Below are 129,129 nucleotides of genomic sequence, written 5' to 3'. Positions count from 1 at the left end.
CCTGTAATCTCAGCTACTGAGGAGGCTGAGGGAGGAGAATCACTTGAACCCCAGAGGTGGAGGTTGCAGTGAGCCAAGATCGTGCCACTGAACTCTAGCCTGGGTGACAGAGCAAGACTGTCTCAAAAAAAAAAAAAAAAAGAGAGAGACGGAGTATCACTGTTGTCCAAGCTGGAGAGCAGTGGTACAATCTTGGCTCACTGCAACCTCCGCCTCCTGGGCTCAAGTGATTCTCCTGCCTCACCCTCCTGAGTAGCTGGGATTAGAGGCGTCTGCCACAACACCCAGCTAGTTTTTGTACTTTTAGTAGAGACAGGTTTCGCCATGTTGGCCAGGCTGGTCTGGAACTCCTGGTCTCCAGTGATCCGCCAGCCTTGGCCTCCCAAAGTGCTGGGATTACAGGCGTGAGTGACTGCGACTGGCCTCTTTTATTTTTTTTACTTTCTTAATTGCTTTCACTTTATTTTGTTTTATTTTATTGGTTGATTGATTGATTGATTGAGATGGAGTCTTGCTCTTGTCGCCCAGTCTGGAGTGCAGTGGTGCAATCTTGGCTTACTGCAACCTATGCCTCCCGGGTTCAAGCAATTCTCCTGCCTCAGCCTCTCAAGTAGCTGGGATTACAGGCGCCCGCCATCATGCCCGGCTATTTTTGTATTTTTAGTAGAGACGGGGTTTCACCATGTTGGCCAGGCTGGTGGCAAACTCCTGACTTTAGGTGATCCACTCGCCTCGGCCTCCCAAAGTGCTGGGATTACAGGCATGAGCCACTGTGCCTGGCTCCCTCCCTCCCTCCCTCCCTCCCTCCCTTCCTTCCTTCCTTCCTTCCTTCTTCTTTCTTTCTTTTTATTTCCTCATTTCTGCAATGAGAATGTCTTTCATGATACTGTAATTTTTAAGAGTGCATATCCATTATTTTATAGAATGTTTCTCAATTGGGTCTTTCTAATGTTTCCTTCTGATTAGATTCAAGTTAGGCATTTGGGCCAGAATACCAGAAAAATGAAAGTGTATTTTTTTCAGACTATCATACCTGGAGGAATAAGATGTCTATCTGCCCCTGAGTAATGATAATCTTGATCACCCAGTCAAGGCTTTGCTTGATTTCCCCACTGTATAGTTATTATTTTTCACCTTATAATGAATAAGCAATTTACAAGGAGACATTTACCTGTCCCTCATCAGACCTCCTCACGAGATTTAGCAGCCATTGATGACTGTTCCTTGAATCAATTTTTACTATAATGCTTGAAAATGGTCTTTTTCTGAGCCAGGTGTGGTGGCTCACGCCTGTAATCCCATCACTTTGGGAGGCCGAGGCAGGTGGATCACCTGAGATGGGGAGTTCGAGACCATCCTGACCAACATGCAGAAACCCCATCTCTACTAAAAACACAAAATTAGCCAGGCATGGTGGCGCATGCCAGTAATCTCAGCTACTCGGGGGTTGAGGCAGGAGAATCACTTGAACCCGTGAAATGAAGGTTGCAGTGAGCTGAGATGATGTCATTGCGCTCCAGCCTGGGCAACAAGAGTGAAACTCCGTCTCAAAAAAAAAAAAAAAAAAGAAAGAAAGAAAATGGTCATTTTCCAACTCACCATTCCCTCCATGGTATTTGGATATTTATTTATTTATTTATTGAGACAGGGTCTCTCCCTCTCTCACCCAGGCTGGAGTGCAGTGCCATGATCACAGCTCACTGCAGCCTCAAACTCCTGGACTCAAGTGATCCTCCCACCTCAGCCTCCCAAGTAGCTGGGCCCACGGGTACTCGCTGTCACTCCTGGTTAACTTTTTAATTTTTTTGTAGAGACTGAGTCTCCCTATGTTGCCCAGGCTGCTCTCCAATTCCTGACTTCAAATGATTCTCCTGCCTCTGCCTCCCAAAATTTTTAATTAATTAATTAATTAATATTATATTTTATGTAACATCATTATATTGCAACATAATATGCAACATAATGATGTTATACAAAATGCAATATTATATTAACTGTATTGCACATAAAATATGTATTTTATATAGTAATATATTAATTATTATTTAAAAGCAAATTTTTTTTTTTTTTTTTTTTTTTTTTGAGATGGACTCTCGCTCTGTTGCCCAGGCTGGAGTGCAGTGGCGCAATCTCGGCTCACTGCAAGCTCCGCCTCCCGGGTTCACGCCATTCTCCTGCCTCAGCCTCTCCGAGTAGCTGGGACTACAGGCGCCCGCCACCACGCCTGGCTAATTTTTTTGTATTTTTAGTAGAGACGGGGTTTCACCGTGGTCTCGATCTCCTGACCTCGTGATCCGCCCGCCTCGGCCTCGCAAAGTGCTGGGATTACAAGCGTGAGCCACCGCGCCCAGCCTTAAAAGCAAATTTTTTTTAAGGCTCAGTTCTGCCCTGCCACCCAGGGTGGAGAACAGTGGTGTGATCTCAGCTCACTGCATCCTCCTCCTCCCAGGTTCAAGCAATTCTCGTGCTTCAGCCTCCCAAGTAGCTTGGACTACAGGCGCCTGACACCACGCCTGGCTAATTTTTGTATCTTTTGTAGAGATGGGGTTTCACCATGTTGGCCAGGCTGGTCTCGAACTCCTGACCTCAGTTGATCCACCTGCCTTGGCCTCCCAAAGTGTTGGGATTAGAGGCATGAGCCACTGCACCCGGCCTAATAACAATTCTTTGAATAATTAGCTGAACATGGTGTCGGGTACCTGTGGTCTCAGCTAGTTGGGAGGCTGAGGTGGGAGGACTGCTTGAACCCAGGAGGTTGAGACTGTAGTGAGCTGCTTAGTGCCACTCCACTTCAGCCTGAGAGATGAAGCCAGGCCCTGTCCCAAAATAAACAAAAAAGTTTTTTAAAAAGATGGTGAACATATCTACTACCTCCAAAAGTGTCCTTAAGCCCTGTTACATTTGCTGTGCTCTATTATTCTCCCCACTCCTTACCACTGATCTTCTGTCTGTCACTGTAGATTTGTTTGCATTTTCTTTTTTTTTTGAGAAGTCTCCCTTTGTTGCCTAGGCTGGAGTGCAGTGGCACCATCTCAGCTCATTGCAACCTCCACCTCCTGGGTTCAAGTGAGTCTCCTGCCTCAGCCTCCTGAGTAGCTGGGATTATAGGTGCCTGCCACCACACCAGGCTAATTTTTTTTTTTTTTTTTAGAGACAGAGTCTCGCTCTTTCGCTCAGGCTGCAGTGCAGTGGCGCTATCTCGGCTCACTGCAAGCTTCACCTCCCAGGTTCATGCCATTCTCCTGCCTCAGCCTCCCGAGTAGCTGGGATTACAGGTGCCTGCCACCGCGCCCGGCTAATTTTTTGTATTTTTAGTAGAGACTGGGTTTTGCCGTGTTAGCCAAGATGGTCTCGATCTCCTGACCTCGTGATCCACCCGCCTCGGCCTCCCAAAGTGCTGGGATTACAGGCGTGAGCCACTGCGCCTGGCCACACCAGGTTAATTTTTGTATATTTCGTAGAGAGGGGTTTTTGCCATGTTGGCCAGACAGGTCTCGAACTCCTAATCTCAGGTGATCTGCCCACCTCGGCCTCCCAAAGTGTTGGGATTACAGGCGTGAGCCACTGCGCCCGGCCACACCAGGTTAATTTTTGTATATTTCGTAGAGAGGGGTTTTTGCCATGTTGGCCAGACAGGTCTGGAACTCCTGATCTCAGGTGATCTGCCCACCTCGGCCTCCCAAAGTGTTGGGATTACAGGCGTGAGCCACTGTGCCCAGCAGACTGTAGATTAGTTTGCCTTTTCTAGAATTTTATATAAATGAAATAATACAATATATTTTTTTGTCAGCTTCTTTCATTCAGGTACTTATTTTGAGATTCATTTATGTTGTAGTGTGATTAATAGTCCATTGTCTTTATTGCTGAGTAATAGTCTTCTATCATATGGATACATTAGTTTGTTTATCTCTTCACCTGTTGATGGACATTAGAGTTGATTCTAGTTTTTGGCCCTTACACATAAAGCTGCTATGGTCTGGGTCTGGTGGCTCACACCTGTAGTCCCAGCACTTTGGGAGGCTGAGGTGGATGGATAACTTGAGCTCAAGAGCTCCAGAACAGCCTGGGTGACATGGGGAAATCCCATCTGTACAAAAAATGCAAAAGTTAGTCAGGTGTGGTGTTATGCACCTTGTAGTCCCAGCTACTTGGTGGGCTGAGGCAAAAGGATCCCTTGAGTCTGGCTTGCACCGGGGAGGTTGAAGCTGTAGTAAGCTGTGATCGCACCACTTCATTCCAGCCTGATCAACTGTGAGACCCTGTCTCAAAAACAAACAAGCAAACAAAACTACAATAACAACAACAAGAACAAAATAAACCTGCTCTGAATATTTATGAACAAATCTTCGTATAGGCATATGTTTTTCTTTTTTTTTTTTGAGACGGAGTCTTGCTATGTCCCCCAGGCTGGAGTGCAGTGGCGCGATCTCGGCTCACTGCAAGCTCCGCCTCCCGGGTTCACGCCATTCTCCTGCCTCAGCCTCCTGAGTAGCTGGGACTACAGGCGCCTGCCAACACGCCCGGCTAATTTTTTTGTATTTTTAGTAGAGACGGGGTTTCACCGTGTTAGCCAGGATGGTCTCGATCTCCTGACCTCGTGATCCGCCCGCCTCGGCCTCCCAAAGTGCTGGGATTACAGGCTTGAGCCACCGCGCCCGGCTTAGGCATATGTTTTTCTTTTTCTTTTTTTGTTTTTTGAGATGAAGTGTTTCATTGTCACTCAGGCTGGAGTGCAGTGACTTGTGCAGTCCAGTGCAGTCCAGTGTAGTCCATTCCAGTGCAGGCTGGTACGATCTTGGCTCACTGTAACCTCCTCTTCCTGGGTTCAAGCGATTCTCCTGCCTCAGCCTCCCAAGTAGCTGGGATCACAAGCACCCACCACCACACCCAGCTAATTTTTGTATTTTTAGTAGAGACGAGGTTTCTCCATGTTGGCCAGACAGGTCTCGAACTCCTGACCTCAGGTGATCTGCCCACCTTGGCTTCCTCCTTTTATTTTTGTTGAATAAATACCTAGGATTGAGGTATGTTTAACTTTTTAAGATCGCAAAATGTTTTTTGAAGTCATTGTAACATTTTATATTCTCACCTCTTGTATGACAGTTCTAGTTCCTACAAAGTTTTGCCAACACTGAGTAGGATCAGTCTTTTTAATTTTAAGCCATTCTAGTAGTTATGTAGTGATATCTCCTTGTTATTTTAATTTGTGTTTTCCTAATGGCTAATGATGTTGAATATCTTTTCATGGGCTTATTTGCCATCTGTATATCTTTTTTGGTGAAGCATCTATTTAAATCTTTTGCTCATTTTGGTTGGAGTGGGGTTGTTTGTTTCCCTGTTATTGAGTTTTTTGTTTGTTTGTTCTTTGAGACAGGATCTGGCTCTGTCACCCAGGCTGGAGTGCCGTGGTGCAATCTTGGCTCACTGCAACCTCCACCTCCTGCGCTCAAACTATCCTCCCACCTCAGCCTCCTGAGTAGCTGGGACGACAGGTGCACTCCACCAGCTAATTTTTTGTATTTTTGGTAGAGATGAGGTTTTATCATGTGGCACAGGCTGGTCTTGAACTCCTGGTTTCAAGCAACCATACTGCCTTGGCCTCTCAAAGTGTTGGGATGGGATTATAGGCATGAGCCACCATGCCCGGCCAACAATATCTTTTCAAGAGCAGAAATTTTAAATTTTGATGAAGTTCAATTTATCAATTTGACTTATTTTTCCTTCCTTCCTTCCATCTTTCCTTCCTTCCTTCCTTCCTTCCTTCTTCTTTCTTTCTTTTTCTTTCTTTTTTTGTTTTTATAGAGACAGGGTCTCACTGTATCTCCTCCTCTCATTATCTTAACAGTATCTTTTTTAAATTTTTTTTCAGTATTTTTTTACAGAGATGGGGTCCACTATGCTGCCCAGGCTGGTGTGGAACTCCTCACCTCAAGCAATCCTCCGCTTCTGCCTCAGCCTACCAAAGTGCTTGGTATACAGGCATGAGGCACCACACCTAGCTCAATTCAGCTTTTTATTGATTGTGCTTTTGGCATCATATCTACCTGGAATGTCTTTGCTAACCCAAAATCACCATCTTTTTTTTTTTTTTTTTTCTTTTTTGAGATGGAGTCTCACTCTATCGCCCAGGCTGGAGTGCAGTGGCACAATCTCTGCTCACTGCAACCTCTGCCTCCCAGGTTCAAGCAATTCTCCTGCCTCAGCCTCCCAAGTAGCTGGGGATACAGGCGTGTGCCACCACACCTGATTAATTTTTATATTTTTAGTAGAGATGGGGTTTCGCCATGTTGGCCAGGCTGGTCTCAAACTACTGACCTCAGGTGATCCACCCATCTTGGCCTCCCAAAGTGCTGGGATTATAGGCACGAGCCACCGCACCCAGCCCAAGATCACCAATTTTTCTCCTAGAAGATTTATAGTTTTTGGTCTGACATTTAGGTATGTGACTTAAATAATTGCATTTAAGCATATGACTGAGTTAATTTTTTTTTTTTTTTTTTTTGAGACGGAGTTTCACTCTTCTTGCCCAGGCTGGAGTGCAATGGCACGATCTCGGCTCGCCGCAACCTCTGCCTCTGGCTTCAAGCGATTCTCCTGCCTCAGCCTCCCGAGTAGCTGGGATTACAGGCATGCACCACCATGCCCGGCTAATTCTGTATTTTTAGTAGAGACGGGGTTTCTCCATGTTGGTCAAGCTGGTCTCGAACTTGCGACCTCAGATGATCCACCCGCCTCGGCCTCCCAAAGTGCTAGGATTACAGGGGTGAGCCACCACGCCTGGCCTGCATTGGATTTTTAAATGCTTCAAAGGTCATGAAGCACTGGTATCAAGGCAAAAGCAAGAGCTTTGGCTGTAAGCACAGCTGGGTTAGACTCCTGGTCTTGCCACCAACATGAGGCACAGTTGACCTATAAAGTAGAAACAATGGTACTGGCGCCTCAGGATGTTTGCCATATTTTACAATGTTCCCCTGGATTTCTTCTGTCCTTTTCTGCTCTCCTCCCAGGTAAAGTAGGGGACTGGAAAAGCTGGTCCTGGTCCTGATCCTGAATAACATCTCTTAATCCCTAAGGTCCCCAGATGCGGAGCTCTAGGAAGGAAAGAAGGTAGGGCTAATGGGTAGGTACAGTGGTGTCTATAGGACATCCAACACAAATCAGCCATTTGCTCTGGGCAAGGCTGTACAGGCAGATCCCAATGCAAAGTCTCTTTGCTTTCAGTGAATTTGTGCACAATCTTTTTTTTCTTATTTATTTATTTATTTAAGACAGAGTCTCGCCCAATTGCCCAGGCTGGAGTTCAATGGTGTTATCTCCGCTCACTGCTACCTCCGCCTCCTGGGTTCAAGTGATTCTCCTGCCTCAGCCTCCCAAGTAGCTGGGATTACAGGCACGTGCCACCACACCTGGCTAATTTTTTGTATCTTTAGTAGAGACGAGGTTTCACCATGTTGGCCAGGCTGGTCTTGAACTCCTGACCTTGTGATTGTGATCCATGCACCTCGGCCTCCCAAAGTGCTGGGATTACAGGCGTAAGCCACCGCGCCCGGCTATTTATTTATTTATTTATTTATTTATTTATTTATTTATTTTGAGACAGAATCTTTATCCCCCAGGCTGGAGTGCAGTGGCGCCATCTCGGCTCACTGCAAGCTCCGCGTCCTGGGTTCACGCCATTCTCCTGCCTCAGCCTCCCGAATAGCTGGGACTACAGGAGCCCGCCAACACACCCGGCCAATTTTTTTGTATTTTTAGTAGAGACGGGGTTTCACTGTGTTAGCCAGGATGGTCTCGATCTCCTGACCTTGTGATCCGCCCGCCTCGGCCTCCGAAAGTGCTGGGATTACAGGTTTGAGCCACCGCACCTGGCCTTATTTATTTATTTTTGAGACGGAGTCTCACTCTGTCGCCCAGGCTGAAGTGCAGTGGCATGATCTCGGCTCACTGCAACCTCCGCCTCCCGGGTTCAAGCGATTCTTCTGCCTCAGCCTCCCGAATAGCTGGGACTACAGGCATGCGCCACCATGCCTGGCTAATTTTTGTATTTGTAGTAGAGACAGCATTTCACCATATTGGCCAGGCTGGTCTTGAACTCCTGACCTCGTGATCCACCCACCTCAGCCTCCCGAAGAGCTGGGATTACAGGCGTGAGCTACAGCGCCCAGCCTTTTTTTCTTTTTAAAGATGCGGTCTCCCTTTGTTGCCCAGGCTGGAGTGCAGTGGAGCGATCACAGCTTAGTGCAGCCTCAACTTCCTGGGCTCCAGAGATCTTCCTGCCTCAGCCTTCCTAGTAGCTGGGTCTATAGACACGGGCTACCACACTCGGCCTTTTTGACTTTTAGTAGACGTGAGATCTCTATGTTGCCCAGGCTCGAATCAAACTCCTGGGCTCAAATGATCCTCCTGCCTTGGCCTCCCGAAATACTGGGGTTACAGGCATTAGCCATAATGCCCGGCTGTACAAACTCTTGCCATTTATGCAGGGCAAAAGCACTGCTCTACACAATTATAACAGGCATAATTTATTATTACTTGATCAATGGAATTTTTTGATAGGCAACATTTTTCAAAACATTGGGCTCAGGGAGAAATAATAAGAGAAATGCTAGGTGATGAAAATAATGGAAACGACTTGCTTAGATAAATGAAGCAATATGGCCAGACACAGTGGCTCATGCCTGTAATCCTAGCACTTTAGGAGGCTGAGGAGGGTGGATTGCCTGAGCTCAGGAGCTTGAGACCAGCCTGGGCAACCTGGGAAAACCCTGTCTCTACTACAAATACAAAAAATTAGCCGGGTATGGTGGCATGCGCCTGTAATAGCAACTACTGGGGAGGCTGAAGCACCAGAATCACTTGAACCTGGGAGGCGGAGGTTGCAGCGAGCTGAGACTGAGCCACTGCACTTCAGCCTGGGCAATACAGCAAGACTCTGTCTCAAAAAAACAAACAAACAAACAAACAAAAACGAAGCACTATGGATCTTCCTTTGTGGTTTCCGGTGTGTTGTAGGACATGATACTACAGCAGGAAACTCGCAGGCCCAGCGCGGTGGCTCACGCTTGTAATCCCAGCACTATGGGAGGCCGAGGCGGGTGGATCACGAGGTCAGGAGATTGAGACCATGGTGAAACCCCATCTCTACTAAAAATACAAAAAAATTGGCCGGGCGTGGTGGCGGGCGCCTGTAGTCCCAGCTACTCGGAGAGGCTGAGGCAGGAGAATGGCGTGAACCCGGGAGTCGGAGCTTGTAGTGAGCCGAGATTGCGCCACTGCACTCCAGCCTGGGCGACAGAGTGAGACTCCATCTCAAAAAAAAAAAAAAAAAAAAAGAAACTCGCAGACTGATGAGGAGAAGCAGGCTTCATCCTTAGAGGTTTCCAGTGAATGCAAATGAAATGCTCTAGCTTGGCAGTGGAAAGGAGCAACGCGTCTGCCGGATCCAGGACAGACGGGCAAGGTGTGAATCTGAGTGCTTGCTCGCTGCTGTTGACCATGGTGGTCCTAAGTTTCAGCACATGCCCTCTGAATTTATTATGAATACATGTATAATTAATCAGACTTTTAGCTAAAGTCAGTCCACATCCATGATTGATCAGGGCATGTTGCAGCTAACCCTCAATGCTTGCCGGTTGCTAATTAATGGAAGAATTTCTGGTGGCATCAAATCTTGGGGCAGGAGATCATCCAAAACTATTCCCTATTTGGTTTACATAGGTATTCTGGGATGATTCATTCAACTATTTCAAGTATTCATTTGACTTTTTAATAATTTTCTATATAAAAATATAATACACACAATCTAGAAATGTTGAAAAATATGAGTTAAGAGGAAGAGAAACACACAGCGGGGAAAGAAAGAGAACATTCGTGTTCTCAAAGCCAAAGAGAATCACTATTAACAATTTCCCCGCCTCAGCCTCCCAAAGTGTGGTTACAAGTGGCCACCGCCCGGTGAACAATTTTTTCTAGATTTTTTTTTTCAATTGTTTTTTTTTGCTCTGTCGCCCAGGCTGGAGTGAATGCAATGGCTTGAGCTCAGCTCACTGCAACCTCCACCTTCCGGGCTCAAGTGATTCTCCTGCCTCAGCCTCCCAAGTAGCTGGGATTACAGGTGCATGCCGCCAAGCTTGGCTAATATTTTTTTCTGTATTTTAGTAAAGCTGTGGTTTCACCGTGTTGCTCAAGCTGGTCTTGAACTCCTGAGCTCATGCAATCCACTTGTCTCGGCCTCCCAAAGTGCTAGGATTAGAGGCGTGAGCCACAACGCCTGGCTATTTCAATTAATTTTTATCATGACATATTTATACTTAACAAACGTAATATCCATAATATAAAAGGTACATGTGCTGTTTTTTTGTTTCGTTTTGCTTTTTGAGACTGAGTCTTGCTCTGTAGCCCAGGCTGCAGTGGAATGGCGCGATCTTGGCTCACTGAAGCCTCTGCCTCCCGAGTTCAAGAGATTCTTGTGCCTCAGCCTCCTGAGTAGCTGGGATTACAGGCTCCTGCCACCGTGCCCAGCTAATTTTTGTATTTTTAGTAGAGACGGGATTTCACTTTGTTGGCCAGGCTGGTCTCAAACACCTGACCTTGAGTGATCTGTCGCCTTGGCCTCCCAAAGTGCTGGGATTATAGGCTTGAGCCACCACGCCTGGCCTGTGCTGTTTTAAGAATGATAAAACAAGCACTGTGTAGTTGCTACATGGATTAAGAACTAGAACATCCTGAATATCTCTTTTTTTTTCTCAATATCTTTGAAGTGCCTTCCGTGCCCCTCTGCAATCAGCCCTGTGCTACTTCCCCAGAATTAACCACACTCTGGAATTTTGTTCATCATTCTTTTTACTTTTGTTAAAGTGTTAACTTTTCTGAATGTATACCTAAACAATACATTGTTTAGTTTTGGATATTTTGGAACTTATGTAAACAAAACCATAATGCGTCTATTCCTCAGTTCTAGGTTTGGTTTTGTTTTGCTTTTTTCCTTAAATAATTGTTTTAAGAGATGGAGACCCGTTATGTTGCCCAGGCTGGACTCAAATTCCTGGGCTCAAGCAACCCTCCCTCCTCAGCCTCCTGAGTAATTGGGACTAATGGTGCGCACCTTTGCTTCCTAGGTTTTTTAGATCAACGCTGTGAGACTCATCCATCTTGGCTTGTGTTGCTGAAGTTCATTCATTGACACCGCTTATTAGTACTTTACTGCATGACTATACCAGGCTTTATTATCTGTTCTCCTATTGATGAACATTAGTATGGTTTCCAGTTTTGTTATAAGCAATGCTGCTGTGGATATTCTTGTACAGCATGTGTCTGGGCACGAATTTCTGCAGGTAATTTCTAGTCTTTTATGCACATGTAGTTAAATTTTTTTAAAAAAGATTCCAATCATATGAACTATATGAACACAAATACTCAATTTTGTGTTCATTTTCTGTAACCTTTTCCTCAAATTTCTCTAAACCCTTTGGAATGTAATATTTCAAGTGGTTATGCTATAAGTTATTTGAATATTCCTCTTTTAATATTTATATTGTTAAAAGTTTTCTTCCGACCATCCTGGCTAACACGGTGAAACCCCGTCTCTACTAAAAATACAAAAAATTAGCCGGGCGAGGTGGCGGGTGCCTGTAGTCCCCGCTATGCGCGGGAGGCTGAGGCAGTAGAAAGGCGTGAACCCCGGGGGGCGGAGCCTGCAGTGAGCCGAGATTGCGCCACTGCACTCCAGCCTGGATGAAAGAGCCAGACTCCGTCTCAAAAAAAAAAAAAAGTTTTCTTCCTTTCTTTTTTATTTTTCTAGACAAGATCTCACTCTGTTGCCTAAGCTGGAGTGCAGTGGCACCCATCTCGGCTCACTGTAGCTTTGATCTCCTGGGCTCAAGCGATCCTTCCACCTCAGTCTCCCGAGTAGCTGGGACAATAGGCATGTGCCACCAAGCCCGGCTAATTTTTTTTTTTTTTTTTTTTTTTGAGACGGAGTCTTGCTCTGTCGCCCAGGCTGGAGTGCAGCGACGCGATCTCTGCTCACTGCAAGCTCCGCCTCCTGGGTTCACGCCATTCTCCTGCCTCAGCCTCCGGAGTAGCTGAGACTATAGGCGCCCACCACCACGCCCGGCTAAATTTTTTGTATTTTTAGTAGAGACGGGGTTTCACCGTGTCAGCCAGGATGGTCTGGATCTCCTGACCTCGTGATCCGCCCACCTCGGCCTCCCAAAGTGCTGGGATTACAGGCGTGAGCCACCGCGCCTGGCTCCCAAGCGCGGCTAATTTTTAAAATTTTTCGTAGAAATGAGGTCTCATTGGCCGGGCGCGGTGGCTCACGCTTGTAATCCCAGCACTTTGGGAGGCCGAGGCGGGCGGATCACGAGGTCAGGAGATCGAGACCACGGTGAAACCTCGTCTCTACTAAAAAATACAAAAAAATTAGCCGGGCGTGGTGGCGGGCGCCTGTAGTCCCAGCTACTCGGAGAGGCTGAGGCAGGAGTATGGCGTGAACCCGGGAGGCGGAGCTTGCAGTGAGCCGAGATTGCGCCACTGCATACTCCAGCCTGGGCGACAGAGCGAAACTCCGTCTCAGGAAAAAAAAAAAAAAAAAAAAAAAAAAAAAAGAAATGAGGTCTCATTGTGTTTCCTATGCAAGTCTCGAACTCGTGGGCTCAAGTGCTCCTCTGGCCTCAGCCTCCCAAAGTGGGGGGATTACAGGCATGAGCCACCTTGCCCAGCTGAAAGTTTTTTTTGACACTTATTAATAACACATCTTTATTCATTGTTTTGTTTGTTTGTTTGTTTTTTGAGTCGGAGTTTCATTCTTGTTGCCCAGGCTGGAGTGCAATGGCACAATCTCGGCTCACCGCAACCTCTGTCTCCCGGGTTCAAGCAATTCTCCTACCTCAGCCTCCTGAGTAGCTGGGATTACAGGCATGCACCACTACGCCCGGCTAATTTTTGTATTTTTAGTAGAGACAGAGTTTCTCCATGTTGGTCAGGCTGGTCTCGAACTCCTGACCTCGTGTGATCCACCGGCCTCGGCCTCTGAAAGTGCTGGGATTACAGGTGTGAGCCACCGTACCCGACCCTGTTTGTTTGTTTAGATTTTTTTAAACCCATTTTTTTTTCCTTTAAAAAAATCATGATATCATGCCTGCAATCCCAACACTTTGGGAGGCCAAGGTGGGAGGATCTCTTGGTGCCAGGAGTTCATGACCAGCCTGGGCAATATAGTGAGATCCTGTCTCTACAAAATAAATAAATAAATAAAGAAAGAAAGAAAAATTAGCTGGGCATAGCGGTAGCTTGCCTGTGGTCCCAGCTACTCAGGAGGCTGAGGTGGGAGGATCACTTGAGCTCAGGAGATCAAGGCTACAGTCAGCCCTAATTGTGTCACTGAACTCCAGCCAGGGCGACAGTGAGATTCTGTCTCTTAAAAAAAAAAAATGATAAAATATACATAATAAAATTTACAATTTTAACCATTTGAAGCATAAAATTCAGTGGCTTTAAGTAGATTCACACTGTTGTGCAACCATTACACTACCCATCTCATGAATTTTTTCATCCAAAATTGAAATTCTGTACCAACTAAGAATCATACATTTATCCTTTTGCTTTGGCTTATTTTACTTAGGATGTTTCCAAAGTTCATCCATATTGTAGCAGGTATCAGAATTTCATTCCTTTTTAAGGCTGAATAATTTTTTTTTTTTTTTTTTACATACTGGATTTTTTTGTAGAGAGGTTACTCAATAGTGCAATTTCTAAGTGAAAGAGAAATTAATTTTTAAAGGTTCTTGTTGCCTTAAAATTGTCCTCCCACACAGCCATATGGAATGTTTATTTCACTATATTCTTGCTAGTAATGAGTATTATATTTAAAAACACGCAACCTTACTATTTTCAGGAACTGCTTAGTTTTTGTTTTAATTTAGCCTGTTATAAAAATTGGTTTGCCTTCTCCTTGGGTGTTCATAGCTGTATTGACAGGTAGGACATTAAGTGAACATCTGCTCTGGCTGAGGGGCTATAACAGACGACCTGGGGACCAATAAGAAGGGCTGTCTTGGGGTGACGTTTTTGCTTTGGATCATATACAAAATAAGAAATCTTTATGTATGTAGTTAGTGGGGTGCTAGTTACATTCCCAGAAGGAAGAACCTAAGAGAGCTCTTGGCAGTAGGTGTATGTGGGTTACCTCCTTGAGACTGTCATCCTGGCTGTGTGGCACTAGAGGATATCAGAATGGCAAAGGGCTCTGTAACTAACTCTGATGGTGGCTGTGACTGCCTGAAGCCCTCAGTTGAGAATTCTGAGCCGATATGACCAGACACAGAGGAAAGCGGTTGCTGACACTGGGCACAAAACTGTCATGGGAACAGAACCAGGGAGCAACAAGCTCAAGCTCAGAGATGCCCCTTGGTTGCTATTTTTGATATAGACCAATTATCCTTTTAAATGACTACATTTTTCTGTATTTCATCTGATTGTGTCGTATTTATTTAAGAAAAAGGTGCTTACAGGCTGAAAACAGCATCTTATCTGATCACAATGATCACATCTTCTCAGATAGTATCAAATATACTTATTCAGTAGATTTTTATTGGACATCTGTCAGCACTGTTAGACACCCTGGGTGATACAGAGTCTTTGCCCTCAAGGATTTGGTCATAAAATGCTAAATACAAATTTAGTTATAAGCAAAGTAGGACATGGAAAAATGACACAAATATGTAAAAGTGTCTGATGAATGTTCATCCAATAAAAACTGCGAATACTGGAGCGGAGTTGTTCTGGGACCTGAATCACCCTGAGGTTCTCCTAAAAAATGTAACAAGTTTCCCCTTTTGGTGTATAAAATAATTCAAGCATCTCTGCATCCTTCCCTTTCCCTAGAAATAAGTTTGAATGAGAACAAGTTAGTGATAGTGGGAGAGGGAGAAGAAAAAGGACAGAAAGTTTGGATAGGTATATTGATTTAAAAGAAGGAACAAATGAATTGAGGGGCAGAGGAGCAGGAGAATAATAAAAGGGTAAAGAGAAGTAACAAAGAAAAAGAAAAATTGAAAAGAGGGTAAAGGTAAAGGGGGAGGAGGAAAGGAACTGACAGTGTCCGGAGCGGGAAGAAAAATGGAGGAACAAAAGGAGAGGGGGAGGAAGAGAGAGGGGAGGGGCAGGGGCAGGGGGAGGGGCAGGGAGGAAGAGGAAGGTAGGAAAAAAGATGGATCAGGAGCCTCATTTTAAAGCAACTTAGAAATAACTCTAAATTTTTTTCCTATAAAGTTATAAACACATTTTAGAAATGAAAAAATTATAAGAATGTACTCAATAATTTATTATATAAATGCTCACCAAATATTTTCAGATTGTGTTTAAGAGTGGAAATTAAGTTGTGTTGATAATAATTCTTTTTAAAAAAAAAAGGTGGAAGTGTTTATAGGAGAGTTGGGTGAACCAAAATTCTCTGTAGATTGTTAACTCATGAAAATTAGGAGTCACTTTTAGAATTGTATCTCAGTTTAGTCAAACAACCATTTAAAACAAAAATGCCATACTATTAGGCTCTCTTTTCTTTGTAAATCTGGTTTGTATATGAAGACAGATTGAACTGTTTTAAATTAATTTTTTGGTGATGAAATACTAGTGAAATAATATGGCTTAATTTTTAAAATTTAAAACAACAACAAAAAACCCCAACATAGCAGCATTATCCCTAGTAACTCTGAAATATTTGTGGCAGCTCCTGAAAAAAAAAATCCTAAACAGGAGTAAAGTCAGTTAATCTCATCATTAGGGGTAAAATTTTTAAAAAAGCAAACGAAAAAAATTTGCTGAGTTAAAAAATTCTTTTAGTTTTAAAATGTATAGATGTTGTGTAGCTAAAATGGAAACTTCATGAAGTTTGACGTGTAACTGATTCATTTCGGATTAAAATAATTTAAATATTTAGAAGATATGTTGATTTCAAGTACAAAATTGTCTCATTACTGTTTCCACCTTAATATTTATATATGGATTCCTTCTCTTTTGTTGCTTTTTACAATTTATTTTGAAAAATAACATTTTCCTTGTCTTTTCTTGAATTATACAATTCCCCCCCAAATGAATCAGTGATCTATTTTGTATTTTGTGCTGTAGGAACTAAACAAGATTGTACATTATCTTTTAATCAAATGACTTTGGAATAAAAAAATTGCAAAAGGTAATAAGAATGTAACGTGAAGGATGTTATTGACCATTTATTTCTTCTACATGTATTAATAGGGGTTGGATGGAGTAGTTTACTAACAAAATGAATTTGAAAACATCTATTTTTAAAGTTAATAAAATAAATGATCCCCTCCTTACCTAAAAGTTTCTACATTGTAAAGCTGAACCAAAACAAAATATTGAGAGGTTTTGTCAAACACACTGTGTGACCCACAGAAAAACAAATGATTGTCCTTAAAGTTCTTTTTTCCCCTTGAGCCTCTTCTATCTCTGGAATAAATACATTTCTTTCTCAGGTCTTAAACACTGAACACTTTTGAATGAACGATAATTTGAAGGAGAAAAATTTCCTTTTCTGCTTACAGTTTGCTTACATTTTATGAGATATCCTAAACACATACTTATCCTTATTTATTTGACAAGAGAAAAAGCTGCATGTGCTTTTAAACTGGAACTAATTTACACTTTCTCAAAGTTTATAGGCATTTAAAACCACATTAAGACTTTAAGTTGCAGGAAGAAACAAAACATCCCAAAGTAGTAACAGTAAAAAAACAAGCAAGCAACAACAAAAGTAAATAAATAAAAACCAACCAAACAAAAAACAAATTCCTCTAAAAACTTTGAGGTTAAAGCAGCAATATATCAGGAAATGTGAGCTTTTTTCTGTATTTTGTAGCAACCATAATTTTATTCCAAAATTGATGGATTCATTAGAAAATAAATTGTATTTTAATGTATTTCCCTCCTAGCTGCTTTCCATTTGTTTTGTTCCTTCTTTTGTAAAACATGCTACACTTTAAAAATAGAAGAGTCAGTAAGTGTTAGATTTAAAATGCAATATATATTCTGGGGATTTATGCAAAGGAGCTAACCCCAAAAAGGAAAAATTTATATTCACCAAAATATCTGTTCAGCACTGTTTACAAAAGTAAAAAATTTGATGAAATGTATATCTAAATATCATGATTAATAATTTACACATATAACTGGACTGAATTAAAATGATAGTTATGAAAACTTGGAGGCAGCCTGGGGAAATATTTATGGTACAAATGCAAGTGAAAAATTAAGATATAAAAATGATAAATTTTAAACCATTATAAATGGACAAATGCTGAAAAATAAACATTTACAAGTAAAATTAATTTTCTGACAATAGTGAAATTATTGATTTTTAATTTTTCTGTTTTTTCTTTTTTCATTTTTTTAAACTTTTTTTCTTTCCTTTTTGTTTTTCCTTTTTTAACTTGGCTTATTTCTCCAAGAAAAATATTATTTTATTTTCATTTTTAAAAAAGTTGTTTTATTCTCTCAAACTTTTTTTTTCCTCTCTGCATGTATTTGTGTGTTCACATTGGAGGAAAATGGATTAGAATCCTATCTTTAAAATGGAGTCAAATGTCAGTATTTCTGAATTCAGATAATTAAATTCCGTAACTAGACCAAACTGTTCTCCAGGAAAAAATAAAGAAGAGGAGGAAGAGGAGGAGAACAAGAAGAGGAAGAAGTATAACAGTATTAATATTACTATGTAGAATATACAATATATATTATATACGATATGTATTATAAAGGATAATTATTAAAGAAAAAACATTTAATCCTGTAGCTATATTTTTAACTCTTACACAAGTTAAGCGTAACTCTGCACTAAAGATTTATCTGTCCCAAAGAAGCAATGTAGAAAAAAAATTGAAAATAAATACAATGTTTGATAGTAATCTTTAATGTTAACAAAAACAAAGAAAAGAAAGATGAAAAGTTATGGCACCTCAACTCTGCCCATTTTTATCCCTAACCTAGGAATGTCAGTCTAGACAAGAAATAATCCTTAATGTGAGTGCTGGGCTCATTCAGAAGGGAGAGATGAAACACCAATCAACGTGATTTAGTTCCCCCAACCCCAGCCTAAAATAGCCAGGTCACTAAGGCAAAACTGATTTGGGGGCGAAAAAGACCTGTATCTAACCCCTGTTGTCTCCTCTCTTGTATTCTTGCAGCCTTTGCAGCTTCTGACTATACATACACACGTTAAGCCTTTTTTGGGGGGGGTGGAGAGGATTAGAATTCAGTAAAACAGCTGATTTTTTAAAAAGAACTAATCAGTTTCAATTTAGCAATTATTGGTAATTTTTAATTAAATATTTAAAAATATTTTAAAATAGCAGATTGTTCAAGTGAATTTATATATTCTCTTCTAACATTATCTTAAATACATTAAAACTGATTTCGGCTAACCTTTAGCTAGTATATTTTTACACGGAAAAAAATCAACCTGAAAGTGAACTGAATTCAATGATTATTTTTAAAAATGTTGTTTCCCATTGACTCTAGGATAGTAAAAAGTGGCCTGCATTTTATAGGAGTTTAGAGGTCTGGATGGAGATTTTTGTGAGGTGTAACTTGCTTTTGTTTTAGGCATACAGAGGCAGAGTAGTGGATGTGTCCCCCAGGGAGACAGTCTGAGAAGTGCTTTTATTAGCACCTAAAGATTCAAATTAAATGAAAGAAACAGCACTTAAAGTTTCTGGGAACTGGGATGCTCTGCCTAGTTGCCGTCCTCCTTGTTCCCCAATATAACAGAAAAGATTTAAGGAGATTGGGGCTCCTCTTTAGGAAAAGGCCAAGAAATACAACAGCCTTTTTGAGACCATCTTTTAGCCCTTTCAAAAGTCTACACACATCACCAAGAAAAGTTCCCGGGCAACAGAGCCACACGTTCTGGCCAAGATAATTTTTTCCCCCCTGGACTCTAATTTTCATGAATTCTCTTTGCTGTGCTATTTGTATTAGCTTGTTTTTCATTTAAAAAATGTTTATTGAATGCCTACTATGTGGCATGCCTGTTTCCTGCTCATTGGTTTGTTTAAAAATGCTTGTGATCAAGAGCTAAGTATTAAGAGTTAGATAAGGGGGGAGGGTCGGAGGTGTGTGTGTGGGGTGAGACACAGATGTCTCCTACCTTCTTGGACAGAAAATATTCTCTTTCTACTCAACAACAAATAGCTCCTAGTACTTTAATTCTTGTTGTTCCATGGGGAAAAAAAACCCACAAAAACAAAAATCCGACAAACACGTGGCTGGGTAGAACAAAACGCTCATTGGGGAGGGTGGGCTCTAAGGTGGTGGAGCAGATAGAGAAACCGAGTTGGAAGCCCTCCCCCACCACCAAGTCCTAGCCCCATTTCTTTTCAGCGCGCCGGGAAAACGGGGAGGGGGACAAAGGTGCTGTCTTTCAACTCCCGACTTTTTGAATGGCATACAATCGTCCGGCAGCAGAGCGGTGAGCCGAAGTCGGAGTCAGCTCAGACTCTGCAAACGAAAAATAATAACAATAAAAAAAATTCAAGGCATTCATATCGGTGTAGTCAACACGTGTTGCGGAGTCGGCCCGGGCCGCAGGCGACTGAGACAATGGGGTCGGAGACTGGGGAAGGGGAGTGACCCCCTTCCTCACCTGCCCTCCCAGCACGCGTGCCCCCGACAGAATTATCCTCCCTCCTGCAGAGTCTGGAGTAACACCCCAGTTTCCGCCCTGTTCAAGGGGACTCCAGAATTTCTGGGGTCGACCCCTCCTTTTTCCCCGTTCCTTGGGCGAGGGGATTCCAGGGTCTCCGGGCCGCGCTCTCGGCCACCCCTGGCGCCATCCCAGCCCCCGCCGCTAGAAACTCGTTGGCCTCGCTCGCCGCTCCGCCGTGGAGCCAGGGCTTGCGCGTGGACCGCGCGTTCCGCTCTCCGCCGCGTATCCGGGACTCCGAAACGCGCGGCGAGCAGCCCCCTCCCCCACCGCCCAGACGGGGTGCGACCGCCCACGTGTCGCCCCTTGCCCAGTCGGGTCCTTCCCTCGGGCTCCGGGAGCCGGAGGATCCGGAATGAGTTGGTCAAAGCCGAGGGAAGGGACCCAGGCAGATCCGCTTCCCCCTCCCCAGGAACGGCGGGAGGGGGAGGGGAGTGGCCGCCGCCCCCTCCCCTAAGCTCCCGCCCCTCGCTTCCCCGTGCGCGGAGCGGAAATTACCCCCTCCCCCCGCGGGTCTGACCTGGGGACGTGGGCGGGGCTTCGCGCTTAGCCCCCCGCCCTCCGTCCCTCTCCCGCCTTCCCGCCGGGATCGGAATCCTGCACCCCAAACAAAGTTCCGAGACCCGAACCTAGGGCCTAGAGAGCTGCCAGCAGTGTCCTGGGTGGTGCGGGCGCTGGAAACTCCACCTGTCTGTCCCCGACTCTGGGAGGGAAAAGGGGACCATTCAAATCTCCACCCGGTCACTCCCTCCCTAAGACTTCCCCCTTCGGTTCGCTCCGGTTAGCCCTAGCTATCACCCCTCTTCCTTGTCTCCCACCGTTCCTCTCTCCTGGAGTCATCTCCGGCCAGTTCCGCGTGTTCCCCCCAGGACCCCGAAACGTTATCATTTAACAGCCGGACCCCGGGTGCGAACCACTCTTTCTCCCGTGGGGATCTCAAAACATGATTTCCTGCGGCTTCCTCGTTCTCCACTGGGATACCCCCTGTTTCCAACTTCCCAGTCCCGCGCTCGCAGGGTCCCCCCGTCCTGCATCCCCGGAGGCGGGGGAATTTCGTGGGGCTGGCGTGGGGAAGGCGGAGACCCCCCCTCCATTTAAACATCTAGGGAAAAGGTGCCTTTCTTTTTAAATCACCAGCTCGTGCGACCCTCTCCTGAAGACCCCAGAGTCTTCAGCTTGTCTTTGTCTATCTCCGCCGTCCCCCGCCTGTCAGTCGTTAGCAGTTAACCGGGGAGGGGTGAACAACCCCGCCCCCCAAAACGAATGAAAAATAACCGTACATTTTACCCTTTAAGACATGCGAGATCTGGGCTGGACCTTCCTCCCCCAGTTTGGGCTGGGGTAGGAGGATGGGTGGGGGCGGGGCGCTTCCCTAGGGGCCAGGTTCTTGCAAAGGGGGAAGGGGCCTGTAGAGCTTCAGGGACGCTGCCCCACCGCCCCAGTTTACCCCGGGGGTGAGTTGAGTTCCCCACCCTCAGGCGGAAGATTATCGGGTTTGGCCGGAGGGCCGAGGGGCCCTGTGGCGTCGGGGGTCTTTCCCTGCAGGGTGGGTGGGGGCTGTCACCACGTGGCTTCTTTTTTTTTTTTTTTTTTTCCGCTCCATTTTTTTTCAAGTCGATTTTATTTAGAGGCGGCGCCAGGGCGGCCGCGGAGAAACGTGACACACCAGCCCTCTCGGAGGGGTTTCGGACCGAAGGGAAGGAGCTGCGCCGTGTCGTCCGTCTCCCTGCGCGCCGCGGGCACTTCTCCTGGGCTCTCCCCGAACTCTCCCGCGACCTCTGCGCGCCCTCAGGCCGCCTTCCCCGCCCTGGGCTCGGGACAACTTCTGGGGTGGGGTGCAAAGAAAGTTTGCGGCTCCTGCCGCTGGCCTCCCCGCCTCTCGGCCTAGGAGGCTCGCCACCCGCGCCCGCTCGTTCGGCCTTGCCCGGGACCGCGTCCTGCCCCGAGACCGCCACCATGAACAAGCTTTACATTGGCAACCTCAACGAGAGCGTGACCCCCGCGGACTTGGAGAAAGTGTTTGCGGAGCACAAGATCTCCTACAGCGGCCAGTTCTTGGTCAAATCCGGCTACGCCTTCGTGGACTGCCCGGACGAGCACTGGGCGATGAAGGCCATCGAAACTTTCTCCGGTAAGAGCACAGCCACCTCCCGGAAAAGCCACAATGAGAGCCCCGAACAACGGAGACCCGCACCTTCCGGTTCCTCTCCCGCCAACTCCTCTCTTCCCGGGCCTGCGGGGCTTGGCCTCCGTACCCACCCTCGACCTACCCCCTTCGATGCCCCCTCCCTCGCTCTGCGCCTCACACCCCCGCGCAGAAACATTCGGGATTTCCTCATCCCTTCCTCCCAGCCTGAGATAAGGAGCTCTGGTTTCCCCCATCCCTCCTCCCCACCGACGGGGAGGGAGCCCCCACTGGCAGTAGTGGGGGGTTGAATTTAGGGACAAGGAGATGACCCCCGCTGGGCGTTATTTCCACGCCCAGCCCCTCCCTATCCGCCGGTGGACGCCCCCCCAGCTGGAAAACCTCGGCTCCCTTTCCTCAGTCTTAGGCCTTTCCAGGCGTGGAAGGAGTACCCGGACCTCCTGCGATCTGTTCGCTTCGCGTGGGGAATGCAGCCCTCCAGTAGGACTTGCAAGGAAGGGGGTCCTGCTTCCCGCCCAGGGCCTGGGGCTTGAGCCATTTTGATTTGAAAGTGGGGCGTGAGCGGGGTGGCGCGGCGGCGGCGCCGGGTCGCCATGCTGCTTCCCGAGATGCCGAGGCTGGGCCGAGAGGCGCGCGCGGCGGCAGTGAGGGACCCTCCCCGCCAGGCCCCGCTCCGCTCCCCCAGGTCCACCCCTTCCCAAACCAGCCCCGACAGGTGACCGCTCCGTGGCCCGAAGCCCTTCTTCCTGGCCAACAGAGAAAAATAAAGTTTCATTCTGCACACTGCCTCCCGCCCCGCGCCCCACTTTCTGAGGAACGGGGAGCCCTTTCTCTCCTGGCTCCTTCTTCCCACATCTGGGAGCTCTGTAGGCAGCGCACCCACACAAATGGCCTCGCACCTTTCCCAAATCGGGATTCCAGAGCGATCCACTCAACAAGCCTCAGTGATTAAATAAAGCAAAAATTAAAAAATGAATAATAACGAATTTATAGACTCCACCATTCCTAGAGCAACCTTTTTCTCATCTGGATGCGGAAGGCACTGCCTGGATTCCTAGGAAGATCTCGAATCCCAGTAACTCCTGAATTACCCTAGTGTCTTTTCCCCTTCTTCTTCCCACCCCCAACCCCTGTTTACGCTCTCATGGTGATTTTTTTTTTTTATCTTTAGGGAAAGTAGAATTACAAGGAAAACGCCTAGAGATTGAACATTCGGTGCCCAAAAAACAAAGGTAGGAAAGAGCTCTTTTCTGGGGGGTTGGGGGGGCCGCGGGGGTGTGCTGTGAAGCTGTGTTCAGGGGTCCATAGCGTCTCCAGTGGAAGAAACCCATTACTGGTCTTTCCCACCCCCAACTCCGGATGTTGGGGGCAGGGAGGGAAGATTGGCCAAGATCTTGTAATGGGTGGTTTACAGCTTGTAAAAAAAAAAATAAGTTGGGGCTGGGGTAGGTTAAAAGATGTTACTTGTAGAATTAAAGGGGAAAGAAAATCAATAGGGGAGAAACCTTGTGGAGTTTGTTCAACTCGTGGGGCCGTTTTTTGTGGAGAACCTTAAAATCTTTGAAGAGTTCAGACTCATGGCGGTTTCTGCAGCTTCGTAGCAGGCCTCATTTTCTGTTTTTCCCACTCTTTCCACACCATAATTCTTAAGTGGATTGCCCTTCTCCTGAAGCGATGTGGAATGAGTTTCCCGTCCCTCAAAGAATCCGCTTATGCTTGTACTTTATATTTCTGCAACAGGCAAAGACTTTTTATTTTCCATGGACCCCCCACCCCCAATCCCTCATATCTCACATCATCCCTCTCTCCAGCTGGGTTTTCCAAAGAATATGCCTTGGCTGTACTATCCTTTTCCAGCCCCCCTACCCCCACTCCTTCAGCCCATTGTTACCAGGGGACCATCTGGGGTGAGAGCTTTGTGTTGAGGCTGTGAGCTGGGGCTCTTTGGAGGGTCTAGAACTCCGTGGATGAATGGTGTGTGTGTGTGTGTGTGCGTGTGTGCGTGTGTGTTCCAATACCCTCTATCCTCTCTCTTTAGCAAAATGGGGTACCTCTATCATGCTTACCGAGAATTCATGGTGGATTTCAAATCTTGCATTGAACTCTGAAACCTTTCCTTGAACTCTGGCTGGGAAATATAAGGGCAGAGTCTTTCTACTTTCTCAAATCAGACTTTAAACATGTTGACAGTGTAGAGTTTGCTCTCATGTCCCAAGCTGGAAAGCAGCCCCCAGAAATCTTTGATCCTCCTCACCCCCCATTTCAACTGAAAACTTCGTACATTTCAGAATAGTCTCTGGCCTTTTCCGGGTGGGTAGATGGGGGGCGATGACTGCTTTTTCTGGGGGACCATTAAGAGGGCCTAGGAAGCTTAATGTGAGATAAAAATCTGTTCAGTGGCTTAGCTTGATATTTAAGTAACTTGGAACTATTGTGTCTATAGATCAATATGGCTTGTTACTACGTTTATAGAGCTTCAAATGTTTAAAATATCGTGTTATTGGAAAGGCAATTAGAGTTAGGAGTAAAGAGGCAATAAAATGGGAAGGAAGAAAAGAAGTCTTATTTGTTATTTTGAAACATTTTCTGGAGATGTGACTAAGGAACATACACTGACACCAGCAGGTTTATTGAAAAGGGTATGGATATTTGAACTGAAAGCTGAGTGTTGATGAAAAATATCTAGAATAAGTGGAATTCTAAAATATGTGGATTTTTTCTGTTGCTCTTGAGGATGGTTTAAATTTTAGGGAATAAAGTGAAAAGCAAGAGAAATAGCAAACTGTGATGAAATGGAACTCAAAACATTTATATTTTAATTTTCATGGTGCCCTGTATTTATGAATCTTTTTCCCCAAGCCATCTGCTTGCTTTTAAGTCATTTCTAGGCTCCTTGTTCCCTCCAAAATGCATTACTGAGGGCTCTTTTTTGAGTTGGAATGGAGAGGGGGTTTGTGAGAAGACTAGGTAAAAAAAAAATCTCTGTCCACACCCATATTAAATTAGATCTTTTATGTGTTCTCCCCCTTCCTGAAATAATTTTTTTAGCCCAAACATTGAGTCAATTGTGTTTTCTTTGCTTTTTATTTTGGTTGGTGGTGAGAAGGCACTTCATTTTTCTAGAATGAATCAATTTTTGAAGTCTCAAGATTTAAAAAAGAAAGTTTGTTTTCATTAAGTCAGTTTGCTCTATCATTTTGTGTCTTTGAGGAAGTATGTTGTGGTATGTGTCTTTAGTCTGTGTCTGAAAAGTATTTCGTCAGTTAGGTTTGTTACTGACTTTTTCCATCTCATGGATGTATAGAACAGGAACTAGTTAATTATGACTAATATATTCTAAGCCAAATGAACGACTATACAAATAATATTTTGTGTATATATACTCTTGTATTTTCCTTATGAACTCTTCTTGAGGCATTCAGTTCCAAATGAACTATGATTTCAATTTCTAAGATAATTCATAAAAACCCAACAACTAAATGTTCCTGGTTGTTTTGTTTTTCAAGAGGGGGAAATCAAACCAAAGATATGCTATAGCAATACCTCTTAATGTATTTTGTTCTCAGTTTGAATTTATTTGATACATATAATTTGTACCTTTTTAAGAACTCAAGAGGCTGAAAACTATGCATTTCAACTGAAAACAGCAGTTAGCTTGAATTTTTAAAATGAGGTGATACTAAATTTCTTAGAGATCACCATCTCAAACCCCCTCTTAGTGTTGGAATTTGGTTAACAATTTGTGCTTTTTTGTTGAGAATTTGTATATGTTCACTGCCAGATACTGAGACAAAAGAGAAAAACCAAATGCATTTAAAAACAGTTGTGGAAAGGGCTTGTATATGTTTTATTCTGAGAGACTCAGGAGTAGTTGAGGTAAAGGGGGTACCATTTTAGTGTAACTTGATTACTTTGAGACATGATTTGCGTTTTAAGGGAATTAAACCTTTGTTACACTTGCCACTGTGGTGTGCCTTTTTCTAGAGGAATGTGACCTAAAGATAGCATATTCACTGTCAACTGGTGTCATCAAAATAAAAGGTGTTACTGTTAATTAAGAAAAAAATGAAAGAGATGCACTGAAGCATTTTTTTAAAGGTGAAATGTGTTCACATTAAAGAATTCTAAGTTTGGTGATTTCTTTAGGCAGATTAATGGTCCTTTCCTTTTCCTCTATGTTGACTAAAAATGAGGTGGGCTAACTCCCTTAAACTTCTACCTATTAAAATTAGTTTTATAAACCGTTCATAAAATTGAGAACTCTCAAAAGAAAGTGTCCAAATTTTACAGTTTAATTTTCTGAAGTAACAGCTTTAAAAATCTGTGAAGGGATGTCTTATAAATGGCAAAAAATATTTTAAGTATATTTTAACAATGATTTGTCGAGGCTCCGAAGAAATCACTGGATCACTAAATGTTTGCAAAACAACCTAAAAATTGTCTTCAGAAATGGATTTGCACTTAAGGAAAAAAGAAAACCTACCTTGTACTTTGGGGCTGAAAATGAATGAAGAGGGGTTAAAAAACAAGGGAATGAAAATTACTAGAGCTGGAGGGTTTTCAGGCACTTTTACTTTAATGGTTGTAATTATGAATTAGTATCCAAATCAAAAAGAAAGTTTTTAACTCATACGAGTAAAAGATACATGTGACTACTATTCAACATGAAAGTTTAAAGTAGAAACAATTGATTACTGTTTTAAAAAGGTTTTCTTATTAATATTAGGTTAGAATTTTTTTTTTTTTTTGCCATACGTAAGTGAAAAAAATGGTTGAATGTTAAGTTTTTGTGCACTGTTTGGAGGAAAGGTGGAAACTGGGGTACATTCTTTCCCTATCTTAATTTCCCCCTAAAAATTAAACTTTGCAAATTCATAAATTAGTTTCCTTCACTGCTGGTAGAAATCCTTAACTGTTCTCATTTGGGTGGTTAGTATTTCAAGATGAGAGTTTCGTAAGGGCAGTGGCAACTGACTGTCCCTTAGAAGAATTGTAGGTTTCTAGAGCCCCTTATTTTCTGACCCAAATTAAAAAGATGAAATATTACCATAATGGTTTCTCAGATGGAGAACTTTTTAGTAAAAAAGGGGAAGAACTGCAATTCCCATCACTAATTTATTCGAAGTATTGTTAATTGTTGAAAAGGTAAAGTTTTATGGCATAGCTTTTGGTGGAAAAAAATTCTTATAATTATGTTTTAGAGATATATACATGACATTAGCAATTGGAAGAACCTCGATTCAAAGGTTCTGAGCTTCTAATCTTTTAAAATTACCTTAATATGTATCATTTTAATCTATGTGTGTGGGTACTTTTAAGGCTTACTTTTTAAGAGTGTATTTATACTATACTTTAATGTGTAGCAGACAGTTGACAAAGATACTATTGAGATAATCCCCTGAGTATACAATTTTAAAACATTTTAAAATTCAGGTCTGGTTGAGTTGAGTGAGAAGTGGGGAACAGCAAGTGCTATTTGTTGAAGTTTAAAGGTTTTGTTAAGAGTTATTTAGTGGTTAGATCTGTTGATTTTTGTGTGTGGGGTGGTAGTGGTGGTGATGGGGTTGTTAGAATAAGCGTATGAACCAAAGGCATTTGAAGAACGGACATTTTCCTAGCTGTTAGAATTTAAAGTAAGTGTTGTTCGTTCCCCATCCTCTTAAAAGATTCTTGAAATGTGGCTAATGTCTTCCACAAAGTGCAGCTTAGAATTTGGGATGGGAGTGTTATGGAGAGAAAAGGGGAGGAAAAAAGCAGCAGGGGAGACTGGAGAAATCAGACGAGTTAGTCCCGGCTTGGAAATTCCAGACGGGGAGGGGGGAGGGAGAGAGGGAGGGAGGGGAGATACGGGGTCGGGTGGATTTCCCGCTTCCCTTTTAAAGGGGAGCGGCTGGAGGCTCACAGTGTTACCCACGGGAGAGGGGTCGGAGACGGGTGGTAGACTCAGCTCAGGGCAAGGCTATATTTGCTTTTGGAGTTGCCTGCCTTCCCTTCCCCTTTCAAAAAAGAGAGAGAGAGTAGAGAGAGAGAAAGTGGCGGCGGCGCTGGAGGCTCTTCCTGGAGCGCTCGCCCGGGCCCGGCGGCCCTAACCTTCCCCGCCCGCCCCCGCGCCAGTCCCAGCCCGGCAATCACGTCTCGCTCTGAGATGGGGCCGCCCGCCTGCCTTCTCTTAACAAGCCCCTGACAGAGAACATCCGCTGGCCTGGGTCTCCGAGGAGGACTTCCCCTCTCATCCCTGAGACCCCAGGAGATCCCAGGCCGCTTGTGGCGCTCCTTAGTCCTGGGAACCCCCAGATCGCAAACCTTGCAGCAGATACCCCACGAGAGGGTTCCCCAGGCTGCGGGCTGCAGACCCTTTCCAGCACCTGGGCTGCCTCAAGAGCTCTCCATTCTAAGGCAAAAAGCCAGTGGGTAAATGTGAAGTGAAAAGAGGCAAGAAGAGAGCAACAGTGTGTAAAGGGAAAATAGGATGAGACAGTTGGAAAGAAAATGGAAGTGCAAGTAGCTGTTCCTCTCTCCCAGTAGCTGGGGTCTTGGCCTGAGAAATAGAACCTTAAAGAGTTAAGTGTCAATTTAAGTAACCTGCAATCTTTACAAAATGAGCTGTTTGTGTCTGTCCACAGGTCCTGAAGGCTGACCGAAACAATAACAGAGGCAGTAATACGAAACAATAACAGAGGCAGTAATAGTAGTCAGAGGTTCTATCCATGGATTTTGTTTATCTTGTAAAAGAGAGACAACAGGCCTTCGAGTTGGCCACTGGCAAGGCTCTGAGGATCTTTCTCAGGGTCTCAGCCAGTCTTTGACTCCATGTTAGTATAAAACTTCTGCACCCCATCCATTTCCACCTTTCCTCTCCTCCCCTATACCTTTTTAAATGCCTGTCAAAACAAAAAGCAGAAGGAAAGGTCTCTCAAACCTGTACTCAAGAAAGTGTGTGCCCATTTGGTTACCGATAGTTTGGTTAAAAATGATCCTGTAAGATAACACCTGATACACACCATCGCAGGGAGGCAATGCCAGCAGGAAGCTATGTAGTCCCCAGGTAGTGACTTCATTCTACTAGGAGAACTTGGATGGCCCTTCAGATTTTGATCAGAGGGGACTATGTACTTATTAGTGGATAGAAGGGGGATCATCCTACTATTAAAATTTATTGCAGAGCCAGCTTTGTAAGACCTGCTTACTACCTTGCAGCACAGTAGGTTTGCAATAATACAACAGGCTGGAACAAACTTTTGCCCTAACCATAGTCGATTGGCAAAATATATGTTGATTACAGGTAGATCACAGAAAACTAGGTTTGGACCTCATACTTTTAATACAGTTGGAAAAAACCTGATTGCAACACACTGAAATGTAACTGTGTGCAGAACAAACACCATCAGAAATGCAGTCCTTTTGCATTTTGGGAAATCCAGGTTCCCAGGAGCATGGCTGGTCATAAGCAAACTGCTTTTGACTGAAATAGAGAGCAAACAGCTGGATGATTAAGAGAAGTTTTGAGTGGATTGTGCAGATATTTTCAAGACCCCTTAGGACAAGTCTGGTTATTAGACAAGTGGCATTTTGGTGGCTGGAAGGCATGTAAGGGATGTGTCTGATATGGGATGGCTGGGAAATTTTGCTTATAGTTTAGAGGAGGATTGTGGAGAAAAATCCCATAATAGAGGAGGCAGGAGAAGAGGGGAAGCTCTACATTTTCTCTTTCCTTTTCTACCATGTCTGGTTGGTGGATTCTAGTCAATCCTCTCTACATTTCCTTATGAAAAGAGGATTAAGGAGAACTTCAATTTTTTTTTTTTCATTTTGAGTTAATTTTGGTTAAAAACTCAATCACTCATTCAGGCCAGGCATGGTGGCTCACATCTGCAATCCTAGCACTTCTGGAGGCCGAATAGGGCAGATTACATGAGGCCAGGAGTTCAACACCAGCCTGGCCGACAGGTTTCATCCTGTCTCTACTAAAAATACAAAAATTAGCCGGGTGTGGTGGTGCATGCCTGTAGTCCCAGCTACTCGAGAGGCTGAGGCCAGAGAATTGCTTAAACCTGAGCGGTGGAGGTTGCAGTGAGCCGAGATCACACCACTGCATTGCAGCCTGGGCAACAGCGAGACTGTGTCTCTAGCAAAAACAAAAACCAACTCAGTCACTCATTTGGATGTTTTGGCCGCTTGAAATGGAAAATGTTAAGTCTGAGTGAAATTTGATTGGATAGTTTAGTTTAGTTGATTGGATATAGTTAGGATCTTTAAGTGGAGAAATCAGAGAATTCAGAAATATATGTGTAATGGTTGTTTGTGTGGTCTGAGCTCTTTGGCAAAGAGGAACGAGGAGGAAAGGAATCATTCAAAATTCTTAAGGCTCCAGGAGGGAAGAAGTGCTGTTAGGTCAGAGTCTTAATGACCTACCCTAGGTCTCTCACTCATCCTTTACTGGGGTCTGGAGGAAAGGTCTTCCTCCCAGGAGAATTCAGTGTTTAAAAGCTTGAGCTCAATTTCTGTAACTGTAAAGAAGTGGTCCTAATAGTAGTACACAGTAGCTCTTATTGTTATTATTTTGTTGTGCATACTGACTTCTGTCCCTCTTGCCCTAGCCATTGTCCTCCTTTGAAGCTTTACAGTTGTATCCTACCCTGCCCCATATAGCTGTGGTTAGCTCCATGAGTATTAGACCTGATCAAGTATACAGATGCCTGAAAATGTGTCCATGAGAGGTTGTCTTTGAACTGTGTGTGTGTCAGCTTGGGCTATATATCTGAAGCACTAGGAACAGTGATGGCTAGGCATGTTGAAGGGGATCTGTGTGTAGGGTGCTTTGGTAACTCTACCTGTATGTTGAAAGGAAAAGCCACCTTTTAGTGGAGATGAAGCTCACCAGGGCAACCCCACAGAGCCCCTAGATTATAGATTCCCACAGTACATTCTCTGAGACAGAAGGCTTGGAGAGATGAGGCAAGCATGGTGGATAATGCTATTAATTGTTCTTTAGGGGAAACAGGCCATTTATTCTGTTATTTATGCCCTGAACTTGGACCAGGTTCCTACCTGAAATTTCACACTGCTGTCAAAGGTACATGTAGATTAGGGACATTGGTGAGAGGGGAACTAACTCTGCATATAAGGTAGGTGTTGTAAGAATTCAGGATGAAGGGGACTGTAAGAATCCTCCTGGGGGTCTGAGGAAGGAAGAAATGAGAGTGACCTCCCCCATCTGCTGGGATGGGTATGTTCATTTTCATGTCCTGCTGTTGGTAAGCTAACAGTAGGCATTCAGGAACTGGGGATCCCTAGATACCCAGGGGGTGACTGCACACATTGTTCCCTACTTCTTCTGTTTCTATGGTGTCCTCACATTCTCTGCCTGGTTCCCTGGTCTGGAACCAGTTCCCAAAGATGCACTCAGAACCCACCTTTATGCCCACTTCTTCATTTCAGCCCTCTGCTCAAAGGCTGCGTGCCATAATGCAGGCACATGGATGGGTGCATACACATACATACACACATGTCCACAGCCCCAGCCCTGGGAATAAGGGTTGAACCTTCTTACTGGGATGGGGAGGAAAAGGGCTTCCCATCCGGATGTGGTTTTCAGTCTTTTAACAGGCTTGTGACTTTAATCATTTACTATAAAGGGTTTTACAATTAGTTTATGCAGAATGATGTGTGTTGCCTCTTTCTGGAGTGGCATTTGGGATTGCTTGGGGCTCGTCAACTTTCCATTAGGGACTGTGAGGAAGAGAAAATGAGGGGAGAGAGGAACTGAAATGGGAGCTGTTGGGTGGAGTAAACTTGTTGAGGATGTCTATTCAAAGTTAGAAATATTTATTCTACTTCCTCCTTAAGGTCTCTAAGTTGCTTGGGAGGAGAACTCCAACTGTAATAGAGACCAGTTGTTTTGGCAGGATTTGGAGATGAAGTTCTAAATTAAAGGGCAGGCCAGGCGCAGTGGCTCACGCCTGTAATCCCAGCACTTTGGGAGGTTGAAGTGGGTGGATCACCTGAGATCAGGAGTTCGAGACCAGCCTGACCAACATGGTGAAACCCTGTCTCTACTAAAAATACAAAAATTAGCTGGGCATGGTGGCTGGCACCTGTAATCCCAGCTACTTGGGAGGCTGAGGCAGGAGAATCGCTTGAACCCAGGAGGCAGAGGTTGCAGTGAGCAGAGATTGCGCCATTGCAGCCCAGCCTGGGTGACAAGAGTGAAATTCCATCTCAAAAAAAAAAAAAAAAGTAAATAAATTGAAGGGCAAAGATAATTCTTCACAGAGAGACATGGCTGTTGGTGGCTGCAGCCAGTGCATTCCAAACAAGGACTAGATGTACTAGGATGTTGGCTGAGGAAGCAGCTAGATTCAGAAGAATACTCTTGTTAAGGGTCTTCCTACAACTTATTTAAACTTATTTAAAATCTAGTTGACTGAGGTTATCTATAGGGTTTTCTTCCTCTCTATATTTATTACCATTTGGTTAAGATATGCTGCTGCTGTTGGCTTTTTAGAATAGAGTGGAGTGATTTCTGTCCAGAATGAGCTCTGGGTGTAGGCAGGAGGTGGAACAGAATGATCTTCACAAACTTCTAATATTTCTGTGAGATAATCTTTGTTCCACTCTTCTACCCTTGCCCCTCTTGCTGGCCATCTTGAATGAGTAGTTTCTTTTAAACTTCTAACTAAAAGAGGAATGCTGTCTGTCTAGGCCCAAACTCCTTGGCTGTCTTCTCTTAAAAGCCCCATGGTTAGCAGCTGTAGCCTAGGAGTGTGTGTGGGGTCCTTGCCTCAGTCACCGGCTGTTTGAAAAATAACTTAAAAAAATATATATTTACAATGAAAAGCCATGGGAGAAAACATTTAACAAGATGCTGCAGACTTCTGGGATAGCTTGCATATTGCTGCAAAGATTGGTACCTCTAATGTATTCATTCATGCATACATGCATGCATTCGTCCAGTTACTTTTATCTAGTAACAGTCTACTATTGCATGATACCTTTGCTAGATATTAGAAATACAATGAGGAACAAGTGAAAGACCCTGATCTTACAGTGCAGATGGAAGGAAATATAATTTTTTTTTTTTTGAGATGGAGTCTTGCTCTGTTGCCCAGGCCGGAGTGCTGTGGTGCGTGCCATCTTGGCTCACTGCAGCCTCTGCCTCCCGGGTTCAAGCGATTCTCCTGCCTCAGCCTCCCTGAGTAGCTGGGACTACAGGTGTGCGCCAGCACCCCCGGCTAATTTTTGTATTTTTAGTAGAGATGGGGGTTTCACCATGTTGGCCAGGCTGGTCTCAAACACCTGACTTCAGGTGATCTGCCCATCTCAACCCCACAAGGTGCTGGGATTACAGGCGTGAGCCACCGTGCCCTGCTGGAAATACAATTTAACAGATATTTCAGATATTTTTTCTTTGGAAACTTTTAGGTTTTTCTCTTTATCCTTGGTACTTTTTAAAAAAAAGTTATTTTTAGGCTGGGCGCAGTGGCTCATGCCTGTAATCCCAGCACTTTGGGAGGCCAAGGTGGGCAGATCACTTGAGGTCAGGAGATCAAGACCAGCCTGGCCAACATTTGAAACCCTGTCTCTAATAATAATACAAAAATTAGCCGAGCGTGGTAGTACATGCCTGTAATCCCAGCAACTCTGGAGGCTGAGGCAGGAGAATCTCTTGAACCTGGGAGGCAGAGGTTGCAGTGAGCCGAGATCATCCCATTGCACTCCAGCCTGGGCAACAAGAGCGAAACTCCATCTTAAAAAAATTTTTTTTAATTGTAAAATATGCAAAAAGGTAAAATTTACCATCTTAACCATTTTAAATATATAGTTTTGTGACATAAACGTATCCAGGCGCGGTTGCTGACGCCTGTAATCCCAGCACTTCGCGAGGCCGAGGTGGGTGGATCACCTGAGGTCAGGAGTTCGAGACCAGCCTGGCCAACATGGTGAAACCTCGTCTCTACTAAAAATACAAAAATTAGTCAGGTGTGGTGGCGTGCGCCTGTAATCCTAGCTACTTGGGAGTCTGAGGCAGGAGAATTGCTTGAACCTGGGAGGCGGAGGTTGCAGTGAGCCGAGATTGCGCCACTGCACTCCAGCCTGGGCGAAAAGGAGCGAAACTCCATTTCAAAGAAAACAAAACAAAATACAAAAAACAAAAAACATTCACATTGTTGTGCAACCATCACCTTTATCTATCTCTAGAACTCTTCATCTTGCAAAACTGAAACTCTATACCCATTAAATAGTAACTTACCCATTCCTGCTTCCCTCTGTTCATTTCCAGTAAGTGGCAGTGCTGGGATTCAAAAAATGGCCATTTAAAAACTATTGCCAGTTTTACTTTTTCCCACACGGTGGTCACCTCTTTTTTTTTGTTTTTCTGAGACAGTCTTGCTCTGTCCAGGCTGGAGTGCAGTGGCACGATCTCGGCTCACTGCAAGCTCCGCCTCCCGGGTTCATGTCATTCTCCTGCCTCAGCCTCTCGAGTAGCTGGGACTACAGGCACCCGCCACCACACCCGGCTACTTTTTGTATTTTTAGTAGAGACAGGGTTTCACTGTGTTAGCCAGGATGGTCTTGATCTCCTGATCTCGTGATCTGCCCGCCTTGGCCTCCCAAAGTGCGGTCGCCTCTTCATCCTAAAGAAAATGGAAGCCTTTGTGTGTCCCCTTTCCTGCATTAAATACTGATTATTTATTGAGTTTTTATTTAGCATTATTGGGTCTTTTCAGGTGGGGAAGTGAGACATAGAGGTTGAGAGGGCTCCCAAAAGACAGAGGTACAAGGCCAAGTCTCTGCCCTCCAGCATTTTCACTTTAAATCCAGGAAAAACTGAGAGTACAGAGTCCAGGAGTCCACACACTCAAATGGGAGGCACACAAACTCAGGAACTAAAATAGAGGAGGGAGGCTTTAGAGCTAAGCTGGGTTTTTGGAGGCAAGGCAGAAAAAATAGAGGAATGGGTTAAGAAGAGCCTCATGGACCAGCCTGGCTAACATTTAAACCCCGTCTCTACTAAAAATACAAAAACTAGCCGGGCATGGTGGCGCGCACCTGTAATCCCAGCTTCTTGGGGAGGCTGAGGCAGGAGAATCGCTTGAGCCCGGGAGGTGGAGGTTGCAGTGAGCCGAGATGGTGCCACTGCACTCCAGCCTGGGCAACAGAGTGAGACTCTGTCTCAAAAAAAAAAAACAAAAAACCCGAAAAACAAAAACAGCCTTGTGGATGGACAGGGAGCTGTTTTTGGGCAGACCATTCACCTAGAAGAGGGAGGCATTCAGTGAGGATTCACAGAAATGAGGCTCTCAGTTGGTAGGGCAGCCACTCCTGTTTATTTCTCTTATTGAGCATCTTTGCTTCTGAGCACTGTGAGGTGATAAGGCTCAAAAGATGAGTTCTTTCTACAATTATAGGAGCATTTATTGAGTATCTACTCAGCTCACACGTTACTTCACTGAATTTCCCAAAGAACTCTGAAGGTATTATCTTCATTCTACAGAAGAATCTGAACTAAGGTCACACCTTCAATAAGTAGGAGTGCTGGGATTTCAAACCCAGGCATTTCTATTTCCAAAGTTGAGCTCTGTTAGAAGGTGTGAACTCTGGAGGTTGAGGCAGGAAGGTTGCCTGAGCCCACGTGTTTCACATTACAATGAGCTGTGATGGTGCCATTGCACTCCAGCCTGGGCGACAGAATGAGACCCTGTTCCAAAAAAAAAAAAAAAAAAAAAAACAAACGCTGGGAACAGGTGATCCTGCAGTACTCAGAGAAGTTGAGGTTTTCTTGAGCTTTTTTTGCAGGGGCTGGGGAGTGGGGCGTAAGCTTAGCAGATAAAATTTCTCCTTGCTCTGAGCCTCCCCAGGCATTTCATACCTACCTTGCATTGTATTTTCCTATCACCGTTGAGATTTTCAGATTATCTTGAGTCGTTGAAGAAAATTGATTTTTTTTTTTTTTTTGGGAGATAGAGTCTTGCTTTGTCACCCAGGCTGTAGTGCAGTGGTGCAATCTTGGCTCACTACATACAACCTCTGCCTCCCGGGTTCAAGTGATTCTCCTGCCTTAGCCTCCCAAGTAGATACAGGCATGTGCCACCACACCTGGCAAATTTTTGTACTTTTAGTAGAGGAAGGGGTTTGCCATGTTGGCCAGGCTGGTCTAGAACTCCAGACCTCAGGCGATCCGCCCTCCTTTGCCTCCCAAAGTGCTGGAATTACAGGCATGAGCCACCGCGCCCGGCCAGTTGAAGAAAATTGAGATGGATGGGTCCAGATTTTCTCCCCTTGTCTGGGCAGTTAAGATGGGAAATGGGAATTCTGTTGGAATAAAATAATACACTGAGAGGAAGCTGAACAAAGTGGAAGAAAGATCTGAGTGGGGTTAGAACTTAGGTGTCAGCCTCAGCCTGTCCTTTTGCAGATGCGTAAGGTGTGGGATCTGGGGTCACTATCTCTTTTCCTGGGACTGTTGTTTCCTCACCTGAATCCTCCCCATCTCCAGAAACCTCATAAAATAAGATGGATGAGTGTTTTGAGTTCTAGGAGTCTCCATCCTTTGACGCTTCTGGAAGGTACCAGGGCTGGAGCTTTAGGCTCATCCACCCCCGCTTTTGTTTGGGTTCAACCCACGGGAAAATGGGAGCTTGGGGGGAAGGGCAGGGATTGAGATGCTTCCCTTTCCCTCCTCCTTCTCCCTCCTCCTAGCAGGAAGAGACAAAGAGTTGACCTTTGTTACAGGTCTACAGAATCATAATTCATAGTTCATACATGTTAGTTTTTCTTCTTTCTTTAGACAGGGTCTCCCTCTGTCGCCCAGGGTGGAGTGCAGTGGCACGACCACAACTCACTGCAGCTTTGACTTTACCGGCTCAAGCAAGAGCCTGAGCACCACCCCCCACGCCACAAAGTGTTGGGTTTACAGGCACCAGCCACCGCGCCTGGCTTCCATACATGTTAGTTTCTAAAATATCAGGAACCCAGTTACCTTTTTTTCCCGGCAAGCAGGAACAGGCTGCACAATGTAGTGACATTTGCTGGCCAGTGTCACCTTGACCTCTGAGCCCGTTTTCTGATCTGCAGAACGGAAGTAGCAATATTCTCAGTCTCCCCTGGTTGTTGAGAGGCTCAACTCAGCCTCTTGTGGTGGTTCCAGGTTCATAGTGTGGGCAAAAAGAAGTACTTTGTGAACTCTAAAGCACTATGCAAAGGTGAGTTATTAACAAGATCATTAATTGATGACACCCCAAGAGGGCTGAAAGGTCATTCTCACCCCCAAACAAATGCCCTACTCTGCATGGGGGCGAGTATGACTTCTATTGTGACTTTGCTGTGGAGCTTCCCAGAAGGCCTTGGGGACTAGCCCGGGAGGAGAGGCTTCTTTCTCTGCGGGTTCCGAAGGCTTCTAGTTCCGTGCCCCCACCCTGCTCCCAGGCCTTAGTTCCTGGCCTCACAGTGGGAGGCCTCCCGCCCCGTCCCGCCTCCTCCCGCGGCCCAGCCAAGGTCTCTAAGGAATGCCGCCTCCCGGGCCATTTTCTCCCTTCCAGCCTCCGCGGCCCCACTTCCAGCCTCTCCCCGGCTCCCCGGTTCCCTACCCCCAACCGGTTGCCACTTAAATGCTTGCAGGCCTGGTGCAGGCGGGAAGCCCCCTTCCCCCACAGGACCACCTCAGTCACAGCCCTGACCACAGGGAGGTCGGGTCTGGATTTACTAAAGGACCCCGGAGCGGGAGACTGCCCCTCGCCGGCTGCCTGGCTTCGCCACGGGGTCGGGTTTCGACCGGCCGGTGGCTCTGGAGAGAGACAAAGGGCAAAGTCCCGGGCCCCACCCCCACCCCGCAGCCCCTGGCGCGGGTCCCCTCCCCCTCGGGGCCCAGGGCGGGTAGCCAAGGGCCGCTGGTCCCCGCCGGACAGGTTTGGAGGGAGTCGGGGCGCCCAAGAGGGCTTTGGCGGTAGAACATTCGAGACCGTGCGGAGCCCTGTAGCGGAGGGGCTGGGGGGCTGCTCGGTCCCCCTCCTTGCGCGCTGCGGCCTCAGCCCACCCAGATTCCGGGGTGGGAGGGCGAGTGCTCAGCTTCCCGGGTTAGGTGAGAGGGGCTGGGGAGGGGGCGACCGTGGGCACAGGCGGGGACAGCCCGCCCCTCAGCTGCGCCGTCTCAGTTCTCAATTGCCTGTTCACGAGGGCGCCCCTCCCCCGCCTCAGCTGCCGCCGCCCTTCCCAGGCACCGCACTATCCCCGTTAGTGGTTCTCCCCGCAGTCCCCGTCCCCCTCAGTCTCCCCCTCAGTCCCCGTCCCCCTCTGTCTGCCCCTCAGTCCCAGCCCCGCAGTTGCCGTCCCCCTCAGTGGCCTGCTCTGCTGCGCTTTCCCCTGCTCCACCACGAGGGGCCGTGTTCACCGCCTAGGTCCTCTTGGCCGTCCCCTCCTCCTGGCCAAGGATAGGCGAGAACCATCTTGGAAGGCACTCAGTCCTCCCAGACAGGATCCTTGGTGGTAGGACATTCTAGACCGTGCGGAGCCCTGGGGAGGAAGACCTCCACAGAGAGGGCACTTGAGGGGGAGGAGGGCCACGCAGGGGCCCGTGTCAGGGGAGAGACTGGCTGAGGAAGCGCCCACCAGGAAGAAGCCAGCAGCAGCGCCTGTTTCCCACAGGTCATGGTTGGCAGCTAGGGGGAGACGCGGATCCCTGAGGGCTCCTGCGCAGCGTCCGCCACTCATGGACACGCAGACGCTTGCGGGGCTGGTGCCCAGATGTTTGCCCATCCTCACCAGGGGGCACTAAGGACCCCGAGGAGCACGGGGATGTCCGCCGGGTCCTTCTCATGGTGCAATGGGAAGCTGCCGAAGACCGATTGCTTTGGAGGCTGGTCTGGTTTCCTCTCCTTGCTCCTGAGAGGGCCACCTTGGCTGTTTGTTCCCTCTGGAGGACAGAGCTCGACTCTGTGTCTTTTCATGACGCCTTCCACTGGGCGCCAGCTCCATCCTCGGCCGGGACTCTTGAGACCCCGAGTGCCTGAGGGTGCGCTTTGTCGCCCAGGCTGGAGTGCAGTGGCGTGATCTCGGCTCCCGTGATACTCAGCCTCCCGAGTAGCTGGGACTACGGGCGCGTGCCACAACGCCCGGCTAATTTTTTGTATTTTTAGTAGAAACGGGGTTTCACCGTGTTAGCCAGGATGGTCTCGATCTCCTGACCTCGTGATCCGCCCGCCTCGGCCTCCCAAAGTGCTGGGATTACAGGCGTGAGCCACCGCGCCCGGCCTAATTTTTGTGTTTTTAGTAGAGACGGGGTTTCAGCATGTTGGCTAGGATAGTCTCGAACTCCTGACTTCAGGTGATCCTCCCGCTTCGGCTTCCCAAAGTGCTGGGATTATAGGCGTGAGGCACTTCGCCCGGCCGTGACTGTATGGCTTTTAAGCTTTCTGGAGAGAGGCTGGCATCTCCACCGGGGGCGAGAGCTAAACCAGCATCTCCAGGGAGGCGGGGCCGGGCCAGAGATGGTCTTCCTGCCCCCCACCTTTCCCTCCCTCGGAGCTTAGTAGCCTTCCCGACCCCGGGGGGAAGATTCCGAAACTCTTCCCTTCCCACTGCCAGTCTGAGAAGGATCGTGAGCAGTGTCCCTGAGGGGGACCTGCCCATCTCAGCTTGCAGGAGGGAGGCTCAGTTGCACAGCTCCCGTTGGGTCACCTCTTTTCCATTTGTCCCCATACTGTAGGTTTGTCCTGATGGTTTCTTCTCCACATCCTGAGTCCACCCCGGGGACCCCCCATTCTCTGTGCTTACCCATGACCACCTCTCCCCTTTGGGAGCCACTCAAGGTGGGGGAGAGGGTGGCAGTTGGACCAGGCTGATGTGGAATTTGTCTGGAAAGAGCTGGGCTGTTCCAGAGCTTCTGTTTTGGCCTTCTTGGGGGCTGCTCAGATGGGCTTTCTTGTCAAACTATTTCTGAGATAGGCGAATTGAGCAAAGTATTCATGCTGAGGTTGGCTTGACCCCACCGCCCCTTAGCACCTTCCACAAGTTGCTTCCTTCCTCCCCCAGAGCAAGATGACATTTTTGCATGATAGGAATTTTTGGTGAGCACCCTTTCACCCCGCTAACAAATCTCCCTGACAGCCATCCAGCCGTATTATAGGGCACTTAGCTCTTCCGCAAGTGAAATCCCGTACCCAAATTAGAGCCGCATGCAGTAAAAGCCAGTTGGCACACACTTAACCATACAGAATATGGGCACTTTTCCTGCTCCTGACGTCGGGGCTGTTCAGGCTTCTGCTGTATTAACACTTGTCTTCAGAAAGAAAGCGGTGGAGTTTGGTGCAGTGAGCACAAGCAGCCTACTAGTCCTGCCTCCAAGTTGGCAAGTCTGTTTCCTTCTCTGAGCCTCAGTTTCTCCATCTGTGAAATGAGAGTGACTGTTCAGCATCCTCTCAGGCTTCAGAGGCTTACCCCTTTCCTTTCTGCCTCAATGTATGAATCTGATGTTTTTCAACTGGAACTTCTTGGTGACAGATTAAGGTGTGTGTATTGTGTGTGTGCACGCGTGTGTGTATATGTGTGTGTGTGTCTGTGGTCATATAAGCTGAGTGATTACCTTCTCTCCCCTAAACCTGGATAGAAGAGCCCTCCAGAGGAGTGGGAAGAAAGGTTCAGCCCAGAGTAGCTCTTGGTGACCTGCTTTTCCTTCCTACTTTTCCCCAACAAGTAGTATAGGAAGGAGACAGTGCGTGTATGCCACATACATTAAAAGACCTTGCTCACAGGGCGACAGTTATTCCAGTGGCGTCCTCGCCTTCCAGTCCCCTCACACTCTGGCTTTCTTCGTGGTGGTGGCATCTGCTCTGCCCAGTCCCACATCTCCCAGTAGGTCAATGTTTTCTGGCCACTACCCCTGCCAGCCTGCCACTCGACAGCCCGCCCGCCTGTCCTCCCGCCTGTCTGGCTGCCCTGCCTCTGGATCAGCCTGGCACAGAGCCCTGGGCTTTCGGCCAGCTCCTCCTCCCCTCCCCGCCCCCGCCCCCTTTCTCAGCTACTGCCATCCTGAAGCGTGCCAGGTCCGCCCCCTTCAGAAGTTTTCTTGGACAAGTTTTTTTTTTCACCGCCTCTCCACCCTGTAGGGATAAGGAGGTGTGGTGGGGAGGAAGGGCTGAGTCAGTGGTGATTTTCTGGAAAAGGCAGAGGTTGGCACCTTAGGGCAACTTCTAGATGGGAGTGACAACTGGGAGAGGGGCCAGCTTTGGGAGGGGGCTTCTACTCTGGTGTCAGCCACATGGAACCCTCTTGTTGAACAGCAGAATCACCTACTTCTGAAGGGGTCCAGTGAGCAGCCCTCCCTTACTCCCTGGTTAGCTTTGTCCTCTTATCCCAAACCAAACCAAACCAAACCAAATCAAATCAAACCAGGTCCCCTGCTGGACTGTAAACCTCGTGAAAGCAGGGACCATGCCTATGTGCTGGGTACTGTAGCACAATGCCCAGCACTGTCCAACAGAAATGCAATGTGAGCCATACATGTAAGTTTCTATTTTCTACGAGTCATATTAAAGAAACAGGTGAAATTAATTTTAAAGATAGTTAACCCAATATATAAAAAATTATTTCAACATGCAATCAATATAAATGATTATTAAAGAGATATTTAATAGTTTTTTTGGAGGGTACTTAAGTTTTAGAAATCTAGTATTCTAAACTAGATTAAAATTATTTTATATTTATTTATTATTTTTCAAGTCAGAGTCTCACTCTGTTGCTCAGGCTGGAGTGCAGTGGCATGATATCAACTCACCACAACCTCAGCCTCCTGGGTTCAAGCAATTCTTGAGCCTCAGCCTCCCGAGTAGCTGGGATTACAGGTGCCTGCCACCACACCCGGCTAATGTTTTGTATTTTTAGTAGAGATGGGGCTGGTCTTAAGCTCCTGACCTCAGGTGATCCACCTGCCTCGGCCTCCCAAAGTGCCTCAACCTTCTGAGTAGCTGGGGTTACAGGCATGCGCCACCACACCCGGCTAATTTTTGTATTTTTAGTAGAGACAGGGTTTCACCATGTTGGCCAGGCTAGTCTTGAATTCCTGACCTCAGGTGATCCACCAGCCTCAGCCTCACAAAGTGCTGGGATTACAGGTGTGAGCCACCACACCCGGCCTAACGCTTAAAGTTACAAAATTAAAAATTCAGTTGCTCAGTTGGACTGGCCACACTGCAAGAGCCTCAGTAGAGCAGCCACATGTAATTAGTGGCTCTTGTAGTGGACAGAGAAGGCCCAGTGTCTAGTAGCTGTCAAGATAACAACAACAACAACAAAAAAGAATGGCTCCGAGCAGCTGGACTCTTACCAGAAACCACCAGCTTCTTGACTTCTGATTAGAAATCTGGTACCTGTTAGATGACATGAGCATGGTGTGTATGTTTTTGCAGGTTTGAAACATGTTTGTTGCTCACTGTTTTCCAGCATCCTGGGAACCCCAAACTGGCTCCCAGTCTAGCTTTGTTTTCTAATTGCCTCAGGCTGATTCCTTCTCTACTTGTTGAGATGCCTGCAGCCATGACTGAAGACTTGGATATCTTTGGGATGAAGTTAAATGTGATAGGTGGGGATGGCGGTTAGGGAGTGTCTTTACTTTGGGGTTATGGATGGATTCGAAAGTCTTCATTAACCCCTGAAATCTTGAAATGGTGTGCAAAGTGCATTTTTCTGGTGGAATGCTCTTGCCTTTTATCTTAATAGGAACTGTCTCAAAAAAAAAAAAAAAGTTAAGAACCAGTTATTCAGACTATTAGGGCACAGAAAATCCCTCTAATTAAGAAGGTGTTTCCTTATAGGTAGACAGGGTTGATCCCTGTCTGGGGACACAGGACCCTGTAAGATGGACTAACCCTACTCCTAGTTTCCCAGATGTGAGAAACTGAGGTCCAGAGTTGAAGGCTTAGCTTGTCCAAGACCACACATGGAGCCGGAAGCTTGGCCTGGGGGAGGGGTGGAGGTGAAGGTTCTAATCTGAAGATCCCGGTTTAATCCTACTTCTTTTTTTTTTTTTTTTTTTTTTTGAGACGGAGTCTCGCTCTGTCACCCAGGCTGGAGTGCAGTGGCGCGATCTCGGCTCACTGCAAGCTCCACCTCCCGGGTTCATGCCATTCTCCTGCCTCAGCCTCTCCGAGTAGCTGGGACTACAGGCGCCCGCCACCGCGCCTGGCTAATTTTTTGTATTTTTTTTAGTAGAGACGGGGTTTCACCGTGGTCTCGATCTCCTGACCTCGTGATCCGCCCGCCTTGGCCTCCCAAAGTGCTGGGATTACAAGCGTGAGCCACCGCGCCCGGCCAATCCTACTTCTTTGCTGGAGATGAAAGTCCAGGCTTGACTCATGACAGGGGCCCGAGGGGAATTGGGGCCCCAAACTTGACAAGATTCCAAAACCTGCTCCGACCTTGCCCTCCTCCCTTCCTTCAACTGGCTTGCCCCACCCCAGTTTAAAGGCACTCCTCCCTCTAGGGAGGGGTGAGGGAGGCCATAAACATGATTGAAAACGGCATCCTCGCTTCTGCGTACGGGGGCTGAAAGAAGGAGCAGGTTTGCAGAGGATTAGAGAAATCCCAGTCCCAGGGGTAGTTTTCAGCCTCCTATTCACACTGTGCACAATGCTTTCCTGGGAGGCCTCTTTCTGAGACCATCTCTTCTGGTGCATTTGCTCCTTCCTCCCTTGGAGCCCAAGCCCTTGTCTCCTTCCAGCCCCGGTAAGCTCCTCAATGTTCTGGATTCTTTCGAATAGAACACCAATAGGAAAATTTCATTACTTCATACTAGTTTCTATTAATTTTGAACTGCTAATGACTTCAGAACTGGGTGAGCTGGAATTACATCTTTTTTGTTTTTACCTTTTTCTTATGGAAAGAAATATAAACATAAAAGTAGAAAGGATAATGTAATAACCCCTCCGTGTACCATCCATCACTTAGCCTTAAAATTGCCATGCATATGTAGTCTGTTTTCATTTTCCCCTGCGCTCTGATTATTTTGAAGCAAATCTTAGACATGTCATTTTATTTGTAACTATTTCAGTATGTATTTCTAAAATATAAGAATTACAATATGACTTTAAAAGAGTGACAACAGGAGTGAGCCATTGTGCCTGGCTCCTAACTTACACTTTATTTATTTAGTTTGAGACAGGATCTCACTCTGTCACCCAGGCTGGAGTGCAGTGGTGCCATCTCGGCTCACTGCAACCTCTGCTTCCCGGACCCAGGTGATCCTCCCATCTCAGCCTCCTGAGTAGCTGGGACCACAGGTGCACGCCTGGCTAATTTATATATATATATATGTATATATAAAAATTTATATATACATATATATAAAAATTTATATATACATATTATATACAATATATTATATATTATATGTTACATATATTATATATTTTATATATAATATATTTTACATATTATATATTTTATATGTTATATATTTTATATATTATATATTTTATAATATATTATATATTTTATAAATAATATATATTTTATATATAATATATATTTTATATATATATATACACGTATACACACACACACACACACACACACACACACACACATATATATGTATATGTATTTTTGGGGTGGGGTGGGGTGGGGGACAGAGTCATGCTATGTCGCCCAGGCTGGAGTGCAGTGGTGCGATCTCACTGCAACCTCCCTGCCTCTCGGGTTCAAGCGATTCCCCTGCTTCAAAGTAGCTGGGATTACAGGCGTGTGCCACTACGCCCGGCTAATTTTTGTATTTTTAGTAGAGACAAGGTTTCATCATGTTGGCCAGGCTGGTCTTGAACTCCTGACCCCATGACCCACCCACCTCGGTTTCCCAGGGTGTTGGGATTACAGGCGTGAGCCACCGCATGTGGCCCTAACTTCTACTTTAAAGGAAGGGAATTAACATGCCAGGCTCTGAGATTCATTATCTCATATAATTCTCCCTACCCACTAAGGTAGTATCAACGGATGTTTTATAGACCAGGGTACTGAGATGGGGAGGTTGAGTATCTTGTCTAAGTCACACAGCCACACAGAACCACAGCCAGAATTTGAACCCAAAGGCTGTTTGAATCCAGACTCTTCGCACTGTCCCTATGCTGCCTTTTTGATGACATAAAGGGGACAAAAAGCATTTGCCAAAGTAAACTCACTTTAGGCTGGAGGACAAAATTAAAAACACTTAAGAGTTCACACGACCCAGTGAACAGTGGGTCTGCGCTGTGGAATTGCACTCCGATAAATCAAAACATCCCACCTATAATTCTTTAAGCTATTAACTTCTTCTTCCAGCTGCCTATTTCCATAGTTAGTTAGTTGAAAAGTGATTATTTGGCATATTGAACATTGACTAGGTATTTGATGACATCAAGAAATCATTGTCATCCTGGTGCGGTGGCTCACATCTATACAGCACTTTGGGAGCTGAGGTGGGAGGATCGCTTGAGGACAGACAGGAGTGTGAGACCAGCCTGGAAAACATAGTGAGGCCCCGTCTCTACAAATTAAAAAAAAAAAAAAAAATTGGAGCCAGGCGTGATGGCGCATGTGCCTGTGGTCCCAGCTGCTCAGGGGGCTGAGGTGGGAGGATCCCTTGAGCCTGGGAAGTCGAGGCTGCAGTGAGCCAAGATCCCACCACTGCACTCCAGCCTGGATGACAGAGCAATACCCTGTCTCAAAGAAAAAAAAAGCAGGCTCTTCCCTAATTGAGAACTGTTTACTTTTCTCTTTGGTGTAAGTCAGTGACACTTCTCTGAACTCTTGAGGTATGAAGGATGAGAACTCTCAGCCCAGGGAGAGTTCCCACCCTCATCTCCCTCCCAGGGGCCCTGCTCCCTCTGCTTCCTGAATCTCTTACTTCCTACATAGCTTCTTAAGCTGTTGCAAGGATGCTCTTTCCCTCTGTTTTCTCCTGAATCCCCCCTGGGCTTCTGGAGGATGGTCACTCAGTCTTTGTGGCTCTTAAGCCTCCTCCTTGGCCCAGCAGCGTTTGAGAGGTGAGTCCTCAATAGCTGCTATGTATCTGGCAAGCTGCCGCCCCCGCCCCCACATGCCCCACCCCTGGCCCGGGACCTGATAACTACTCTGTAGATCAAGGCAGACAGACAGCACCAGAAGCCACAGCATGTTGGCACCCAGAAAAATAGGCTGGTGCAACTGTTGCCTTTATTGCCAGGGGCTGGTTGCTTCATTCTTTGAATCCACAGGTTTATCAGTTACAGGAGGGTGGCGGGGAGGGACTAATGAACTCAGAGTTCACCTTCCTTTTCTGAACAATGGATGTTCATTAGTTTAGGCAATCCAGGCATATAGAAGGTGCCCAGGAGATACTGCCCATAGGGCAAAGGCACTTCTCAGCTCTGGTGGAAGCTGGTCTACTGAAGTACTGGAGTGGGTCCCTGGTCCCTGGACCCTTTAATTGGGGAGATGGGGGTGGGGCTTTAGGCAGTGGTATTTTTCACTATTTTCTCCACCAGTGCAGAAGTAAAATCTTAATGACTGTTACTATTGTCAGCCCTACCCGCCTGCCTCTTTCCATGCTAGTCTGGATACTCCAGTTCCCTGGGACTGGGGACTTGGACATGAATTGAGTGCTTACTACATGGCAGGCAACTTGTTTTATAAAAGCCTTATTCAAGTTTCATAGGAGGTAACTAAGGTTCAGAGTGAAGAAGTAACCAGTTAGGGTGCTCTTAGCTTCTTCCATCTGGATCCCCCAAGTTCCCAACACACTGCCCCAGCTCAATCTACATCAGGCCTTCTCTAAGTGTTTGTGGAATGAATGAGACTGGGACCAAGGGAAGGGAATACAGGTCACAGTTATCAGAAATGCCCCATGTGCTTTGAGGCCTGAAAGAAATTAGGTAGCACCATACTTAATAGAAACGGGGGCCAAGGGCTTAAAAGACAAAGGTTCTTCACGGCCTCCGTGCCTCCCTGCACCCCACCTCCCGCCGTTGTGTTTTAATCAGGGCTGGGGGCTTTGTTGAAAGGAGGCGGCCTGGAGGGGCCTGGAGTGGGTTCCCAGGGTGGGGTGTGTACCCTGGAGGGCTGGGTGAGTCCCTGCTGGTTGGGGGCAGGGGAGGGCTGCCAGGATGTCTTTTCTTTCATTGGTTGGGTGGCCCTGCCCTCCTCCCCCTCCCTCTCCTGGAACATTCCAGACATTCCAGACGATCTGCCTGCCATTGCTTTCAGGATATGGATTAACATCCCAGCAGAGATTTGATTTCACCACTGCCACCCTTCTCCCTCCCCCCATCCCCTCCACGAAAGAAAGCCTCTAAAACTGGGAGTTTGAAGTGTGAGGGAATTTTGACCTTTGACCTTAGATTGTACTAAGGGACCATCTTGAAAGAGCACACTTCAAACTGGGCTCCTAAACTGGGGTTCCCTTAGGCCCTTACTGGTTTGAACTCCCAGGTAAGCCACTCCCACCTCTCTGCCCTTCATCCAGACATCCAGAAGTGTTCCCTTGAGGGAAGTCCTGGGCCTGGGCCTGGGCAATACCTGTTATAGGTGTTAAACTAGGTCTGCGTTCTCAACCTTCCAATGGCATGGCCATTTCTTTTCCTCATTTCTTCCAGCAGTTTTGCTTTCATTGTGAGGGCTTCTACATTTTCAGTCTGTCTAGTTGGACATCAAATGAGTTGTAGGAAATTCCTCACAAGGGTAGATGTGGGGGTTCCCTCTTGGCCAATGAATTGAATCACAAAAAGGTGGTTTGATGGCATCTGGGGACCTGGAACTGGATTCGTATCTTACTGTTTTGTCCTGCTATAATCTGACCTATTTAGGTCAAGTTCATGAACAAACCAAAGAAGAGAGCCAGGGACAGAGATTCTCTTCAATGTTTATTTCCTTCTTTCCCCATTATTTCATCCCTGGGAGAGATTTCCTTAACATATTTTATGGATGAAGACTCTCCACATTTAGAATTGCAGGCTAGAAAAGATCATAAAGATCTTGCTGTACCCACTGTAAACCTGGAGATACTGAGGTCACATGGGTAAAGTGAGTGAACTGGCTCAGGACAGCCAAGGTCAACGCTTTTACAACTAGAGCTTAGCATCCCCCTTCCCTGTTTTCCAACCCCTCCCCCAAGCTTGGCAAGGGCTGGCACTGTCCCCATTGCATATCAGGTAGGAATACTGAGGCCCGAAGCTTAAGAGAGGCTTAATTAGAGGAACAGCCAGTCAGGGGCAGGTTAAGGGCTAGAACTAGACTTTCTTACTTTCTAGTTCAGTTTTCCTTCAAGCCACTAGAGTTTTTTTGGACATTGTCCTTGGACTAAGAGTTTATGATCAAGGATAAACAAAGATATAAATGCAATTGGCCAATGCATCAAGTCAATTTAAAAGTCTTAAACCCAGAGATTAGTGCATTGATTTGGGTGGTGAGCAAGTGATCTGGGAGTCGACCCTGAACCTGAAAGCCTTCCTCAGGGAAAATTACCTTTTTTTCTTTTCTTTTTTTTTTTTTTTTGAGACGGAGTCTCGCTCTGTCACCCAGGCTGGAGTGCAGTAGCGCGATCTCGGCTCACTGCAAGCTCCGCCTCCCGGGTTCACGCCATTCTCCTGCCTCAGCCTCTCCGAGTAGCTGGGACTACAGGCGCCCACCACCACGCCCGGCTAATTTTTTTGTATTTTTAGTAGAGACGGGGTTTCACCGTGGTCTTGATCTCCTGACCTCGTGATCCGCCCGCCTCGGCCTCCCAAAGTGCTGGGATTACAAGCGTGAGCCACCACGCCCAGCCTTCTTTTTTTTTTTTTTTAAATGAGTCTCACTCTGTTGCCCAGGCTGCAGTGCAGTGGTGTGATCTCGGCTCACTGCAACCTCTGCCTCCCTGGTTCAAGCGATCCTCCTGCCTCAGCCTCCTGAGTAGCTGGAATTACAGGCACGTGCCACCACACCCTGCTAATTTTTTTTTTTTTGTAGAGAGGGGGTTTCACCATGTTGGCTAGGCTGGTCTCCAACTCCTGACCTCAAGTGATTCGCCTGCCTTGGCCTCCTAAAGTGTTGGGATTACAGGCGTGAGCCACCACGCCTGGCTAAAAATCACATTTTAAAGATGGGAAGAAGAAATTACCCGGGCACAGTGGCATGTGCATGTGGTCCCAGCTATACAGGAAGGTGGGAGGTGGGAGGATCACTTGATCCCAGCAGGTCTAGGCTGCAGTGAGCTGTGTTTATGCCACTGCACTCCAGTTTGGGTGACAGCACTTTACAAGATTGTTAATGATAATAAAGATGGAAAGAAGAAAGTACTGTATAGTTACTGGGAGAGAGGAAGGTAGTGGCATTATGCTGACTTGTGTATGTGTCAATCACTCCCACCTTAGTATTCACAGATACATCTATTGTTACACTTCAAGTACTTACATTTTCTAGCATCACCTACCACCCAGTGGAAAGGTATTATCTTGTTTTACATAGGAAGAAACGGCCTCAAAGAGGTTAAACAATCTTGTAAAGGTCAGTACTAGTAAGTGGAGCATAGGTTTAAATCCATATCTGTGCCAAGGACTTAACCACTGCACTATATCTTGCTGTGATTTGTTTGCATATATTATCTCACCTAATAAATTGTGAACAACTTCAACCAGGCATTATGTCTCTTTATTTGTGTGTCTCCAGCATCTGGAACAAAGTAGTGCATGAAGTAGGTATCAATTAAATGGTTAAATGGTTGTTAGATTAATTAATAATAATGTCTTGGGCCGGATGTTGTGGCTCATGCCTGTAATCCCAGCATTTTGGGAGGCTGAGGTAGGCACATCATCTGAAGTCAGGAGTTCAAGACGAGCCTGACCAATGTGATGAAACCCTGTCTCTACTGAAAATACAGAAATTAGCCAGATGTGGTGGCACACACCTGTAATCCCAGCTGCTAGGGAGGCTGAGGCAGGAGAATCGCTTGAACCCAGGGGGCAGAGGTTGCGGTGAGCCGAGATCGCGCCATTGCACTGCAGCCTGGGTGGCAGAGCAAGAGACTCCATCTCAAAAACAACTAAAAAATAAAAAATAATGTCTTATTTAGCTTTGTATTCCTAGTGCCTGGAACATAGTCATGGTAACCTGCTTCCTGAATAAAGGAATGAGTGAGAAGGTGGTGGGACAAACAAAACAGTTTGTGTGCGTGTGTGTGTGTTTTGGGAATGTTAACTGAGTGCTTAGAACACCTGATTCTGCATTCCTAGGTGTGGTAGCATTCATGATAATTTTGGTCTCTAAAGCGAGGTACCCCTACTCCGAGTCTCCATTCCTAAAAGTTTATTCTTAGATTTTAAGACTATGGTGTTCGTGAGCAGAAGGTAGGGAAATAGAAACTGGGGCAAGGATTAGAAACTGCGAGTTTACAGACCCCTAATGTATTCAGAGCTTTCTTTAACTCTGCTCCTTCTTTACTTTCAGGAGCCGGAAAATTCAAATCCGAAATATTCCACCCCAGCTCCGATGGGAAGTAAGTGTTTGGGGGAAACTAAATGGAGTGGGATAGTGGAGCCTGGAAAGTACGTCTGGACCATTCTGGAGTTGCCAGAAATGACTGGGGAGGCCTGGGTCTCATCCTTTCTTTCTTATTTATTTATTTTTTTCTTTTTGAGTCTCATCCTTTCTTCTTTTTCTTTCTTTCTTTCTTTTTTTTTTTTTTTTTTTTTTTTTTTGAGATGGAGTTTTATTCTTTTTGCCCGGGCTGGAGTGCAGTGGCGTGATCTCGACTCACTGCAACCTCTTCCTCCAGGTTCAAGCAATTCTCCTGCCTCAGCCTCCCAAGTAGCTGGGATTACAGGCGTGTACCCCCATGCTCGGCTGATTTTGTATTTTTATTAGAGACAGAGTTTCACCATGTTGATCAGGCTGGTCTCAAACGCCGACCTCAAGTGAGCCACCGCGCCTGGCCTCATGTAACCCACAGCCCCATCTTTAGGTTGTCCCTATGGCAAGAGGCATTAGGGAGGTGGATGAGTGTTTCCTAAGCCCTAAACTTGGTAATATGGCAGAAGATAATTTAGGGACCCAGGCAGCCCATGTCTGCTTCCCAAAAGGCCCTTAAGGCAGAACTTAAGTACACTCCTGCAAAGATACCCCATCAGCATTAGCACCCCAGAAAGGTCACACTGGACAGGTAATAATGCTCAAACACTCCTATGGCTCTGTCTATGCCACATTGCTTTGGGATGCAGGGCGTCCAGTGGCTGCTTTGCAAGGGTCTTGGGACTCAGAGTTAAGTGTACTTCCCTTCTCCATTTTCCTAGGTACTGGACAGCCTGCTGGCTCAGTATGGTACAGTAGAGAACTGTGAGCAAGGTAAGAGTGGGCCGGGCGTGGGGTGCCGCTCGTGGTGGGGGTTGGAGGAGTTCGGTGCATTTGTTCTGCTTCACTTTCTTTCTTTCTTTCTCTTTCTTTTCTTTCTCTTTCTTTTCTTTCTCTTTCTTTCTTTTCTTCCTTTCCTCTCCTCTGTTCTCTCCTCTGTCCTCTCCCCTCCCCTCCCCTCCCCTCCCCTCTCCTCCCCTCCCCTCCCCTCCCCTCTCCTCTCCTCTCCTTTCCTTTCCTTCTTTCCTTCTTTTTTTTTTTGAGACGGAGGCTTGCTCTGTCACCAGGCTGGAGTGAAGTGGCACAATCTCGGCCCACTGCAACCTCCACCTCCTGGGTTCAAGCGATTCTCCTACCTCAGCCTCCCAAGTAGCTGGGATTATAGGCGCTATAGGCACGTGCCACCATACCCAGCTGATTTTTGTATTTTTAGTAGAGACGTGTTTCACCATGTTGGCCAGGATGGTCTTGATCTCCTGACCTTGTGGCCCCCCCGCCTCAGCCTCCCAAAATGCTGGGATTACAGGCATGAGCCATCGTGCCCGGCCTCTGCTTCACTTTCTATGATCAAATCTACATTGAAAACCAAAAGAAGAAAGGCAGATAGAATGTGTTACACGGGGAAATACATTGGATTGGGGGCATGGACTCCTGGCCTCGGCTTCGGATCTTGGTTATCTGTGGAACTGGGTTTCTCTTCTGTTTAGTAGGAGGGTTGAACAAAGCCACTCCTTCCCAGCATGGAGTCTCCAGGCTCTTAGGGATCAACCAAGGTAGAAATGGCTATCCCAGGATTTTAGAACTAGTCTAAGAACAGAAATCTTGCATTCAATTGGAGTTACTCCGCAGCCATTTTACTTGAAAAGCTTCATGTTTCTTGTTTTTGGCTGGAATAATCAACCGATTGTCTCTTTTTAGAAGCTCTGATTGGTAGCAACATAATGTCTTTGGTCAATTAAAATAAAAAGCAGAAGATTTATTGCTTAGTTAATGTAGTTCGATAGGTAAGCAAAATCTTTTGAAGAGTAGGCCCACAGAAGGATAAATGATAAGGAATTCTAGGTCATAAAAAGTTTGCCAGCTGGGCGCAGTGACTCACACCTGTAATCTCAACACTTTGGGAGGCCAAGGTGGGCGGATCTCTTGAGCCACAAGAGTTTTGAGACCAGCCTGGGAAACAGTGAGACTCCATGTCTACAAAAAATTAGCTGGGAGTGGTGGTGCATGCCTATAGTCCCAGTCACTAGGGAGGCTGAGGCAAGAGGATTGCTGGAGCCCAGGAGGCCAAGGCTGCAGTGAGCTGTGATTGTGCCACTGCACTGCAGCCTGGGTAAGCAAGACTCTGTATTGTCTCAAAAACAAAACAAAGTAAGTTTTGTCCATTTAGTAATGGAAAGTGACTTTGGTTGGACATAAGGCGGTCTTTAGGTAGACAAGATATTGGGTTAGGTTTGGTAGATCTTCAAGAAACAAGTGGATAATCACTTGGTTTGAGATTTAAATATTCCTCTCCAAATTATTTGTGGAAAGGGGCAAGCTATAAATGATTATAAATGATGAAAACCTTCACCCACCCAAGAGTAAACTTCTGAATCTATTAAACACATTCTAACCTGCTCTAATCCTGTAGCTTGCCTTTTATCTTAAATGCCAGGATACAACAGGACTCACTGATAACTACTGCCCAGTACTGTTCACAGTTTAGAGTAATGAATAAGTTACTCCTGGACAAACAGTAAGATTGAGCAGTGGCTTGGGAGCAAGTGCATGCTGAATTTCACTGAGAGGTGTGTAAGGAGTCAACACTAGTTTAAATTTATCCAAGGCTCACTAGGAAGCTGTAACATACCCTGTCTGGAAGGATATCTGCAACCTGGAGAGAACAGTATGGGAAATGTTTGACTTTGTTGGACAGTAGAGAAAGTCCTTGAGTCTACTCAAAAGTCACTTTGTGAGTGAGGTCCATTCTTTCTACCCATCCCATCCTCTTTCATCTGATTTATTATTATTATTATTTGAGATGGAGTCTCGCTCTGTTACCCAGGCTGGAGTGCAGTAGTGCGATCTCGGCTCATTGCAGCCTCCGCCTCCTGGGTTCAAGCGATTGTCCTGCCTCAGCTCCCGAGTAGCTGGTACTACAGGCACCCACCACCATGCCCAGCTAATTTTTATACTTTTAGTAGAGATGGGGTTTCACCATATTGGCCAGGCTGGTCTCGAACTCCTGACCTTGTGATCCGCCCGCCTCGGCTTCCCAAAATGCTGAGATTACAGGAGTAAGCCACTGCACCTGGCCTCATCTGATTTATATTTTTCCATAGCAGTCATCACTGTCAAATATTCTGTAGAACTTGCTTATTTATTATGCTTATTGTTGTCTCTCCGTAAGCTCCACAAAGGCAGAGGTTTTGTTGGTTTACTACTGTATTTCCAGTCACTGGAAGATTGTTCTTGCAGAAGCTTCCTTACCACTGAGGAGGGAGAGACCTACTGATGAAGGCCAGAGCACTTAAGAGTGGTCTGGGGCCTAGCGTGGTGGCTCATGCCTGTAATCCCAGGACTTTGGGAGGCTGAGATGGGAGGAATAGCTTTAGCCCAGGAGTTAAAGGCTGCAGTGAACTCTGATTACGCCACTGTACTCCAGCCTGGATGACAGATTCTTTGCACTGAAGTTTGTGACCAAGTGCCTTATCTATCCTCAGTGTTTTGGGGACAGAGGCTTAATTTAAGCCAGGGTCCCCCACCCCATGGTTGAGCAAGCCCAGGAGACCCAAATTCACAAGACATTGATATAGGAGAAAGAAGGTGTTAACTTTGTTTGTTTGTTTGTTTGTTTGTTTATTTATTTATTTTAGAGACAGAGTCTAGCTCTGCCTCCTAGGCTAGAATGCAGTGTGATCATAGCTCACTGCAGCCTCAAACTTCTGGGATCAAGTGAGTCTCCTGCCGCCTCAGCCTCCCAAGTAGCTGGGACTACTGGTGTTTACTACTGCACCTGGCTGAATTTTTATTTTGTCAATTTTTTGTAGAGACGGGGTCTCCCTATGTTGCCAGGCTGGTCTCAAATTCCTGGCACCACCTTCTGAAGTGATTCTCCCACCTCAGACGGTTAATTTTAATAATTGTAAGTGAGAAATATGTTTCCAGACTGCTTGGGATTCTAATGTCAGCTTGCCAAACCATTTTCCTAGTTAGAGCCAAGAATTTTGATGGGATCAATGGCTAGCATCCTGAGGCTACAATGGCCACATCCAAGACAGGAAATCCTTTCCCCTGGAAAACATGCAAATTATTTTTTTTCTTTCTAGACTTCTACAGCCATTCCTGTCAGTCCATTTAGCTGGATTTGTTTTTTTGTTTTTTTTTTTTTTGAGATAGAGTCTCGCTTTGTCACCCAGTCTGAAGTTCAGTGGTGCAGTCTCTGCTCACTGCAACCTCCGCCTCCTGAGTTGAAGCAGTTCTCCTGTCTCAGCCTCCCAAGTAGCTGGGATTACAGGCAGGCACGACCACACTTGGCTAATTTTTGTATTTTCAGTGGAGACTAGGTTTTGCCATGTTGGCCAGGCTGGTCTTGAACTCCTGACCTCAAGTGATCCACCTGCTTCAGCCTCCTGAAGTGCTGGGATTACAGGCGTGAGCCACTGTGCCCGGCCTCTGTTTAGCTGGATTTTAATACACTTTAGTTCTTGTGTCCTTCAGGATACATGGGCCTCTAGAATGGATTTAGGTGTTGCCAAGTGTTGTCAGCCATATCTTTGCAGGCCATTTCTTGGGATGTTTACTTACATAAATTGCTAATCTCATTCAGCGTGTGTTGATTTTTAACTAGTTTACAACTTTTTTTTTTTTTTTTTGAGACAGTCTCGCTCTGTCGCCCAGGCTGGAGTGTAGTGGCATGATCTTGGCTTACTGCAACCTCCACGTCCCGGGTTCAAGCGATTTTCCTGCCTCAGCCTCCCAAGTAGCTGGGACTATAGGCGCATGCCACCACACCCAGCTAATAATTTTTGTAATTTTAGTAGAAATGGGTTTCACCATATTGGTCAGGCTGGTCTCAAACTCCTGACCTCAGGTGATCTACCCACCTTGGCCTCCCAAAGTGCTGGGGATTACAGGTGTGAGCCACCGCTCCTGGCCAACTAGTTTAACTTTCTAGGGGGAATTTACTCCCAGGTTGTGTGTGCCTTGCTGTATAGCCTTGTACAACTGCTGATAGGGCGGCTACACCCATTTGTATATCCACTTTCTTGGGAACTGGCTGAGGAAATTACAAAAAGCAAGAAGGTAAATTTGAATTTTCTTTCTTTTCTTTGTTTTTCTGAGACTGGCTCTCACTCGGTCACCCCGGCTGGAGTGCAGTGGCACAATCTTGGCTCATTGCAACCTCTGCCTCCCAGGTTCAAGCGATCCTCCCACCTCAGCCTCCTGAGTAGCTGGGACTGCAAGGGTGCACCACCACGCCAGGCTAATTTTTGTGTTTTTTGTTAGAGATAGGGTTTTGCCATGTTGACCAGGCTGGTCTCCCAAGCTCAAGTGATCTGTCTGCCTCTGCCTCCCAAAGTCCTGGGATTACAGGCGTGAGGTACAATGCCCTGCCTGGTAAATTTGAATTTTCTGGTAGCTCCCTTGAAAGGGGAAATTTTTTTTGCCTTTTTATTCAAGTTGGAGTATCCGCTAGGTGTCTTTTTTTTTTTTTTTTTTTTTTTGAGGCGGAATCTCCCTCTGTTGCCCAGGTTCGGAGTGCAGTGGCATGATCTCGGCTCACTGCAACCTCTGCTTCCTGGGTTCAAGTGATTCAAGCAGTTCTCCTGCCTCAGCCTCCCCAGTAGCTGGGACTACAGGCACGTGCCACTACGCCCAGCTACTTTTTGTATTTTTTAGTAGAGACAGGGTTTCACTGTGTTGGCCAGGCTGGTCTCCTGGGCTCAAGTGATCCGCCCGCCTTGCCCTCCCAAAGTGCTAGGATTTGCAGGCGTGATCTACTGTGCCTGGCCTGCCAGGTGTCTTCTTGATCTCAAAACGTGGAAAGCTGGAGTTGGGGATTCATTGATTGGGCCTCCAGATTTCCCTGCTCTGATGCTATCCTCCCTTTTCTCTGCAGTGAACACCGAGAGTGAGACGGCAGTGGTGAATGTCACCTATTCCAACCGGGAGCAGACCAGGCAGTGAGTGGGCTGGAAAGTTGGGCTGGGGGTGGTGGGGGGGCTCTGTGAAGGGTGGTGTGAGCCTAGTCCCACTTTTTCCTCAGGGGATCTAGGCAGGCTGGGGTCCCTATCCAGGGTTCTGATATTAGCCTAAGCCAAACCCAGAATCTTACATAAAAGGTTTCTTCAGGGGGTCTCCTTCATGTCCGTTGTTTCAGGGATCTCAAAGGCTCAGAAACATAAAGATTGATAGCAAAAATACATAGAAGGGAGGGCGCCAAAGCCCTCCAAGAGAAGTGAGAAATCCCTTGCGGAGAAAATTTCCCCCGCTGATAGGTCCCTGGTTGCTACAGGACCTTAGAGTCCTTTGCTGTGTTTATGGCGCCATCTAGTGATAATGAGGGGGAACTTCGGGGTTCAAAAAAGATTCCTCAACCTTGGGATGCTGGGACATTTTATTGCAGTGATGGTCGTAAACCTAGCTGGTGATAGTTGTGGGGTCCTTTTAGTCCCATCGCACCCACAATTTTAGCTCCTAGCCCTTTGGTTGAGCGATTATGCTTCTCACTCGCTGTTACAGACAGACTATACATTTTGCACATTACTCATTTATATTAATATCTGAGCCTGTTACACGATTTGCCACATTTTGCTTTGGGCTTTCTTGCTTCTTCAACGTGCCGCCTTCTCCAATCTAATAATACTTTGTAAAATCCTACCTCTTATTCAAATACCTAACATTTTCTTTTAAATACCTCCTGGGCTCAGAATTTTCTAGAGGTTCCTACTGCCCCTTATGGCCACTAGGGTTTGGCTTTAAAGCTCATGTCAACAGTTGTTCATTCTCTCCTGCCTATTGTTGCCATGTTCTTGTGTTTTGGAGACAAGTCTCACTCTGCCACCCAGGCTGGAGTGCAGTGGCATGATATCTGCTCACTGCAACCTCAACCTCCTGGGCTCAAGCAATCCTCCTACCTCAGCCTCCCAAGTAGGTGGGACTACAGACATGCACCATTATGCCTGGCTCATTTTTGTATTTTTTTGTAGAGACAAGATTTCACCATGTTGCCCAAGCTGGTCTCGAACTCCTGGGCTCAAGTGATCCGCCTGCCTTGGCCTCCCAAAGTGCGGGGTTACAAGCTTGAGCCACCTCACCTGTCCTTTGTTACCTCGTTAACATTTCTGGGTTTTTTTTGGTTTTTTTTTTTGGAGACTGAGTCTTACTCTGTCGTCCAGGAGGCTGGAGTGCAGTGGTGCAATCTTGGCTCACTGCAACCTGCGCCTCCTGGGTTCAAGCGATTCTTGTGCCTCAGCCTCCTGAGTAGCTGGGACTACACGTGTACACCACCATGCCCAGCTGGCTAATTTTTTTTTTTAATCTTTTAATTTTTATTTTATTTTTTTTGAGAGGGAGTCTCACTCTCTCGCCCAGGCTGGAGTGCAGTGGCGTGATCTTGGCTCACTGCAACCTCCACCTCTCAGGTTCAAGTGATTCTCCTGCCTCAGTCTCCTGAGTAGCTGGGATTACAGGTGTGGACCACCACACCTGGCTAATTTTTGTATTTTTAGTAGAGATGGGGTCTCACCATGTTGGCCAGGATGGTCTCGAACTGACCTCAAGTGATCCACCCACCTCAGCCCCCCAGAGTGCTGGGATTACAGGAGTGAGCCACTGCGCCCAGCTGCCTTGTTAACATTTCTAACCAGTGTCAGCCTTGGGAATGGATGATGCTTGTGCCCTCCCTTCAATCTTATTCAGCCCCATTTTACAGACATACCAAATATACTGAGACTCTAGTCTCCAAGTGGTAAGCAAGCCATTCTGTCTCCAATTCCTACGTCTTTGCCACAGTTAAAAAAATATATATATTATTTTATTTTTTGAGACACTCTCTCCCTGTTGCCCAGGCTGGAGTGCAGTGTTGCAAACACAGCTCATTGCAGCTTTAACTTCCTGGGCTGAGGGAATACTCCTGCCTCAGCCTCTAAAGTAGCTGGGATAACAGGCATGCACCACCATGCTGGGCCAATTTTAAAATTTTTAATATTTAGAGATGGGAGTCTCACTGTGTTGCCCAGGCTAGTCCCAAACTCCTGGCTTTAGCGATCTTCCTACCTCAGCCTCCCAAAGTGTTAGAATTATATCATGGTTTGCCTTTTTTTTTTTTTTTTGAGATGGAGTCTTGCCCAGGCTGGAGTGCAGTGGTGCAATCTCTCTTCACTGCAGCCTCCACCTCCTGGGTTCAAGTGATTCTCCTGCCTCAGCCTCCCAAGTAGTTGGGACTACTGGACTACAGTTGTCTGCCACCATGCCCAGCAATTTTTTGTATTTTTTAGTAAAGACGAGGTTTCCCCATGTTGGCCAGGCTGGTCTTGAACTCCTGACATCAGGTGATCAGCCCACCTTGGCCTCCCAAAGTGTTGGGATTACCAGCATGAGTCACCACACTTGGCCTTTTTTTTTTTTTTTAACCCTCAAAATCTTTCAAAATGCTGTCGGGGCTTGGTGGCTCATGCTTGTAATTCCAGCCCTTTGGGAGGCCGATGCAGGGCGGATTGCTTGAGCTCAGTAGTTCAAGACCAGCCTGGGCAATATGGCAAAACCCTATCTCTACAAAAATTACAAAATATTAGCTGGGCATGGTGGCACATGTATTGGTAGGAGGATTGCTTGAGCCTAGGAGGTGGAGGTGGAGGTTCCAGTGGGTTGAGATCATGCCCCTGAATTCTAGCCTGGGTAACAGAGTAAGACCCTGTCTCAAAAACAAAAAACGAAAAACCAAAAACACAAAACTTTTCAAGATGGAATCCACAGAGGGAGATTCAACCAAAGGAGGTGCGAGACTTAATAGGTGTAAAAGTGACAAATCCCTTAATTTATTACATGTTTTCACTTGTGATTGTCACATAAATCCCGTAAGATATGCAGTTTTGGCTGACATTGACAAGTTGATCTTGAGGAAATGCAGAAAAACCTTAACAGTCTTGAATAAGAAGAACAAAGAAGAATTAAACTCCCAAATTTTAAAACTTAACATCAAACTACGGTAATCAAATTAGTGTGGTACTGGCATCAGGATAAACATACTGATCAATGGAATGGAATTCAGAGCCTAGAAAAGCCTTTACGTTTATATCGGCTGGTTTTTGTTTTTGTTTTCACACAAAGTGCTAAAAAGACAGTTTATTAGGAAAGATAAGGTGTTTTCAACAAATGATGCTGGGGCAGTTCGATGATACCCACATGACAAAAGATGAATTTGGACTTACACCTTACACTGAACACACAAATTGATTCAAAATGGATTACAGACCTAAATGTATTAGCTGTAAGGTAGGCAGGGCACAAGTATCAGTTTCCCTGTACAGTTGATGAGACTTAGGTCTAGACTAGGTTATAAGTTTCCTGCTTCATGTAGCTAGTGAGCAATAGAACTAAGATTGGAATACTGGTGTCCTAACTCAGTTATCTTTGTCCTGGGAGCCTGGGCAGACGCGGATGCGAGGTGCGCTGGGAGGTGGCAGCGGTCTGGGGCAGTGGCCTGCGGTGGGTAGGCTGGGACCTCGCAGTCTCCCCACACGCACATGAGGCCCCACCACGTGGCGCCTTCCTGCGGGCGTACACCTGCAGCGGTGGGGGTGGCTGGGGCACCTGGGAACGGGGATGCCCTGCCCTCCGAGGTCTCCCCTGGGCGGCCGCCCGTGCCATTTTCTGGGCTGCTCGCCTTCTAGAAGTTCCTGCAGGAAGCTGGTGATGTGGCCTCCCCGACCCGGGCCCGCCCCCCACCACTTTGCTGGAGGGGGAGTCAGATTCCAGCCGGGATACGTAGCAGCAGCTTGGTGGCAGGCGATAGGAAAATGGGCAAAAGCCCCAACTGGCTGGAAGGCAACCCCGGGGGCTGGACCTCCTTGTGGGAGGGCCCGGGACTGCACTAGGCGGGAGTGGAGGCCGCGGTTCCAGGCCGGTCTCGGCCTGGTAATAATTTCACACCGCCAGCCGGTCACTGTTTAAGGCACTGTGTACCATTTTACTAACTTAATCCTCACGGTGGCCGCATTTCCCAGCTGGGCCAACTGGTGCAGGGTTGACTGGAAGCGACCGGCGTAGAGCTTGGCAAGTATATAGCAGGTAGTAAATGGCTGCCAGCGGTCATTTTGAAAGTTGGCTTTGTGAAGTGTTGGGGCTGCGGCATCTGCTGGTGATGTGTGGTATTACAGCCCCGCGCCGGCGGACCCCACTGGGTTGGGGAGGGTTGTGAGATTGTGGCCCCAGAGCCAAGTGGGCAGTTAGGGGTCTCTGGAGACTCTGGAAGGAGAGGTGGCACAAAAGACAGCGGAGGTGTTCGCTTCGGCAGCACATATACTAAAATTGGAACGGTACAGAGATTAGCATGGCCCCTGCGCGAAGATGGCACGCAAATTTGTGAAGCGTTCCATCAAAAGAATGAATAAATAAATAAATAAAGACAATGGGGGACTGCGGAGGAGCTAAAATTTCGAGACTGCGTGTTTGTTTGTTTTTTTTGTGCACCAGCAGCTCATTAGAAGAGTTCCTCAATTGCTGCTTCTCCACCCGCCGTGATGGCGTTCGACCTGGCAGATTAATTTAATAACTCTCTGATGGGTTGCCCTGAAATTTGAAAAACAATGCCTTGGGCCGGGCGCGATGGCTCACACCTGTAATCCCAGCATTTTGGGAGGCTGAGGCGGGCGAATCACATCTGAGGTCAGGAGTTCGAGACCAGCCTGACCAACATGGAGAAACCCCATTTGTACTAAAAATACAAAATTAGCAGGGCATGTTGGCGCATGCCTGTAATCCCAGCTACTCGGGAGGCTGAGGCTTGAGCCCAGGAGGTGGAGGTTGTACTGATCCGAGATCATGCCATTGCACTCCAGCCTGGGCAATGAGCAAAACTCTGTCTCAAGAAAAAAAAAAACGAAACAAAACAAAAAACAGTGGCTTAAGCAAAGGCCACAAGAAAGAATTGAGATCAAAGAGGAGTGTGTGCCATGGCTATGGAGGGGTTTCATTTGTGAATCATGAAATGTCATGTAAACCATTTCAAGCATTTCAAGGAGTTTGAATTTTATATAAAAAACAATGGGAGGCCGGGCGCGGTGGCTCACGCTTGTAATCCCAGCACTTTGGGAGGCCGAGGCGGGCGGATCACGAGGTCAGGAGATCGAGACCACAGTGAAACCCCGTCTCTACTAAAAAAAAAAAAATACAAAAAATTAGCCGGGCGTGGTGGCGGGCGCCTGTAGTCCCAGCTACTTGGAGAGGCGGAGGCAGGAGAATGGTGTGAACCCAGGAGGTGGAGCTTGCAGTGAGCCGAGATTGAGCCACTGCACTCCAGCCTGGGCGACAGAGCGAGACCCTGTCTCAAAAAAAAAAAAAAAAAAAAAAAAATGGGAAGACGCTGCAAGTTTTAAAGCAGCATCTCAGACATGTTGAAAAAGATGTTTGGATCCCTAAAATAATGAGAGAAAAGGCCAGAGAGAGGTGTTGTGAAGAACTTCAAGATTTTACCAAATGTTGCAAGAACTCTGGAATCCTTACGGTAGGAAAATGCTGGAAAGAAAATTCTCTACTGAAAGGACGTCTAACTGCTCACCATAATGATCCAGCCTTTTATGAAGAATGCAAAATGGAATACCTGAAGGAAGGAAGAATTCAGAAAAACTGGAATTTCTACAAAGAGAAGGCTACAGAAACTTCCCATAAGCCTGTAGGCAAATATTCAAATGATATTCAGGAACTCTAATATTCATGGAAGTCATTTATAGTATAAATTTCCTTAAATAATGGACTCAAGAATGTGTGTTTGCTTTATCCTAATCATGGAAATACTAAATTTTTTTTTTTTTTTTATTTGAGACGGAGTCTCGCTCTGTCGCCCAGGCTGGAGTGCAGTGGCGCAATCTCGGCTCACTGTAAGCTCCGCCTCCCAGGTTCACGCCATTCTCCTGCCTCAGCCTCTCCGAGTAGCTGGGACTACAGGCGCCCGCCACCACGCCTGGCTAATTTTTTGTGTTTTTTAGTAGAGACGGGGTTTCACCGTGGTCTCGATCTTCTGACCTCGTGATCCGCCCGCCTCAGCCTCCCAAAGTGCTGGGATTACAAGCGTGAGCCACCGCGCCCAGCCAGGAAATACTAATTTTTATCTGAAATAAAGATCTTTTATTTCAAAAACAAAAATAAACCCCACACTTAATTAGGGCAGGATTAACATTTGAATTCTACATGTATACATTTCAATCTCCTTTGACCTTGGTTTCATCATCTCTAAAGTTAGGATTACGTAGTAGTTAGCAGTTGGTTTCCTCACCCTGTAGTAGGGATTCCTCAATCTGGAAAGTGTATGTGTTAGCTTTGTGGAGCCTCTTCAGGTCTGTTGTATGCTTTCCAATTGACATGGGAGTACTTTGAGATCTATGGCTTGCTCTTCCTTTTTAGGCTGGCAGAACCCTATACTCTCTATTGGACTGGAAGCCCATTTCTCTGATGGTTCCAGTGGAAGGCCTTTGTGAACAATAAATCCCAACTAAGTGTTAGGGAACACTGTATTTATTTACATTTCCTTTGAAGTCTTTGATGCCATTTAGACTGGAAAGTTCTGAAAAATGGAGGTGGAGGTAGTGGGCAGGTGACTATCTCCTTTTCTTTAGTGTGTTCCAAGCTGTAACTTACTAGAGTGCTTTGGCCAAGAGAGCATCTGGTATGATTGGCATGGATTGGAATGACCTGTAGACTCTCACTCTGTCCCCAGAGCCATCATGAAGCTGAATGGCCACCAGTTGGAGAACCATGCCCTGAAGGTCTCCTACATCCCTGATGAGCAGATAGCACAGGGACCTGAGAATGGGCGCCGAGGGGGCTTTGGCTCTCGGGGTCAGCCCCGCCAGGGCTCACCTGTGGCAGCGGGGGCCCCAGCCAAGCAGCAGCAAGTGGACATCCCCCTTCGGCTCCTGGTGCCCACCCAGTATGTGGGTGCCATCATTGGCAAGGAGGGGGCCACCATCCGCAACATCACAAAACAGACCCAGTCCAAGTGAGTCTTAGCTCTTGGGGAATGGAGGCTGGGTGCTAGGGAACAGTGGTTGGTACCTAAAGAGGCCTCCTGGAAGCATGCTGGGGACATCAACATTTACCTTTTAGGAAATGTTGCTTGGAGCATTCAGGGGTCACTGCTTCCAATACCAGCCTTCTGGGAAAGGGAGGGCAGATAGGGAGGGAGAATGGGTCTGGGGTGCTAGGCCACACACTCATATTAGCAAGAGAGGTTCTAGAATTCCTCATGTGAAGTTTCATAAAAAAAAAAAAAAGTCTTCAAGCAAACCGCATTTTGATGAGTCAGCCACTCAGTGCTGTGTGATTTCATGACCACTTAGTGTGGTAACGGCTGGCCAACCTGTCCAAAATTAGGACTCTCATAATTGTGTCCCATCTCCCATTCTGCCACTGCGACCTTCTTTTCTTTAATCTTTTTTTTTTTTTTTTTTTTGAGACAGTCTTGCTCTGTCGCTCAGGCTAGAGTGCAGTGGTGTGATCTCGGCTCACTGCAACCTCTGCCTCCCGGGTTCAAGCGATTCTCCTGCCTCAGCCTCCCGAGTAGCTGGGATTACAGGCGCACGCCACCATGCCCAGCTAATTTTTGTATTTTTAGTAGAGACAGGGTTTCACCATGTTGGTCAGGCTGGTTACGAACTCCTGACCTCGTGATCCAGCCGCCTCAGCCTCCCAAAGTGCTGGGATTAAAGGCATGAGCCACCGCACCCGGCCTTTTCTCTAATCTTTATATCTGATCAGTGTACTCAGTGGCGAAGAACAGGTCATATTATGTCCTTATCATAGTAAATCTTGTTATTTACTTTGAGTTTGGGGCACTGTGTCTTCTCTTTATATTTGTTTCAAGGGGGACATACGGAATTCAAGCGGAAATGCAGCTTTGGAGCTGTGGGCTGGTAATTCCCACCCCTGCATTTGTGTCATAGGCTGTGTTCTTGTCCTCAACCACCGCTTATTTATGTATTTATTTATTTTTATTTTATTTTTTGAGGCAGAGTCTTACTGCGTCACCCAGGCTGGAGTGCAATGGTGTGATCTCAGCTCACTGCAACCTCCTGCCACGTTCAAGCAATTCTTGTGCCTCAGCCTCCTTAGTAGCTGGGATTACAGGTGTGCACCACCACACCCAGCTAATTTTTTTGTATTTTTAGTAGAGGCGGGGTTTCACCATGCTGGCCAGGCTGGTCTCAAACTCCTGGCCTCAAGTAACCCATCCGCCTTGGCCTCCAAAAGTGCTGGAATTACAGGCGTGAGGTACCGTGCCTGGCCACCAACCACCTGTAGATTGAGACACTGCTGGTCTGAGACAGAATCCAGAGTAACAGACGGGTCATATTTCTCCAGTCCTTTCATTGCCATTCCCAAAGTTGTACTTGATTGTCCTTGTTCCAAGAAGAGCAGGTTCTATGCTTTTGACCGAGGAGGGGTAGTGGGGTGGGAGCCTGAAGTACTGGTATCACTGGGGACAACTAACCAGCCTTGTCCTTGTGGCCCCCAGGATAGACGTGCATAGGAAGGAGAATGCAGGTGCAGCTGAAAAAGCCATCAGTGTGCACTCTACCCCTGAGGGCTGCTCCTCCGCTTGTAAGATGATCTTGGAGATTATGCATAAAGAGGCTAAGGACACCAAAACGTAAGTCTCCAGCTTTTCTTGGATCTTCAGGGATTGCTAGTCCAGTTGAGCCTCCCCAACTCAACTTTCAAGGTTTTATACAGACATATAAGAAATACAGTCAGCAATTGCACAAAAAGATGTAAACTGAGAAAATCTTTCTCCTACAGGACTTTGTCACTTAAGCTGGAGTACAGTGGCATGATCTCAGCTCACTGCAACCTCTGCCTCCAGGTCTCAAGGGATCCTCCCGCCTCAGCCTTCTGAGTAGCTAGGACAACAGGCATGCACCACCACGCCTGCCTAGTTTTTTGTGATTTTTGTAGAGATGGGGTTTTGCCATGTTACCCAGGCTGGTCTTGAACTCCTGGACTCAAGTGACCCACCCAGCTCAGCCTCCCAAAGAGCTGGGATTACAGGCGTGTGCCACCACACCCCACCCCTTCTTATTCCTGTTGTATGACCTCCTAGAAATTCTGTGCACTCACAGGTGTGTGTATATTGTGTATGCGTGCCTACATGTATGGATATGTGTGCCTGTGTGTATTCATGTGTGTGTGTGTGCACATGTGTTTTAGCTCAGAGAGAATCACACTGAACAGGCTGTTCTATACTTTTTTCATTTTCTGTATCAGCACATATATTAGTACATATGGACAGACCTCATTCTTTTTATAGCTGCATAGAATTCCACAGTATAGCTATTCATAGTTCATGTAATCAATCTCCTATTTCTTGATGGGTGTTTAAATTGTTTTAAACTTTTCCTTATCAGAAAACAGTGATGCAAGGAATCTGCTTACACATGTTCCTTTACACACTTGTGCTGTTTAAAATAGCTTTATTGGCTGGGCACAGTGGCTCATGCCTCTAATCCCAGCACTTTGGAGGCTAGGAGTTCTAGACCAGCCTGGGCAACATAGTGAAACTTCACCTCTACAGAAAATAGAAAAATTAGCTGGACGTGGTGGCCTGTGTGTATAGTCCCAGCTACTCGGAAGGCTGAGAAGGGAGGATCGCATGAGCCCAGGAGGTCAAGGCTGTGGTGAGCCTTGATAGTGCCACTGCATTCCAGCCTGGCTAATAGAGTGAGGCCCTGTCTCAAAAAATAAAATAAAACAAATTGGCTTTATTGATGTTCAATTGATGTATAATAAATCATACATATTTTTAAAGTATGCAGTTTGATAAGTTTTGAGGTGTTTTACTTGGAAATGCCAAGTCTGGGGTGGCATGGTGATTGAGTCTTCATGATGCCCACAATTGAAGGAGCTCTTGTCTTCCACTTCTTCCTTTGTCTTCCCAAGGGCTGACGAGGTTCCCCTGAAGATCCTGGCCCATAATAACTTTGTAGGGCGTCTCATTGGCAAGGAAGGACGGAACCTGAAGAAGGTAGAGCAAGATACCGAGACAAAAATCACCATCTCCTCGTAAGGCTCTCTTCTATTTTTCCCTATTTATGAGTGGGGGATGCATGGGGGCCAGAGTCAGTATTTCATCACGGAACCTTGACATGTGCTTTTTTAAAATGGATGCTCTTTCTGCCTCTTGAAGAAAAACAGTCGAAGTGGTAAAGAGCATTTAAAAAATCCCTGTAAGGACTGGATCTGCCCATTCCCACTGCCAAATGGGGTGGGAGTGTTGTAAGGTGCTGCCTCTACAGTCCACGTCCAACCACATCACAGCCCTCTTTCCCTGTGGCTCGTGGACAGTCTGCAGCTAGGAGCCAGGGACTCAGGGCTTTAGGCTTATCTGTCACTGTGAGAAGTGACCTTGGCCCTTTTCTGTCTGTGGTGGGCTGCTCCTGCAAGCAGTGTGCTTCTTCGTTTCATCAGAGACTAACCTGTGGGCAAAGTAATTGCTCTTGTCCAAAAAGGTATAGGACATGGATTATGTAGAATCAATGGGGAAACTTGGAGGCACAACCGTAATCTGAGATTGGATCCATTGCTAACAGAGGAGTTGAAGTTAGGTATTGTCATCTCCCTCCATCTTACTCCCTGCCCTGGTTACAAACTGGGAACACCAAAGACTGGAGTTGCAGAGTTATTTGCCAGAAGTTGAATAGGCTGCAGAAATGGTGGGCCTATGACTCAGCTGGCCTCTCGTCTTTGTTCCTGCCGGGGCCTGGTCCTGGCCTGCCAGTGAAAGGACACGACTCTGCTCTTTCTGCCAGGTTGCAAGACCTTACCCTTTACAACCCTGAGAGGACCATCACTGTGAAGGGGGCCATCGAGAATTGTTGCAGGGCCGAGCAGGAAATAATGAAGAAAGTTCGGGAGGCCTACGAGAATGATGTGGCCGCCATGAGCGTGAGTGCTGGGTAGTACCCTCTGCTTATCTTTTCCTGAGTCTTAGCAACAGCAACTTGTGGGGTGCAGGGTGATGGACATGTGCCCTGTGCCGTGCGGCCTTGGAGCTTTAGTTGATGCTTTTGGACTTTGACTGTCAGAAATAGTATTTAAATAGTATTTAATTAGCAAGGATTCTTCACCTGGTTCCTAGAGTAGGGGTCCAATCTTGGGCTTTGAGTCCTGTGATTCCAAGTATGTGTACAATTTGTGTTTGTGTGCACTTTATTGAAATGGGGGGGGTCCATCATTTTCATCTGATTTTTATTTTATGATTTTTGAGACAGGGTCTTGGTCTGTTGCCCGGGTTGGAGCACAATGGTGCAATCATAGCTTACTGCAACTTTGACCCCCTGGGCTCAAGGGATACTCCTGCTTCAGCCTCCCAAGTACCTAGGAAACTACAGGTGTGCACCACCATGCCCAGCTAATTTTAAAAAATTTTATTTTTTGGAAACAGGGTCTTGCTGTGTCACCCAGGTTGGTCTCGATCTCCTGGGCTCAAGCGATTCTCCTGCCTTGGCCTACCAAAGTACTAGGATTATAAGCATGAGCCACTGCACACAACTCATCTGATTTTTAAAGGAGACTTGGGGTTGGGGTACAGGACCAAAAATGTTTAGAACCAGAGTCCTAGAAGTCAAATGGAGCTCTGTCTCCACGCCTTTTTCTCATATAGGGGGATTATAGTACAGTGTCATGGGTCTGTCGTCTGTCTCCAGCAGTCTGAACAGCCAGAGAGGAAGGACTCCTGAGGGTGTGTAACTGTTTGGCATTTCTGGTTGCAATTGCTAGCCGTTAGTCCAGTGAGAACATCATATCACTTAAAATTCCACACCCGAAGTGTGTAGGTGAGAGTGTATGAAAAGCACAGAATAGGCTTTTGTGCAAAAGTATGTAATTCATGGTTTTGGCCCACTTCCCCCTGGGGCTACTTGCCTTTTGTACAGCCAGGGTCACACAGGAGGCCCTGTCAGGGTGTGCTGACTCCTCCTCCTCACCTTTCTTTCCCAGCTGCAGTCTCACCTGATCCCTGGCCTGAACCTGGCTGCTGTAGGTCTTTTCCCAGCCTCGTCCAGTGCAGTCCCGCCGCCTCCCAGCAGCGTTACCGGGGCTGCTCCCTATAGCTCCTTTATGGTAGGTGGAAGATCTTATTACACGGGACCCCTGGGCCCATATGTGGCCTCCCTTAAGGGGGACCCAGCATGCTATGGGAGTTGGATGCTTGGCAAGTTTGCAGGGAGAGGGAAGGAAGGTCTCAGAGGCGTCCCTCCTCTCCAGTGCTCCTAGCCACTGGCTCTGAGGCTCCCAAATGTCTGCCTAGAATGCTCCTGGGGCATAGACAGCACCGTTCCCTCACTCTTTCCTGGCCTCTTCCGTTTTCCTGGCCTCTTCCCTTTAGCCCTGCTGGGCATAGGAAGAACTAAAGAGCTCACAGCATCCCTTGGCAGCCCATGGTGGCGGTTTGGTGCCTGTACTCTTTCCTCCTTGAGAATGCAAGGCAGGGGAGTGGAGGGTTTCTGGGCCATGCTCCTTGGGCCCCCTGGTAATAACGCCCCCTGTCCTGGCAGCAGGCTCCCGAGCAGGAGATGGTGCAGGTGTTTATTCCCGCCCAGGCAGTGGGCGCCATCATCGGCAAGAAGGGGCAGCACATCAAACAGCTCTCCCGGTTTGCCAGCGCCTCCATCAAGGTGATCTGCTCTGTGGGTCATCCTGTTTCTGGAAAGGGAGGGGGCTCTGCTTTTATCACTCTGCACTTTCTCCCATATTCCCTTTACTCATTTGGGAATTCTGTGTGTCATGTGAGGGACCTTTCCCCCATGGAATCGAAGTCCTCTTTGTTTTTGACCTTGCTTGGTCCCCATGGGATGGCTTCAGTGCTTCTGGGTTTTCAGGCTGGGCAGGGTCAGGGTTATAACACAGAAAGAGAACTTAGGTTCTAACACAAATCGACTTGGGTTCAAATCCAAGATCCACCTCATCACCCCTTCCCCCAATACACTATATGATCTGAGCCTCACTTTCCTAATCAGTACAATATTATGAAGCTATGCAGCCAAAGCCCTTTGCTCACGTACTAACACCAAGTAAGTGTTAGTTGTCTGTCACCTTCCCTGGCCAAGGTCCAGGGGAGAGAGAAGGGAGAATCCGTCATAGTGAAACAAGGATGCTGTTAAGTTTTCACAAACCTAAATCCAGTTGCTTTAGTTGTCTTAAAAGCTTTGAGCAAAAACCTTGATTGTTCTCCAGTGGAGGTGCAGTCACTGCCCTCTATCCGTTGATCATTTCATTTGTGTCCTTGCCTGTTGGCAAGACTCCACTGAAACCTCTCTGGGAGATTGGTAGGTGGAGGGGGCCGGAGGCCCTACTTAGAAAGTGTCATTGAAGCCAATCCTTCTAACTGAGCACCTCTGCCCTCCTAATAATTCTGGTGTGCAGGCGTAATGATGTGGGCTTCAGGGTCTTTGTTCTTCCTTCCCTAAGTCTTCAGAATGGGTAGTTGGGAGTAAGGGTGGTAGAAGGGGAACTGGATGAAGTGGACATGGTGGGGGTCTTCCCATAGAGGGTCCCTCATTGACTAGCTTTTTGCTTTTTAGATTGCACCACCCGAAACACCTGACTCCAAAGTTCGTATGGTTATCATCACTGGACCGCCAGAGGCCCAATTCAAGGTTTTGGTCTTTATTGTTTTCCAAGCTGAACATGGAGGAATTGAGGTTGGGTATTTCCCCTGAGGTAGGAAAAAGGCTGGGGCAGTTTCCCATTAGCTGTCAAGTCCTCATCACATCTTTAAGCCTTTCATGCAGGATAAAGGGCTGCAGAGCTATTTTCAAATTGACATCAAACTCGATTTCTGTTGACTTCATCTTCCCTTTTTAAGGTCCACAGAAGAAGATGGGAAGGAAAGAAGTCTGAGGGCATCTTATTTGCACTCTGCCGTCATTTCTAAGGAAGGCCTTTAATGCCAAATTCTCATCTTTTATGTCCCCACTAAATCCTAAGGTTCTCAAAATTCTGATCAGACAGCCAAAAAATGAGCCATCAATTAGCTTAACCTAACATATGTGAAGATAGAGGACTGGGACAGCTCTCTGGGCCACTGGAGAGTCAAACAGGCCTGCCCTCTGTGTGACTTGATTAGTTGCCATTCAGGGCCTTGAAATGCTGGTCAGTGCCACGTCCAGACTCCATAGGTCTGGTTTGTAGCTTGTGAATTAGATTCCTCTGGGAACTATTTTTTCCCTTAGGAAGTGTTTATTCAGTTACTCATAACTCATAATCTCCACCCAGGGTCTCCAGTATGATAGCTAAGTGGAAGGAATGCTGACAAGCTGCCCACCTCAGCCTTGCCCTTCACCTGCTTTAGATGGTTAGCCCGCCTAGGATGGGGAGGGCCTGTTGGCCAGAAAATATGGGCTGGAGCTTCCTTTTTCCCACTTTTCCCTTTTGTCACAGGTATATGAACCACTGATTAACAATTACCTCCTCTTCTCAGGCTCAGGGAAGAATCTATGGCAAACTCAAGGAGGAGAACTTCTTTGGTCCCAAGGAGGAAGTGAAGCTGGAGACCCACATACGTGTGCCAGCATCAGCAGCTGGCCGGGTCATTGGCAAAGGTGGAAAAACGGTGAGCTGTGAGGGCCAGGTTGAAAGCCCTGGGCCTTGGTCTCCAATCTCAGCAGCTCTCTCTGGCCTCCTGTACTGCTCAATCTCAGGACTCCTGATTTGCTCATTTACTTGATTCTACTCCCCAAGCTCAGGTCCTGACTCTTCCAGGTTCTCCCTACTAGTCACCCTGGCTCCTCCCTCCAACCCCACCCATGCTCTCTTGATGGCACCCTGAGCTCCTCTCTGGCCACCCCCAGGTGAACGAGTTGCAGAATTTGACGGCAGCTGAGGTGGTAGTACCAAGAGACCAGACCCCTGATGAGAACGACCAGGTCATCGTGAAAATCATCGGACATTTCTATGCCAGTCAGGTACATATGGTGCTCCCCCATAGCGGGAGGGCTGCAGGAGCACAGGGAGCAGAGAAGCAGAGACTCCAAAGGTGGACCTTCATGACCTTGACAAGTCCTGGGGCCTCAGCCACATCTGCCTGCCTCTGGGCTAGGTTATTGCCCTCTTTCAGGTGCAGAAGTGGGATGTGTAGATGACATATTCCCTCTTATTACTCTCTAGGGAAAGTAATTTGACAAGTTTAATGTACATATATTGTATATAACATTATATATATATAACATAAAAATAACATATATAACATTATATATATATAAATAACATTATATATATATGTTCTACGTTAGTCCCTCCCTAACCCCTTTCTGCACTGGTTATGAAAGAAGATTGGTTTTGTTCATGGAATAATAACAGTACTAACACCCTGGATTGATGCATTTTTGAAATGTAGTCCCTCTGCCTTTCGCAGAATGGCTGTTCTCTCCCTGGTTTCTGCTCCTCCACCCTCCCATTCCTTTCCCAGAACTCATCATTGCTGTTCAGCACTCAGACAGGCTCCAGAGCATGGAAGAGAAGGCCAATATATCAGGTTCAAATTTTGCTGAACCTCAGCAAGGCAAGCAAACAGGTGGTTGGCAGCTAATGGTGTTTTCCTAAAGTCTTAAATCCATCAGTGTTAGAACTGGAAAGGAACTTTGGAGACTGTTGATCACAGTTCCTACAATTCATAGAGGATATCCAGATCTTAGCAGGCTTGTGGTCTGCTGGGGCTGCTAGAGCAATTGGGGCAAACTGGCTCTTGGTTTTTTGGCTTCCAGTGCCATATAGTATAGCATCAAGTATGAAGGTTTTGGAGCCAGGGAGCTTTGACCTCAAACTTCACATACATAGCCTTTCTGCTATGTGACCTTGGATAAGTAACTTTCTCTGATAACCCTTTGAGAAGTATTAATAAGAGGCTTTAGTTACATCTCAACTATATATATATATATATACACATACATACATACATACACAAAAAAAAGTATTAATAAGAGCCATAATAATAATAATGTCTAAGATTTATCGATGCCTTTGATATACCCAGCACTGTTTTATGTGGCCTATGTATATTAACTCATTTAATTCCCACAACAATTTCATTTTGTAAATGAAGCTTAAGAGGGTAAATGTGAATCTTTAATTCAGCTGTTTTTTTTTTTTAAAGAGAGTAAATGATACATCCAAAGATGCATAAAGCCAGGATATATTAATATTAAACACTGAAGCAATTTTAGCTGATCAGAATGAGAATTAAATGAAAAGCTCTGTAAAACATCAAGCCAGGGTTGATGGAGTTGGACCTCTTATTGACTTCCACATTATTTTCCCAACCTAGATCAACTTCCTCTTTTTTTTTTTTTTTTTTTTGTGACAGTGTCTCTCTCTGCCATCCAGGCTGGAGGGCAGTGGCGTGACCACAGCTCATTGCAGTCTCTACCTCCCAGGCTCAAGTGATCCTCCCACCTCAGGCCCCCCAAGTAGCTGGGACTACAGGCAGGTCCACCACGCTCAGCTAATTTTTGTATTTTTTTGTAGTGATGAGGTTTCACCGTGTGGCCCAGGCTGGTCTCAAACTCTTGGGCTCAAGCGATCTCACTGCCTCAGCCTCCCAAAGTGCTGGAATTACAGGCATGAGCCACAACGCCCAGCCTCAGCTTCCTCTTTAACCAGGAAAGGAAGCACTCATTTATGGAAAGGAGACATTCTGGTCTTCATTCTATGAAGTGAATCCCATTTTGCAGTTGATTTCCTTTATAAAACTTTATTCTTAGGGAAGAACCTTTTAAGAAGAAAATAATAAAAGATTTTGTATTTTGTCCATTTTCACAGTGAAGCTTATGTATTTATGCTTTTTGATTAACCCATATCTGGACTTTATTTTTTATTTTTATTTTTTATTTTTGCCTTTTTTTTTTGAGACGGAGTCTCGCTGTGTTGCCCAGGGTGGAGTGCAGTGGCACAATCTTAGCTCACTGCAACTTCTGCCTCCCCTGTTGTAGTGATTCTCCTGCCTCAGCCACTCAAGTAGCTGGGATTACAGGCGCACGTCCCCACGTTCGGCTAATTTTTGTATTTTTAATAAAGATGGGGTTTCACCGTGTTGGCCAGGCTGCTCTTGAACTCCTGACATCAGGTGATTCACCCACCTCAGCTCCCCAAAGTGCTAGGATTACAGGCATGAGCCACCGTGCGCCTGGCCATATCTAGACATATTATTCCTTTTCCTGGAGTATTAAAATGAAGCGTGGATTTGTGATGATGTCTTCTAAGTTATGACCCTCTACAACGGGGTCCCCAAACCCCGGGCCAAGGACTGGTACCGGGCCGCACAGCAGGAGGTGAGTGGCAGACGAGCGGGCATTACCTCTTGAGCCCCGCTTCCTGTCAGATCAGGGCGGCATTAGATTCTCACAGGAGGGCGAACCCTGTTGTGAAGTGCTCGAGGGATGCGCAGTGCATGCGAAGGATCTAGGTTGCACACTCCTTATGAGAATTTCCTGCATGCTGATTTGAGGTTTCATCCTGAAACCACTTCCCCACCCCCACCTCCATCCGTGGAAGAAAAATTGTTTTCCATGAAACCAGTTCCTGGTGCCAGAACAGTTGGGGACCACTGCTCTACAACGTGTGATGTATTTCTGCCTAGAAACTCTAGGCATTCTGTTTTGGGTTTGGTAATGTTTATCAACTTTGTCAAGTTTTAAATTCTGATGAATGGATTGATACTGTTTCTCCTTCCTTCATGTCCCCCAACCCCATCTCCTACTTAACACCTACCACGTTTGCTGTATTTTCCAGGGGATACTCAGGCTCCACTGGAGGCAAAGAAATATAAGGTCAACCCAACCCTCATCCTTCCTCTTTATCTTTCTTCTGAGTCCTGTGTGACCTGTTCTGTTTATTGCCTGTGTCTGGACCTGATGACCTGTCTTCCGTGGAAGGCTGTCTCCTTGGAGGTCCTCACACCCACCCTCTTGCCTTTTCTTGCTGCAGATGGCTCAGCGGAAGATCCGAGACATCCTGGCCCAGGTTAAGCAGCAGCATCAGAAGGGACAGAGTAACCAGGCCCAGGCACGGAGGAAGTGACCAGCCCCTCCCTGTCCCTTCGAGTCCAGGACAACAACAGGCAGAAATCGAGAGTGTGCTCTCCCCGGCAGGCCTGAGAATGAGTGGGAATCCGGGACACCTGGGCCGGGCTGTAGATCAGGTTTGCCCACTTGATTGAGAAAGATGTTCCAGTGAGGAACCCTGATCTCTCAGCCCCAAACACCCACCCAATTGGCCCAACACTGTCTGCCCCTCGGGGTGTCAGAAATTCTAGCGCAAGGCACTTTTAAACGTGGATTGTTTAAAGAAGCTCTCCAGGCCCCACCAAGAGGGTGGATCACACCTTAGTGGGAAGAAAAATAAAATTTCCTTCAGGTTTTAAAAACATGCAGAGGGGTGTTTTAATCAGTCTTAAAGGATGGTTCATTTCTTGACCTTAATGTTTTTCCAATCTTTTTCCCCCTACTTGGGTAATTGATTAAAATACCTCCATTTACTGCCTCTTTCTATATTTACACTAATTGTTTTATCTTTATTGCTACCAGAAAAAAATGCGAACGAATGCATTGCTTTGCTTACAATATTGACTCAAGGGAAAAGAACTGTCAGTATCTGTAGATTAATTTCAATCACTCCCTAACCAGTAGGTGCAATAGGGAATGAAGAAGAGGGGAAAATGGGGAGAAAGATGGTTAAGATACATAATAATCCACGTTTAAAAGGAGTGCCCTTGTGGCTGATCTATGCCAGATCACCATCTTCAAATTGGCACAACTGAAATTTCCCCACTCTGTTGGGGCTTCCCCACCACATTCACGTCCCTCTCCTGTGTAGGTTTCACGTTATGTCCAGGTGCACATAGGTGGTATTGAATGCTCAGCAGGGTAGGGGCTGACCACTGTCCCTGATTCCCATCGTTCTCAGGCGGATTTTATATTTTTTTAAAGTCTATTTTAATGATTGGATATGAGCACTGGGAAGGGGACACTTAACTCCCCTTGATAAAGTCTCAGTTCCATGGAGGACTTGAGTGGCCCCAAAGGCTGCCACGGTGCCCTCACCCCAGCCCATGTGCTCCCATAAGGGCTGGTTCCTAGAGGCAGGGGTTGTGGGCCACTCCCAGCCACGGCACTGTTTCCTTGGTGGTGGGACTTAGAACCCAACCCTGAGCTCCCGATAAAGCTAAAGTCCATCATCTGGCAAATTCAGTAAATTGGAGAGTACTTGCTTCTGTTTGTATCTGAGAGGAATTTTTAACTGACGGCTTCTGTCTCCATGAATCATCATCAGCATGATGAAAGGTGTGTCTAAAAAACAATTCAGAATACCAGCAGCATTGTACAGCAAGGGGTAAATAAGCTTAATTTATTAATTTACCAGGCTTAATAAGATCCCATGGAGTGTTTAGCCCTTGTGGGAGACAGAAGCCATCAGTTAAATGAGGTTAGGCCTCTCCTCCTAATGTACTGATTGACAATGCATATTAGCCAGGTAATGCACTTTAGCTACCCTGGACAATGCTATCAAGTGTGCTGGGAAGGGAGGAAGGCCTCTCTACATATGGAAAAGCCCATGCGTGGAGTTCCCCTCCTTTCAACATTGCAACAACAGTAACAACAGGACAACCGCAACATGTAGGCGTAGTCAGGCAATGCTGTGTGCGAAGTAAACTACCTCAAGGTATGAAGTTACCTCAGCAATTATTTTCCTTTTTGTTCCCCCCAACCCCATTAAAAAAATTTTTTTTTTGATTTTTGTTTTTTTGCGGCTTGCTGATATTTTATATAAAAAAGAAAAGCAAAGCAAAAGAGAAGCTGATAGTCTTGAATATTTTATTTTTTTAATGAAAAGAAAAAACAAGAAAGTTATGTTTCATAATTTCTTACAACATGAGCCAGTAACCCTTTAGGAACTCTCTATGGAGAACAGGCCTGGTGGGAAAGGTTTTGGGGGCTGCCCCCTTAGGAGGAGGCTTAGTGCTAAGAGGGAAGGCCCAGGTTTGAGAGAGCCCAGAGGGGCAGAGCCCAGAGCCTTGTTTGGCCCTGATCTCTGACTTCTAGAGCCCCAGCTGCTGGCCGCTGCTGGAATATCCTACCTGATAGGATTAAAAGGCCTAGCAGAGCTGGGGGCTCTCAGTGGTTAAACAATGTCCAACAACCAACCACCTGGCCCTTGGTCTCCTCCCTTTCCTCTTTTGGTTAAACAGCATCTCAGCCAGCTTTTCCCACCAGTGGTGCTGTTGAGATATTTAAAAATATTGCCTCCGTTTTATCGAGGAGATAAATAATAACTAAAAAATATACCCTTTAAAAAAACCTATATTTCTCCGTCTAAAAATATGGGAGCTGAGATTCCGTTCATGGAAGAAAGACAAGGCCACCCTCTCGCCCTCAGAGAGGTCCACCTGGTTTGTCATTGAAATGCTTTTCATTTTTTTTTTTTGTTATTGTTTCATTTCAATTCCGTCTTGCTATTCTTCTTAATCTGTATCCATAGATCCAAGGGGCAAACAGATACTAGTTAACTGCCCCCACCTCTGTCTCCCTGTCTTCTTTAGATCGGTCTGATTGATTTTAAAAGTGGACCCAAACATAGGGAATTCTTGATTTAGGGTGGCTGGTGGCAAGGAGGGGCAGGGGATATGGGGACGTGACTGGGACAGGTTCCTGCCTTATCACTTTCTCCCTAGGACATTCCCTTGTAGCCCCCAGAATTGTCTGGCCCAAATTGAATAGAAGCAGAAAAACATTTAGGGATCACATCAGGCCAGTAGAATTAAGCCTCTCCACTTGTCCCATAAAAAGGGTCTCCCAGCTTTCCATCTCTGGCTCTATGTGCTTTATCCCAAAACAAAGCAGATAACGTTCAGACGTCGGCCATTTAGTAATTTAAAGCGAATTTCCAGCAGCAAGCATGCTTTGATATCTGGTTCAGACTATCATCAGGAAGAAAAAAAAAAAATCCCACAGTACCTGAAATGTGATTGTTGCAGTGTTCGGTTTCCTTGGGGGCCTGCTCCCTTCACACCTTGAGCCCAAGTCCTTTTCCATTGTCTGATTCAGCTCCCAGAAGAGACCAGGAAGTGTGTGGCAAGGGACTGGAAAACTTCACTTGCTTGGGTTAGGCAAGGCTCCACTCATTGTTGATATTTGCCCAGCAGGAAAATCGTGTAAGTTATACCACCAGAAAGCAAAAGGAGCATGGTTTGGTGGTTAAGGTTTAGTGGGATGAAGGACCTGTCTTGGTGGGCCGGGCCCTCCTGTGCCCTGCAGGCTAGGTCTTAGGGCAACTCCTTGCCCTCCTGCTCAGCACCTCCATTTCCCCATCCTTGGTGAGATAACAAGCTATCGCGAAAAGCACTTGGGAGATTTGGATGATTTGAGAAGAGTGACTTAAAAAAAAATGCTTCTGTGCTCTAAGATATATATGTGTGTGTGTGTGCTACATATATATTTTTAAGAAAGGGCCATCTCTTTAGGATATATTTTTAAATTCTTTGAAACACATAACCAAAATGGTTTGATTCACTGACTGACTTTGAAGCTGCATCTGCCAGTTACACCCCAAATGGCTTTAATCCCCTCTCGGGTCTGGTTGCCTTTTGCAGTTGGGGTTGTGGACTCAGCTCCTGTGAGGGGTCTGGTTAGGAGAGAGCCATTTTTAAGGACAGGGAGTTTTATAGCCCTTTTCTACTTTCCTCCCCCCTCCCAGTCCTTATCAATCTTTTTTCCTTTTTCCTGACCCCCTCCTTCTGGAGGCAGTTGGGAGCTATTCTTGTTTATGCCTCACTATTGGCAGAAAAGACCCCATTTAAAACCCAGAGAACACTGGAGGGGGGATGCTCTAGTTGGTTCTGTGTCCATCTTCCTCTGTGCCAAAGACAGACAGACAGAGGCTGAGAGAGGCTGTTCCTGAATCAAAGCAATAGCCAGCTTTCGACATACACCTGGCTGTCTGAGGAGGAAGGCCTCCTGGAAACTGGGAGCTAAGGGCGAGGCCCTTCCCTTCAGAGGCTCCTGGGGGACTAGGGTGCGGTGTTTGCCAAGCCAAGGGGTAGGGAGCGGAGAAGTTGGTCCGTCGGCTCCTGGTTGCACTTTGGGGAAGGAGAGGAAGTTTGGGGCTCCAGGTAGCTCCTTGTTGTGGGACTGCTCTGTCCCCTGCCCCTACTGCAGAGATAGCACCGCCAAGTTCCCTTCAGGCCTGGCAGACGGGCAGTGAGGAGGGGCCTCAGTTAGCTCTCAAGGGTGCCTTCCCCTCCTCCCAACCCAGACATACCCTCTGCCAAACTGGGAACCAGCAGTGCTAGTAACTACCTCACAGAGCCCCAGAGGGCCTGCTTGAGCCTTCTTGCTCCACAGGAGAAGCTGGTGCCTCTAGGCAACCCCTTCCTCCCACCTCTCATCAGGGGTGGGGGTTCTCCTTTCTTTCCCCTGAAGTGTTTATGGGGAGATCCTAGTGGCTTTGCCATTCAAACCACTCGACTGTTTGCCTTTTTCTTGAAAACCAGTAGAAGGGAAACAGCACAGCCTGTCACAGTAATTGCAGGAAGATTGAAGAAAAATCCTCATCAATGCCAGGGGACATAAAAGCCATTTCCCTTCCAAATACTCGATAATTTAGATGCAGAACATTTCTCTGTATTCAGACTTAGAGTAACACCAGCTGAAAACTTCAGTTTCTTTCCTTTGGATACATAAGGCTTCTCTATTGGGGTACGGGACAGGGAGGAGGCCTCATGTCTGAAGGGTGATTTAGGGGCGAGAGCCCCAGCCCTGACCCTCGGCCCTGTGCACCGCTTTGGGGCACAGTCTGATGGCGCCTTTGCTGGCGCCTTAGTGTGGTTGACTCCGGATGGACAAAAGAAAATTTTTTTTCTTGAATGAAATAGCAGGAAGCTCCTCGGGAGCATGTGTTTTGATTAACCGCAGGTGATGGATGCTACGAGTATAAATGGATTAACTACCTCAATCCTTACAGTAAGATTGGAACTAAGGGCAGGGACTCGTGCATAAGGGTATGAATCCCAACCAGGACAAGTGAGCTGAGGCTTGTGCCACAAAAGGTTTGTCCTTGGGGAACAGGCAGGCCTGCCAGGATCCCCCCCATATCGATTGGGCTGGGAGGGCTGGCCATGAGGTCCCCACTTTCTGCTTTCCTTGCCCATGTGTCACCCCTTTGGCCTCCAGCTTGTCCCTCTCTCACTTTCTATAGCTTTGTTGGACCAGATGGTGAGGAAAGGAATGGCCTCTTCCCTTCTAGAGGGGCTGGCTGGAGTGAGACCTGGGGCTTGGCCTGGAACCCACCACATAGCCCCAAAGTCAGGAAGCCTGGGGAAGCCAGAGCTGAGACCTCTTCAACAGGGTTTCTTTGAGATCCTACACCTCCATTGGGCCCTTTTTCAGTCTTCAAGGGGGGCCCAGTTGGCTCTAGAAGGAGAAGAGGTGAAGCAGGATCCTTTGCCCTGGGGGAGTCTGAGGGCCCGGTCCTTGGACTCATTCAGGCTGTCTTTGTAGTTGGGGGAGTTCCACTGGGCGATCCCAGCCCCTCCCCACCCACCCTCTAATGGACCTCCTCATAGAAGCCCCATTTCACTTTTGTTTTATCTACCTCTTAGCAAAACAATAGATAAATTAGGTAGTGGCAACTCCACTTGCTTAGGTTAGGGGGGGAAAAAGATTTCTTTTTCCAAAGGAAAAAATATTACCTTGAGAATACTTTCCAAAAAATAAAATAAAAAACCAAAAAAAAAAAAAATTTTTTTTTAAAAGAGGGAGACATTTTCCAGTGACCACTGGATTGTTTTAATTTCCCAAGCCTTTTTTTCCCCCGTAAATAAGTTTCACTCTGGCGATTTTCTTCACTTGTTTAAGATAACGTGCTAGCTATTCTAGCAGGTAACAGCTTTCACAGTCTGCCCCTGGCTTGTCTCACCCCAGCCCCCACCCTATTCCTGCCAGTGAGTCCTTCCTGTGCTTCTCTCCCTTCTCCCCTCCCAGCCAGCTGACTTCAGTCACCCCCGTCCCCCCTCCCCCGCCAATAAGCCCCCCCAGGAATAAAGGCTTTGTTTTGGGGATGCTTAAATCTTGACTGGCACTTCCCCCGCTGTGGGGGCTGGGGAGCCACTTGTAACATTTCTGTGCAGATTTTATGTTAGCCACTGCTATGTAAAAGCACGTTCAAAATGAATTTCAGCAGATTATGTGTTACCATAATGAATAAATGTCCTCTATCACCATTTGGAGTCTCCCTTTTCTCCAGAATCTTGATCCTGGTCCCCAAAACCAGAGTGAATCAAAAGAGCTTCCTCCCCTGAGGCAAAGTGGATTTGTAAGCAGTTCTGAAACATCACTTACTCAGAAGAGGGAAAGATGTATTTTGATGAGTGCAAATCGGGAAGAGCTGGAGGCCTACTGCTTGGGACAGTTTTTTTTTTTTTTTTAATATGAATGCTACCTTATTCTGTAATTGCGGCAACTTTGAAAATTGTATTTTACTGGAAATCTGCCAGCCATCACCACCCGATTTTGATTGTATCCTTCCTCCCGTCCTTTAATCTGTTCATTGCTTTGGGGGAGGTGGGGCAGCTGGCTCACACGTTGGAGTTTGTTCTTTGATGGATGAACGAACACTCCAGTTTTCTTTCCCGTGAAGGTTGTTTCAGCCACAAACCACTTCATTTTGCTGTTTCAATTTCAATAAAAGGAAACTTATATTGAAAGACAAGTATGTCTGTGTCTCAGGGTTTTTGGGTCTGGGAGCTGAGATGCTCAGCCTCAGCATGGGAGCCCTGGTTCCCAGGGACCTGAGTCATCCAAATGCAAAGTAGGCATTTTTCTTCAGTGTACAGAAGAGTGATTTTTAAATGGTGCCCTGCTCTTAATTAGCTTTGCATATTGGGACGGGGGGCAGGTCAGGTGTTTGGAATGAGGGCTCCAGCATTAAAGAAGATGTTGGGACATCACTGCAGAGAAGTAGCTGTCCAAGAAGTGACAAGGGTGTGTCACTCTTCCTAACACTTACCCTAAGAAAAAAACATGTAAGTGACTTGTGTTTCTGGGTTTCCTGTAAAGGGAAAGGTCTATTCTGACCCTGCCCTCTCCAATTTTTTTTTTTTTCCCCCAATTTGGGTTTTTTTTTTTTTTCTTTTTGAGGGTATCACTCTGTCACCCAGGCTGGAGTGCACTGGTGTGATTTTGGCTCACTGCAACCTCCACCTCCCAGTTCAAGTGATTTCTCCTGCCTCAGCCTCCCAAGTAGCTGAGACTACAGGCATGTGTCACCATGCCTGGCTAATTTTTTTTTTTTTTTTAAGACAGTCTCGCTTTGTCACCCAGGCTGTGGAGTGCAGTGGCGCTATCTTGGCTCGCTGCAGCCTTCGCCTCCCGGGTTCAAGAGACTCTTCTGCCTCAGCCTCCCGAGTACCTGGGACTACAGGCGCCTGCCACCGTGGCTGGCTAATTTTTGTATTTTTAGTAGAGATGGGGTTTCGCCATATTGGCGAGGCTGGTCTTGAACTCCTGACCTTGTGATCCACCCGCCTTGGCCTCCTAAAGTGCTGGGATTATAGGCGTGAGCCACCGCGCCTGGCCACCTGGCTATTTTTTTTTTTTTTTTTTTTTTGTGGAATGAAGTTTTGCCATCTTGGCCAGGCTGGTCTCAAACTCCTGCCCTCAAGTGATCCACCTGTCTTGGCTTCCCAAAATGCTGGGATTACAGGTGTGAGCCACCACGCCTGGCCTAAATAAATATTTTAATAACATGATTAAGATACTCTAATTCAAATCATCAGTCTAAATATACTTCTTGCTGACTACTGAACTGATCCATTAAGATCAAGAACAAAATCCCAAAGATACTATGTAACTATATTTTTAAAGTTTGTGGGCAGGACAACACAGTAAGATACTAAATGGAAAAAAAAGAAGTATTAATATAAAAAATATAGTCATTATTTGCAATTAATACTGCATTTTCAGGAAGTCCAAAAAGTTAAAAACTTTTTTTTTTTTTTGAGATAGAGTTTTGCTGTCGTTGTGCAGGTGGGAGTGCAATGGCGCTATCTCGGCTCATCGCAACCTCTGCCTCCTTGGTTCAAGTGATTCTGCCTCAGCCTCCCAAGTAGCTGGGATTACAGGCACCCACCAATATGCCTAGCTAATTTTTGTATTTTTAGTAGAGATGGGGTTTCACCATGTTGGTCAGGCTGGTCTTGAACCCCTGACCTCAGGTGATCCACCCGCCTTGGCCTCCCAAAGTGCTGAGATTACAGGTGTGAGCCACCGTATCTGGCCCTTAATAAACTTATAATTAATACAACTTAGTAAAGGGGTCACTTAAATATAAATATCCTAAAGAAAAACAAGGCCGGGTGTAGTGGCTCACGCCTGTAATCCCAGCACTTTGGGAGGCCGAGGTGGGCGGATCACCTGAGGTAGGGAGTTCGAGACCAGCCTGACAAACATGGAGAAACCCCATCTCTACTAAAAATACAAAATTAGCCAGGCGTGGTGGTGCATGCCTGTAATCCCAGCTACTCAGGAGGCTGAGGCAGGAGAATCGCTTGAACTGGGAGGCGGAGGTTGCAGTGAGCCGAGATGCCATTGCACTCCAACTTGGGCACAAGATGGAAAATCTGTGTCAAAAAACCAAACACACACACAACAACAAAAAAAGTTTAAAATGTTACAAGTGGGTTGCTGGACGCGGTGACTCACGCCTGTAATCCCAGCACTTTGGGAGGCTGAGGCGGGCGGATCACGAGGTCAGAAGATCGACACCATCCTGGCTGACATGGTGAAACCCCGTCTCTACTAAAAACACAAAAAAATTAGCTGGGCGTGGTGGTGGGCGCCTGTAGTCCCAGCTACTTGGGAAGCTGAGGCAGGAGAATGGCGTGAACCGGAGGGCGGAGCTTGCAGTGAGCCGAGATTGCACCACCGCACTCCAGCCTGGGCGACAGAGAGAGACTACGTCTCAAAAAAAAGTTATAAGTGGGTCAGGCACAGTGGCTGACGCCTGTAATCTCAGCACTTTGGGAGGCAGAGGCAGTGGGTCATCTGAGGTCAGGAGTTTGAGACCAGCCTGGCCAACATGGTGAAACCTCATCTCTACCAAAAATGCAAAAATTAGCCAGGTGTGGTGGTGTGCGCCTGTAGTCCCAGCTACTCCGGAGTTTGAGGCAGGTGAATCACTTGAACCAGGGGGGCAGAAGTTGCAGTGAGCCAAGATCAAGCCAGTGCACTGTAGCCTAGACGACAGAGCAAGACTCCATTAAAAAAAAAAAAAGAAGAATTAGAAGACCACCGCAATGAAATCTCCTAGAATAGAAACAGAGCAGAAGAGCAAAGTAATACAAAATAGAAAAGAAGAGCTAAGAAATACAAAGGCTAGTTGTAGAAGTGCTAACATCCAGACGCTTGTGTTAAGAGAGAGAGAAATGGGGCGGGGGGGGAATACTAAAGAAAAACAATAGAGATTAATTTCTGAGAATTCAAAAACTTGTCAAACCTCAGATTGAAAGGGCCCATAGCTTGCCAAAGCTGACAGAGTTGGGAAATCTCACACCTACATATATTCTAGTGATGTTTAAGTAGATCAAAGCCAAAGAGAAAATTCTAAGAGCAAATTGCTTATAAAGAAATAAGAGGCCGGGTGCGGTGGCTCACGCCTGTAATCCCAGCGGGAGGCCGAGGCGGGTGTATCACAAGGTCAGGAGTTCGAGACCAGCCTCGCCAATATGGTGAAACCCCGTCTCTACTAAAAATACAAAAATAAGCTGGGCATGGTGGTGGGCGCCTGTAGTCCCAGCACTTTGGGAGGCTGAGGTGGGGCGGATCATGAGGTCAGGAGATCGAGACCATCCTGGATAACATGGCGAAACCCCGTCTCTACTAAAAATACAAAAAAATTAGCCAGGTGTGGTGGCACGCACCTGTAGTTCCAGCTACTTGGGAGGCCGAGGCAGGAGAATTGCTTGAACCCGGGAAGTGGAGGTTGCAGTGAGCTGAGATCGTGCTATTGCCTGAGTGACAGAGCAGCAAGACTCCGTCTCAAAGAAAAAAAAAAAGAAAAGAAAATTCTCTAATTTACCACTATCTGACATACTGTATACTTTCCTTATTTAATCTGTACTTCATTATATATTTATTTTACCTTTTGAATTTAAGTATAGCACACATACAGAAAAGTGCACAAATCATAAGTGAATTAATCAAGGAATTCGCAAACTGAAAATGTACCCCTATCACCAACACCCAGATGAAGAAAGAGGACAGCAGCAGCACCCCTGAAAGCCCCTCATGCTCATCTCTTTCCCGTCCCCACCAAAGCCACCATTCTGGCTTCTAACTTATTTACTCTCTGCCATTCCTCTAGAATCTAACCTCCATGCAGGCAGGGATCTTTGTTCTGTCTGTTCTATTTTCTAGTAGGGGAATAACTCTGCCATGGCACCATGGTGACCTTGCATGTATTCATGCAGGCAAAGGCTTGAGACACAGCCTCCCTGAGTTTTGGCAGAACGCCTTGTGATCCTCCCAGAACACGAGGGGACTGCAGGCTTGTAAAAGGCTACTATGAGGCCCACCTGCTTCTCTCTCCCAGAAGACTGTCATGAAACTGTTTTTCGTGACTCCTGGATTCTGATTACTCAGTCTGCCCCATCCCTCCCTCAGAGTAGAGCGCAGGATACCAAACCACAGAGCTGCAGCCTCAGCTTGGCTCCTCCTCAGTAGGGTGTTCCATACTTCGTGGGACAGGATCATGGGAGCAGGCACCTTTGGCTTATCCTTTTCACCACTGGTGTAAGTACTAACGTGTCAAATCTAAGAGTGACTCGTATCTTTTTTTTTCTGAGATGGGTTCTTGCTCTGTCACCTAGGCTGGAGTGCAATGGCAAGATCTCGGCTCACTGCAACCTCTGCCTCCTGGGTTCAAGCAATTCTCCTGCCTCAGCCTCCCAAGTAGGTGGGATTACAGGCACCCGCCACCACTCCCGGCTAATTTTTGTATTTTTGTAGAGACAGGGTTTCACCGTGTTGGCCAGGCTGGTCTTGAACTCCTGACCTCATGATCTGCCTGCCTCGGCCTCCCAAAGTGTTGGGATTACAGGCATCAACCACCATGCCCAGCCTCATTGTATCTTTACTGGTCAAGTCAGTCAGATCTTGGCCTTGCCTTATCTTGTACTCAGGAGTTTGATAAATTTGCCACCCAATGGTGGGGACTGTAAAGTTACAATACCCTTAAGAGACAACTTGAAGCTAAGTGTGGTGGGTCACACCTGTAATCCCAGCTACAGCAGGAGGATGGCTTGAGCTCAGGAGTTCAAGACCAGCCTGGGCAACAAATCGAGATCTTGTCTCTACTTTATAAAATTAAAAAAATAAAAAAAAGATGACTTGAGGCTTAGTGAGATAATGTAAGGGGATGATTTGTGTGCCCCAGTATCTGCTAGCATGGCCTTCACCTGAGTGGCAGGTGAGAAGGAAGGAGTAGGATCTTACCACTCTCCTACTTGTTCATGAGCTGCATGGATCCAGTTAGGGGATGGGACTTCCAGGGAGCTGGCAGCTCATGCCACCTGTTGATAAACATTGGGAGGCAGGCCAGGGTGGTGGCTTACACCTGTCATCCCTGCACTTTGAGAGGCTGAGGCAGGAAGATCACTTGAGCCCAGGAGTTCAAGGCCAGTCTGGGCACCATAGTGAGACCTTGTCTCTACAAAAATTAAAAAGATTAGGCCGGGCATGGTGGCTCACACCTGTAATCCCAGCACTTTGGGAGGCCGAGGCAGGTGGATCACGAGGTCAGGAGATCGAGACCATCCTGGCTAACATGGTGAAACCCTGACTCTACTAAAAATACAAAAAAATTAGCCGGGCGTGGTGGTGGGCGCCTGTAGTCCCAGCTACTCGGGAGGCTGAGGCAGGAGAATGGCGTGAATCTGGGAGGCAGAGCTTGCAGTGAGCCGAGATCACACCACTGCACTCCAGCCTGGGCGACAGAGCGAGACTCTGTCTCAAAAAAAAAAAAAAAAAATTAAAAAAATAAAAAAGATTAGCTGGGCATGGTAGTGCATGGCTATAGTCCCAGCTACTCAGGAGGCTGAGGTGGGGAGGATTCCTTGAGCCCAAGGGTCGAGGCTACAGCTACCATCGTGTCACTGTACTCCAGCCTGGGTGACAGAGGGAGACTCTGTCTCAAAAAATAAAATAAAATAAAATAAAATTTAAACAAAACCCCAAAAATATATTGAATCCACATTGGGAGGTCCAGCGGCTAGAGGTAGGATTGGGGCCCAGGTGTTCAAAGTGACTTGGAGGCTGAGTTAATGGTCACTTAAAACCAAAAGTAGTGCAAAGCTGTGCTCCCTGGTGCAAATTACTCTGTGTGCTTCTAGCTACTGCATAACTCCTGCAGTACCTGTGTTAAAAGTCCTTGGTCTGTGTTTCTGTAAAAAAACTGCCTAACATATTAGGCAAAAAACTTGCAGTGAAGAGGGTGGGGAAAAGGATAAAGTGACTTTGCAAATGAGACTCCAGCTCATTCACTGTAATGAACTATTGTAAAAATGTGTCATTGGTGCTGAAATGTGTTACAAGTTTGAATTGTTTTTCTTTTCTTTTTCCTGCCCCTTGCAGAGCAGGGCTATAGGCAGTGTGCCCAGAGTAGCTACATGTTTGGATTTTGAATGTGCACAAAGTGTTGGAAAATTCTTCTGCTGTCCAAAATTTTCACTCTATAATGATGTCTTGCTGACTGGCAAGTTAAAGGTCTCATTCTTAGTGGCCTTGGCTGCCTGCCAGTGGGAGCAACCCCGACCCATAAGCCCCAATGAAACTCAGGACCTCCTTGCCAAGTAAAGTATTTTAAAACAATGTAGGTGGATTTACAACATTGAATTTCTCTGGCAGTCAAGGAGAAACTTCTGTCTTTTACAAAGTAAGAAAGTCTATGTTCCTGATACAGAACTTGTAACTCAGCAAAAGTTGGCCAAAGAAGGCCTGTTTGTCTTGCTGTAATACAGGCTTTATTAGTTTCCTAAGGTGGTTGTAACAGGTTACCACAAAATGTGTGGCTGAAAACAATAGTCGTGGAGGCCAGAGGTCCAAAACCAAGGTGTCAGTAGAGTGAATTCCTTTTGGAGGCCCTAGAGGATAATCCACCCCAGGCCTCTCTCCTCGCGATCCTTGGTATTCATTGACTTGTAGACCCATCACTCCACTCCGCCTGCATCTTCACATGGCTTTCTTCCTTGTGTCTGTCTTTCTCTTATAAAGACACTCATTGTTGGATTTAGGGCCCACTCTAATCCAGGATGATCTCAACCCCAAATCTTTACCTTGATTACATCTGCAAGAACACTTAATCCAAATAAAGTGTTGGACTTATTCCAAGTCACATTCCGAGGTCCCCAGTAGGCCTATCTTTTGGGGACACCATTTAACCCATGACAGAGGTCATACTACAAGGAGCTTTGGGCCACCTGCTCCTGACAGGTTGGCAACATTGGATTTTTAACCCTTTCCTCCTGGAGGAAATAAGATCACAATGCCCTTTTGTAGAAAGATAGGTGATATCAGCAAGCCAACCAGCCAGGTACGGATCAGGACGCTTGGATGGTAGTGACCTGCATGCTGAAGCATTTCGTGACAAGGGGGACAAGTGGCACTTGCCTGTTGCCCTGAAAAAGTTAATGGTTTGCATTGGTGGTTGGACTTAGAGATAATGGGAAAAAGGCCCCATAAAGCTATGAAAAGCACATTGTGATTGTTGTTCAGGGCCCTTTAGGACTACTGGGAAAGCAAAACTGCTTCTCTCTGACCGGTAACCATGACCACAGATGAGATGCTCCCTGGTCATCAAGAGCAGTCAGTTATGCAGAGATGCAGTGAGGTCCACTTTTGCAATGAGTATGAAAGGAGGAATGTTAAAGAGAGGGTTGAGACTGGAGAGGTTGCTTCCTGGGCTATAGATTAGGAAGCCACACAGGTTGTGCTATTTGAGGAATAGAAATCACTTGGTTGCCTAATGACAAACCCCAAGCTCCAGGCCAGCCTGGCCACCTCCACCTTGCTGATGACACGAATGTGGAGGAAGAACATGTAAAGACCAATCAGGAAACCCCGTCTCTACTAAAAATACAAAAAATTAGCTGGGCCATGGTGGCACACAACTGTAATCCCAGCTAGTTGGGAGGCTGAGGCACAAGAATGACTTGAACCCTGGAGGCGGAGGTTGTAGTGAGCTGAGATCACGCCACTGCACTCCAGCCTAGGTGACAGAGCGAGGCTCTGTCTCAAACAAACAAACAAACAAAGACTAATCAAGGCTGTTGCAATCAGTGAATCTTTTTTTTTTGAAACAGAGTCTCACTGTGTCACCCAGGCTGGAGTGCAATGGCACAATCTCGGCTCACTGCAACCTCCACCTCCCAAGTTCAAGCGATTCTCCTGCCTCAGCCTCCTGAATAGCTGCGATTACAGGCACCTGCCACCAGCTCGGCTAATTTTTGTATTTTTAGTAGAGACAGGGTTTTGCCATGTTGGCCAAGCTGGTCTCGAACTCCTGAACTCAGATGATCTGCCCGCCTTGGCCCCCCAAAGTGCTGGGATTACACGTGAGCCACTGCGCCCGGCCAAGCTGGAGTTCTTTTTTTTTTTTTTTTTTTGAGACAGAGTTTCACTCTTGTTGCCCAGGCTGGAGTGCAATGGCATGACCTCAGCTCACCACAACCTCCGCCTTCTGGGTTTAAGCAATTCTCCTGCCTTAGCCTCCCGAGTAGCTGGGATTATAGGCATGCGCCACCATGCCCACCTAATTTTGTATTTTTAGTAGAGACGGGGTTTCTCCATGTTGGTCAGGCTGGTCTTGAACTCCCGACCTCAGGTGATCTGCCCGCCTCAGCCTCCCAAAGTGCTGGGATTACAGGAGTGAGCCACCATGCCTGGCCTTTTTTTTTTTTTTTTCTTAGCATATATATATATTTTTTTGAGATGGAGTCTTGCCCTGTTGCCCTGGCTGGAGTGCAGTGGTGCAATCTTGGCTCACTGCAAGCTCCGCCTCCCAGGTTCACGCCATTCTCCTGCTTCAGCCTCCTGAGTAGCTGGGACTACAGGCGCCCTCCACCACGCCTGGCTAATTTTTTGTATTTTTTAGTAGAGATGGGGTTTCACTGTGTTAGCCAGGATGGTCTCGATCTCCTGACCTCGTGATCTGCCCGCCTCGGCCTCCCAAAGTGCTGGGATTACAGGCATGAGCCACCGCGCCTGGCCTTTTTTTTTCTTAGTGTACTTTAGGTTTGCACAGTTGGTGAGTCTTTACATCTACAATGAAAACAGTGGCCTACCCAAGAGAAGTTTCCATTGTCTGAGGAGCACTCATGGGAAACAGACCCCATAGCTTTTAGGGTCTTTGTAACCCTGGGCTAGGTTTACAATGAAAACACAAGTGTCCAGATGATGACATAGTCACTCAGGGTCAGATTCACTAGTTTGTTAAAATGGCATTGTCATGGACAATTAAGTCCAGAAAGCCATTCAGCTACTGGGCAACAAACTGTCCAGAATAGACGCCTGGATACAGGCCAAGGTAAATGCACTTCAGGCTAGAGGGGAGAGAAAGAGACAAATTGAAGGTTCAGACCACAGGGCAATGTAGACCTGGCAGTTATGCCAGGGGGTCTCCAAAGAGGAGACTAATGGCTAAGGGCAAGCAAACTAACTGCTTAGATAAAATGGTTCAATACCTAAGTAAATAGGCCTAGAAGATTAACTCCAACATAAATCAGGGGCCAGCCAACCAAGGCAAGTTCTGGGGAACTATTAGGGGCTGAATTGTGTACCCTCTAAATTTGTATGTTGAAGCTCTAACCCCCAGTACCAACAGAACGTACTTGGAAATAGGGCCTGTACTGGGGTGATTAAATGATGTTGTTAGGGTGGGCCCTAATCCAATCTGACTGGCATCCTTTTAAGAAGAGACAATTTGCTGGCCGTGGTGGCTCACGCCTGTAATCCCAGCACTTTGGGAGGCCAAGGCAGGCAGATCATGAGGTCAGGAGTTCGAGACCAGCCTGACCAACATGGTGAAACCCCGTCTCTATTAAAAATACAAAAATTAACAGGTTGTGGTGGTGCGCTCCTGTAATCCTAGCTACTCAGGAGGCTGAGACAGGAGAACTGCTTGAACCCGGGAGGCGGAAGTTGCAGTGAGCCGAGACCATGCCACTGCACTCCAGCCTGGGCAACAGAGTGAGACTCTGTCTCAACAACAACAACAACAAAAAAAAAAAAAAAAAAAAGAAGAGACAATTTGAGGCTGGGCATAGTGGCTCATGCCTGTAATCCCAACACTTTGTGAGGCCAAGGCAGGCAGATCACTTGAGCCCAGGAATTAAAGACCAGCCTTGGTAACATGGTAAAACACTGTCTCTACAAACATACAAAAACTACATGGGCGTGGTGGCATGCACCTGTAGTCCCAGCTACTTGGGAGGCTGAGATGGGAGGATGGCTTGAGCCTGGGAAGTTGAGGCTGCAGTGATCCATGATCATGCCATTGTACTCCAGCCTGGGTGACAGAGCAAGACCTTGTTTCTAAAAAAAAAAAAAAGATCGAAAATAGGAGTGTGAGAGAATGAACTTCTGCTGTTTAAACCACACAGTGTGTGGTATTTTGTGGCAGGCCTCACAAACTAATGTAGGAACCACGTGGGCTGATCCTCAGAGAACAATGCTGGAAACTCTTGAAGGAAAACTGTCAGCCTTAAGACCTCCAGCAAACAAAAAGGAGGCACAGCATCTAATGGGACTGTTTGGGTATGGGAGGCAGCTCCTACCTCCCATGGGGACCCTGCTCAACCGATTTCATAAGATCTCTCACAAGGCAGCCACCTTTGAATGGCATCCTGACCAATGACAGGCCCTAGAAACTATTCAACAAGTTGTATAGACTTCTGCTTGGGCCATCAGCCCTAATGAGCTATTTGAACTACATGTGTCAGTTACTGACAATTATGCAGACTGGAGACTGGCAAAAGGCACCCTGGGGTTTTGGTACAGCATGTGGCTGACACTACCACCCAGTATATTTCATTTGAGAGGCAATTACTGGCTTGTTACTGGACATCACTGATGGGCAGACACTGAGAGACTAACAAATCAACACAGGTGGTGTCAGGCGCTGCCAGCCCTATCATTGGATGCATCAGAAATGAGAACACCAACATGTGGGTGCTGCCCAGAAATCATTCATGATTAAGTGCAAGCGGCATATCTGGGAAAGAAGTAAACTGAGCATTAGTGGTGCCCCACAGCAACATGAAAAAGTGGCCAGTCACACTCCGATGTGGCTACCCCAGATGCCGGTCTATGTTGGCGTCTTGGGCTTCCTGGGGCTTTGGTACACAAGGTTCCTGAAGATGCCTGGGCCTGGTTCATGGATGGATCCACTTACCTAATGGCTGATGGAGTGTCCTGGACCACTACTGCTGGTCAGCCCCAAAGAAAACAGTTTCAAACTGTGCCTGGGCAAGAGAATTCGGCTCAATGGGCAGAGTGGCAGGCTGTGGCACTTGTCCTTGTTAACACGACCCCACCCGGCCAATGTAGCCTGTTACCCCTACCCCCACTTCATGACCCATGTGAATGTCCCTGAGAAAGGACCCTTCAAGGATGAACATCAATGAAATCAATGAAGTAATCAGATCTGCACTGCCCAGGTGAGGACCATAGCTCCCTGGATACACCATCACACATGTAATTCATGTACAATTCAGGACTGGGCCCCAAAACCAGGCCTAGTGGTTCCAGCACCTGAGGCCAAGGAAGCCTGGCAAACATGCCTGAAATGCCAGCCATATAGTTGAGTGGCAAAGTGAACTTCAGAGCATATAGCTAGGGGTCCTGGATCCTGTTAGTCCTGGCGATGGACTACATAGACCTCTTCGTAAGAGTACTGCTGGGTGTTGACTGCAGCAGACACTGTGTTCATATCCTATAGATGCTGTAGCAACCTGCTACAAACTTAGAGGCTTAGAACAACATAAATGTATTATCTTACGGTTCTGTAGTTCAGAAACACAAAATGAGTCTCTGCCGGGCTAAAATCAAGATGTTGGTAGGATTGCATTCCTTTCTGGAGGTCCTAGGAAGAAATCATTTCCTTGCCTTTTCAGATTTCTAGAGGCGGCTCACGTTCCTTTGGTGCCTGGTCCTCTTCTATCTCCAAAGCCAGCCATGGTCAATCCAGCCCTTCTGTTTTGTTTTTTGTTTTTGTTTTCTTTTTTTTTTGAGACAGAGTCTTGCTCTGACACCAAGGCTAGAGTGCAGTGACATGATCTCCGCTCACTGCAACCTCTGCCCCCTGGGCTTAAGCGATTCTCCTGCCTCAGCCTCCCGAGTAGCTGGGATTACAGGTGTCCACCACCATGCCCAGCGAATTTTTATATTTTTAGTAGAGACAGCGTTTCGCCATTTGGCTAGGCTGGTCTCGAATTCCTGGCCTCAAGTGATCTGCCCTCCTCAACCTTCCAAAGTGCTGGGATTACAGGCATGAGCCACTGAACCAGGCCGATCCAGCCCTTCTTCACTCTCTCTGATGCTGACTCTCCTGTCTCCTTCTTTCACTTGTAAGAACCCTTGTGATCACATTGGGCCTAGCCAGGAAATACAGGATAATCTCCTTGTTTCAAATTCAGCTGATTAGCAACCTTAACTACATCTGTATCTCTAATGTCCCTTGCTACATAACACAATATATTCACAGGTTCTAGGGTTTAGTACCTGGACACCTTTGGAGGTCCATTATTTTGCCTACTATAGATGTCTCTTCAGGATCTGATACTACCATCTCCATCTGCACAGTAGATGAGTGCCATACTATGCAAGGACTCTTAGATGGACTATGTTATATTTTTGATTTCTTGAACATATCCAATCAAACAATTGTGTCATCAGAGCAAAAAGTACCCAGCAGTGAGCAGCACCTGGGACATTCGCTGGCCCTTTCAGGCCCCATATCGTCCCCAGGCAGCAGGTGCCATTAAAAGATGGTATGGATTCTTGAAAAAGGAAAAACTGGAATGGATGATTGGATAACCAAACTTCAGCTCCCAGCAGCACAAACACTTAAGACCAACAGTTTAGGCCGGGTGTGGTGGCTCACACCTGTAATCCTAGCACATTTGGAGGCCAAGGTGGGTGGATCACCTGAGGTCAGGAGTTCAAGACCAGCCTGGCCAACATGGTGCAACCCCCATTTCTACTAAAAATACAAAAATTAGTCGGGCGTGGTGGTACACACCTGTAATCCCAGCTACTCAGGAGGCTGAGGCAGGAGAATTGTTGGAACCTGGAAGGCGGAGGTTGCAGTGAGCCGAGATTGCGCCATTGCACCCCAGCCTGGGCGACAAGAGTGAAACTCCACCCCCCACCCCCCAAAAAAGACCCACAGTTTGTTTCTGAATGTGGCAATTCCCAAAAAGCTACCTCCTATCTAAATAAAATGTTGAGAAGGAGGGGTCAAGGCCCAGAATGGCTGTAAGAGACTTGAAGCACACAATTAACCATTTTCACTCTACCTTTTCCCATCCACATCTACTGTGGGAGACTGGGATCCTGGAATTTGCAAGTAACAAAGAAGATCTGGAGAGGGAGGTTGGCTACTCTAACCTCATGGTCCTTTTATTGTACTCCCCTTCCCAGCTATGCTTGCTGGATTTGGGCAGCTATGAACATTGATGATAATAATCAATTAATACAAGGTGACAACTCCTAAGGTGGTCCTAGCATAGTCCTGTGTGACCAGGGTTCTCTTTCTCTATGCCCCAAGCACCCCCATGGTAGACTGAGCCACTCCCATCTTCCTCTGACTCCATTCAAATTTGATGTTGCATCCTGTCCTGGGCTGGACCAAGCCTAATGGGATACGGTGGTCTAGCAATGGTATTTTCCTTTATACAAAGCTAACTGATTTATATTAGATTAGGTTAAACCTAACAATCTTGGCCACCTGAGTGGTACTCTGGATTCAATTAACTCAAAGGAATGCATCCCTAATGAGGCTAAGCCAGGCAACTTGACAAAGCAGAGGGATTCAAGTGCTGTGGGCAGAGATTTGTGGGGCTAGATAGGCCTTCCTACTATTTCTAAACCCCATCAAGTGGGTCTTCTTCTGTTGCAACAAGGTATAAGGCCAGCCCCTGATGAAGTGGTAGAAAAGGCTCCCTTGGGGGTTCCCCTCCGTAAACCTAGCCCAGGGCTGAGTCATCACTCTCTTGGTAATGAGAGGGAAGGCCTCAGGTGTACAGATTCTACCACCAATCTTTCCACCTGGAAGCCTGACCCATGCTGGAATGCGAACTGATTCTAGGTGCTGCACTATTCATTCCAACTGGCCGAACTGTGTGTCTGTCTTTTCCTGACCAAGGCACAGACTATGTCTGTCCCACCCCGAAGGGAGAATGCAGGATAAGAGGGGCCCCACAGCAGAGTCCTGGCAGCTCAGCAGTGGCAGGGGCAGACAGGGCAGGGGGTTTTGAACAGATGCTCTTGCAGGAGGCTGGGAAGAACCAGGAGGTGGCAAATTCCCAGCAGTGATAGTTACCAGGGCAGGGTAAATCTACCCTTGCCATCAAGGGCAAAGCTGAGCCTCAGAAAGGAAAAAGAATGCAATACAGCAGATTTCAGGGGAGTTGGGGTTGGGAGACAAACAAGAAAACTGGTCAAAGCTGGAACCCAGAGCATTTTTCTTTGGTTTTTTTTTTTTTTTTTAGATGGAATTTTGCGTTTCGCTCTTTCTGCCCAGGCTGGAGTGCAATGACGCAATCTCGGCTCACTGCAATCTCCGCCTCTGGCTTCAGGTGATTCTCCTGCCTCAGCCTCCCAAGTAGCTGGGATTACAGGAGGGTACCACCAAGCCTAGCTAAGTTTTGTCGCCAGGCTGCAGCGGGAATCTGCTCACTGCAACTCTGCCTCCGGTTCACCCTTCTTCTGCCTCAGCCTCTCGGTGCCACCACGCCCGGCTAATTTTTTTTTGTATTTTTAGTAGAGACGGGGTTTCACCATGGTCTCGATCTCCTGACCTCGTGATCCGCCCGCCTCGGCCTCCCAAAGTGCTGGGATTACCAGCGTGAGCCACCACACCCGGCCGCTAAGTTTATATTTTTAGTAGAGATAGGGTTTCACCATGTTGGCCAGGCTGGTCTCAAACTCCTGACTTCAAGTGATCCACCTGTCTCAGCCTCCCAAAGTGTTGGGATTAGAGGCTTAAGCCACTGCACCCGGCTGAGCTCTTTTTCCTAACCCAGAGAAGTCAGGAAAGAGAGGGGACTCAGAATGGCTTGTTTATTTATTTTGAGACAGGATTTTGTTCTCTCGACCGGGCTGGAGTACAGTGGTGCAATCCTAGGTCCTTGCAGCCTCAAACTCCTGGGCTCAAGCTATCCTACCACCTCAGCCTCCTGAGTAGCTGGGACTACAGGCTTGTGCCACCATGTCCACCTACTTAAAAAAAAAATTGTTTGTAGAGATGGGTCTCACTATGTTGACCAGGCTGCTCTTGAACTCCTGGGCTCAAGTGACCTTCCTGCTTCAGCCTCCCAAAGTGCTGGGATTACAGGCATGGGCCACTGTGCCTGGCCGTTGGAATGGCTTTAGATACTACTTTTACCCTCCAGGAATCATGGCCTTGCTCAGAGGATCCTTGTTTTCTGGATATCACCTGGGGGTGAAATTATACCTCCTTAAGCAAACACCTACTCATCTGCCTTTTCTTCCCCCACCCCCTTGCTCAGATGGCTTTTGTGGCTGGTTTGCTACTTGTCTGAAGCCAAAATTCAAACCCAGTTCCAAGCCATCACTTGAAATGAGGCTCCAGAAACTCTCCAAACAGCTGTCTGCTGTGCACTAAGGATGGGCTGGGGGAGGAAGCCTCTGATAAGAGCATTTAGTTAAATACTAAGCCCCCTAGCCTGTGAGAGCATCTGCAGGCTTCTCCTAAGCCAGAGCCCAGGCCATGCCCAAGGGGACAGGCCCCTCACGGGGAGGAGAGTTTTCTGGTTGTAATGTTTCTTTTTCTTTTTCTTTTTTTTTTTTTGAGACAGAGTCTCGCTCTCTCGCCCAGGCTGGAGTGCAGTGGTGGGACCTCGGCTCACTGCAAGCTTCACCTCCCGGGTTCACGCCATTCTCCTGCCTCAGCCTCCTTAGTAGCTGGGACTACAGGCGCCCGCCACCACGCCAGACTAATTTTTTGTCACGCCACCGTGCCCGGCTGGTTGTAATGTTTCAACAGAACAGAGTGAAACGTTCTGAGGGAGAATCAGGGCTGGTGGTGTTACCCCCACGATGGGGGAGAACAGAGAAGGTCTATGATGACTCAGAATGGCTTATTTAATTTATTTTGAGAAAGAGTTTTGTTCTGTCACCGAGGCTGGAGTACAATCGTGCAATCCTAGCTCACTGTGGCCTTGAACTCCTGGGCTCAAGCTATTCTCCTGCTTCTGCCTCCCTAGTAGCTGGGACTACAGGTTTGTGCCACCATGCCCATCCAATTAAAAAAAAAAAATTCTCCGGGCACGGTGGCTCATGCCTGTAATCCCAGCACCTTGGGAGGCTGAGGCGGGTGGATCACGAGGTCAGGAGTTCGAGACCAGCCTGGCCAACATAGTGAAACCCCATCTCTACTAAAAATACAAAAAGTGGCATCTGTGGTGGGCATCTGTAGCAGGCATCTGTAATCCCACCTACTCGGGATGCTGAGGCAGGAGAATAGCTTGAAATTGGGAGGCAGAGATTGCAGTGAGCTGAGATCATGCCACTGCACTCCAGCCTGCGCGACAGTGTGAGACTCCGTCTCAAAAAAAAAAAAAAAAGAATTAATAGAGTTGGGGTCTCACTATGTTGACCAGGCTGGTCTTAAACTCCTGGGCCTCTCATGGATAAGACAGAAAAAGTTTTGTGGTTGTAACGTTTCAGTAGAACAGGGTGAAACCTTCTGAGGGAGAGTCAGAGCTGGTGATGTTGCCCTTAGGATGGGGGAAAACAGAGAAGGCCTATGATGACTCCATCCTTGACACTGGGGCTTGAGGGTTGAGAGTGGGTCCCATAACCAGCACCAGGCAGGTTCCTGGGGAACTACGGAGCTTAAGATAATGATACTCTGTTTCCAGCTCCATTTTTCCCCATGTCTGGTTCTGGATGAAATTGACAACTGTCTAATTCTCCTCCACTTGGATTCCTGGAGTCCAAAGCAGTTCTGTGAGACCCCTAGGCTTGGGCTTGATCTTGCTGCTTCATATTACAGCTGGCTTCCTGCCTAACTCTGCACTAACCTGGGTTTGCAATTACTCAGACTTTCCCTGGGCAGAATGTAGGAGTCATACAGGAAAATGGCTGTTCACTATACAAGATACAGATATTAATACTGAAGTCCCAGAATTGTTTTGACAATTAGGAAACACCACTCACACCTGTAATCCTAGCACTTTGGGAGGCCAAGGCGGGTGGATCACCTGAGGTCAAGAGTTCGAGACCAGCCTGGCCAACATGGTGAAACCCCATCTCCACAAAAATACACAAAAATTAGCTGGGCATGGTGGTGGATGCCTGTAATCCTAGCTACTCAGGAGGCTGAGGCAGGAGAATCGCTTGAACCCGGGAGGCAGAGGTTGCCGTGAGCTGAGATCACGCCATTGCACTCCAGCCTGGGCAACAGAGCAAGACTCTGTCTCAAAAAAAAAAAAAAAAAAAGAAAAGAAAAGAAAAAAGAAAACAAACAACCATACTTAATGCTAGGATGTCATCAATTGTAAGATACAGCATGCAGCATTATTTTATACATCATCATGAAAGGAAAATGTTGTCGTCACTGCTTCTCTCTCTCTCTCTTTTTTTTTTAGACAGCAAGTCTTGCTCTGTCATCCAGGCCGGAATGCAGTGGCGTGATCTTGGCTCACTGCAGTCTTGACCTTCTGGGCTCAAGCAATCTTCCCACCTCAGCCTCCTGAATAGGTGGGATTATAGGCATGCGCCACCATGCCCAGCTAGTTTTTTTTTTTTGAGACGGAGTCTCGCTCTGTCACCCAGGCTGGAGTGCAGTGGCGCAATCTCGGCTCACTGCAAGCTCCGCCTCCCGGGTTCACGCCATTCTCCTGCCTCAGCCTCTCTGAGTAGCTGGGACTACAGGCGCCCGCCACCACGCCCGGCTAATTTTTTTTGTATTTTTAGTAGAGACGGGGTTTCACCGTGGTCTCGATCTCCTGACCTCGTGATCCGCCCGCCTCGGCCTCCCAAAGTGCTGGGATTACCAGCGTGAGCCACCGCGCCCGGCGCCCAGCTAGTTTTTAAAAAATAATTTTTTTTTTTTTTGAGATGGAGTCTCACTCTGTCACCCAGGCTGGGGTGCAGTGGCTCAATCTTGGCTCACCACAATCTGTGCATCCCAGGTTCAAGTGATTCTCCTGTCTCAGCCTCCCCACTAGCTGGGATTACAGGTGCGTGCCACCACACCCAGTTAATTTTTTTTTTTTTTTTTTGTATTTTTAGCAGAGACAAAGTTTTGCCATATTGGCCAGGCTGGTCTCCAACTCCTGACCTCAAGTGACCCACCCACCTTGGCCTCCAAAGTGCTGGGATTACAGGCATGAGCCATAGCGCCTGGACTAAAACACATTTTTGTAGAGACAGAGTCCCACTACGTTGCCCAGGCTGGTCTTGAACCCCTGGGATCAAGTGATCCTCCCGCTTCAGCCTCTCAAAGAGCTGGGATTACAGGAGTGAGCCACCATGCCCAGCTCATAGTTTTTTTTTTTTTTTTTTTTTTTTGAGACGGAGTCTCGCTCTGTCGCCCAGGCTGGAGTACAGTGGCGCACTCTCGGCTCACTGCAAGCTCCGCCTCCCGGGTTCACGCCATTCTCCTGCCTCAGCCTCTCCGAGTAGCTGGGACTACACGCGCCCGCCACCACACCCGGCTAATTTTTTTGTGTTTTTAGTAGAGACGGGGTTTCACCGTGGTCTCGATCTCCTGACCTCGTGATCCGCCCGCCTCGGCCTCCCAAAGTGCTGGGATTACAAGCGTGAGCCACCGCGCCCGGCCCGCTCATAGTTTTTATATATTCTGAGTTGAGTGACTATCACCAAGATCTAATTTTAGAACAGTTTCATTCTCCTCTCCTCAAAGAAATCCTATTAGTGGTCACTTCCCATTCCTCCCTTCCCTTGATCCCTAGTAACAACTAACCTACTTTCTTTTTTTCCTTTCCTTTTCTTTTTTCTTTCTCTTCTGATACCCTTGGTAAATAATCTACTTTCTGTCTCTCTGTATAGATTTACCTATCTTGGACATTTCATATAAATGGAATCATAATATAAGTGGCTTTTTATGACGAGCTTCTTTCATTTAGCATAATGTTTTCAAGGTTCATTCTTGTTATAGATATATCAGCTTCTCATTTTATTACCAAATAATATTTCATTGTATGGATATACCACATATTGTGTATTCATTTATCAGTTGATGGATATTTGAGGGTTGTTTCCGTTCGTTGGCTACTATAAATGATGCTGCTATAAACATGTACCAGTTTTTGCATGGGCATATATTTTTGTTTCTGTGGGTATATACCTATGCATGGCATTGTTGGGTTATATGGTAGCTCTATGTTTAACTTTCTGAAGAACCGACAAAATGTTTTGCAAAGTAGTGGTACCGTTTTACTTTCCTACCAGCAATGCATGAGCTTTCAATTTCTGCACGTTCTCATCAACACTTATTTATGTCTGTCTGTCTTTTTAATTAATTAATTAATTTATTTTTTTGAGATGGAGTCTCGCTCTGTCGCCCAGGCTGGAGTGCAGTGGCGTGAACTTGGCTCACTGCAAGCTCTGCCTCCCGGGTTCACGCCATTCTCCTGCCTCAGCCTCTCGATTAGCTGGGACTACAGGTGCCCCCCACCATGCCTGGCTAATTTTTTGTATTTTTAGTAGAGACAGGGTTTCACCGTGTTAGCCAGGATGGTCTCGATCTCCTGACCTCATGATCCACCTGCCTCGGCCTCCCAAAGTCCTGGGATTACAGGTGTGAGCCACTGTGCCTAGCCCTGTCTTTTTGATTGTAGCCATCCTAGTGAGTGTGGAGTGGTACCTCATTTTGCTTTGATTTGCATTTCTCTGATGGCTCATGATGGGGAGAATTTTAGCATTGCTTCCAGTCACTTAGACATTTTATTTTATTGAAAGAGCCTTTTTAGATTTATTTAGACATTGTTTTATCCGTTATATGTTACTCTTATGCATACGTAACAATGAAAATACATGCGACTTTTCACCTAATACTTTTATTGATTGATTGATTGAGACAGTTTCCCTCTGTCACCCAGGCTGGAGTGCAGTGGCACCATCTCAGCTCACTGCAACCTCCACCTCCTGGGTTCAAGTGATTCTCCTGCCTCAACCTCCCGAGTAGCTGGGATTATAGGCACCTGCCACCATGCTTGGCTAATTTTTGTATTTTTAGTAGAGACAGGGTTTCACTATGTTGACCAGGCTGGTCTCAAACTCCTGACCTCAAGTGATCCGCCCATCTCAGCCTCTCAAAATGCTGGGATTATGGGTGTGAACCATCATGCCTGGCCTATTTATTTATTTTAATTAAAACATTAAAAATTATTTTGTAGAGGCAGGGGTCTCATTATGTTGGCCAAGCTGGTCTTGAATTCCTGGCCTCAAGCAATTCTCTTGCCTCAGCCTCCCAAAGTGCTGAGATTACACGCATTAGCCACCCTATCCACTCATCAGTAGCTGCTTTTTTTTTTTTTTTTTTTGAGATGGCGTCGCACTCTTGTCACCCAGTCTGGAGTGCGATGGCGCAATCTCGGCTCACTGCAACCTCCGCCTCCCAGGTTCAAGTGATTCTCCTGCCTCAGCCTCCCGAGTAGCTGGGATTACAGGTGCCTGCCACCATGCTTGGCTAATTTTTGTATTTTTAGTAAAGATGGGGTTTCACCATGTTGGACAGGCTAGTCTCGAACTCCTGATCTCAGGTGATCCACCCACTTCAGCCTCCCAGAGTGCTGGGATTAGAGGTGTGACGTAAGCCACCTCACCCGGCTAGCAGCTGCTTTTAATCACTGCCTTGATTCATTATTTCATTAGAGAATGCAATATTGTGATATTCTAATTCCACCATTCCTTCTTTATTTGTGGATGTATTTATTTATTTTTAGAGATGAGGTCTTACTCTGTTGTCCAGGCTGGACTCAAACTCCTGGGTGCAGGGGATCCTTCCACCTCAGCCTCCTGGGTAGTTAGGACTACAGGTGTGCACCAGCATGTTTGGTTTCTTCTTTATTTATTAGCGGGAATATTTCTTTTTTGTATTAGCAGAAATATTTCTATAATAAAAACTTTTCCTGGCCGGGCACAGTGGCTCATGCCTATAATCCTAGTGCTTTGGGAGGCCAAGTCAGGAGGATCAATTGGGGCCTGGAGTTTGAGAGCCTGGGCAACACAGTAAGACCTTGTCTCTACAGAAAGCTTTTAAAAATTATCCACGTGTGGTGGCACATGCCTATAGTCCTAGCTACTTGGGAGGTGGAGAGGGGAGGATCCCTTGAGCGCAGGAGTTGGGGGGTGCAGTGAGCTATGACTGCACTGCTGCACTCCAGACTGGGTGACAGAGCAAAACCCTATCTCTAAAACACACACACACACGCGCGCGCACGCACACACGCACATACGCACCCCTTTTCCTCATTGATAAATAGTTTGGATGTGCCCTTCAAATCTCATGTTGAAATGAAATCCTCACTGTTGGAGGTGGGGCTATTGGAAGGTGTTTGGATCATGGGGGCATATCTCTCATTAATGGTTTAGCGCCATCCCATTGGTGCTCCTGAGTTAGCTGGCATTACAGATGTGCGCCACCACACCCAGCTAATTTTTGTATTTTTAGTAGAGATGGGGTTTTGCCATATCGGCCAAGCTGGTCTCGAACTCCTGACCTCAGGTGATCCACCCACCTTGGCTTTCCAAAGAGCTGGGACTACAGGCATGAGCTGCCGTTCCCGGCTGAATTAAGCCGAGTTTTAGCCATAACACTAAAAAAATCCTTTAAAATCTCTTATTACCCAACTTTAGCCATGCCAAACAGCCAATATTTCTGGCTTTTTGAACGTTACCAAAGGTAACCTCCCAGGTGCTCAGAGAAAAAAAAATTCAAGACAGTTTATGGAGGGGAAGAGAATCAACAAATGGTCAAGGTCGTGCAGATATTAAACCAGAAAAGACTCATTCCTTAAGCCAGGAATTGAACCCCGGATGCCATCGTGAAAAGAGAAAGCTGTAGCTACTGAGCTACAGCACTGGGCAGTCTCCACTGCTCTTCCCACAGGGCTCCTAGAGGCAGCCAATTCTGAGCTTGCAATGGCTTTTAAATGCTCAAGACAAGTTTTAGGGGTAACTGTGACATGAAATCCGAAATTCCTGTCTTCTGAATGGTGAAGACCAAGAGAAAGTACTGCCACATGGTTACAAGGTCAAGCTCCCAAAGACATAAAACAAGATGGAGTCCTCATCCAGGTTCTTTTTTTTTTTTTTTTTTTTTTTTTGAGACGGAGTCTCACTCTGTCGCCCAGGCTGGAGTGCAGTGGCGCAATCTCGGCTCACTGCAAGCTCCGCCTCCCGGGTTCACGCCATTCTCCTGCCTCAGCCTCTCTGAGTAGCTGGGACTACACGCGCCCGCCACCACACCCGGCTAATTTTTTTATATTTTTAGTAGAGACAGGGTTTCACCGTGGTCTCGATCTCCTGACCTCGTGATCCGCCCGCCTCGGCCTCCCAAAGTGCTGGGATTACAAGCGTGAGCCACCGTGCCCGGCCCTCATCCAGTTTTTTGTTTTGTTTTTTAATTTCAGGGACCTGCAGCAAAGTTTGTTACTGGCCAGTTTGCTGGGCTGGCTTGGGGTCCTAAGCCCATGTTCTGTCCTAAAGTACTCCTCTTTATGACCGAATGATACAGAAAGATACATTTATAGCACAGAGTATACCAGATTTGCTATGGCTTAAGACCAGCCTCAAAAATCCTTTTTCCCATTAATTAAAACTTTACAGAGGAGATAAACAGTGATTTTTACCATTCATTCAACCAGTTTGCATAGCAAGAGAGAGACCAAAAGCCTGACTGGTAAGAAATTCTTACCCTTTGGGCACATGCCAGGCTTCTGGGTTCCCTTTCCCTGAGCAGTTCCCTGCTCACCTCACCATAGCCCTGGAGGCCAAGCCACAACACCAAAGAAAATCATCTTTTTCTGTTTCATGGAACCATAGGCAAAATCCTCTCAATTTTGTAAGATGCTGCCCAAGAGATTACATGGGGTAACCAAATTAACATTTTCCACTCTGGACAGAGCAAAATACATGTGATAAAGCATAGACATTAGCCACTCCACTTAGCATGCAATATCGACCTGGCAAGTCTCAAACTTACCCCTGGTTGGGCCCTGTCAACTTTGATCTATTCAGGGTTGGGTGGAATGACCTTCTGACCAGGAGATTTAACATGTGGTCTCTGGGCAAGATGAAAAAGCAGACAGCTGCCCTGAGTTAACAGAAAAGATAGGAAAGAGAAAGGAGAGAAAAGGAGAAAAACATTACCTGTGGCAGGGTGGTTGGCAGGGTGGGGAAGGCAGGGAGCTCAGGGAGGCCAGAGAAAGACCCACCCATTGCAGCCACACTGAATAAAAGTTCAGGCAGCTACTTGTCAGTAGTGAAGGGATCTTTTCCAGCAGTCCCATCGGCTCTCAAGTTTCCCCCTTTAGGGAGAAAAAAGCTCTCCATGTCCAATGATCCTGTACTTGCCTAATCCTGTCACTCACAGCCATCAGCAAAGACTGCAAGATAGATTAATCCAGCCGGGCGCGGTGGCTCACGCTTGTAATCCCAGCACTTTGGGAGGCCGAGGCGGGCGGATCACGAGGTCAGGAGATTGAGACCACGGTGAGACCCTGTCTCTACTAAAAACAATACAAAAAATTAGCCGGGCGTGGTGGCGGGCGCCTGTAGTCCCAGCTACTTGGAGAGGCTGAGGCAGGAGAATGGTGTGAACCCGGGAGGCGGAGCTTGCAGTGAGCCGAGATTGCACCACTGCACTCCAGCCTGGGCGACAGAGCGAGACTCCTTCTCAAAAAAAAAAAAAAAAAAGATTAATCCAAAGAGATTAATCGTTAACATCCCATAATGCCAAATCCTTTTTTTTTTTTGAGATGGAGTCTCGCTTGGTCACCAGTCTGGGGTGCAGTGGTGCAATCTCGGCTCACTGCAACCTCTACCCTCGGGGTTCAAGTAATTCTTCTGCCTCAGCCTCCCAAGTAGCTGGGACTACAGGCGCCCGCCACCACACCCAGCTAATTTTTTGTATTTTTAGTAGAGACAGGGTTTCACCATGTTGGCCAGGATGATCTCGATCTCTCGACCTGGTGATCCACCTGCCTCAGCCTCCCAAACTGCTGGGATTACAGGTGTGAGCCACCGTGCCTGGCTGCCAAATCCATTTTTAACCAAGAGGGACTTTACTTAAAGGGGCCTCTAACCCCCTAAATCTTAGGAAGGACTCTAACCTTCCTAAGTTGGGCTTCAAACCCAAGTTTGGTCAAGCATCCTTGCCTTATTATTAAGAGGGACCTTCACCCTCTCTGTTTTAGGAAGGACTCTAACCCAATCCCATTCTTTACCTGGGTAAAATGTATCCCACCACTCACCAAGGTCAGCCAATTGGTGCTGCAGTCTATTTCCTTTGGGTCGGGGGTCTCCTCATTATAGTGCCTTTGTGATTCCACAGGAAGATGTTATTGGAAAGGGATCCTGATCCAGACCCCAAGAGAGAGTTCTTGGATCTTGTGCAAGAAAGAATTTGGGGCAAGTCCATAGAGCAAAATGAAAGAAAGTTTATTAAGAAAGTGAAGGAATAGGCTGGTCTGCCTATGGAGTAGCCAGTCTTTATTCCTTTACTTTATTAATAAACTTGTTTTCACTTAAAAAAAAAAAAAGTAGTTAAGGAATAAAGAATAGCCACTCCATAGGCAGGGCAGCAGCTTGGGCTGCTTGACTGATAATACAGTTACTTTTTGATTATATGCTAAACAAGGGGCAGATTATTCATGAGTTTTCCAGGAGAGAGGTGGACAGTTCCTGGAACTGAGGGTTCCTCCCTCTTTTAGACCATATAGGGTAACTTCCTCATATTGCCATGGCATCTGTGAACTGTCATGGCACTGGTGGGAGTGTCTTTTAGCATGCTAATACATTATAATTAGTGTTTAATGAGCAATGAAGACAACCAAAAGTCACTTTTGTTGCCATCTTGGTTTTGGCTGGCTTTTTTACTGCATCCTGTTTTATCAGCAATGTCTTCATGACCTGTACCTTGTGCTGACCTCCTATCTCATCCTGTGACTAAGAATGCCCTAACCTCCTGGGAATGCAACCCAGTCGGTCTCAGCCTTATTTTACCCAGCCCTTATTCAAGATGGAGTTGCTCTGGTTCAAACAACTCTAACAGCTAGATGGAGGAAAGGATTCATGAGACTCCACGCAGTATGCTTATGTTAGCAGTAATAATGACACAGGATGCAATATAGCAGCAGAAAGAGCCAAGGCAAACATCAAGGGAGTCCATGACATCCAGGCACAGCTTCCACATCCTTTCTGAGTCACCAGATGTGTTTTCTTTTGGGATCAGAAACCACTAAGATATGTGCAAGGTATCTTGGTTTTGCAGACAAACATGATGACAGTAAACTCCAACTGTGCTGTTCCAAGACAAAAAGGCCAGGGGATGCAGGGCAATGAAGACAAACTGAGACCTCAGCCTTAGGCTTGGCAAGAATAGCTCATTTAATTTCTTCATTCACTGAATGCCTACTATGTTCCAGGCCTGCTGTTGGTATGGGGGAAATAGAATGAACAAAATAAGTGAGATCTCTACTCTCATGATGCTTACATTCTTCAGGGAGTAGGAGGTGGTGATGATAGCGGCAGGAGGCAGGCAAATACCTAGGCAGATATGGGAGGGTCCCCAGTGAAGCCCCACCTTCAAGCTGAAGACAGTTTAAAATCTAGCTATAAGTCTCAAGTAAATCCATGGACTGAATTGAGAACCTGTCTTCCCATTTGGTGCACTTTCCTCTGATTGATCCCCACCCTTCACCTATTTTACATATGCCAGCCCTTTCCTAATTGGTTTTCTACACTGCCGCCTCTGAGTGATGCCTTTGCTTTGGCTTTTCTTTACGTCCTCAGAAACCAATCAGCACACACTCCCCTATTCTGAGCCACAAAAGCCCCAGACTCAGCCACACTGACAGAAAGAAACTACGCCACTGCGGGAGTGGAAGACCACTCTCCACATCCCCTCTTCCCTGAGAGCTGTTCCATTGCTCAATAAAATTGTCCTCTGCCCATCCTCATCCTTCAATTGTCAGCATATCCTCATTCTTCTTGGATGCAGGACAAGAGCTCAGGAACCACTGAATGTGGGTACAAACTACAGTGCAGGTGGGCCGAGTTGGTGAGGCACCTCCAGCGGCAGTCCTGGGACTGAGCGAGGCCTGGGCATGTGGGTGTCACCAGCCATGGAGGACCCCAGTTGGCAAAGTGGCTGAGAAAAATCCTGCATCAGTGAGGCAACTGTAGGGGTCAGGGGAAACTTCCCCTTGCCTTCTGAAGGTTTGCTGAAAAAGAAACTCACAAAAGGCAGATTAATGGGAGACGAAGGCATTCAAATTTTATTAACATGTACATGGAGAGAACCACAGAGTGATTATCTACCCTGCAATGGGATTCAGAAGCTTATACACCATGCTGGCAAAACAGGTTAGGGGGTCAGGGGAGAGGAATTCTGTTGAGGGACAGTAAAGGATTACTAGGGAGAATGAATAGGTTCGGGAACAGAGATTCACTTGTAAACAGTTCTCTTTGTCAGTGAAAGGGTCTGTTCAGGTATGGTTACATTCTTGGTCTTACAGGGAGGGAAAATAAAAACAATTGTTCTTTTTTGGTAGGTCTGGATCTTAGGCAGATGAGATAGTGTGGTGGGGGGAGATTGTCAGAGGGACAATGAGGCTTCTTCAGTTCAGTATGTCAAAGTACAATATTTTGAGGTATCAGCTTCTGAGCCTCAACAACCTGAAGTGAAACCACCTTTGCAAAATTATGACAGTGTGAGAAATCTGACATGGCTGACTCCATCTTGCCTCTAGCCTACCAGGTTGGCTGTCTGCTCATTCCTGGGCGGGGGCCATACTAACTTTGGGAGAAATTTAGTTTATAGTCTAAATGATAATAACCCTCCCCGAAAACTAAACTCTTCTTGTAAAACTAATGAAAGGCAGGCCAGGCGTGGTGGCTCACGCCTTTAATCTCAGCACTTTGGGAGGCCGAGACGTGCAGATCACGAGGTCAGGAGATCGAGACCATCCTGGCTAACACCTTGAATCCCCGTCTCTACTAAAAATACAGAAAAAATTAGCTGGGCGTGTTGGCGGGTGCCTGTAGTCCCAGCTCCTCAGGAGGCTGAGGCAGGAGAATGGTGTGAACCTGGGAGGCAGAGCTTGCAGTGAGCGGAGATCCCACCACTGCACTCCAGCCTGGGGGACAGAGCAAGACTCCGTCTCAAAAAAAAAAAAAAAAAAAAACCAAACCTAATGAAAGGCCATCAAGTTAGGAGTATGAGAGGGGCTTGAATTCAAAATAATTACCAGCCATGATTCCGGAGGTCATAAGATTTGCAACTTTCCCAATTAGTCTTGCAGATAACCTTGCTATTGTAGAACCTAAGATTGGCCTCTTTTGAGATGTCTTTTCAGGTTTTTGCATTTCTGACAACTGGATGGCCCCATTTGGACCTGCCAACCAATCCTGTGGCCCCCACCCAGGAACTGACTCAACACGAGAAGACAGCTTCAATTCCTTATGATTTCATCTCTGACCCAATCAATCAGCATTTCCCCTACTGTAGCCCCCTGCCCATTAAACTATCTTTGTAAAACTCCTAAGCTCTAAGCCTTCAGGGAGATTGATTTGAGTAATAACTATCTCCAGTGTGGCATGGCTGGCCTTGGGTCAATTAAACTCTTTCTTTACTGCAATGCCATGGTCCCCATGAATTGATTTTGTTTGTACAGTGGGCAGGAAGAACCTATCAGGTGGTTACAGAAGGATGTGGTGGAGTGGAAGCCAAAAGAAGAACAGGTTCCTAGAAGGAGGATGCCTTAGTCTGTTTTGTGTCACTGTAGAGGAATATCTGAGGCTGGGTAATTTATAAAGAAAAGAGGTTTAATTGGCTCATGGTTCTGCAGGCCATAGAGGAAGCATGATGCTAGCATCTGCTCAGTCTCTGGTGAGGTCTCAGGGAGCTTTTACTCATGGCGAAAGGCAAAGCAGGAGCAAGCCTGTCACATGGCGAGAGAGAAAGCAAGGGCAGGGTGGTCTATCCTTTCAAACAACCAGATGTCACGTGGGCTCAGAGTGAGAACCCATTCATTACTGAGGGGAGGGTGCCAAGCCATTCATGAGGGATCCACCCAATGACCCAAACACCTCCCACAAAGCCCCACCTCCACCACTGGGGATTACATTTCAACATGAGATTTGAAGGGAACAAAACATTCAAACCAAATCAGAGGGAGAAGTCAACTGCAGTAAAATCTTCCAAGAAGGCAAATAGTATGAACACAGAGAGGTGACTGAAGCCAGCCTCATAGGGGTAACAAGAATTCTGGACAGAAATATAATTATCGTTAATCATTAAACAGGCTGCACTTTGGTCCCCTTCCTTGTAACTGAAAGTCATGTAGCAGCACTTGATACTGGCTGTTTGTATCCTCATGGTTCCTATAGATAGGATTTCTGATGTTGGAATCATAAGACTTTGGGCCAGGCACGGTGGCTCACACCTGTAATCCCAGCACTTAGGGAAGCCAAGGTGGGCAGATCACTTGAGCCCAGGAGTTCAAGACCAGCCTGGGATACATGGTGAAACCCAGTCTCTACAAATAATACAAAACTTAGCTGGGCATGGTTGTACATGCCTGTAGTCCCAGTTACTCGGGAGGCTTGAGCCTGGGAGGCTGAGGCTGAGGCTGCAGTGAGTCCCATTGTGCCACTGCACTCCCATGGTGTGGCAACAGAATGAAACCATATCTTTAAAAAAAAAAAAAAGAAAAAGAAAAAAAGAAAATCAGAGGCCAGGCGAGGTGGCTCACACCTGTAATCCCAGCACTTTGGGAGGCCGAGATGGGTGGATCACCTGAGGTTGGGAGTTCTAAACCAGCTTGGCCAACATGGTGAAACCCTGTCTCTACTAAAAATACAAAAATTAGCCAGGCTTGGTGGCAGGCGCCTATAATCCCAGCTACCTGGGTGGCTGAGGCAGGAGAATCACTTGAACCCAGGAGGCGGAGGTTGCAGTGAGCCGAGATTGCGCCATTGCACTCCAGCCTGGGTGACAAGAGCGAAACTCCGTCTCAAAAAAAAAAAAAAATTCATAAGGCTTTTGTTTAAGATAGGATCTCTGGTTTTGGAGTCATAAGGCTTTTGTTTAAAGATTGCTTAAGCAGAGCCTGAATTCCAGTGAAACAGCTGATGCCAATCAGTTTGAAGACCTCTCCAGTGGAATAGAATCAGCATGAGAATACAGTTTCTTTATCTCCCTGTCCCATAACTTCATCCTTCACTCTTTGACCAACCAACGATCATACTTCAGCCTGCTCCAAAACCCTTAAAACCCTAGTCCATAATTCCTCGGGGAGACAGATTTGAGGTTTCCCCCTATCTCCTCACTCAGCAGCCCTATGATTAAATCTCTTTCTCTGCTGTAGCCAGTGTCTTGGTCTATTGATTTGCTGTGTGCATCGGGAAACAAACCTATTACAGTTACATGAACATTGCATTTAGCAACACGAAGTTCTCAGTGGAGTATTTATCCCTGAGTGTTCTTCTTGTCACCTTCCTCGATGTTCACAAAGTCCTTCCTTTTTCATCCTCCTCCTTGGGCACTGTGGAAGAGGGCACTGGAACGTGTGCCCTCTGTGTTGGCTGAGAAGCTTTTTTAGCCTCTTTCTGTCCATAGAAAGTTGGGACATAGAGATTATTTTACATCTTGTCTCCTTCAGTCCAAGTTGGGGGCACTTTGCCAAAATAGCTCTCTTGAACTGAGTATTTTCTCTTTCTTTCTCTTTCTTTCTTCTTTCTTTCTTTCTCTTTCTTTTCTTTCTTTCTTCTCTCTTTCTTTTTCTTTCTTTCCTTCCTTCCTTCCTCCCTTCCTTCATTTCTTCCTTCCTTCCTTTCTTCCTTTCCTTTTTTTTTTTAGATGGAGTTTTGCTCTTGCTACCCAGGCTGGAGTGCAATGGCACGATCTTGGCTTGATGCAACCTCCGCCTCCCGGGTTCAAGTGATTCTTCTGCCTCAGCCTCCCAAGTGGCTGGGATTACAGGCATGCACCACTATGACTGGCTAATTTTTGTATTTTTAGTAGAGACGGGGTTTCTCCATGTTGGTCAGGCTGATCTCAAACTCCCAACCTCAGGTGATCCACCCGCCTCGGCCTCCCAAAGTGCTGGGATTACAGGCGTGAGCTACTGTGCCTGGCTGAACTGAATATTTTCTGTGTATTTGATTTCAGACAACTTCATGGGCCAAAAGCCATGTCCACAATTCTTTCATGGTTTCCTCTCTAGACTTAATATCAGATACTAAATAATAGGCATATCAGGCTTCTGTGGGACCACACAGTTCATTCTAGGAACGCTTTTGTCTAGCTGAATGGCACCACCTTAATCCTTACATAGATCTTCAAAATGGGGTGCGATAATCACACCCTTGATTTACTCTTTGCCCTAAAGCCATGTGGTAGATTGAAAAAATGGCCACAAATTCCGCCAGTTGCTGTATGCACATCCCTTTGCATTGTGATTCTGCCAATCCTCACAATAAAGGGTGGATTCGATTTCTCACACTTTTAATCTGGGTTTAGCCAGGTGGCTTGCTCTACATGAGCAAAACAATGAAAGGAGAGACTTGAAAAAGATTTACCCTCGCTTGCTCACTTTAGAACCCTTCTGCCACTTGTGAAGGAGGCTTCTGGAAGATGATAGACCAGATAAAGCAGAGATCAGCAGTTCCAGCTGAGGCTTCTTTAGACTACTCAGTCTGCCAACAATCAGACACGTGGGTGAGACTGTTTGATCATCCAGCCTCAGCCCAAGCCAAGCCGGTCTAGATGTGAAGAGTTGCCCAGTCAATCTGTACAGAATTGTGAGAATAATGCATATTTTATGTCATTAGGTTTTGGGGTAGTTTGTTATGCAGCAAAATCTAATGAATACCGGCTGTCTTAAAGGCAGCATCTGGGTGTTTTTCTTTTCTTTCATTTTTTTTTTTTTTTGAGACAGAGTCTTGCTCTGTTGCCAGGCTGGAGTCTAGTGGCACCATCTCAGCTCACTGCAACCTCCACTTCCCGGGTTCAAGGGATTCTCCTGCCTCAGCCTCCTGTGTAGCTGGGACTACAGGCATGCACCACCACCTCCAGCTAATTTTTGTATTTTTAGTAGAGATGGGGTTTCATCATGTTGGCCAGGATGGTCTCGATCTCTTTAACTCATGATCCACCCACCTTGGCCTCCCAAAGTGCTGGGATTACAGGCATGAGCCACCGAATCCAGCTGCATCTGGGTGTCTTTTGAGGCTATAGTTTGATGGCCATGCCTTTCATATGCTAGGAAACAGTTTTAATTTTAATTTAATTTCAATTTTGATTTCTGCACTGTCCATATTTCCTCTTGACTGTTTGCAAACTGGCCAGTTATTTTATAAGCTCATCTCTTTCTTGAGATGTGAGTCTGCAATTTTACCAAAGGTTTTGCCAGGCAGCAGTTAGACCAAGTGTCTTGCTATATAGTAGTTCACCATTTTCCCAACACTCTATTTATCTTTGCTACTTATTGCCTGCTTGTTCTCAAGGCCATTATTGTGTATTTTAGGTTTTCATTTGTTGACCTAAAAGGAAGAAGCTCAGGTAAAATTAATATAAGTAGAGAGTGTATTTGGGCCAAGACTGAGGATTGCAACCTGGGTTTCATGCGCTTCCATGTGAAGAGACCACCAAACAGGCTTTGTGTAGCAACATGGCTGTTTATTTCACCTGGGTGCAGGCGGGCTGAGTCCGAAAAGAGAGTCAGCAAAGGGTGGTGGATTATCATTAGTTCTTATAGGTTTTGGGATAGGCGGTGGAGTTAGGAGCAATGTTTTGGGGGACAGGGGGTGGATCTCTCAAAGTACATTCTCAAGGGTAGGGAGAATTACAAAGAACCTTCTTAAGGGTCGGGGAGATTACAAAGTACCTTCTTAAGGGTGGGGGAGATTACAACAAAGTACCTTCTTAAGGGTGGGGGAGATTACAAAGTACATTGATCAGCTAGGGTGGGGCAGGAACAAATCACAATGGTGGAATGTGATCAGTTAAGGCTATTTTTACTTCTTTTGTGGATCTTCAGTTACTTCAGGCCACCTGGTTGTATACGTGTAAGTCACGGGATGCGATGGCTTGGCTTGGGCTCAGGGGCCTGACATTCCTGCCTGTTTATATTAATAAGAAAAATAAAACAAAATAGTGTCGGAGTCTTGGGGCGGCGAAAATTTTTTGGGGAGTGGTATGGAGAGAGAGAATGGGCAATGTTTCTCAGGGCTGCTTCAAGCGGGATTAGGGGCGGCGTGGGAAGCTAGAGTGGGAGAGATTAAGCTGAAGGAAGATTTTATGGTAAGGGGTGACATTGTGGGGTTGTTAGAAGAAACATTTGTCATGTAGAATTATTGGTGATGGCCTGGATATGGTTTTGTATGAATTGAAAAATTAAATAGAATAAGAGAAGGAGAAAAACAGGTATTAAAGGTCTAAGAATTGGGAGGACCTAGGAAATCTGATTAGAGAGTGCCTAAGGAGATTCAGCATAGTCTTGCCAGCAAAGATTATTTATTAGGCGTCAACCTGTAACCACACTCTTTGGAGGCCAAGGGCGGATTACGAGGTCAGGAGATCGAGACCATCCTGGCTAAACCGTGAAACCCTTTTGTGACGGAGTCTTGCTCTTTCACCCAGGCTGGAGTGCAGTGGCGCAATCTCGGCTCACTGCAGGCTCTGCCCCCCGGGGTTCACGCCATTCTCCTGTCTCAGCCTCCCGCGTAGCTGGGACTACAGGCACCCGCCACCTCGCCCGGCTAATTTTTTTTTTTTTTGTATTTTTAGTAGAGACAGGGTTTCACCGTGTTAGCCAGGATGGTCTCGATCTTCTGACCTCGTGATCCGCCCGCCTCGGCCTCCCAAAGTGCTGGGATTACAGGCGTGAGCCACCGCGCCCGGCGACAAGTTTTTTTTGGGGGGGCACATTCTAAGTTGGTCCAGTGTCTGGAATGAGACTGGGGCCTAATAAAAAGGAGCTCAAATGGGCTGTACCTTGTAGCATTCCGAGGACAGGCCTGAATTCTGAGAAGCGAAAGTGGTGAAAGTATTGTCCAGTCCTTTTTAAGTTGGTGGCTGAGCTTGGTGAGGTGTGTTTTTAAAAGACCTTTAGTCCGTTCTACTTTTCCTGAAGATGGAGGACTGTAAGGGATATAAAGGTTTCACTGAATACTAAGAGGCTGAAAAACTGCTTGGCTGCTTTGACTAACAAAGGCTGGTCTGTTATCAGACTGTATAGAGGTGGGAAGGCTAAACTGAGGAATTATGTCTGACAGAAGGGAAGAAATGACTGCGGTGGCCTTCTCAGACCCTGTAGGAAAGGCCGATACCTATTTAGTGAAAGTGTCTACCTAGACTAAGAGGTATTTTAGTTTTCTGACTCGGGGCATGTTGAGTAAAGCTAATTTGCCAGTCCTGGGTGGGGGCAAATCCTCGAGCTTGATGTGTAGGGAAGGGAGGGGGCCTGAATAATCCCTGAGGAGTAGTAGAATAGCAGATGGAACACTGAGAAGTTATTTCCTTGAGGATAGATTTCCACGATGGAAAGGAAATGAGAGGTTCTAAGAGGCGGGCTAGTGGCTTGTACTATAGCATAGCCTGCCTTTGCTGGTGTGTGGCGATTAGACCTGGTGGAACTGCCATCAATAAACCAAGTATGATCAGGGTGAGGAACAGGAAAGAAGGAAATATGGGGAAATGGGGTGAATGTCAGGTGGATCAGAGAGATACAGTCATGGGGGTCAGGTATGGTACCAGGAATAATGTGGGAGGCCAGACTGAAGTCCGGCCAGGAACAGTGGTAATTGTGGGAGTTAACAAAGAGTGAGTACAGCTGAAGGTGCAGAAAGTATATGCGTCAAGTATGAGGAAAAAAATAGATTTTGGAAGTTATGAGAAATGTAGAGAGTGAGTTGAGTATAGTTTGTGATTTTTTTTTTTATTTTATTTTTTTTTTTTGAGACGGAGTCTCACTCTGTCGCCCAGGCTGGAGTGCAGTGGCGCAATCTCGGCTCATTGCAAGCTCCACCTCCCGGGTTCACGCCATTCTCCTGCCTCAGCCTCTCCGAGTAGCTGGGACTACAGGCGCCCGCCACCACGCCCGGCTAATTTTTTGTATTTTTAGTAGAGACGGGGTTCACCGTTTTAGCCAGGATGGTCTCGATCTCCCGACCTCGTGATCTGCCCACCTCGGCCTCCCAAAGTGCTGGGATTACAGGTGCGAACCACCATGCCCAGCCTGACCAAGCTTAATTGTGTTGTTCAAGTCTACTAAATTTTCACTAGAATTTTTTTTTTTTTTTTTTTTAAGATGGAGTCTCACTCTGTCGCCCAGGCTGGAATGCAGTGGCACAATCTCAGCTCACTGCAACCTCCACCTCCTGGGTTCAAGCGATTCTCCTGCCTCAGCCTCCCGAGTAGGGGACTATAGGTATGCACCACCATGCCTGGCTAATTTTTGTATTTTTAATAGAGACAGGATTTCGCCGTGTTGGCCAGGCTGGTCTCCAACTCCTGACCTCCAGTGATCCGCTGGCCTCAGCCTCCCGAAGTACTGGAATTACAGGCGTGAGTCACCATTTCTGGCCCTCACTAGAATTTTGTGTACTTGTACTGTTACTGAGAAAATTATGTTAAAATCTCCAGCTACAATTGAACACATGAATTTTTCCTTATAACTATTTTTTTCAACTCCTATTATAAGGGGACTGGTGATTTCCTGATTGCTATATATTCCTTTTTTTTTTTTGAAACGGAGTCTTGCTCTGTCACCCAGGCTGGAGTGCAGTGGCGCCATCTCGGCTCACTGCAAGCTCCGCCTCCCGGGTTCATGCCATTCTCCTGCCTCATCCTCCCGAGTAGCTGGGACTACAGGTGCCCGCCACCACGCCTGCTAATTTTTTGTATTTTTAGGAGAGACGGGGTTTCACTGTGTTAGCCAGGATGGTCTCGATCTCCTGACCTCATGATCCACCCGCCTCGGCCCTCCCAAAGTGCTGGGATTACAGGTGTGAGCCACCGTGCCCGGCACCCCCTTTTTTTTTTTGAGATGGAGTCTCGCTCTGTGACCCAGGCTGGAGTGCAGTGGTGTGATCTCGGCTCACTACAACCTCCGCCTCCTGGGTTCAAGTGATTCTCCTGCCTCAGCCTCCTGAATAGCTGGGACTACGGGCACCTGCCACCACGCCTGGCTAATTTTTTTGTATTTTTAGTAGAGACGAGGTTTCACCATATTGGCCAGGCTGGTCTTGAACGACTGACCTTGTGATCTGCTTGCATTGGCCTCCTTAAGAAAATGAAAGAAATGCAAAATCCATCCAAGCAATGAACAAATTAGATGCAATCTTTGTGAGGGTTGATCTTGTCCACTGAATTGAGGATGTTGAGGCAGAAATGTACATATATATATATATATATATACACACACACACACACACATACACACACACACACATTTTGTTTTTAGAGACAAGGTCTCACTATGTTGCCCAGGCTGAGATTGCGCCACTGCACTCCAGCTTGGGTGACAGAGCGAGGCTCCATCTCAAAAAAAAAAAAAAAAACAACCTGCATTCAAGAGCACCTGTTAGAGCTTTATAGCTGATTATAAGACTATCTTCTAAAGAGAACCAAAACAAGACAACAATTGTTTATGGATGACAAAAAGCTTTAGGGTAGCCATAGTTAAAGTCACAATTGACAAGGATATCTGTTACCTTTGTGGCACACAATAGTTTTAACATAACAATTATAATTATTACTGATAACACACACTAAGATATATCAGAATTATAGGAGTCTCCCATAACTTTGGAACACATACAAATAACATATTTATACAAATATAGCCCAAAGAAAGCCAAACACCATTTTCTATTTGACAATGCTTCCTGTATGATTTTATACCAAATTTTACCATTATATTAGTGTGCTATTAATGTTAAGCTCAATTTTTAATAAAACCTTGTAGACAAATTTACCAAATTTTAATGTTTGACCATAAAGTAAAGACTTTTATAAAAATCTTTAAAAAGGGTCTATAGACCCTTTTTAACCCGTTATAATTTTTGCTAAGGGCAGGTTAGCGCTTTAAGAGAAACCCGTTGTGCTTTTATTTTAATGCTCAATTTACAGAAAAGCTGGATGTTACCCCTTCAACTTTAGCCAATATGTTTACACACAGAATTTCCTTTACAATTAACCTTCCAAAAATTGCTTAAACCTTCATTTTTATTTTATTCAACTTAAAACAGTTCTTTAACCTTTTAATCTAGGTAAAAATCCACATTACATTTTCATGCCTTCTTATAATCTTTTTACCAAAAGTATATGTAAACTTTTTTCAGTAGACTTAAATACATGTTACACTGTTAACTTTTAGCAACCTTTACTTTTGTTGGTGAGTTTGGGATTTTATTTTATTTTTATTTATTTATTTTTGAAATGGAGTTTCACTCTTGTCACCCAGGCTGGGGTGCAATGGTGCAATCTTGACTCACTGCAACCTCCACTTCCTGGGTTCAAGCGATTCTCCTGCCTCAGCCTCTCGAGTAGCTGGGATTACAGGCAAGCGCCACCATACCTGGCTAATTTTTGTATTTTTAATAGAGATGGGGTTTCACCATGTTGGCCAGGCTGATCTTGAACTCCTGACCTCAGGTGATCCTCCCGACTTGGCCTCCCAAAGTGCTGGGATTACAGACGTAAGCCACTGTTCCTGGCCAAGCTTGGGATTTTAATTATGTACTAGGTGTAGAGCCTAGGACCTAGACAGAAGTGCAGATAAAGTCTGACTTATCTCAGCATTTAACTCCATGTTTCCTAGGTCTTACCTAGCTTCAGTGAAGGCCAGTTGTACAGCTAAGAGTTATAGTGGCATTGTATAAAGCATTCAGGAGGCCTAATCACTTTTAAATCGTACATTTCTTTTTTTCTTTCTTTCTTTTTTTTTTTGAGATGCAGTCTTGCTCTGTCGCCCCAGGCTGGAGTACATTGGTGCAATCTCAGCTCACTGCAGTCTCCACCTCCTGGGTTCAAGCAATTCTCCTGTCTCAACCTCCTGAGTAGCTGGGACTACAGGTACATGCCACTATGCCCAGCTAAATTAACTTTTGTATTTTCAGTAGAGACAGGGTTTCACCATATTGGTCAGGCTGGTTTCGAACTCCTGACCTCAGATGATCCACCCACCTTGGCCTCCCAAAGTGCTGGGATTACAGGCATGAGCCACTGTGCCCGGCCTAAATTGTACCTTTCTTACGTAAATTCCCTTTTACAAAATTTTTTATGACTTAGACAATTTCTGATGTGCCTCAACTTTCTGACTTGTAAATATTCCTTTCTTTAAACAACCAGTTAATTTACTTTAGGACAAGAATTTACCATATAAGATTCTTTTTTATATAAATTACCTTTTCTTTAATTTCAAGATTAGAAGTTAGGGTATTTCACTAAACAGTTCAAGATGTAGCTATCTTTATTAAACCAATATTAATGTTCATTTATCAAAAAATTACACAAGCAAAGATTATTTTATTTGGGCTGAGTTACAGTTTTATAGCCTCTATGCCAAATTTTGACACCTTATAGTATTTGGCAGAGCTAAGTATGAAATTGCTTGATTAATAAATGCAAACAAAAATGTATGCTGGCAACTCTTAAGACATTTCTAATCTTACTGTACCAGTAAGTTTTAAAGATTAAAGTCATGTGAACTGAAGGTCCCACAACTTTTACTTTGTCCTTAAAAATGTTTGATATAAGTGCTTATTTTTCTTAGGCCAATTAATTAGAGCTTTTTAAATAGATATTGCACACATAACACATATATAGCCACACAGACAACCAGAAGAAGATCCAGTAATTATAAGATTTTTAAAAAAAATTTCCCCTTCCTTCCTTCCTTCCTTCCTTCCTTCCTTCCTTCCTTCCTTCCTTCCTTCCTTCCTTCCTTCTTTCCTTCTTTCTTTCTTTTCTTTCTCTCTGTGGCCCAGGCTGCAACCTACTCGGCTCCCTGCTGCCCGCGCCGCGGACTGCCTGGGACTGCCGGCGCGCGCCACCGCTGCCTGCTTTTTCTCCATTGGCTGCGGGCACGCGTTCGCCATGTTGGCCACGCTGGTCGCCAGCTCCTGACGCCGGGTGCTCTGCCCGCCTCAGCCTCCCGAGGTACTGGAACTGCAGACGGAGTCTCGCTCACCCGGTGCTCGGTGTTACCCGGGCTGGAGTGCGGTGGCGTGGTCTGGCCTCGCGGCAGCCTCCACCTCCCAGCCGCCTGCCTTGGCCTACCAGGGTGCTGGGATTACAGCCCCTGCCCGGCCGCCGCCCCGTCTGGGAGGTGGGGAGCGCCTCTGCCCGGCCACCCATCGTCTGGGAAGTGAGGAGCGCCTCTGCCCGGCCACCCATCGTCTGGGAAGTGAGGAGCGCCTCTGCCCGGCCACCCATCGTCTGGGAGGTGAGGAGCGCCTCTGCCCGGCCACCCATCGTCTGGGAGGTGAGGAGCGCCTCTGCCCGGCCGCCCCGTCTGGGAAGTGAGGAGCGCCTCTGTCCGGCGGACCGCGCCGCCACCTCCGGAGAGAGGACCCCCCCGGCCCTTGGGGAATGAGGACCCTGCCCGCCAGGAGCGCCTCTGCCCGGCCGCCCCGTCCGGGAAGAAGTGAGGAGCGCCTCTGCCCGGCCGCCCATCATCTGGGAAGTGAGGAGCGCCTCTGCCCGGCCACCTATCGTCTGGGAAGAAGTGAGGAGCATCTCTGCCTGGCCGCCCCGTCTGGGAGGTCTACCACGGAGGCCAGGAGCAATGTGGGGGCTGGACGTGGTGGCTCACGCCTGTGGTCCCGGCACTCTGGGGGGCGAGGCGGGTTGATCACTTTGGGCTAGGAGTTCGAGACCAGTCTGGCCAACTTGGCGAAACATGAAAAATACAACAGACAAACCAACCAACCAACTCAGTGACAACAAAACAGGTCTACCCTGGAGTCATACTCTAATTTTTTCTATTTTCCTCCCTTTCTGATCCTTTATCCCACTTTCTTTTTCTTCCTCTTCCTTCTCCTTCTTCTTTGTCAAATAGAGGATTGAGTTATTATCACTGATCCATATAAAGTCCCTCTCTCATTTATTTTAACTCCCACCCCCCATTTTTATTCCCCGACTTCCCATGTGCAACCTTCCTAATATGTTTGATACGCATCTTTTTGTTTGTATGTATTTTTAGAAAATGTTTATTGTTTTTGTGTGCAAAAAAAATTTAAAAAAATTGGAAAAAAATTTCCCTGTTGGATTAATGGTCTTCTGGTGAGGCCCTTTAAAAACAGTTTCCAGGGCCTAATAAACAAGCATAGCTGGAAGACAAAGACAGATTTTGAGAAGCACTTATTCACCTCTAATTCTAGGGGTTCCATAAGGAAAACAGAGATTTTTCCCAAAATGGGATTTGTGGTGCCTTTTTGTTTTCCCAAGGAGTCCCAGGCCACCAGAGGTCTTTCATACATGCACCAAGAATGGCAAGACAGAGTGGAGAAAAGTAATTCAGTTGATTGGGAGAAAACCTTTCCTAGGAAAACAAGATTTATGAAGAGACAAAACATAAAGGCCTTTTGAATATACTCATAGCTTGGATATCCATCTTAATTAAGCTGAGCACTCTTTTTTTTTAATCAGGGGTGAGGGTAAAGGTTAGAATTATATAAATGTCAGGCCAGGTTAAAGGATTGGGTTATGTGCGGGAATTCCCTGCGGTAATGAGAGGGATTTTCATAGAAAGATCCTAGGTACTGTTTGATTTGCAACAAATCAGACATGGAGAAAGGGCATGAACACAAGCAACGCCTTCAACCCCAGCCACTTTCCAGAGAGGGAGAATGGCAGAGATGATTTGACTGGAGGGAGCAGTTTTTGAATGGGTCACAAGTGGAGAAGGAGGGGAAGTGGGGTTTGGGGCTGAAGGCTTGGGGTCAGGAGGGGCCGCCAGGGCAGAGCGTTCAGATGGGCGAGGAGCAGATGCAGAGGGATGAGAATGCAGAGGGGGTTCATCTGCAGGGTCAAAAGGGGTTTCGGAGGAAGGGGTTTTGAAGGAAGGAGTTTCAGAGGAAGGAGAGACCTGGGGAAGGTTTTCATTAAGAAGAAGGATATCATGAAGGTGCAAGCTTGACACAGGGAGGGTCGGGATCTAAAGTAGAAGAAAGTCTGAATATAGAGAACCTCTTGGTGTTTGCCATTCCTGGTTATAAAGTTGTCAAGGTCCCTGAGAATTTGAAAGTAAAAGGTGCCATATTTGGGCCTTCAGCTCGAAATTTTAATTTGCCATTATTTAATTTGTACTGGGGCCAGGCCGTGTTGCAATAAAAATCCAAACACTTTGGCTTTATATTTCCTGTAAGCCAAGTTGGTGAGGTTGTGAAGGAGACAGCCCAGTGGAGAGGATGTGGGAATACAGGATTGTTTGGCACCCATGTGGACTGGTAAGAGGAAGCCGAGGGTGTCTGTTTTAGTTCTAGGCATCCCCAGTCAAAAGACAGAGACCCGGAATCCTCTTTATAAAGAGGATGGTCAAGTTGAGAAGAAACTGGGCATCCCCAAGATTTCTTCTAGCTTAGTCCCACTGGTTCTCTGAAGACCGGGATGGCAGACCTGACTGTCCCAAGTACCATGAGAAAGAAAGGGGAAGGCAGATCTTACCAGTTAGCTGGATTAGTGTCTGATGTTGGATGTTCCAGCTGGAATTGGCAAAGGGCCTCTTGGACTGGAGCCACAAGAAGTGGGGTGGGGGGAGAGAAAGAGAGAGAGAGACAGAGAGAGAGAGAGAGAGAGACGAGGATGAGGGAGGAGGAGGGGAGAAAGCGAAATACCTGATACCCATTGCGAGCAGTCAGAGGTGGATTCCGCAGACCGGAGGGTTTTGAGGGCTCACTGGAGAGTAAGCCCAGCCCGAGCCTTGCAGGCCCTTTCAGGTTAGTTGTCCTCCTCATGCAAATTGCTCAAAAAGTAAAGTGAGAGACAAGATGGGGTGAGTGGCCAGAGACTCTCAGGATCCAGTGGGATGAGCAGCTGCTGTCCACTGCTTCCTTGGTTGCAAGAGAGCCTCTATCCCCAACACCTGTCCTGGCTTTCAGCACCAAATATAAGAGTTAAAGAAAGAGGAAAGAAAACAAAAAGTGGCTCAACAGTCAAAGACAGGTTTATTTTGGAGAATAAACCTGAGAGGGGCTTCTGGCCGATTTTTTTTTTTTGGTCAGGAGCATTCCGTCTTACAGACTAGGAGTATTTATTGGTTTTAGGGTGAGAGAGCTTATCACAAGCTTGGAATATTTCTGTGTGTGAGGGAAGCTTATTGCAGGGTTGGAATGTCTCTGGTTGGAGGAGAGGTTATCTCAAGGCTGGCATGTCTCTGGTTGGGGAGGGATTTATCTTATGGTTGGAATGTTTCTGGTTGGAGATGTCATTTGTGGTTTATGGTCGTGCTAACCTTAGCCATTAGGTTGATGCCCTTCGGATTTAGGTGGTTTTTGATCAAGGTGAACTTTAAAATGGCGGTGCTCGTCCAAGATGGTGATGCTCCTGTCTGTCACTCAAAGCAGCAGCAGGGCAGCTGCTTGGCCGTGGTCTAGACAGTCAGGGACCACAGCTAGCTCTGCCATGGACAAACCCTGATCAAGCTGAAAAAGAGTAAACACATTCTCCTTTAATCCACTCTCCCTTCCTGCAGTCATCCCTAGAGCAGGGAGAGAGGATCTACAACCATAAAGGGTTCACCTTGGAACCACAATCACCAATCACAACACTAATGTGAAGCAAGAGTTATGCCTGAACTATTCTCTTCCCTGCTTCCAAACCACAGATCTGATGGAAAAGAGCTTTCCTACTTAAATAGAGCTGGTGTGGGGACAAGAGCCACTTTATTTTAAATGCAAATCCGCCTGGTTAACCCCAAGTCCCAGGAGTGCCTCTAAAACATCTAGTTGGGCCAGGCCCGGTGGCTCATGCCTGTAATCCCAGCACTTTGGGAGGCTGAGGTGGGTGGATCACCTGAGGTCAGGAGTTCAAGACCAGCCTGACCAACATGGTGAAACCCTCGTCTCTACTAAAAATACAAAATTAGCCAGGTGTGGTGGTGCGTGCCTATAATCCCAGCTACTCGGGAGACTGAGGCAGGAGAATTGCTTGAACCCGGGAGGCAGAGGTTGCAGTGAGCCAAGATCACACCACTGCACTCCAGCTTGGGCAATAGAGTGAGACTCCATCTTCAAAAAAAAAAAATGTCTAGTTGATGTATTACTCTTTATGTATGAACACTTATTCATTGTAAGTTTCCTTCTTATTGTTGCAGAAACCATAGTTTCTGCCTGTAGCCGCCTATGTATTCCTTCTAAGGTACATATGCTTTTTGCCCAAGATATATGCTCTGGGTTGAGGGGTTGTAGTGTAGAGATCTACCTGCCTTGTGGTGTCCAGGACCACACTTCTAAGTTCCCTTAATAAATCACCCAATACCAACAAACTGGATTTGTCTGCCTCCTCCTTTGGTTCCTGAGCTCCTTCAGCATTTGGGGGTCTCTTTGTGTATACAACCCTTTCACAGAACAGCTGGTGATACAGGGGGTTTGAGGGAGCCAGCACTGGCTTTAGAGACACAACTCCTGGGTGAAAATCCTAGCCCCATTCCTGGCTACATAAGCTTGAATGAGTCATGAAAGATCTCATAGGCTCAGTCTTCACATCTGAGAAGTGCCTGACAATTTTATTACAAGAGCTGAATGAAGGAGGGGAATGAATGTGGAAGCTCTTTGTAAGCAAGGAGGTGTTACACAAATGTCTTTTTTCCCCCCCTACATGCACGTGGTCAGTACAACACTTTTCTGATTGGTCTTGTCAAAGAGGATCTCTTTTCCAGTCTGGAGCTAGAAAATAGTTATCTGCATTTGCTACGTTAAAACTCCCTTCTGAGAGACTCCCTTTCTCTGCTGGCTGCCAAGGAGCTCAGACCTGAACTTGGGACTCACCTGTATCAAAGTTGTAGATCACGCTGGCATTTCCTTCTACTCTTTTCTAAGACTCACTTTCCCAGACTCCGGAAAAAAAAAAAAAAAAAAAAAAAAAGCACTGGCCATTTTTCTTTTTTTTTTTCTTTTTTTTTGAGATGGAGTCACTCTCTGTCACCCAGACTGGAGTGCAGTGCCATGATCCTGGCTCACTGCAACCTCTGCCACCTGGGTTCAAGCGATTCTCGTGTTCTCGTGCCTTAGCCTCCCAAGTAGCTGGGATTACAGGTGTGTGAAATCTCCCCGGGCTAATTTTTGTATTTTTAGTAGAGATGGGGTTTCACTATGTTGCCCAGGCTGGTCTCAAACTCCTGGCCTCAAGTGATCCACTTGCCTCAGTTTCCCAAAGTGCTGGGATCACACACGTGAGACACCGTACCCGGCCCCATTTTGCATGCATTTTGCACGCCGTATTTAAAGATTCTTGCTGGTCGTGGTGGCTCACACCTGTAATCCTAGCACTTTGGGAGGCCGAGACAGCACGGTTGCTTGAGCTCAGGAGTTCAAGGCCAGCCTGGGCAACAGAGTGAGACCTCCTTTCTACAAATTATTATTATTTTTTTTTAATTAGCCAGGTGCGGTGGTGGGTGCCTGTAGTCCTAGCTACTCGGGTGGCTGAGGTGGGAGAATCACTTGAGCGCTGGAGGTCGAGGCTATGAGCTATGGTTACACCATTGCACTCCAGGCTGGGTGACAGTTTCGAAAAATAAATTCTTGTATTTGTGACAGCTGGGTCATTAGAATACAATATAATTATGCGTGAGAGGAGCCATGGGAAACACTGAGCCTGGCTTATGAAAAAGGTCCTGCAAATCTAATTTCATCTGAAGTTCAACAGACTCTTTCTTCCAGGCACACAGGCGTTATGTGGCCGCACGGGTCCCTGCCTGTTAGGATTCAGCCACACTCCAGCTTTCCAGGTCCTGGGGTCTTTTGCCAGGACGGTATGTGTGGAGTGTGTGGTGAAGTGGAGGGTGGAGGTGGGACGAAGGCCGAATTTAGCGACCCCCAGCATGAGCTGCGGGCGGGTCAAGGCCGCGAGGTTGGAGGGCACGGGGACACAGCATAGCGAGGAAGGAAAGGTAGGGACCGCGGTGACAGACTAGGGGTGGAGGCGGGGATTGTGTTTTTCTGTAAGCGGGAGAGAGAAGCCCGATCACCGGCGGCGGAGGAGAAAGGTCCAGGGTAGAGATGGGGGCGCTGGGGTGGGGGCGGTCAGGAGAGAAGGGCGGGGGCCGGATTGCCGCGCTGGCGCTGAGCTAGCTCGGGGTTGACCGCGCAGTGCAAGGACTGGCTCCGGCAGCCCGGGGAGAGGACGCGGGCGTGGGACGGGAAGCGCAGGGGACGCCGCTCGCTGCTCCTGGTGGGCGAGTGGAGACGCGACCGACCCCGGGTCACGTGAGCCTCCCGGCCTCGTCTCGCCCACCCCTTTCCACCCAGAAGTTCGGGGACTCTCAGCTCGGACCACCCACGCGGTAGAGTCGGGAGGGTCTGGAGGCTAGCGGTGGCGTCTTATAACTTAGCTCAGAGTTCGAGGGACAGAAAATGCACGACTGGTGAGCTTCGGGTCACCCAGACTCGGTTTGAATCCTAGCGTCTGCACTTTCCAGCGGGTTACCTCACTTTGCCTCGGCTTGCTTTTCTGAAAGGTGGGCCGATAACTGTCCTCACCTCGTGGGGCCGTTGTGACGAATAAATGACCCCGCGTAGATGAAAAACCCTTAGCGCGGAGCTCACTGTTTACCTAGCGAGTGTCCCACGCAGGGGCGGTCGTCATCCTTGTCGCCTTCTGGAGTTCTTCTGGGCCCGGGTCACTGGCGGGGCTGTGCGCCGCGGGGTCCGGTGGTCCCCATACCACGACAACGATGCTTGGACTTGTCGGCGCCAGACTGGGCGCACAGAAAGACCTAGGGCGTGGGCGGGGGGATGGGTGACGAGGGCAGGGACCGTCCCAAGCTTCCTGCACCTGCCCTGCTCGCCGAGAATTTGCCCGGGTCGGTGCCAGGGCGGGGCAGTCGGCGGCCTGGCTGCTAGGATCCGCGACATCCGGCAGTCTGAGGGCCGGGGGATTCGGGATGACTTCGGGCGGGTGAGTGTCCCTGGGGCAGAGCAGAGGGAGAGGTGAAACTTCGGGAGCCGGGAGCGCCGCGGGTCCTTTCTGGCGTCTGCAGAGCAGGCAGGTGCGGGGGCTGCAAACGCCGGAGCCCAGGGAGCGGGCGGTTGGAGTCTTAAGTCCAACCGGTTCCCCGCATAGGTGGCTGCAGAGGCGAGGTGACGGCGCATGCGGAACGAACTCTGCACCCCCAGGAACGGGGAACGCTGGCTTTTCCGTGGGAAAATTCCACGTGGAGGTGGCCTCTCGCGGCCGGAAATGTGTCTCGGGGAGGCCCGAGTGGGGGAATCGGCTCGGGAGTGCGGGGTTCGGGACTCTCTGCTTGGAACTCAGAGGCGCTGACCCAGCCTGGGGCCCGTTTGGTGCCCACGGGAGGAGCCGCCGTCAGGGGTATGTGGGTGCCCGGGCGCGGGGACTGCGGGCTCTGGACAGTCGGGGAGCCCGGCGGCTTGGTCTCCTCCACAGTGCGCGCGGAGTCAGGGAAGAGTTGGTTTTCAAATCCAGGCGCCCACTGCAGGGCAGGGTGAGCTGCGGTTGTGTGGCCCCGCGTGCTAAAGAGCCTCTACGGAGTGATATAATAATTAACGGGGTAAAGTACATTTGAAAGTCTAAATTAATTTTTATAAGCTACGAAGAAGGATCAGACATACATTTGGTGTTGTTTTATCCCCAAAGTTTATTTTGTTTGTATTTTCCAAAACTCTAAAACAATCGCTAAACATTGACAAAGAAGTCATCTCACAAAAATGCAAAAACATGTTTGTGACATGACATCGTGTAAGCATGAAAACGAACACGTTTGGCCGGGCGCAGTGGCTCTCACCTGTAATCCCAGCACTTTGGGAGGCCGAGGTGGGCGGATCACTTGAGGTCAGGAGTTCAAGACCAGCCTGGCCAACAGGCCAGGTACTAAAAATACAAAAATTAGCCGGGTGTGGTGGCAAGTGCCTGTAATCCCAGCTACTTGGGAGGCCGAAGCAGGAGAATTGCTTGAACCCGGAAGCAGAGGTTGCAGTGAGCCGAGATTGCTCCATTGCACTCCAGCCTGGGCGACAGAGCCAGACTCTGTCTCCAAAAAAAAAAAAAAAAAAAAAAAAAACCATGGACAACAAAAAAAAAAAAAAAAAAAAAAAAAAAAAAGCACACGTTGAACAGAGGATTGGCGGAATGGGGGGAAAGGAAGGCAGTTTTGCATCCATCCACGTCCCTGGCTAAGGCTTTCATTCCAGCGTTCCCCTTCCCCAACTTCCCCCACTCCACATTCCTTCATGGGTGACTGAAAAGGAGGAAGCTGGGAGGCCTGATACTGACGCCGATAAATTTAAAGCTGGCAAATCCTTGGCAAATTTGACTTTTCCTCCACCTGTGGAATCATGCATAAAAGGTCTGCAGTTTCTTTTTAACTGACAAATAATAATCGTACATATTCATGAGGTACATAGTGATATTTTGATACATATAGTGATAAACACATAGCATAGTGATCAGATCAGGATAATTAGCATATACATCTTCTCAAACGTTTATCATTTCTTTGTGTTGGGAGCAAACATTCAATATCTTCCTCTTAGCTATTTGAAACTATATTATTATTATTATTTTGAGATGGAGTCTCGCTCCATCACCCAGGCTGCAGTGCAGTGATGCGATCTCGGCTCACTGCAATCTTTGCCTCCCGAGCTCAAGCAATTCTTCCACCTCAGCCTCCCGAGTAGCTGGGATTACAGGCGTGCGCACGCGCTACCATGCCCAACTAATTTTTGTTATTTTATTTTATTTTTTTAGACAGAATCTAGCTCTGTCGCCCAGGCTGGAGTGCAGTGGCGCAATCTCAGCTCACTGCAACCTCCACCTCCCTGGTTCAAGCAATTCCCCTGCCTCAGCCTCCAGAGTAGCCGAAATTACAGGTGCACGCCACCACACCCTGCTAATTTCTTTTGTATTTTTAGTAGAGACAGGGTCTCATCATGTTGGCCAAGCTAGTCCTGAACTCCTGACCTCAAATGATCCACCCGCCTCGGCCTCCCAAGGTGCTGGGAGTACAGACATGAGCCACAGTGCCCAGCCTGAAACTCTATATTATTGTAACTATGTTCATCCCACAACGTTTCAAAACACTGAAAGGCATTTCTGCTATCTAGCTGAAACTGTGTAACCATGCCGTTGGACTTCCTAGTGTTCAGGACCATGAGCCAAATAAATTTTTCTGTATAAATTACTCTGTGGTATACCTGTGGTATTTTGTAATGGCAGCACAAAATGGATTAAGACAGTTTCTATAACTCGAATAGTTTAAATGTATTTATTTTTCTGAGTACCATTTTAGAAAATTTAGAAGTTAAGATGTTACAGGAATATGTGACAAAGACAGTGCAAACTCAAATTACACACACACACAGAGTATTTCTGAGCTTCGGTTTGTTCCATTCACTTATTTGCTTATTCCTGAATTGGTAACATGCTTTTAATAACTGTGGCCTTCGCCCCGTCTGGGAAGTGAGGAGTGCCTCTGCCCGGCCACCCATCATCTGGGAAGTGAGGAGTGCCTCTGCCCGGCCACCCGGTCTGGGAAGAAGTGAGGAGCGCCTCTGCCCGGCCACCCATCATCTGGGAAGTGAGGAGCGCCTCTGCCCGGCAGCCCCGTCTGGGAAGTGAGCAGCGCCTCTGCCCGGCTGCCCCGTCTGGGAAGTGAGGAGCGCATCTGCCCTACCGCCCCGTCTGGGAGGTCTACCATGGAGGCCAGAAGCAATGTGGGGGCTGGACGTAGTGGCTCACGCCTGTAGTCCCAGCAATCTGGGAGGCCGAGGCGGGTGGATCACTTCAGGCTAGGAGTTCGAGACCAGCCTGGCCGACATGGCGAAACATATGAAAAATACAACAGACAAACCAACCAACCAACCCAGCGACAACAAAACAGGTCTACCCTGGAGTCATTCTCTAATTTTTTCTCTTTTCCTCCCTTTCTGATCCTTTATCCCACTTTCTTTTTCTTCCTCTTCCTTCTCCTTCTTTGTCAAATAGAGGATTGAGTTATTATCATTGATCCATACAAAGTCCCTCTCTC

General features: G+C 46.8%; 2 protein-coding genes, 1 non-coding gene and 1 pseudogene across 6 annotated transcripts in view; all 4 read left to right on the top strand.

Moving 5' to 3' along the window:
• The first annotated feature begins 21,315 nt into the window (after positions 1-21,315).
• On the top strand, positions 21,316-81,137 carry IGF2BP1 (insulin like growth factor 2 mRNA binding protein 1). 4 transcript variants are annotated; one of them, XM_032163322.2, is made up of 15 exons: positions 21,316-21,851; positions 23,038-23,098; positions 50,286-50,334; positions 51,128-51,179; positions 56,287-56,350; positions 63,103-63,384; positions 64,900-65,034; positions 66,321-66,443; positions 67,190-67,325; positions 68,379-68,501; positions 68,936-69,055; positions 69,962-70,036; positions 70,861-70,992; positions 71,231-71,344; positions 74,361-81,137. In XM_032163322.2, exons 1-15 carry the CDS (start codon positions 21,677-21,679, stop codon positions 74,451-74,453), a joined length of 1,734 nt encoding a protein of 577 aa, XP_032019213.1. In that variant the 5' UTR covers positions 21,316-21,676; the 3' UTR covers positions 74,454-81,137. The 4 variants fall into 4 exon arrangements, with proteins under 4 accessions (XP_032019213.1, XP_032019214.1, XP_058302084.1 ...); XM_032163323.2 differs by having other exon boundaries at positions 21,677-21,851; positions 68,939-69,055; positions 74,361-74,805; XM_058446101.1 differs by lacking the exon at positions 21,316-21,851 and adding an exon at positions 22,246-22,346 and having other exon boundaries at positions 74,361-74,805.
• LOC116475983 (U6 spliceosomal RNA) lies at positions 60,669-60,772 on the top strand. Its single transcript, XR_004250072.1, has one exon. It is a non-coding gene; the product is annotated as a U6 spliceosomal RNA (small nuclear RNA).
• Positions 61,771-62,065, top strand: LOC116474676 (COX assembly mitochondrial protein homolog; annotated as a pseudogene).
• A 40,398-nt stretch (positions 81,138-121,535) lies between the features above and the next one.
• The window catches only part of B4GALNT2 (beta-1,4-N-acetyl-galactosaminyltransferase 2), a 44,956-nt gene continuing 37,362 nt past the window's right edge, over positions 121,536-129,129 (top strand). Inside the window, exons 1-5 of the mRNA XM_032162743.2 lie at positions 121,536-121,557; positions 124,847-125,034; positions 125,235-125,350; positions 125,678-126,041; positions 126,124-126,659. Of these exons, the coding sequence (XP_032018634.2) occupies positions 121,536-121,557; positions 124,847-125,034; positions 125,235-125,350; positions 125,678-126,041; positions 126,124-126,659 (1,226 nt within the window). The remainder of the gene's footprint in view (positions 121,558-124,846; positions 125,035-125,234; positions 125,351-125,677; positions 126,042-126,123; positions 126,660-129,129) is intronic.

Source organism: Hylobates moloch, unplaced genomic scaffold (assembly GCF_009828535.3).
Source record: "Hylobates moloch isolate HMO894 unplaced genomic scaffold, HMol_V3 SCAFFOLD_10, whole genome shotgun sequence".
In the NCBI taxonomy this organism is placed as follows: Eukaryota; Metazoa; Chordata; class Mammalia; order Primates; family Hylobatidae; genus Hylobates; species Hylobates moloch.
This window is presented reverse-complemented; position numbering and strand designations above follow the sequence as displayed.

Excerpts from the sequence above, each read along its gene's own strand:
- IGF2BP1 (XM_032163322.2), top strand. The coding sequence starts at position 21,677 with ATGAACAAGCTTTACATTGGCAACCTCAACGAGAGCGTGACCCCCGCG. Across the intron at positions 23,099-50,285 it reads TCGGTGCCCAAAAAACAAAG|GAGCCGGAAAATTCAAATCC; the intron begins GTAGGAAAGAGC and ends CTTTACTTTCAG. Across the intron at positions 71,345-74,360 it reads GACATTTCTATGCCAGTCAG|ATGGCTCAGCGGAAGATCCG; the intron begins GTACATATGGTG and ends TTCTTGCTGCAG.